At 38.4% G+C, this 115,736-nt stretch overlaps 1 protein-coding gene, 2 long non-coding RNA genes and 1 pseudogene across 5 annotated transcripts in view; 2 read left to right on the top strand and 2 right to left on the bottom strand.

Annotated features, from left to right (window-relative positions):
* Positions 1 to 3,207: 3,207 nt before the first annotated feature.
* Positions 3,208 to 21,781, bottom strand: ARHGAP11A (Rho GTPase activating protein 11A). Of its 2 annotated transcripts, none has more exons than XM_081293298.1 (12): positions 21,331 to 21,781; positions 19,976 to 20,046; positions 18,121 to 18,217; positions 17,585 to 17,838; positions 16,431 to 16,594; positions 16,121 to 16,267; positions 13,734 to 13,808; positions 12,655 to 12,822; positions 9,455 to 9,581; positions 8,296 to 8,404; positions 5,642 to 5,780; positions 3,208 to 5,294 (listed from the first exon to the last, which is right to left on the bottom strand). In XM_081293298.1, exons 1-12 carry the CDS (start codon positions 21,454 to 21,456, stop codon positions 3,709 to 3,711), a joined length of 3,063 nt encoding a protein of 1,020 aa, XP_081149424.1. In that variant the 5' UTR covers positions 21,457 to 21,781; the 3' UTR covers positions 3,208 to 3,708. The 2 variants fall into 2 exon arrangements, with proteins under 2 accessions (XP_081149424.1, XP_081149423.1); XM_081293297.1 differs by having other exon boundaries at positions 8,350 to 8,404; positions 21,331 to 21,598.
* A 712-nt stretch (positions 21,782 to 22,493) lies between these two features.
* On the top strand, positions 22,494 to 32,225 carry LOC308647299. The gene is made up of 4 exons (XR_014021616.1): positions 22,494 to 22,537; positions 30,189 to 30,277; positions 30,965 to 31,015; positions 31,448 to 32,225. It is a non-coding gene; the product is annotated as an uncharacterized lncRNA (long non-coding RNA).
* Positions 32,226 to 34,043: 1,818 nt separating this feature from the next.
* On the bottom strand, positions 34,044 to 61,691 carry LOC308648212 (HLA class II histocompatibility antigen, DO beta chain-like; annotated as a pseudogene). The gene is made up of 2 exons: positions 61,516 to 61,691; positions 34,044 to 34,895 (listed from the first exon to the last, which is right to left on the bottom strand). The product of its transcript is annotated as an HLA class II histocompatibility antigen, DO beta chain-like (transcript).
* Positions 61,692 to 110,576: 48,885 nt separating this feature from the next.
* LOC308647618 overlaps positions 110,577 to 115,736 on the top strand; it is a 12,249-nt gene continuing 7,089 nt past the window's right edge. Inside the window, exons 1-2 of the long non-coding RNA XR_014021667.1 lie at positions 110,577 to 110,712; positions 112,567 to 112,648. This is a non-coding gene — a long non-coding RNA (uncharacterized lncRNA). The remainder of the gene's footprint in view (positions 110,713 to 112,566; positions 112,649 to 115,736) is intronic.

The following is a 115,736-nucleotide window of genomic DNA, read 5'->3' as shown; positions in this document are numbered from 1 at the left end:
TTAACATAAGACGCTAGAAACTTCTGTTAAAGTGGCACACTTGGAAAGTCTAAAAGTATTAGCTATGTTTTTTTTTAATCACCCTTTATGCTACATTTTTTAAAAAGTCTACATTTATCCATAAAGCTGTACATTCTTCCTTATGAAAATACTACTATATTGTCTTTTGTGTCAGAATAGTTTACAAACCCACTATTCTGTATTTTTACTTAATGGGAGAGACAGACTTGCTCAAGAGTCCTGTTCTGGGAGTTTGTTGTTTTAAAAGCAAACATCAAAACCAAGAGGAGAAAGGAAGACTTAAGCATAAGAGCAGGGGTCTGCTTCTAAAATGGCAGGGTCCAATTTGGAGACAAGATGAACAAGGTTGGGTGTGATGACCCACGTGTGTAATCCCAACCACTCAGGAAGCTGAGGCAGGACTACAAGTTCGAGGCCAATCTTAGCAACTTGATGAGACCCCATCTCAAAATAAAATATGAAAAGAGTTGGTTCAGTGGTTAGGCACCCCTGGGTTCAATCTTTGGTACCAAAAAAAAAAAAAAAAAAAAAAAAAGTATGAATACAACATGCACTGATTCAATCTATGGCCCAGAAAAATCATTCTTGAGTCTTTGTGCCCAGGGTTAACTTTAAAGCAGTTAACATGGGAAATGGGATCTGGGAAGGTAGCTCCAAAGGTGGAGTTCAAAAAGAAGCAGAACTAGCAGGAATGGGTATAAAAAGTGTTTGGCAAAAAGCACCTTTTAGTCCAATTTGAGTCAAGAAATCCAGGAAAGGTCACTGGCTGAAGGGAGGGGAACTTGGAGGTAAAGGAATAAGGTGGAGTTGGGGATTCCTGAGGAGCAACAGGAGGATACCCAGGTTGATCAGATATTCTACCTGCTTAAAGGTGATTTGGTCTGGGAAACTTGAGGCCTTCTGAGGACCCCTCATCAAAGTATGAGAAAAATGAAGGAAATGGATTTCTTCCATTTTTCTCCAACCTAGAACAGTATTAAGATAAAGACAAATGTATATTATGTCTAGGGCAACCTCCCATAGGAGCTCAGCACCAAGGAGAAAAAAAGTGCTCAAGATTTGGCATTTAGTGCCAGCCCCCCAAAACCCAAGTAACATGTAGAACAGGATTACCTGCAAAACCCACCAACCAGCCAGCCATAATCCTGAGAGCTCATCAGGGCAGCAGGAAGTTCTGAGACCCTGTATTCTGAGTTCTATTTCTAAACTCCCTCACCAAGGAAAAACTACACTCTGCAGAAATAAACACAAATAGCTCCAGAATTTATGTTTTGTGGTTCTGGGAATCAAACCCAGGGGTGTGTGGCATTTCTAATCTTTAAGGAATTAATTTTTGAGTAGGGATGCCATGAGGTCCTGAGCTTCCTCCACAGTATCCAAGAGAGAGAGAGGGAGAGAGAAAGTACCTAGGGTTTTCAGAATAACTAAGTTAACCTGATGAGATTAGAATCTACATCTCTTTACCTTAGCTTTATGCAGCAAACCCATTATCTATAGTATTTCTCTGCAGCAGGACTAGAAAGTCATTCATGAGACACATGGCCTTTGGTATTAAGGCCTAGCCTCCTTCCTAATGTTTTCTCTTCCTTGACTACTTTTCTGTTGTTTTTAGGCTCAAAGACCATTATGTTTTTGTTGTTGTTGTTTGTTTGGTACCAAGGATTTAACCCAGGGATACTTTATCATTGAGCCACATCCCCAGCCCTTCTTTAAAATTTTGAGATAGGGTCTCATTAAGTTGCTGAGACTGACTTTGAAATTGCGATCCTCCTGCCTCAGCCCCGCAAATCACTGGGATTACAGGCATGCACCACCATGCCTGGCGTGGTTTTAAATGTTTATGATTGATGTAACTGAGTTCTTTAAGTCCTGAATTCTATTTTAGTATTGTTCCCTGTTAATGCCATGAAGTTAACATTATCTCTGTTCTGTGTAAGAAAAAGACATTAATTCAACTCTAAACTCTAACTTTTTAGATTTTCTCCAATTATTGTTTCCAAGCTATTGATTTCCATACTCTCACATATTGTATTGCAGCTTTTAGCTAACAAAAATAGGAGTGGGTATTTAAAATAATGAACATCTTTCATTACTGACTCATCTTTCAGAAAAGCCAGTAATTCAGGTGATTTGTACAGTTAACATCCCATGCCTTCTTACTGCATTAGTGTTACAATTCAACATTTTACCCCTCTTCCCCACAGTTACAAAATGACATCAAAAACTTTAGAAGTGAAAACTGCTTTAAGTCAGACAACATAAATCTCAATGTAAGAATGCTTTCTGCCTCTACTTACTATTAGAAAAATAGGCTGAGCATCCCTAATCCAATCCAAATCTGTAATGCTCTGAAATCATTAGTGTTTTGAACACTGACATGAGGATCAAGGTTTCAGATTATAGATAAAAAGAAAAAAAAATCTGGAGGTGTCGCTCAGTGGTAGAATGCATTCAGAACATACCCAAGACCCTGGTTTGATCCACAACATCCTAAAAAGTGTTTCAAATTTTACCTTAGGAATGTTCCACCAATGAAGTCTATGTAAATATTTCAAAATCTGAAACATTTCTGGTCCCAGTTTAATTAAGGTATCCTCAACCTGTACCATAAACATCTAAAATGTATATATAGTCTATATTACAAACTTGTTTTGATATCAGATAAACATGTGTATAACTACAGATTAGTTTTGAGAAATGACTAATTTTGAGGTTATAAATATAGAAAAGAGGACAAAAGCTTTAAAATAAATTTAGACAGATATGCTTGACAATTTGGATTTGAGTCTCAGGCAAGTCATTTTGCAGAAAGTTATCTTTAATATCTATGCTAAATAAATAACATTTATACACAAGATAAAACCATCATAAGTTTTATCCAAATAAAATTTACAGAGGTGCATCTACTATTCAAATTCTAAAATCCAGCATCTGCAATATTTAAAAAATCATCTTGATTAAATTTTCAAGTTCAATTATTCCTCCTTAAATAATTTCCAATTCTATATTGGACAAAACAGATACAAACACATTTGTGCAAATTACTTTTAGAAACAGAGTATGGCCTAAAAATAATGTGTGAGCACAGTTTAGTCATCATTCTGCTTTAGCCATCATTGAACACAACTGTACATTTACAGGAGATACATAAACCAGATGAATCTGCCCCAAAATAGGAATAAAGTATCAAGATACCAGAGTGAAGTAAATGGATTTCCAGGAATTTAGGTAAAGACAATAACCATAAATATAATTCAAGACAAAAGATTTGTGGGGCTTACCCCTTCCCTTTCCATAGTACAGATTTTTTTTTAATAGAAACCTTATCTGACTTGAAGGAATAACAAAAAAATAGACACAACTTGTTTCACTCTTCCCATCACACATACAAAATAAAAATCATGCCATTTTCAAAAATTAATTTTTTCTAAATCCAAGCAACAATTTCTTTAAAACAGTAAGTTTCAAAGAGATCACAACAAAATTAAAGTTTAAATACTGCTATAATTAAGAAAAACATAGTAGTCACATGTACAAGTATAAAAATCCAAGTTGTTATGCTGTGAAATTAAAATGTTTGAGAAAACCTACTGCTTAACAATACAAACTAATATGTGGATTATCCTACAAGTCACATAATCAATTGCTAATTTTATTTACATTAATGTCAAGTATAACATTTGCCTATTACAAATCTACAGGTTTACTTGTTGGTAGTAGTTGAGTCTTTCCAATAGGATTTTTTGGAGAACCTTTGTACCAGACCCTTTCTCTTTCTGATGGTTTCCTAAGGACCTTATTTTTTATCTCAGGAGAAAAACCCACATTGTTATTTACAACAGATTTTAATATATTATGATTAGTCAGGTCATCAAATGGAACCTTAATTTGGCCATCGGATATCACCTCCTGCTTGCAAACTCTAGTAGACCCAAGAGAAGCATTCACAGAACCTGGGTGCCTCTTCTTCTTTAAGGAAGATGTAGAGGTTAACTCCACGCTTGATTTTGAAATTTCACCAATGACAGACTGTTCATGCGATGTAGACCTCTGATCTTTAGGAACTGACTTCATATGTGAAATAGAGGAATCTTTTGACGTACTTTCTGTACAAGAGGGAAGAGCACTGTCACAGCTCACTGATTTAACCAGGGGAGAAGCAACATCACCAAGACTTGCCAACTTCTGCTGTTTAGGTTGTCTGTCATATTCCAACAAAGAATTAATTCTTCTGACAGACTGACGGACTGGAGTGCGCTGAAACTTAAGAGGTGACTTCACTTTTATTTTACTTGGTTCATTTAAAGAAAGTTTATTAAACCACTGTATGTGATCTGAAACTTTTCCATGCTCTGTCATTTGTAAACTTTCAGAAACCGTTTTATCACATTTTTCTACAAGTGATCGTTGTTTAGCAATTCTCATAGGCCTGGGTTTAGAAAGGGCTGTTATATGACAAGTACTCTGCGGTGAGAAAGAGGATTTATCCTCTTCTTCCCTAGAAGCTGTACATTTCACTAAGTTCTCTTTGATCATGTTCTCATTCTCCTTTGATTTAGTATTTAGTTTATTTTGTGGGAACCACTGCTCCTTAATTTGTTCATCATTGGGGAATTTTTGCTCATTTAAGTAATCTTTTGAATGAATGTCTTTTTCATGTTCTACCTTTATCTCTGTTGAGTAACATTTTACAGATGCTTCCCTACCAAATTTTTGAGTTTGATATGGTGAGAGGTCTATTTCTGAAAAACAATTTTCGTCTTTACCAGTGTGGTTTTCATACTTTTCTACTGATTCTCTCACAGTCAAATCATTAGTTTTAAATAGATTTTTCTCTGGACTATACTGTATATCAGATGTTTCACTTAATTTTTCTTTCCCCACATTAGTAACTGATGACTGCCTATGATTTATCAATTCATGAAGATTACTTCCAGACTCAGAAAATGCTTTCTGAATCTTCACCAGAGTCTCTGAGGTCAAGTTATTTTCATCCCCACTAAGGGAGCTTCCTATTACACTGCTGTTAGGCTTGCTGTGTAAAGTGGAAGGGCTAAGTTCACATGATGTAGCAGGTGACTTCTCAACAGTTATATCAGGTTCCAAAGAAAAGTTTCCCACCTCAAGATTTCCCATTATTGGAGAAGCTTCATTTGCATCCATTTCTTGAAAACTTGAATTACTAGGTCCTGTCCAAGACATCCGGTAACTTGTTTCATTTAGTCGCTCAGGAGTTAATAAGTTTTCCTCAGACTTACTGATCTTTTTTGAACCTAAAATAAAGCAGTTAAGTGCTTTTAATCCATTATATCTGATCTAGTTTTGAAATATTACCCAAATGCCTGGCAAATAAATGTATTAAGCATTTACTTCTAAAAAAATTAAACACCTGTGTTAAAAGAAATAATTTTTACTATAAAAAGTAAAATATTTTGATATTTACACTTATAAGTATCCTTTAGTTACTGTTAGAAAAATACAGTACAAGTCAAATATTTTCACTATTCAAACATAAACTTTTAATTTCTAGATTAGCATATTGCTTAATATAGCTTTACATTAAAAAGATAACTAAAACAGGATTTTGTGGTAAAATTCTAACAATATCATGTAAATGTACCTTTCTTTGGTAATCTTTCATCTATATCTGGGCTAAAAAGTAGGCCTGTTTTTACAGATTCAATCCTATTTTCTAAATTTTGTTGATTTGCAAGTCTCCGACCAACATTTTCATATTTATTGACACCAGAACATCCATTCTGTACAGAAAAGAAAAATTGAAATTTTTGGTTAAAAAGTAAACCTAGTTAATTCAAACAATTATGACAGAGTACATTTTTTAGTAGGTATCAAAATCTACAGCTGAATAAAAAGACATAATTGGGGGAATTTATAGCAAACACAAATATTCTTGTCTGCTAATGGAAACTGCACACACCAATTGGTATTAAATGATATAAAATAAAAACAGCCTCCCATACTTACTAATTAAAACCAAATTCTATGCTGTCTCTAGGCCTGCTCATAAATAGTGAAAATAAATAAACAAAAAGATCAAAATATTAATATCATGAAATTTATATTGTAGATTAGGAGATTCAATCAAAACAAGAGAAACAATAAATTATATGTATAAATACAACACACAAGGTAAAAACTGCTATGTAGGATAGCAAAACAGTATAGAGGATATAGCATGGTAAAGGTAGGAGTGTGATTTTTAAATAAGGTGATTTGTGAGTAAAGAAAACTAAGGGCAAGAGCCATGAAGATTTAAGGGGGAAGCCAGGCGCAGTGGTGCACACCTGATATCCCAGCTACTCAGGAAGCTAAGGCAGGAGGATCAATAATTCCAAGCCAGGCTGGGCAATTTAGCAAAATCCTGTCTCAAAATAAAATAAATAAAAAGGACTGGAGATGTACTCCATGGTAGGGTGTAATTGGGTTCAATTCCAGTAATGCCAAAAAAAAAAAAAAAAAAAAAAAAATTCAAGGGGTGAGAAAGAATATTTCAGGGAGAAGAAAATGCCAGTGCAGTCTCTGAGGCTAAAGCAAAGTCTGGCACATTCAACAAAAGGCAAGGAGGTCAGTGAATGAAGCAGAGTGAGCAAGGAAGCACTGTCAGGAGCAGAGCTCAGAGACATGTCCAGGGAATAGATCATGTGGAATATTATATAGGTCAATAAAGGAGCTGTGGTTTTTCATCCTTTTTATTTTTATTATTATTCTAATTATTATTTTCATTCTTTTTATTCAGAATGAAATGAAGAGTCAATGGAATGTTCTGAAAAGAGAAGTAACATGACTTAATCTGAGTACTAAAAGAATCATTTGGCAACAATATTGAAGCAAGTTAATCTATTTGTTAAAAGGTGCTTACTGCAGTAATCCAGCTGAGAAAAGATGGAACTTAAAGTGGGAAAAGTGCACTAAGGAGAATGAATCAGGGGCTGGGGATGTGGCTCAAGGGGTAGCGCGCTCGCCTTGCAAGCGTGCGGCCCGGGTTCAATCCTCAGCACCACATACCAACAAAGATGTTGTGTCCGCCGAGAACTAAAAAATAAATATTAAAAAAAAAAATTCTCTCTCTCTCTCTCCTTTCACTCTCTCTTTAAAAAAAAAAAAGAGAGAATGAATCAGTCTGGAGATGCTCTCAAAGCAGAAGTTAGACAGGCTTTTCTAATGGGCTAGAGGTAGTACAAGAGAGAAAAACTAAGGAATCAAGAATGTGCCATGTTTTTTTTTTTTTTTTAATATTTTTATTTTTTACTTCTCAGCGGACACAACATCTTTGTTGGTATGTGGTGCTGAGGATCGAACCCGGGCTGCATGCATGCCAGGCGAGCGCGCTACCGCTTGAGCCACATCCCCAGCCCTGTGCCATGGTTTTCATCTACGTGATTAGAATAAGTTGTATAACTGAAATGAGGAAGACTGCAAGTGGAAGTGTGGTATGGGGAGGGTAGAAGAGCAGCAAAGAAACACATCTCAGGAACTATGCTTGGGACAGGTTATACTTCAGGAAAAAATCCAAGTAAGGAATTCAGATAGGCAGATGTTAAGAAATACTTGAGGCCGGAAATCCCAGTGGCTTGGGAGGCTGAGGCAGGAGGATTGTGAATCCAAAGCTAGCCTCAGCAACTTAGTGAGGCCCTAAGCAACTTAGCAAGACCCTGTCTCTAAATAAAAACAATAAATTTTAAAAAAGGAGGCTGCAGATGTGACTCAGTGGCTATGTGCCCCTGGGTTCAATCCCTGGTATCCCACGCCAAAAAAATAAATAAAATAAAATAAAAAAAGAAAAATACTTGGATTAGTACATGCTTAGCCAAGAAAAAGGTCAATTTGCTCAGGAGAGTGTTCTGGGAGAACTTAAACTTGAAAGTCCTAAGTTTAAGGCTGTTTCCTTGAGTGAGTAGATACAGAAAACAAGCCTGAAGACTAAATTTTGGGCATTCTGTTACAAAGTAATTTGAAAAGGCAGGGAAGAAGCCAAGGAAAGAAGAGTATACCAAAGAGGAGCTGTGTCAAATGGTGCTGACAGGTTCAGGTTAAAGAAGAAATTATATTTAATTGATGGTTTAAGCAACACTGAATTTATGGGCAACTTTGGTAAGAGCAGTTTCATGAGATTATTGGGACAAAAGTGTTGCTATAAAGAAGAGTAGAGAATGGTATAGTAGATGGAGGGAAAGTAGTGTTCAAAGTAGTCTTTTATTATCAAGCCTTCAGCTTTATGCTAATATAAACAGATTAATGAGATAAGACACTTACTCCATCTCTGCTATTTTTCCCCAGACTAAATTTCAAACGGAGAGATCTTCTAACCTTTTCTTTACGGCTGATTTTAGGAGAGAAGCAGCCTGCTTTTCCTGATTCCACCCTAAAAAAAGTGAAATTTAAAACATCTTTTTATAGCATAAATACCAGATATTCTTGCAAAATGAAATTTAAGAAAGTACACAACAAATTATTATATATATATATATATATATATATATATATATATAAAATTTTTTTAATACCTTTTATTTATTTTTACATGGTGTTGAGGACCGAACCCAGGACCTTGCATGTGCTAGGTGAGCGCTCTACTGCTGAGCCACAAGCCCAGCCCCCAAAATTATATTATTAATAAATGAACAGAGTAATAAATTATTATAAACTAGTTAAACTTTAAGATATGATATATGGGGCTGGGGTTGTGACACAGTGGTAGAATGCTTGCCTCACATGCATGAGACTGGGTTCAATCCTTAGCACCACATAAAAATAAAATAAAGATACTGTGTCCACCTAAAACTAAAAAATAAATATTAAAAAAAAAAAAGAATACCATAAATGCCCGGTGATTCATGCCTGAAATCCCAGCAGCTCAGGGGACTGAGGCAGGAAGATTGTGAGTTCAAAGCCAGCCTCAGCAGCTTGGCAAGGCCCTAAGCAACTTAGCAAGACCCTGTCTCAAAATAAAAAATAAATAAAAAGGGCTGAGGATGTGGTTTGGTGGTTAAGTACCTCTGGGCTCAATCCCTGATGCCAAAAAAAAAAAAAAAAGATACATATACACTATTTGCATATATAAATAATGTATTTATCACAAAATTAGTTAGTTGCTTATAAACCAGGATCACTAGTTTTTTAAATTAATAGGAAAAGTTAAAATATTGACATAAAATAGATTTTTAAGTAAGCAAAATGAACATGAACTCAAATTAGGAACTGTATTCCTGGTTAATGTGTGAAGTGCACTTGATTACAAGATTTTTTTTTTACAAATTATGTTTCAAATATGATTCTTGGTAGAATGAAAAAAATATTTGACCAAGAATCATATTTGAATCACATGATATATACTATTACTACTTATGTATAATATATATACACACACACCAAATATCTGTCCAATGAAAACAAAATGTCTTAGATAAATTACCTGCAGACTTTTTTGCCTGCAATCCTTTTACTTCGCCTTAGCACATCTGTGGTCAAATGGTTTCCACTGATGGCTATGGGAGAGAGTGAACTCTGAGATGACACTTCTGGGCTTGCATCAAAGTGAACTATAAAAAATAACCACATGTAATATAACACACACACTATTTCTTTTTCAAAGTATAAAATAGTAAAAGCAGCAATTAGATTTAAAGCCTCGATTTCCTCCTCTAAGCAACAACAAAAATCAAAATTTCTGGTTAGAAACTTCAGATGTAAAATAACTGACCCAACTAAAAGAAAAGTAGGCCAGTTAAAGGTTACACTAACTACAACTTTTACATTAGTTTTGCTTCATACTCTTGATAATACAAGGAAGGGCTGGACAGTGTCATACATTGGAGAGAGCAAGCTGTGGAAGAGAATTGAGTATCCCCCACCCTGGCCACTTACAAAACAGGTCAACTCTGAAAATAGACTTCTTGGATGAATATTTATATTACATACACACACATATGTATATCACACAATGTCCAGTGTAGTCTCTGGTACAAAATATTAATGCTACTATGAAAAATAAATATTGACAAATGTGTTGGTTGTCTGAGTATTCAGAATGCATCTGTTAGCCAATCACTATTTACTGATTCTGGAGTATAATTTGTTCAAAATTTTGTCAAATGAAAACTAAGTTTCTGCCAGGCACAGTGGCACATGCCTGTAATCCCAGTGGCTCAGGAGGCTGAGGCAGGAGGATCACAAATTCAAAGCCAGCCTCAGCAAAAGCAAGGCACTAAGCAATTTAGTGAGACCCTGTCTGTGGCTCAGTGCTCAAGTGCCCGAGTTCAATCCCTGCTACCAAACAACAACAACAAACATAAAATAAAAATAAACAACAATAACAACAAAAACCCTAATTTTCTATATCAATGCTGATAGTTAACTTTGCCACTGCCTTTTCCTGTGAATAACTGGGTCACAATAGAAACAATTTAATTGAGCTGTTCAACATCATTTATATCATGAAATCAACTAAAGTAAAAAAGAAATTATGAAGAAAGTGAAATAGTTATAAACAAGGGCTCCAAATACATATAACTTATGTCTAAATTATACCCAGTATATATCAGAATTATCTTGTTTGAGGCTGTGGATCCGTGGTGGAGCACTTGCCTAGCACATGTGAGGCACTAGGTTTGATTCTTGGCACCACAGAAAATAATAAATAAAGTTATTAGAAAAACAAATTCTCTCTATTCATTTTTATTGAATTTTAAAGAGATATTCATGACTTTGGGGTACATTTGGCTAAAGAAAGCTTTGGTTAACATAATACAACCAATTTGCCATAGGTAGCTTTATCCCAGGGCTACAGGCTAGTCATCTTGAAAATGTATCAGTGATTAAAAGGAGGCATGGTCAGAAAATGTAGGATGTAAAATTTATTACACTATAAAAAGAAATGTTATAAATACACACTCTATGGACTATACATTAATGCTTATGTATAATAAAGCATGTTATCTGCTATATAAATATTTACTCAGAAATCAACCTATTTTCATTCTTTCAGATGGAATTTATTAAATAATGGATGAAAAAATCTGGATCAAAGAAAAATGGTGAGTTAAAAATAATAGGAACTGTTGTGGAACTTTTTTATATATAAAGAAGTCACTAATTACCCAGGTTCAAATTAACGTTAAAAAAACATAAGAATGTTTAAGCTTTTAGGGGGCAGCTTGGAAGAGAAGAAATCACAGGTTCATTCCTTAGGGAAGATATTGTTATGCTAATAAGTAAAGGTAGGTAAAGCTACAATTCCCATCTGCCATTTGTAAAGTCTTCCAAACTGGAAAGACCTAATGTTACTTCCAAGGAGTTTAAATCTCTAATCTCTTACTCCTGAAATAACTACAGATGTTAATCATCAGAATTCTTACACTTTCATAAGCCACACAGAACCTCTGAAGAGGGTTTTTCTTCAAAAATCACAAGTTTATTCCCTTTAATTTAAGGAAAGCATAAGTCTTTGAATAACAGGAAAAAAACAAAATGACTAATGGCTTTGCAGGAGAAAAGTTCAAAACTCAGCTACTGAATTCCATTTTCTGAAATCAAAAAATATGTAAGATGGGCTGGGGATGTGGCTCAAGCGGTAGCACGCTCGCCTGGCATGCGTGCAACCCGGGTTCGATCCTCAGCACCACATACAAACAAAGATGTTGTGTCCGCTAAAAAAACTAAAAAAAAAATAAATATTAAAATTCTCTCTCTCTCTCTCTCTTAAAAAAAATATGTAAGAAAGGACTCAGATACCACTAATATTTTGATTAAATGAGAGACAAATACAAGATGGGAATAGTAGGGTTTATTTATTTTTTTAATCATAAAGTTAGTATAAGTCAACTTTTATTCTGTACATGCTAAAAGAGCCAATTAAATCTAAGACTACAGTAACAAAAATTTAGTATTCAATAGCTAGGAGAGGACTTTGTTCCAGACACAAAAAAATGGTAAATGTCTGAAATTATGTCAATTGTCCTGATCTAATAATTACACACTTGTGTACATGTACTGAAATATCCACATATTGTGTACATGTTTTGAAACATACCATACCCCATAAATTACTATTTGTCAATTAAAAATAAACACCTTGAAATGGATATGGAAACCATTCCACAAAGAACATTGTATACAAAGTTTTAAAGCTTTTATAAAAGGTACTTTGGTATAAAAATTATAAAAATACCCATCTCCTAAACTATAACCCTAAATAGTAACACCTTGACTCTAGTTCATGATGACCAAACTTCTGACAGTTTCAATTCAACATAAGACAGCAATAAAGCCACAGCCATAGACTATAGACTCAGATGTAACTAAAGCAGGATTTAGAATGTCCAATCACATAAAACCTAAGCACCAATGCTATCCACAGAAGCCCAAACTCTCACTCTGAGTTATTCATTATAACTTGCAATAGAAATGACCATAAAACACATCCACATATTAATTATATTAAATCAGTGTCTATTTTTAAAGGCAGAAAAATTATTAAAAAAAAATAAACAGAAATTTGATAAAACATAAAAATAAAATTCAGTCTCCTAAAGGTGTTGTCAACCTGAAATAATTCTTTGCTTAGAATAGACACGTTAATGTTTACAACTCAATTATATAAATTATATTTGTTACCTGGTACTGGTGTGGAACTGCCATTGAAGAGATTATTTGGCAACAGATCAAAGTTAAAATTGTGCTTGATGGACTTCCTTTTCTTACTTGAGAAACCATGAGAAGAATCTACTGGCAGTTTACGCTTAGCATTTGGTGTAAGAATCACTGGTGATACAGACAGTTGAGCTGAAAATGAACCAAAAAACCAGAGTTGACAAAATACAAAAAGCTTTATATAAATTTTCCTTATAAAGCTCTTAGAGTTAACCAAAAAATGTGAGCAGTATAAAAATCAATTTAAAAAAATGTGAGAGGTACATTTTCATCAAACACGTTATATAACTACATTAACACTCTGTAATTACTTAAAATAAAAATAAGGAAGATGCAAAAGAGGTAAGACTCTTAAGGAGCAGTAACTTAAATAGACTTAAAGATGCATGTAACACAAATTAAAGAATATTAACATAAAATAAGAATATTAATAACTAAATTATAGTCAAGACGTTGAGACAAAAACTGATCTATTGTATTTGCTTTTCATTATAACTGAGATTAACCAGTTCATTTCTTCACTCTGGAAAACAGAAAATACCATATTGTCTGTTATCAGCTCAATACTTTTAGACACAAACAAACTAGAATAAGATACTAGAACATATAATAAAAAATTTCCAGCTCTTAACCAAAACTGACGTTGAACTATTTTCATATGTTAAGCAGCATCCAAATTACAAGCAACTGAATATCATGATTAAGAAAATTAAAGGATTTAGGTATCAGTATCAAGCTTCTAAAGATACTGAAGCTCAGTATCTACAGTGCTTGCCTAGTGATTGTGAGGTCCTGGGTTTGAACCCCATCACCACAAGGAAAAGAAAGTAAGCTCAAAATATAACAGACTATTTTGGGTTCATTATATCCAATGTAATTAGCAATATCACAACATAAAATATATAGTACTATACTGAAAATAAGTGTTTGGATTTGATTAAGCTCAATTGGATCATTAACTAAAATGTTAGATAATCATTATTACAACTATTTTTTGTAGACTATAGACATCATTTAAATAGATAAATGTAAAAACTACCTACCAGTTCTATCCTGCTGAGGTGTAATACAGGGTGTTCTGTTAGATTTCAATTTATTCAGTGCTCCATTAACAAAATCTAAAATGCAAGATGTAATCATATAATTAAAATTTAACACCTATCAGCCTTTCACCAAGTCTTAGAGGTACTAGTGATCTTTTAACATCGAACTTTTATATCAACTTATAAAAACATTGAAATTATTCTCATTTAAAAAGAATGATTTCAACATAGGAAAAACTGGACAGCAGGAATAGATGAAAGAAAAAATATAAAAACATATCATAAACAGTATAAGCAAAAGAACAAGTATCTGAAAACAACAAATCACTAAGTTTGACTAAAGTTTAGGTAGTATAAAAGAGAGACATGCTAGAGCAATCCTATGAAAGACCTCTACTAAAATTTAAGCTGTAAATATTAGTATTATCAAGGAGAGTTTTTTAAAGATGTGTGAGATACTTGACTTCAGCAATAAGAGGGTGAATTCAAGAAGGAGGCTCAAAGTCTAAGGAAATTCTTAGTTAGATGCAGTAAAGAATGAACATTAGATGCAAAGAATGAACCTTAGAATTTGAAAAATGTGAATAGAGATGGTGAAGTAATAACAGTTATGAGCCCAGGGTTTAAAGCCTGAGAGTCTAAGGAATGGTGATGGTGCTAGTGTTTTATTTATTTGTTTGTTGTAGGTGGGCACACAATCTTTATTTCATTTGTATGTGGTGCTGAGGATTGAACCCAGTGCCTCATGTGTGCTAGGCGAGCGCTCTACCACTAAGCCAAACCCCAGCACCCCCCCCCCCATTAATACCTTTATTTAATTTATTTATTTATATGTGGTGTTGAAGATCAAACCCAGGGCCTCGCACATGCTAAGCGAGCGCTCTACTGCTGAGCCAGAACCCCAGCCCCTGGTGTTAGTGTTAAAATAGAATTTTTTTGTTTTTGCTTTGTTTTATTTTTTTTAGAAAATGGAATTCAACAGAATTGGTTTTTAAAGAGCTAGAGATTGTCATTTCCAAAATGTCAAACTTAAAGCACCAAGGAAGAACAGAAGACTGCCTTAGTAGGCCATTAGTAAAGTGGAACTGATGTTTAGAGATCTGGTGGTCATCTATTTAACTGGAAATGAACTGAAACTATAGGAATGGATGAGATCACAAAAGGAAAGATGACAATAAAAATGATCTGTGTCAAAGAAATAGCTATATTTGTAGTAGGACGATTTATGAGTTAAACTGTGTGCTCCAGAAATACCACCAGAAGCTAGGCAGAGGTAAGAAAGCATTATGATATGAAAGGCCTAGCTGACACCTTGGTTGCAGTCTTGCCTCGAGAACTGTGACATATATTTCTGTTGTTTTAAGTCACTTAAGTTTATGGTACTTTGCTACCATAAACTAGCCTTAGGGAAATAATATAGAAGTCATAAGGGGAATCTACAAGGATGCAAGAAGAAACAAAAAAAAACAATTAACACAAATCAATAGATATAAAAGGAATGATAGTTAACTATTTGTTCTTGTAGTCAAAAGAAAAACTTCCTACCTAAGGTGGTAGAAATTTATTAAGAAGGAGAAATGATCTGTGTCTTCTTAACCAAGAGGTAAGAAATCTTACTATCAACCTCACCGTAATATAACTTTTGATCTTTTTGATCCTTTCCAATAATATTCATTCATTATTTAGTTTGCACTTCTAACTAAATTCACACCACTTTCCAGTTCAAAGATCTCACACTTATGTTATCGCCACACATATTTTGACCATTCTTCCTGCCTCCAATTTTAAATTAAGTCATAATTTTCAAAAAATACTTTAATCATGTCATTCCTCAATTTATAAATCTTCAATGGTTCACCAACATGCAGGTTAATATTCTAGTTCTTTAGCCTGGCATCAAGCTCACCATAATACCATGCTAATCCATACAATGAATCCTTTATTCAAGTCACACTAGTTTACTTACAGACACAGATATAGATTACATCTTCCCCATACAAGTAATTCTTCATAGCACACTTCCTATCTCTTAGAGGATACAAGTTTTCTGATCTTCCACAAAATTCCCCTTGATTCCATCCAGTCTTCAAGGAGGCTTAGTTTGTCTTCCTCTTTGAGGAGTCCCTTGATCCTTATGACCCAAAGAACTTTTCTCCTTTGAAGACATTTTACATTTTTGCTAAAGATTTAGTATTTAATATTAGAGTGTATTGTCACTTTAACTTTTCTCATGCATATGTCATGCTTTTCCAACTATGCTATAAGCATCAGAAAGACACATATCATAGCTTATGCTTCTTGATGTTCAAATACATTTTAGATAAAAGAAAATCATTTAGATAAAAGTAAATCATAGTACTCCTCCCTAAAATGAGACTGACACTTACTTCCAACACTTTGTCTTCGCCTTTTCTTATATTCACCAGGAGTTTCATATTCACCCTCTTCAAAGCCTTCCAGTGATGGAGTAGCACAGAGACCATCAATGCCCAACATAGCTGGTATCTTTTCCAGGATAAAACCTGGTACACGCCCTAAATGAAAATGTTCATAAGACAATTATTATTCTTTCTTCACTCCCTGCCCCAAATATATAGATAATAATAAACCAGTTTTCTAATAGCTGTCTTCATGATTCACTTGGAAAAAGTTGGGATCTCACTTAAATAAATCCTATTAATAACAACTGTATCTTACCAATATCTGATGCATAATCAATAAGGGTTTGTACTACTGCAGCCTGCAATCTCAGTCTTTTTTCTGTGTTAGCAGACATCTTTTCATGTCCTTCACTTGTCTGGAGAAGATTTGGTGCAAATATTACTGCCAGATTGCTACTATCCATCTTATTCTCCCTGGATCTTAAATGATAAAAGGTTTATTAGATGGATAAAAAGATAAAAGTTCAGAAAGTTAAAATAACATATTGAGCACATTTTGAAGACTTCTTACTTTATCAGTCACACACAAGTCAAAATAGTTACCCCTAATCTATATATCAACAAAATTGGCTTGAACATAATTTAAAAAAACAAAAGCAAAAAAGGACTGATGGTATAGTTCAGTGGTCAATGGTAGAGTGCTAGCTAGCTTACTACCATGTTCAAGGTCCTGAGCTCAATCTCTAGCATCACAGAAATAAAACAACAACAATAACAAAAAACCCATAAGAACCCAAAATACATAGCCTCTGTATATTTAAATATATATCAAAAAATCATGCTAATCAGAGTTCACACTTTACTTCTCCACACAAATTAAACATGTTTATCTAATTTTCAAAGCTACACATAGAAAACTGGAAGTATTAGGAAGTGACAAGTATGTGTAAAATAATGGACTCAATGACAGCAAGGAAAGGGGGAAATTTACAAAGCAAATCATAAATATTTTAAAACATACTAATCAGAAGCCATTTGAGTAGAATAAGTGGATCATGGGGAGGTTGAAGAGAAGGGAAAGGGAAGGTACTGGGGAATGAATCTAATCAAATTATGTTATGTGCATGTATAAATATGCTATAATGGAACCCCACCATTATGCATAATTATAATGTACCAATAAAAAAAATTTTTTAAATTTTTTAAAGACTTTAAAAAAAAGCCATTCAGAGGACAATGATTCTTATAAAGACCAATAAGCCATCAAAGTACTCATAATGACTTAAGACAGTAAGAAAATAAATAACTTGGCACACTTTCTTACATTAAAAAGGGCCTACTTTTTATAGTAAGGACTTTTTTTTTTAGAAAAATTTCCATTCTAAATGAAATTTATTATCTACAAGGGTAAATCTTTAGGTAGTTGAGAAATTAAGCAATCATTTCACAAAACTTTTAATTACCACTTACCTTAGAGAAACATTCCTGAGAAAGTTAAAGAAGTATCTTAATATATCAATTGTATGATCAGCCATAAGACAGGAGAGCAACAGTGTAGCTTTATTCTTCTCTTCTGTTCCTAACTGTTGAGCTTTGAAAAGCGCTTCATGCAAATCAACAGGGAGAATTGGCTCTGGCAATTCCCTAAAGAACTGCTTAAGAAGTCCTGCAATGTCACAAGGAAGTGCAGAAGACAGGCAACCTTCACCATGATCCAGTTTATTCTGAAATAAATGAATAATCTTGAGCATTTTGGATGCTTTTATTGCAGATTATCTAAATAAAGAGCTTTCTTTCATAAATTTTCTTAATCTTTAAACTTTTAAAGCACTATATAAATGACACAATTTCTTTTGAGAAAAAAAAAAGATTATTTTGCTGGGAAAAAAGCTATTTGAATTTAATTCTAATCAATTATTTATATAATATTTCTAGATGTTTCAATAATAAAAACTAAATCAGAAAAATGATACAAATGAAAAGTTATAGTTCAAGAACATGCTCACCTTTAGTGCCTTGAGACGAATAACAGATCCTGATTTCCTAAAAAGTCCTTCTGTCTGAATATGCTCTTGTAAAGATGTGCAGGCATCAACAAGAAAGCTGAAAGAGATTTTTTAAGTGACCAGACCCTATTCTCCTGCCAAAACACATGAGTGGTCCGAGTATTCTGCCACTTTCAGAAAGTGTAATGTCACAAATCTCTTTAATTCTTACAATAAAAACTTTTAGTTGTCCTCCTTCCTTCCTAATTTTTTTCTCTAAGGCTCATCTTCTTATGCTAACTTCAATGTGCCTGCTCAATTCTACATTCTCTTCAATTTTATTCCATTTCTGTGCTTCCCTTCAGAGCATAGACTTGTCTTACTTATTGCCTCTACTTCTACTTGACCCTCTCCAGATTGTCATCCTCATTACTCTAATGAAACAGCTCTCATCAAGGTCACCAATGCCCTTTGCTTTGCTAAATACATGTCAATTCATTGTGCTCATTTTGCTTAACCCTTTGGCATTTGACACATCTGACCATCTCTGCTCAAAAATACTTTTTTCAGGACTCTACTAGTTTTCCTGCTGTCTCCCTATAACTCCTCCTCAAATTCTTTTTCTGGCTCCTCTTCTTTTATTAGACCTCTTTATGGTGGAATGACATATGGATGACCAAGGTCATCTTTTTTTATCTATTCTCTCCATGGTGATCTTTAAAGCATACATAGATTTAAATATCCATCATCTACTACATTAGCCCAAAAAATAAGGTAAAGTTTTTCTCACCCCAACATTGTTCCTCAAAAAAGTAGGATATATCCCAGTCCTTGTAATTCTTCTCATATTAAGGGGTGGATGTTCAATTTTTAAATTTTGAACAATAAACTTAATGTTAACGTTAAATACTTAGATATTCAACAGCTGGTACCAACAAATAAAAATGTATTCCAGCTACATACAACTGAGATAGTTGTATTGATGCATAGTGGTGAATGTCAATCCCCTGCTTATACAGGGTAATTGACAGATAGTTGGTGTTTGTTTTTTAAAGGAGGTTAAGAAATTACAACAAAGATTTAGTCATTATTCTGTGGATGTGACTTTGCAATTCCAAATATTGAAAATTAATATAGGTTTTCATTTCAGGAAAATGAAGTCTTCTATACATCATATGAAAAGCAAAACAGATAAGTGGTTACCTTACACTATGAATCAATATCTAAGGACAAATGAAGAAAAAATTGTATTAGGGCAGTAAGGGGTTCAGTAAATGCTCTTGCATGATGCATCAATTAACACCTAAATTATTGGACTAAAGTAGACAAAATGAACCCTACTTTGTATAAAGGGAAAATAATTAAAGAGAAAAGATATGCCTTTTAAAACTATTGTCTTAAAACAAACACTATTTTTTTTGATGTAGTTAGTCCAAAATGTTACTTACAAATAGTAAGTGGCATAGAAAAGCTGAAGTGTTATATAATATATATTCGCAAATACCTCTATTTTAAATATTTGTATCCAACATTTCTTAAATAAAAAATATAAAAATTAATACTGAATTGGCAATTTAGTATAGTATTTAATCAGAGAGCTGTGACAAAAGAACTGGTGTAAATCTAAAAATTAAGCAGACAAAAATAAGTTTATTTCTAACATTTATTCATTAATGGACATTAAAATTCAATCCTGGAAATGAGCACAAATTACATTTAAATTATGTAAAAGCTCAAAATTTTATTTTTCACATAAGCTTATGTTGAGAGATGGAATCTTTTGCTGATTTAAAACATATGTGTGTCAATCAACTATTTTCAAGCCCTCTATCTAAAACCAGTTTGAAATATTTATTCTCCATTTCAAGCTGCTTACCTTGGAATGTGTCCATATTCTGGTACAACGGAATGGGGCAATGCATTAAAAGGTACTCCAAATACTTTACCCTAAAAAGACAAATCCAGTTACACTAACACAAATGCAAGGCATTAAAAAAAAAAAAAAATGTTCTTCATCAGTGGGTAAATTAAAAACTTTAGGAACAAGAAAATGCATTCTTATATTACTATATATACCTGAGCTTTTGGTTAAAAAAAAAAAAAAAGTTATTATTAGACATGATGCTAGACATTTGGGAGTACAAAGATAGTCAAGATAAAGACATAACAATCTAGCAAATTAAGTAATTAGAAAATTAAGAGACTTATGAAAAATCAATCCAGTTAGAGCTTAGTAAGGAAATTCTTAAAACAGAATCTGGCCCAAACATTAACATTTCCCCCAAAAATACTACAGATTCCTTCAGCAATCTTATAAATACTGACCTTATTTATACTTTCCTTTGGTCATTTTATAAAAAGGTGACTTATAAACATTAACTTACATAAAGGGCTAACTAAGCAGTTGATATGTAAACAGCTCTTAAAACATATCAGTAGTTATATTTACTGGCCCATGCTCACTGGTACAGTGAAAATGCCAGGCTCTGAGTTTCACCCTTGTCACTGAGGGGTGGTGGTGGTTACTTTTAGACCTCTTTTCCACACTCTATAGAAACTGCTTTTCAAACTATGTCCTGAGGTATACAAGGCTGCACTTTGGCAAATATTTAAGTTAAATTTCATCTAACTATCTTGAAACTCATTTTTTTAAAATGCACAAATTTTAATACACTGAGGAATCCGAAGAGTAAACTTGTGTATTGGTAAACTTAAATGTTTTTGCACATCCAAGAGCAAATAAAGCATCTGCCACTGTTTTTGTACCTGCATTCCAGCTTCTTAAAGAAACGTGTCATTGATTAAGAAGTGTGTGGCTTTGCCCTGAGTTCTTAGTCTCCAGTACCTCAAAATCAAATAAATAAATAAATAGCCAATATCTGGAGACATTTTTGGTTGTCATAAGTGAAGTAAGCTACTGGTAGTCTACTGGGTAGAAGCCAGAGATGCTATTAAATCCATTCCTTTTCCCTGACAATTATAGTCTAACATTTCAATAATGCTGAAGTTGGAAAACGCTGCAACTTTCTCTCAATGACCAAAAGATCCTGAAAAGAATTAAGAAAGCTCTTTATTTAAATATCAATAGGTGGCCACATGGACAGAGTTAGACACACCTAACAATATCACTTTTGATCCAAAGAGTGAACGTCTTATATATGATCTAATAACTGGTCTCGGTACCAGGTGTGACCAACCATTTTTAACCTAAATCGTTTTTCCAGAACTTACCCCTACTTCCGTGGCTGTTTCTTGTCTCCTGCGGTCACACTGCCCACGTCCACCCTTGACCTTAATGCCGTAAACAGCCCGAAGCTGCTGCAACAAGGCCAATCTGACCAGCCTCTTATCCCACATCCCGGATACGTCGCCCACTCTTTGAGGCAGGTTCCTGATTCTCGTTCGCCACCAAGTCTTCCAATTTCCAAACACTCTCAGGTTTGAGCTCCGCTCCGCAGCCTTCCGGCCACCTTTGGCACTCCTCCAGCCCTGGGCCCCGGCCACTTCCACGGCTTTTCCTCGATCCTCTATCCACTTACACAAACGCTCTTCAACTGGCCTCTTGATCCAGCCACACTTCACTCTTCTTTCACTTACACCTACCTTCTTTCTGATTACCAAATCCCTTCCGCTACTTACACGGACCTCCCTTCTTTCTCCCTTGATCCTTTCACTTCCTTGCACCAACGCCTGTTGTCAGCTTCTCACCGCTTCCGGTCACTTGCAATGATCCCCTTTCCTCCAAACTTCACTCTTCCCACTCCAGCTCTCTTGGATAATGTAAAGAAGACCGTTCCCCTAGCCACTCCAGCCCAGGCTGACACTGCTGGGCGTTTGAGTCTCAGCTCCCGCGACCCCCTCCCCAGCCCAGCCGCCGGACCAGCCGGCTGCTCAGGCTCTTTTCCAGTCCCGGTCCCCGCCCGGGCTGGTCGCCGCCGTCACCCCGTTTCACAGGCTTCTCCTTCTCCCCATCAGCCTGCATGAAGCTCCCGGCCTGCACATCCCGGAGTGCAGACTATAACCAAGCAGCTCTCCCCATGCCTTCAAGCCGCCTTGGCCGTCACACCCGCAGTTCCAGACTCAGCTCAAATGGCAGCGCCAAACAGTGCTCCTCTCTGATTGGCCCACTCTGCTTTTCAAAATCAGGCCCTTCGAGGGTGGCCAGAAGCTGCCTGTCTAGGGAGGTTGGGAGAGGAGAGATCGAGATGGGTGTGGCAGGCAAAACTTAAAAAAAAAAAAAAAAACTAGAATTTTACTTGCTCTTTTATTGTCATATGTTTTTGGAGGAAATTTCCATTTAAAGTGTGTTGAGTATACCAGGCCTGCTTCCGAGATAATATATTCGGGGATATGCACTAGACACCTCATTATCTTTCCTTAGACCTTGGCAGAAGCTGAAAGCCCTCTGGCGGCGAAAACCGATTCTACGGAGCCCGAGGTGAGACAATTTGAGTCAGGATATACAAACTCTGGTTTTAGTAACCCTGATCTACCGTTATTGGTGAGAAGTCAGGCTATGGAAATAGGTTTCTTTTTGGCGGTAATGTTTAGGTCTGCGGGCGGATGCTGCTTCAGAAGCTTCATTTTGGGGGGTTTGGATTTAGAAGACCTGGAGGACCTCCAACCGTGCCCGCGACCACTCCCAACTCCGACATTGTTGAAGTGCGGCTCCTGTCTCCCACCTGCCTTTCCGTTCTCAAACACCAGCAACCCCGTCGGGATGTTCTGTTTACTGGATGTAATTCTCTTAGAGCGGGAAACTTGGACTCAATTTAAATACAGCCAACATGGTATACATTTACTACTGCCCCACCTCACAGTGCACACCTAAAAGAGCAGCGACAGAACTCTTGCACTAATTGTATCCCCCTTAGTTAATAGTGTCAGGGGCTAAATAAATGAATATTTGCCCAGCGAATTAATTTAAGTAGAGAACATTTTCTTGGAATCATTTTGCTCCTTTTGGAGTCCAAGTCCTTAGCTATTCTACTCTTCCCAATCTAAAGAAAAGTCTGTTGAGTGAAGAGGAAAAGAACAAAAGAGAAATTAAGCATTTTGTGTTATTTTTGCAGTTGTTTATTGAACGTACGTTATAGGATGATGAGCAAAAGTAGATACAGGTTCTGGGCTGTGGTTGTGGCTCAGTGGCAGAGTACTTGCCTCGCACATGTGAGGCACTGATATTGTGTCCATGTATAACTAAAAAATATTTTTAAAAAAAAGTAGATGCAGGTTCAGCCCTTGAAGGGAAAAGGGAAATTTGGGGTATTTATCAATATACTAAGGAAAGAAACATGATTCTATGATAGCGTATATAAAAGATACCTGGTGTGGGAGAGCAACATATTAATGATTAACTGACCGGAAGAATCAATAGAAATTAACTTGGTGAAAATTGAAGGTGAGATAGCTAAGTAGAACCAGCTTTAGGAGGCAGATTCCTGCAGAAATATCGTTTTGACAAGAAATGTGCAACAGAGATGAAATTGAACCTATTCCTGGTCTTTTCTTGCTTCATATGTAACTTTAAAAAAATAACTTGTGTTATGTTTAGCCTCATCCTTTTTCCAAACTTCATAGAGTTCTGGGTTTTAGATGGCTCAGATTTCCTGTTCTTGAATGTTAGGTGCCTTTTCTTATCTATGTCTGAATGCTTTTTTCCTTTAAACACCTTTATTCAGATGTAATTCGTGTAAAATATTTTTTTTTCAATTTAAGTATGCAATTCGATGGTATTTAGTATATTCACAGAGTTGTGTAATCATTAGCAAGATCTAAGTTTAAAGCACTGTCACTGCCCAAAGAGAACACCTGTACCTTTGAGAGTCACTCTGCACAGTCACTCTGCCTTTCAACACCCACCCCCACCCCCACCCCCCCTCCTCCCAGATATGGTCAAACACTTATTGACTTCTTTCTGTAAACTTTCCACTCAATGGACTTTTTACATAGATTGAATCATGTAGTGTGTAATCTTTTGTGACTGACTTCTTTCATTTAATTATAATGTTTTCAAGGTTCATCTATCTTGTAGTTATGTGTGCTTTTTTAAAGTTAACCCTTTTGATTTTGTTTGGTATTTTTTTGTGTTCTTTTCTCTTATGATGAAAATATTGGTTCACAATGATATTAACATAGTTGCTTATTTGCTTCATCTAGCTCTAATTATCATATATATATATATATATATATATATATATATAGAGAGAGAGAGAGAGAGAGAGAACAGAATAACAGTAGAGCAAAGAAAAACTAAAACATGAATAAGAGTAATGACATTGCTAAAATAGGACTGATAAATAATGTTTTAAGTTTCATGTGTGGCTTTTTTTCTTTACCTGTATCCCACTGGGATATATAGTCAAGATACTGTGTGGTTTTTTTTGTGTTTTTTTTTTAAAGAGAGAGTGAGAGGGAGAGAGAGAAAGAGAGAGAGAGAATTTTTTTTTCTTAATATTTATTTTTTAGTTCTTGGCGGACACAACATCTTTGTTGGTATGTGGTGCTGAGAATCGAACCCGGGCCGCACGCATTCGAGGCGAGCGCGCTGCCGCTTGAGCCACATCCCCAGCCCAAGATACTGTGTTTTAAACAAACTGGACTTAGTTATTCTCTTGCCTTATATATGAATGTATTGGTAGGAGATGTGGGTTATTTCTAGTCTTCTGCTATAATAATAAAAGATTCTCTGTGCATGTATACCTTTGCCAGTGTGTGTTTAACAGTTTACCACAAGTGGGATTACTAAGTCAAAGGATAATTGAACATGTCATTTTATTTACTATTGCCAAATTCCCCTTTATAATGCTTGTGCAGTTTTGTATTCACATCAGCAATGTATAAGAATTCCTGTTTCCTCATGTCTTTTCCAATAGAGTGGATGGTCAGACTCCTAAATTTTTGCTAATTTGACAGATGGGAGATGGTGTTTCAGTATAGTTTAGCATTTATCTTATTATGATGATGTAAAGCATTTTCGCAAATGGTACATACATACAATGATGTATTATTAAGCAATTAAGGAATATGGAAGATATACCACTAAGAAGTCAGTTGGAAAAAGTAATGCATGAAACAATGTATAATATTCTAACTTTGGGGTAAAGGAAATTAGAAATATACATGGGGATACTTGCTTATAATTTCAAAAATAAGCAGTGGAAAAGTAAGTAAAATCTAATAAAAGTGGTAGCAAGTAAGAAGAGTAGAATAAGTGAAGGAGAGGATAAGAATAGAAGCTAGACCTCTTTGAATAGTTCTTGTTTTATAGCTTGACATTAAAAGCCTGTAACTTGGGTTTTTTTTTGTTTGTTTGTTTGTTTTGTTCTTATACCAGGAATTGAATCTAGGAATGCTTAACTACTGAGCCACATCACCAGCACCCTACCATCACCACCACCTTTTTTAAAATTTTGAGACAGTGTCTCCCTAAGTTGCTTAAGGACTCGATAAATTGCTGAGGCTGGCTTTAAGCTTGCAATCCTCAACTTCAGCCTATGGAACTGCTGGGATTACAGGAGTGTGCCACCACACCCAGCCTGTAAATGCTTAACATGTTTACAATGCAAAACAAACAAATAAATGAACTAATCTTTTAATCTGTTTAAGGGCTATTTGCATTTCTTTTCTGTTGAGATGACTTTTTAAAAACAAAATTAGAAAATTTGTATTAACTGTGATATAGGTTATACATTGTCGGGTGGGGGGGCATTTTGCTTTGCTTTTTTCTCTTTGTCAAATTTGTAGTTAACTAGTTTCTTTCCTTAATGCTTCTAGATTCTGGTCAGTTATAAAGCAATTCACTCCTGTGAATGCTTGTACTAGTTTTTCTATTCTAGGTTTTCTGGTACTGTTAGGTTTTGTGTTTTTGTTGTTGGTGTTGTTTGGTTTTTGTTTGTTTTTTGTTCTCTGATCTCTTTGGAATTTATCCATTTTTTTTTAAAAGAGAGAGTGAGAGACAGAGAGAATTTTTTAATCTTTATTTTTTAGTTTTCGGCGGGCACAACATCTTTGTTTGTATGTGGTGCTGAGAATCGAACCCGGGCCGCACGCATGCCAGGCGAGCGCGCTACCACTTGAGCCACATCCCCAGCCCTGGAATTTATCCATTTTAGAAAGTAAAGAATGGATCAAATTTTGGGCTGGGGATGTGGCTCAAGTGGTAGTGCGTTCGCCTAACATGCGTGAGGTACTGGGTTCGATTCTCAACACAACATAAAAATAAAATAAAGATATTGTGTCCACCTAAAACTAAAAAATAAATATCTTTAAAAAAAAGAACGGATCAAATTTTATCTTTTTCCACATGGCTCTCCATTCCTCGACGTGTTACTTTAAAAGTAGCTAAACGTTATTACTGAAACTCTTATTGGAGTTCCTTGAATAGGAAAAGACAAAACATCTTTAAGTATTAGAGTGTGCTTTAGTTGGTACCGTTAGATGGCACACATCATTTTCTTTTCTGTGAGTCAACCAATGAGTTAGCCTGCAAAGGACCTTCCTGAACCCTTTTCCTGCATTCCTGCTTGAAGTAAGATGATTTGTGTAGCTTTCAAATTAGGTCCAGAGTTTTCTTCTGTGAAGTAAAAATCATTGTTCCTGGAATCACTGTCTCCAGAACTTGGCACTTCACACAGACATGTGATTCCATTTATTAATAAAATGGACATATGTGGAGAGTGTATTGTTCGGATGTGAGACAATGCAAGGTTTAGAGAAGAAATGATTGGGTTGTGAGAGTCTTAAATCCATTAAATTGGTGAATTAATCCCCTGACAGGATTAACTGGGTGGTAACTGAAGGGTGGGTAGGGTGTGGCTGGAGGAGGTAGGTCATTGGGGGTATATCTTTTGGGTATATATTTTGAATCTGGCAAGTGGAATCTCTCTGCTTCCTGATATCATGTGAGCTGCTTCCCTCTGTCACATCCTTCCACCTTTATGTTCTGCCTCACCTTGAGCCCTGAGGAATGGAGCCTGCTGTCTATGAATTGAGACCTCTGAAACTGGGAGCCCCAAAATAAACTTTTCCTCCTCTACAATTGTTCTTGTCAGACCTTCTAGTCACAAAAGTGAAAAAGCTGACTCAAACAGATGGATTTCTGTCATATTCTATTCTAAGTTTGGATTTGGAAATAATATAGATTTTTCTCAGGTTACTGGGGCTGTCACCAGAGTTGAAGATACTGGTGTTTTTACCTAGGTCCCCCTGTAGGGCTGAGGAGCTCACTTTCCTCACTCATAGGAGTGTTGGCTACTGATGACTCACAGCCACGTTTCCCCCGCAGAACTGTTCTGTGGAAAGGAGCTGCCCCATTCCATGATGCCTCTGAGGGGACAGTCAGCATTTCTTGACTGGCTAATGTGGGGGTACATAGGCCTGATCCCCTTGCCTCAACTCAAAGACAACTGAAAGACATCCCAACTCCTGAGCTCCCTATAGAATCTGCTGAGGCTCACTTGGCAACTCTCACCGTCAACCTCTCAACCTGACCAATCCTGGTTTTTTCATGCCTTTACTTTTGTTCTTCCAAGAGCTCTTGCTAATAAACCTCTTGAGGTCACAACTCCACCTCACCTCTGTTTTTCAGGTAGTCTAACTTAAAATACAGGGTCAATGGTTTTCCCTAAACAGCACACTAACCTAGAGCCTTGCTACTAAAATATGGTCCATGGATGAGCAGCATTGGCATCTCCTGGAAATAGAAAAGAAGTGACTTCAGCCCCACCTCAGACCTGCTGAATCAGAATCTGCATAAGATTTCTAGGTGATTTGTCAGTTCAAAGACAATGGCCTAAACTAAAAAATGTTTTATACTCTGGCTTTTCAAGTGGGAAATCAAGTGTTTTCTTGTGCTTTATTACATGCAAGTTAAACAAAAAAATGGAGAGCATCCAGAGGAGAACCTCGATGAGCTGACTAGACCATTTGTCTTTCAAGCCTTGAGTTTTCTTTCTCTTTAGATTGGCTTGTAGGGGGTTCTGAGATCCAAAAGAGTAAACTAGGACTCGTGCCAGCTCTCAAATAACTGACCAAAAAAAAAAAAAGTCAAATATGCAGACAGTGATCACCTACAGAGACTTGCAGGTAAGAGATTGATGTATATTTTTAAGAAAATTTCTAGAGCTCAGTGGTACAGTGTTTGCTTAGCAAGCATGGGGTCTTTGGTTGATCTCCAGCACCTGAGTCCTTTCCTCATAGGTCCAAGTTCCTAGAGAAAGCAGGGACCAGATTCATGTTCACTTCCCACACAGCATGAAGCCTGGACTTTGGAGAGTTCTCAGTGAATTCTTTTTGAGTTAAAAGGAATACATATTAACAAGAAAAACTGTCAGTTGCCACCACTCTTAAAAATAGAATAGGGTACATTTGTGTACAATATGCCAAGATGCATTCCACTGTCATGTATAACTAATTAGAACAAATTGAAAAATAAAAACCAAAAAATTGCAAAATCTGACCAAAACATCTTGAGAATGCAAATCAAAAGATTCTACAGTTGGTATTAGAGAAAGCAGGAGAAGCCATAGATCAATGTATCTATACACTGACTTAGATCCCTATTCCTGCAGCATGTTAAAAAGCAGACTCCTCATCAAATAAATGTGGGAATTAAAACCAGTTTATTTGCTGTGGGAGCTCTATGGGCCTTCAGTACACCATTGTGTGCTGAGACTTTACAATATGAGAGGGAATGAGGCTGTAGACTGATGAATTATACCTCTGGTGGCTGGTGTTTGGGGAATGAGCTTTGGTGCACCCTGCACTGTGTTCACATAAACCCGTGGAGAACACCCTTCAAAGTGGTACCTCTGATATTTATTGGGCTTTCTTATCAATGCATTCTCACAGTGTTGACAAGCTTTAGTCAAGCAGGTTTTTTTAAGTCCCTCTGATATAAGAAATCTGTACTTATTTGTAGATCACTTGTTTTTTCATTAAAATTGTAAGGGTCCGGTGAACGTCGGAGGAAGAGACCACCAAGAGACCAACTCATGCAACCGCAGAAGGGGGTTTATTGAGAATCCAGCATGCTGGGGCTCCGTGCTCACTCAAGAAGGGAGAGCAGCCCAGAGCCCCGAGCAGGGGTTGAGCAGTGCTTAAGTACACTTTTTGGGGAGGGCAGGGGCTTTGCATACATCACAGTCTCCTTTAACATATCACCATACACCGCGGGAAAATCGAACAACAACTCTCAAACATGATTAGTCCATTCATTGGCGGGAACAGGTCAGGCAGGGGGTGATAGGTCACTCCTAAGAAGGGGGGTACATTCAAACTGATTGGTTTGGGCCCTGAATGCCTACGTGCCAAACTGCACAGGGTCCAGGTTATTTAACAACTAAATGGTCAGTATCGGGCATTGTCTTAACTGCCTCAGGAATTTCAGGTTCTGTGTGCTGTTCAGAAACTTTACAATACCTAGTCCTTTACATTTTAACTCAGGCTTTGCAGCTTAGAAACTTTACCCTTTCAAAATAAAGAGAAGGTAGAATAGGTATGAGAGAAATAATAATTTGAAACCATCAAATGCCTTCCAAAGGTAGACAATTTGACAACTCAGAAGTCACTGGCATTTCTTTCTTGGCCCTTGTATTAGCAGACAAGGATAGAGAATTTTATGCCATTTTCCAGGGGTAATATGTTTTGGAGAAAGCAGATACCAAGACAGGATTACATGTGAAAGAGGGGTATTAGAGAGAATTGTAGAGAAGGATAAACCGAAGATGGTAGCAGCAGGCAGGACAGCCTTTAGATCAGAATGTGGTTCAGATACAAAAAGAGGAGGAAAGAGGAAGACTTGCATAAGGAGACACCTCAAACTACAGAACAGTTCTAAGAAGATCAGGATAGTCATGGGAAGTTTCTCACCAACATCACATGTTAGAAGAGTCCTAGCATCTTATAGGAATGGATAGGCCAGTATCGATAACCTTTAGTTCTTGGCTGGGAGCAGCTCAGACTGAAAACAGTGGTGATCCAGAGGCCTAGTAGCTGGGAGCTATACCCCCAGCCCTTTTTATTTTTTTATTTTGAGACAAGGTCTTAGCTTAGGCCCTCACTAATTTGCTTCATGCTTCTTGCAGCAGGAAATGTAAGTGGTGTATTTTTATGACCATACTGGAGAGTGAGTTCAAACAACCTGGGTTTGAATTCCAGTTCTACCACTTAATTATGGGTAAGTATCTAACATGTCTGAGCCCCAAATTCCTCATATATAAAATGGAAATTATTACAGTATCCACCTCAAAGAATTGTTATGAGAATAGCATGACATATGTAATATTCTTACTAGTTTGCCTGGAGCATAAAAGACCCCAATAAACTATTAACTACTTTTATTATAGATACTTATAGCTGTTGGGAAAAGTATAAACGGCAGCCGTACCCCAGAGAAAAAACCCCAACATGGCGCCTAAGGACTTCTTCTTCCTACCTTCTTCTTCTCTGCAGTGGCGTGAAAAGTTCCCGCCCTTGTGAACTCTGCCGCCGGCACCAATTTCAAATCTCGCTGGCGGGGAACCTTAGCCCCAATGAGAACTAATTCCTGGGCGCGGGAACTGATATCTGGAAGAACTTGCCAATAAACGGGTGGCCTGCCATTTATCTAAGCCCTACCATCTCCCCTTTAGTTCTATATAAGCACACAGCTTTTTGCAATAAAATTGGAATTCTCCCAGCGAAGTGTCTTTGCGTGGGGAATTCTTTCAATAGCCAGTACAGAGTTAGAAGTCTTAGCCTTCAGGAAAATTTGACAGCTGGGTGAGAAGCTGAAAGGTAGAACTCTTTTACCATCTATGCAACACAATACTTAGAAATTATTCCCCTGGATCTTTCACATGGGATCTTTCTCCCTGCTTCTTAGAAAGACAAAGGCCTTCTGTGTTGAACTTTACCTCCAGATGCTTAGTACCAGGTAAAAGGACAACAACCCTCTTTCCCTAATAGATTCATATGGAAAGAGTGGGATACCCCATTTGCAAGTTTCCCCTACTGAGGTTAGTGTGTTTATTAATTCCGTGTGCCTCTTGTGGAAGTCAATATGCTGTAAACAGAGGAGATCTCCAAGATCAGTCAAGCAAATTACAGAATATTGAAAAGGTCATCACAGTAAAGTACGTCACTATAATCCACAAAATATATGAGGCATTAAAGTCCTAATGCCTTGATTTTTGATCAGAATTTATAGGGGATGAGAAGAATGAACTGCCTAAGAGCATTTTTTATGACCAAAATTAAAGCAGGGGTGAATTCACTTACCCCCTCCCAGCAATCTCAATTCATTGAACTGCTCTTTGTGTTCACAGAATTATTTTTCTATGGGACTCTGTGTGTTCTTGCTTTGCAGCCTTCCTGAAAGACTCAGGGGAAGATAAGAAATGAATGGTAATGGAGCCAGCAGATGAGACATCTTCATACATTTGAAACTGGCCTGGTGACTAAGGCAGTGAAAGTGTCTTGAGGATATTAGACACCTGGTCCGTTGCCCTATGATGTTAATGTGTGACCTGTTGTTCCACTTTCCATGAGCAGAGACAACTCTGCATGGATTCTGTTCCTCTGCACTGCATATTAGCAGAAGTGGCTGTTAACTAAAGATGGTAGCTTCATAGCACAGGAAGAAAGTGGGCAAAAAGAAACATATTGGATATCTCACATTCAGAATAAAGTATATACCTACAGCAATACTTGTATAAAGCAATATGAGATCTGATCTAATTGGAAATATATCTAGGAAAGAGTCCCTAGGAAAAGTTACTTAGGAAAGCATTTATTCACCTGTATATAACCTCTTAGCAAAATTATTAGTGGTGTTATTGTCTTGTCATTTGCAAAACCTACATTACACTGCTATCTAAGAAGCTCCATCAAGGAAAGAGTGAAGGAACTAGATTTATTCAATGTAATATGCCAGGCCTTAATCCTTGCAGCATACCTATGAAATGTATATTATCCCCATTTTACAAATAAGAAAGCTGAGTTTAAAGAGGTTAAGAAAAATGTGTATCTGAAGCAATTAAATGGCAGCATGAGATTCCAATTGGATCTGCCTGCCCCCCAAATCCATGCTCAGCCTAAGACTCATGTTGCTGCTTGCCTTACCTTTTCTGTGGAACACACTGGAGACTTTGAGAGCAACTTTGACTCCAAAGCCATCACTTTTTGATTTGAGTGACAATTAAAACCTTGCTATCTTAAAAAAAAAAAAAAATCCTCTCTGATCTCTGTGATTTCCTGTTAGGGGCTGGTTGCTTTGGCTTTAGTTCAGACTTGCTTTTCAAATGCAAATTATCCAGACAGATGAGACATTTCCTGTGAATAAGTGTTCTAGGCACTTCATTTTCTAATGAGAGGACTTGATAGAATCAGACTAAGGGTTTCCTGAGGGAAAAAGAGAGGGGTCATGGGGGAAATGGCAAAAAGGAACAGCTGGGGGCAACAAATGCATGAATCTATTTCAGAATTTTACTTGAGCCTGACCCGGGTAATCTTTTCTGAAAGCTTTTTTAGAGACAGTAAGTTCTAGATTTTAGAACTCATGGTACTGTTGCAAGAAATAAATTAGTTTTGAGAATGCTTTGTAGTTTTACATGACAATATAAACAAAGTATGGTCAGGTACTATTTCAATTTGTAAATTAGTTCAGTTTCTATTGCCAGACACACTTCCTATTTCACCTGGCTGTATTCTCTTGACCATTCATCCAATATTAGAAGGGGTGGCGGGAGTAAACACATCTGGACACTAGAAACAAATTATAGGACAGTGACATATTAAAAAAAAATGAAATTTCAAATTTCAAATCAAAAGAAGAGTATTTTTGGAAAAGATTGAATAATTTTTTCACAGTGTTCAATGTTGTTTTATAATTTTAAAAAAAGCAATGGATACTTCTATCAATCTGACTTAAAAAAAAAAAAGTTAAAAACTATATTAGAATTTACCAGCAGAGGGGAGTAAAGGAACACAAAACAGCTTTCAGTTTAAGGTAAATTTTGTGCATAAAGAGAGTGGCAAAGTCCTCAAATCTATCCCTTTTTATTAGCCATTGAATCCTTATGAGTACATTAAATTTTATTAACAGCTCAGTCTATAATGGAGGTCAAACAAACAGCTCTGTAGGTCACAAGAACATTGACTTTTGATCAGAAGTTACAGGAAATGAGAAGAATAAACTACCTCAGTACATTTTTATGGCCAAGTCCCCCAGTTTGAAGCTTTATTTTCCATCTTTCTTGAAGCTATATTGAAATTGGTTTTACTATACTAAAATAAATTTGTTTTCTTATTTTTGCATGCCTATTTTTGAATATTCAATAAGAATGAAATTCTAGCGACATGCACTTTAAAGCCTGCCTATGTTATCATGGATGAAAATTTGACTTTCACAAACTGTACCTTAGACATACACTGTCTTCATTTGATTTAAAAAGGATGTGTTCAAAATGTACAAGAAGTGTATGTGCACACATACATGCATAAAAACTTGAAAATCTAGTTACTGACTCTAGATGGATGCTATTTAATGTTTCAAAATTCCTGTAGATCTTAAGAGAAGGTCACTTTAGAATGTAGGAACCCTTACTTAAAGGGAATACTTGGCAGCAATCATTGTCAACAACCTGAAATAGAATATTACATAGTATTTAAATCATGTTAGATTAGAGGCACAAGGATGTAAAGAGGTCATTGCCTTGAGGATGTGTAAATAATATATTTTGCAATAAAATATTTCTCATGGTAAAGATAAAGTCCAATCACTAACAGACCAGAACTGTAATATAATATCTTTTGTGTTGTGTGTTTATCTGTATTTCTGTTTTATTAATTGTTTTTTTTTAAATAGTAAGTGGAAACAGTGACTGAGCATCTATTTTCTGAAGACCATGGAGACTGCAGTTGAAAGACAGATTTAGGAATTGGGGGGGTTAGGGCTGGGCTACAGAAAAGTACAGTTAGGGACTGGAAGGAGTTAGGCCTTCTGGAAATTTCTGGACCATGTATTTGAAATGGGAACTAATGAAGCACACAATCAGAGGAAGGACAGAGGGCAGGGGATGCACGATCTCACAGCACAAAACTCCAAAATCCATTCAGGACTCCAAGGATCATGGAACAAAGTCATTCCCAGAACAGTGGCCTCTCCAATGTCCTTTACCTAAGCCACGGCACTACTTCAGGCTTCAGGAGAGAAGCTTTGATTAGGATCTGAGTACGGCTGCTGTAGAATAGCTCTTGAGACCTCATCACCAGACTGAGTCTCCACGGATCCTTTCCTAGCCCTGAGGTGGATGACGATCCCCACCAGAAGGACGATTAGCCCAAGCAGGAAGGCTCCAACTCCATTTAGTATCTTTTTTCCAAGAATATTCATACTGAGCTCTCCACTCCACAGAAACAGGGCTCAACAGACTGGGGTGCTCAACAAGACAGCTGTAAACATCTCCAGATGAAGGAGTCACTTCCAGCATCACTATGGTCTGAAAGGTCCAGTCTCCTTTCCTAATAAGACCAGTGGACATAATGCCAGCTCTCTCCTGTCCATTCCAGAACCACCTGATCTTTATGTCCCCTGGATAGAAGCCTGTCATGGAGCAGAGCAGCAGGTTGTGCTGATGCAGGAATGGGGTCTTCTCTGGGTACACTGTCACCTCTGGTTCACTTTTCTCCCCACAGTGAACAGAACTGTAATATCTAACCAAGTTATTATTTTAGGTTCTCCCTCACATTCATTTAATTCATAGTTCTCAAGGAGTGATAGGCGCAGTTTTGTGCTCTTGCTACTGAGTTCTACTCTGACATGTCAGAGAAGGAAAATGTCAGCTTGAGATTTCGTTCAGTGAAATTTCTACTGATCAATATTATACTCATTGGCTTTTCATGCAGGATCTAGGAGCAATATCCTCTTTGCTTTAATGGGTATACTTTATACATTGTTACCTACTTAGCTAACAGCTTTCAAATTCTTTAATTCATATTGATATTTTCCAGAAACTCAAGTCATAACAAAAAGACTTGACATCTTTTTTTTTTTTTTTTTTTTTTTTTTTTTTTTTTTTTTTTTTTTTTTTAGTACTGGGGATTTAACCCAGGGGTGCCTAACTACTGAACTACATCCCCAAGCTTTGTATTTTGTATCTTGAAATATAGTCTCACTAAGTTACTTAGGGCTTCACTAAATTGCTGAGGCTAGCCTCAAACTTGTAATCCTTTTCCTCAACCTCCTGAGTAACTGAGATAACAGGTATGTGCTACCATACCCCACTAAAAAGACTTGATATCTTATCCATTGACACACCATGGTACCAGAATGTGTTGTCGATTGATAAAATAGACCTGATTTTGTCACTCATCTCAATGAGGGCCAGATCAGCAAGCCAGCAATTGAGGAGTCTGGGACTTTTGGAGAAGGTCTGATGGAGAAAATGGAATGCTAGTTGGTCTTTGAAGGTAAAGTAAGAATTCCATAATTAAAAGGAAGGTAAAAAATAGTCCTCCAAGTAGGAGAAAATGTGTTCCAAGTAAGAAAGCAGGTATAATGTTAGCATCTGGTGAATTATAAGGGATGATGAATCATATGAGGATTTATGTTGTGGAGATCACCTAGTCTTCCAGAGCTGAAGGATGCCTTGCTAGAAAACACAGAAAAAAAAAAAAAAAAGAGGAAACTATCCTGTACATATACCTGGGAGCGACTCTAGTGGGTTTCTCTCCCAATTAATAAATGTTTTATCAAATAGCTAGAGGAAGGTCTATGGCACAAGTTTGAGGCTAATTATATGCCAGATCCTAGACTACAAAGGGTATCTAATCAATATTATCAACCTTTCCATTCCCCTTATCATTACAATCCATCTTAGAAATACTAGTCTCAAAAAAAGTCTATAAGCATTGAATATTATAAATCTGTTATACAAAGTACACTGTTGTCAAAAATTTAATAGTAAATGTCAGTGTAAATAATAAATATTGTATTTATCACCTTCTCATGCTGTATGCTCAAAATATAATCCCTTGAAGCACATAAAAATTGTTTATACTTAATCTTGACTATAATTCTCTATAACAAATCTATTTTTCTCTAACAATAAAACATGATGCAACCTTTTAGTGGATGGAAGAGAGTTTCGTGATGAAATCATTCTAACAACTCAAAAATTTTCAGAGTTCCTATTCTAGAATAGATATGGGTACTATTTTTTTTGCATTATGAGCTAAATAACAAATTTCAGTGTTAAGAAAACAAATATCTTTTTTGTGTTTTATTTCAAATTTTCCCTTTTGTGAAAACCATCAAATTTATAGAAGGAGAGGAGGGAGAAAAGTAAAGTATGCAGTTACATTTGCACTTGAAGTTATTTCCTGTGTCAGGCCAGTTTGGTAAGGTAAGGTTAGATAGTAACATGGTTACTTAGCATCTCTGCAATCAATGAACTCAAGACTCCTATTTAGGTAGGGAATATTAAGGAGCAATGCTTAGGGAAGTTCTATTGTTTTTGTGTTGTTCAAACTAAAGGTGATTTTTGCAAAACCTTTGACTGGAATTCACATAATAGGAAAGAAGTAGAAATATAGGCCATAGTGTTTATATTCCTCTTGTTGTTTTAATAGTGAAGAAAGATGTTGAACCATGTTTCAGCTTTGCTGAGAATTAAGAGACTTTCAAGGAGGGATGTGCATACCTTAGAATATCTGTTTTTACCTATGCCTTTGAGAAAGAAGAGACCCTTTCTTGCCCAATGCCAATGTTTCCAATTGCATGTATGAAACCATCTGTTTTTCATTTCATGATCTTGTTTTATTTTCCCCCTTTTCTTTCATCTCCAGTTTTTCCTTCTCAATTGTTTTTTTCCTCTCAACCTAAAAATAAGTACTTGTTTTAGAAAAACAAAAGAAAGTAAAGATAAAAATTTTCTTTAGTTCTCAAGCTACTGTTCCTACCCTCTGCTTCTTTTTTAAAAATTACTTTTACATGTATTTTTAGTTGTTGATGGACCTTTATTTTATTCATTTATTTATATGTGGTGTTGAGAATCCAACCCCGTGCTTCACACATATTAGGAAAGTGCTCTACCACTGAGCCACAACCCCAGTACCCTCTCTATTCTTCTTTTACAAAAACCTTGAGAGAGTATTCTATACCTATGTATTACTGCAGCCTGGATCCCATGGTCAGCCATGCACTAAAAATGCTCTTGACAAGATGACAATACCCTGGTTGCCAAGTTCACCAGACAGTTTTCAATCATTATCTCACACCCCTGGCCAACCTAGGGTTGGCTGTCTTTCCTTTTGGCTGTCTCCTAATCTCTTCCTGTGTTGCTCACCTAGCAAATGCTGGGCTTCCCCAAGGTTTTGCCTGTATTCTGCTCCCACTCAGTGTGGTCTGATGTCATTTCCTCCCATGGCTTTACTTATTTATCAGTGGTGCCTTCAATTTTATGTTACTGTGGTTCAGACCTCATTTGGGCTCCAGACTCACTTGTCCAACTGTCCCCATGAACATCTCTCTTTGTGTATCTTATAGGTGCTTTACAACTTGACTCCTTGTAATCCTCCTGGTGTCTGCATCCCAATGGCCTGTTTATCCTTCCTATTTTCTCACCTAGGTGAATATCATCACCATTGACTCAGTTTCCCAAATCAAAATCAGAGAGTCAACCTGGATTCCTCGCCTTCATTATGAGCCGCATCAAGTGACTTATCAGAGACCATACATGCAAATTGTAGATATCTTTTGAATCCAGTCCTACATTAACATCCCTACTTATTCAACTGTTATTAAGATGATTGTGATTTCTGCGTTCCCCTCCTGGCTTCAGGCTTGTCCTCCCATATTACATGTTCTATCCATGTCACTTCTCTGATAGTGGAAGTGACATCCTCTTCCAGAGCATGCCACACAAGGCCCTTCATATCTGCCTCTTGATTGCATTAGCACAAGCTCTGCCATAACCTTTGTCAAACTGCTTTGTGCCATCACATCTCCTACACCACATACATTTGTAAATCACAACTGATAAATAAGGCATGGATAGGAGGACACCAGTCAGGCACACCATATAGAGTGGGAAGAGAAGATTGAGGACAAAAATCGGGGCGAGTCTTATGTCCATAGGAAACAACTGGTGGCTTCCTAAACTGGAATGCTCTCTGTCCTTTTGTACCACTGCACATGCAAGTTCCTTGGGCCTCTCTTTTCTCCTTCTCGGTCCTAGGAAACTTATACTGCAAGAATCAGTTCAACCATCACCTCCTTGGGGTTCTCTCCCAGGCAGTTAAGCACTTCCTCCTAGTACCATTGTGTTGCATTTTACCTAAGTGGTTGTTTATACTTATTGTATTGCTTATGTGGTGTAAAGATAATATTTTATCACATGTAATTACATGATTTTGCATTTATGGATCTGTCTCTGATGAAACTGTCAGCTCTCTGACAACATGAAAAATTTCTTTTTAAAAAATTTTTATTGTTGGTTGTTCAAAACATTACATAGTTCTTGACATATCATATTTCACACTTTGATTCAAGTGGGTTATGAACTCCCATTTTTACCCCGTATACAGATTGCAGAATCACATCAGTTACACATCCGCTGATTTACATATTGCCATACTAGTGTCTGTTGTATTCTGCTGCCTTTCCTATCCTCTACTATTCCCCCCTCCCCTCCCCTCCCCTCCCCTCTTCTCTCTCTACCCCATCTACTATAATTCATTTCTCCCCCTTTTTTTCCCTTTCCCCTCCCCTCACTTCCTCTTGTATGTAATTTTGTATAACCATGAGGGTCTCCTTCCATTTCCATGCAATTTCCCTTCTCTCTCCCTTTCCCTCCCACCTCTCGTCCCTGTTTAATGTTAATCTTCTTCTCATGCTCTTCCTCCCTACTCTGTTCTTAGTTACTCTCCTTATATCAAAGAAGACATTTGGCATTTGTTTTTTTAGGGATTGGCTAGCTTCACTTAGCATAATCTGTTTTAATGCCATCCATTTCCCTGCAAATTCCATGATTTTGTCATTTTTTAATGCAGAGTAATACTCCATTGTGTATAAATGCCACATTTTTTAATCCATTCATCTATTGAAGGGCAACTATGTTGGTTCCACAGTCTTGCTATTGTGAATTGTGCTGCTATGAACATCGATGTAGCAGTCTCCCTATAGTATGCTCTTTTTAGGTCTTTAGGGAATAGACCGAGAAGGGGAATAGCTGGGTCAAATGGTGGTTCCATTCCCAGCTTTCCAAGAAATCTCCATACTGCTTTCCAAATTGGCCACACCAATTTGCAGTCCCACCAGCAATGTACAAGTGTACCCTTTTCCCCACATCCTCGCCAGCACTTGTTATTGTTTGACTTCATAATGGCTACCAATCTTTCTGGAGTGAGATGATATCTTAGGGTGGTTTTGATTTGCATTTCTCTGACTGCTAGAGATGGTGAGCATTTTTTCATGTACTTGTTGATTGATTGTATATCCTCCTCTGAGAAGTGTCTGTTCAGGTCCTTGGCCCATTTGTTGATTGGGTTATTTGTTTTCTTATTGTTTAATTTTTTGAGTTCTTTGTATACTCTGGATATTAGGGCTCTATCTGAAGTGTGAGGAGTAAAGATTTGTTCCCAGGATGTAGGCTTCCTATTTACCTCTCTTATTGTTTCTCTTGCTGAGAAAAAACTTTTTAGTTTAAGTAAGTCCCTTTTCTTTTTAAAAATGTCTTTATCTAGCACAAAGTAGCTGAACAAAGGATGCATGAATGAATGAACACAAAGAGACTCAATAATGAAGACTACAGGACACTGAAACAGATTCTAATAGAAGCTGTGGAACCTACTACTCAAAAAGTCAACTACTCAGGCTAGAGGTGTAGCTCAGTGGTAGAGCACTTGTCTACCACATACAAATACCTGGGTTAGATCCCAAGCATTGGAAAAACAAAATGGCAACAACAAAAAATTACCTATATTCATTAGGTTGTCTACTATCAGAAAAACAGAAAAAAAAGTGTTACTTGGGATATGGAGAAATTGTGCATTGTAAATTGTGAGGTTGTGAAATGGTTCAACTATTATAGAAAACAACATGGCAGTTCCTCAAAAAATTAAACAAAATATACACATTTCTGGGTACATATTTGAGAGAATTGAAAGTTCTCAAAGATATCTCTACATGCCCATGGTTGTAACATAATTATTTACAATAGCTAAAATTTGGAAGCAACCCAAATGTCCATTGACCAAACAATGGATAAACTAATATGGTTTATATATGCAATAGAATGATATTCAGTTTTGAAAAAAGGAAAAAAGATCTTGTCACATTGCTAGAATATGGGTGAACCTTGAGGACATTATGCTAAATGAAATAAGCCAGTCACTAAAGACAACATTGTATGATTCCACTTATATAAAGTATCTAAAGTAGTAAAATTAATAGAAACAGAACATTGAATGGTGGCTGCCATGGTCTGGAAAGTAGAGGGAAATGGGAGGTTATTGTTTAATAGATGTAAAATTTCAGTTTTTCAAGATGAAAAGTTCTGGAGATTTGTTGGATGACAATATAAATATACTTAACACTACTGCACTACTTAAATTAAAAATAGTTAAGATGGTCCATTTTATGTGTTTTTTACTATAATAAAAAGTAAGTAAAAACAGAATAGGCAGGGCATTTGACATGGAAGAGATGCTGTCAGGAGGTGAAGGACTGGATGGGAAGACTACAGTCTGCTTTTGTAAGTCATACTGGGTTAAATGGTTTTTTTGTAGAATCTATTTGAATGCTTGCGTTTATTAAATAAACCAAAGACTATATGTTATATGATATTTAAATATAGTAATGCAACATGACAATATGAATTACACATGCTTCTTGGCTTCCGCTGTAGTTGCATCTAGATAAACCCATCATAAGCTGAAAATACTGTAAGATGAAAATGCACTTAGTGCACCTAACCTCCTGAACATTGTAGCTTAGCAACACAGTGCACTGTGGAGTTTGTTGTTTACCCTCATGACCACGTGGCTGACAGGGATCTGCAGCTCACTGCCACTGCCAAGCATCTTGAGGAAATATCATACTGCTTGTTGTTAACCTGGAAAAGATTAAAATTCAAAATTTGAGTTACAATTTCTACTGAATATATATATATATATCTTTTTATATATTTTTTATGATGGTGAAAAGTTATATATATATATATAACTTTTCACTATCATAAAGCCGAAAGAATTGGAAGTCCAATCATTGTAAGTCAGAGTACTTTCTGTATAATATGATGTGAGTAACAAAAAAAAATTCCATTTTACTTTTCAGGGATGGTGCACCATTTCCATAACTGTTATGCTTTAAGTTCCACACAATAAAATTCAGAATTAATAGGCATAGAAGTCTTCCAGGAGCTTACAATCCAAGGAATATAACTTCCATGCAGACAGTTAACTAGGAAACTTACAGTTGCAAAGGGTATATGATAGCATAGTCATGGATGTGCATAAACATACACACACGGGCCTGGGTAAGCATACATGCATGCACGTGCCGATTCAGGTTTTCTTAATAATTAAACATGTTGAGAAAATTAAATAATTTCATGAAAGACAAATGTTCAGAAACTGTTTCTAAAGAAGAAAGCAGAGCTGGAGTTCAAACCGTCTCTACTAATCTTAATTGACATAAAAATGTTGACATGAAATGTCCAAATAACAATGACTCATCATCCAAAAAATGGATGATTCCTTAGTTCTTTAACAGCAGAAAATATCTCAAACTGTCCCAGTTGGGTTTCAGAAATTTCCTTTTTGGAACCTACACATTTTTATATCTCCCATGTAAAACATAAACACTAGGGGTGAAATGGAATTCAGGATTTTTCAATGATTCCCTACCCTAATATGGCTCATTTTCCATCATTGAACCTCTGGGGTTACTTCAATATAAAAGCCTCTTAACTGCTGAAATGGAGCATTTGATTCAAAGTGGTGAAACCGACAAGAAGAGGATCTGTGCAAATTGCCACATGCCTGGGGAGGAATAGAAAATTCCTGATATGGCACTACTTTCCTCTGTTTCTGCACCCTGGGGATTCAGCACAAACCCCAGACCTGGCTGCTCATCTCTCCCAAATCTGCAGGAAGTGCATCTCTGCTAGTCTGGGTCCTGCCATTTCTGAGTTGCCTTGGAGCTATAGGAAAACATCATTAACTCAATCTGTGTTACCCTGAAATGCTGAAAATAGAAATAGCATCCAAGAGGCTACTTCCTTAGATTCCTGTTATTTCATATAAAGATTTTATTTTTCCTTGAGCTACTATTGTTTTCGGACTATCTTCCTCATTATTGCTGCTCTTTCAAAATTTCATTTTGCATCCAGTTCTGACTATCAGCAAATTGACTGGAGAGAAGGGGAAACATCCTTTCCCCTCCACGAAGAAGGATAAGGAGGTAAGGAGGCCCAACACACTGTGAATTCCCCTCACTGGGCTCACATATGTTTTTGCAGATGGCAGCAAGTAAAAGTGTATTTTTTGAAAATTCATTTTTAGTGGGAGAAATTGCAAAAGCTCAAAATCTTTGAGAACCTTTTGTAAGAATCTGGAGGAAGAGGCCTGGAAGCAATTCTTAGACCTAGGGAGAGTGGAGGGTTCTAGACTAATTGTGTGTGTGTTCGTATGTGGTACAAATGGCTATACTAAACCTTGACTTTATTTGTTTGCCTGTTTGCTTGTTTTTGTTTGTTTGTTTGTTTGTTGTTTGTTTTTTGTGAGCTTCTACAGAACCAACAACACTTGATTTATTTTCCCCTTCAGCACAGCATCCTGGGAACCAGTTGCTTGGTTTTCCATTCCCATCTGAAAGAAATTTCTTGTAGCTAACCACATTACCCCAACTTACCTATAGCAGATGATAATTTAGTTTAATACATAAACCAGGACACAATTAAGAGTCAGAGTGGGTGCTAAAAAGAATTTCGTAGACATTAGTTGACCTAGAGCAAGTGAAAACAGGAACAACATATGGCCAACTGTTAATCCAGGTAGTGGTCATTTGGATCCAGCTTCAGCCCAATTCAGTTACCCAAGCACTCATGGCAGGTACTCTTTCTCCCCAATACCCTGGAAATTGGGATGGACCTGTAGGAACACCAGGACATTCTATTTCTGCTTTATATTGTAGCCTCAAAAAGGAGCTTCTCGTTTTGTTCACCCAAATGCCTGGCTTATTAACAATTGCCTATTACAGTCACTTCTCGGTGTAGTCTCCATTTAACCACCTTACTGCGTTTTTGCTGTTGCCCACCTCACAGAATATCCCTTTGGCCTATCTGAACTCCCTTTTGGGCATCATGTTGGTGTAGTTAGGGTTACAAGTCTAAAGCACTATAAGATCTAGGTGGGAAGGTCAAGGCAATATAAGCAAGAATGAAAGAACATTAAGCTGTGGTTCTGGGTGGGATGCACTGTGAGTTCAGGTATAAGACATGCACTGGCCTGGATTAGAGTGATCAGGGAGGCTCCCTGGAGGGGGAGACACATGTGCCAGCTCTTTAAGGAAGGCTGGAGAGGGGTTTCTCAGGCTTGAAAGAGAGTAAGAAAATAATCCTGAAGCAGGAATGAAAATTTTGGACGGGAGACAATGAGCAGCCCTCTGACAGGAAATACAGTATCAGAAGAGAAGTATGATTGAAAAAGCAGAGGTCAAACTATGGAGACCCTGGAATGAGAAATGTGACTGAGGAGACTTCTTATAGGCAATCAGCCATTGTTTGCCTTTGAACACAAAAGTGACTAGTTAATGTGGTCCTTTGGGGGGGGGGAGTGCTTATAGTTGGCAATGAGAAAGTTTGAAGTGGAGCCTCTGGTGGGGAGATTGAAGGATCTGTTGTAATAAGAAAAACAATTTCATTGCAGTTTAATCAATACCCTGCCTTCAACTTCACCCATATGCATGGGTATCAGATGCCACTTTGTGATATACTTCTTAAAATATCTCATTACAAATGATCACATATCTTCTCTTTATCCATCTGTTATGGTTTGGATTTGAGGTGTCCCCCAAAAGCTCACATGTGAGACAATGCAAGAAAATTCCAAGGAGAAATGATTAGGTTGTAAGAGTCTTAACCCAATCAGTGATTTAATCCTCTGATGGGAGTTAACTGAGTGGTAACTGAAGTGGTAGGGTATAGCTGGAGGAGGTGGGAATTGGGGCTTGGCTTTGGGTATATATTTGTATCTGGCAAGTGGAGTCTCTCTCTCTGTTTCTGGATCACCATGATGTAAGCTGCTTCCCTCCACCACCCTCTCCCACCATGAAGTTCTGCCTCTCCTCAAGCCCTGAGGAATGGAGCCAGCCTTCTATGGACTAAGACCCTGAAACTGTGAGCCCTCAAAAAAACTTTTCTTCCTCTACAGTTGTTCTGGTTAGGTCATTAAGTTACAGCAGCATATCACTGACTAAAACGCCATCATTACATCACCATATTGTTCTATCTCTGCACTGATATAACTCACTAGACCCCCAACAACCTGAAAATTTCATGAATTGTCTACCTTTTCCTCATCAGTAGGGAATCAGCAGATGCCTATACCTTTCTTGAATCACCTTCCAATTATTCTTCTCACAAATTTTTAAGGGTGATTTTATGCTATATAAACTGTCTCTGCCTTTTAAGTTAAACAAACAAACAACTGGTCATATTTAATAAAGGGGAATTGAACAGCATTGATGCTAAAGTGTTGCTGAAGTCAGGGAAAGGGGTGGGAAAGGGCATGTGGGATAGCCTTTACCTTTACAGTCTTGGAATACTATAGAAAGCTTAGGATACTGGTGGAGAATGGTAGCATAGTTGGCATGATGTCATATACAGTGTGCTTGCTGCAGGTCTGCAGGCCCAGTTTCAGCTTCAAACCCAGGTCTGGCTTGCTGTTTGATGCTGGGATAGTCAGTTAACTTCTCTGAGCAAATGGTGGTGTGATGTCACTTACTTATTTTTCCTAGTCTTATTTTGTTTGTTTGTTTGTTTTACAATTTCAGGAAACAGCCATTTAGCAGGAGAACTCCATTTCTCTTAAATTTCTGTTTAGTTAAGAACTTGGCCAGCCTATTTATGTATATCCTCTTGCATGTTTAAAGTCCTGAACCAATAGGTCAAGAGATATACTTTTAAAATAAGTCTTTATGTGGGCATTATGGCACATGCCTGTAGTCTCAGCTACTTGGGAGACTGAGGCAGGAGGATGGCTTCGGCACAGGAGTTCAAGGTCAGCCAGCAGCCAGGCAACATAGTGAGATCCCTGTATCTTAAGGAGGAGGAGGAGGAGGAGGAGGAGGAAGAAGAGGAAGAAGAAGAAGAAGGAGGAGGAGGAGGAGGAGGAGGAGGAGGAGGAGGAGAAGAAGAAGGAGAAGAAGAGAAGAAGGAGGAGGAGGAGGAGGAGGAGGAGGAGGAGAAGTCATCTTTATGTAGAATGTCTTATAAAGAAGAGATATTTATGGTAAATTGCTTAACACAAGTATGTATTTATATCACACTATGATAAAGTAAAACTTGGCTTCTGTATTACTCATCAAATATTGAACCAACAGCATGATACAGCTGCCAAAAACATAACACACAACTTCACTGGATATTTTAACTTGAATGGATATTTCTAAATTATAGGAAATAATAATCTCACTCTGTTCTGCTCTGATCAGATAATGTCTGGAGTCATCTTACTTAGTTCTGGACTCCATGTTTTATGGGGGATATATTGACACACTAGCACTCAGAGAGACAGGAGCGTACCAGGAACAGTGCAGGGTCTGGAAACCTCTTTTGCTCTTGGAGGTAACGGCCCAAGACTAGAAGACACACCATTTCAACCTTTTGATATAAAGCATAAATAAATATAGCTTTATTCTGTGCTGTGTTATAAAATATATGTGGGAAAATGGATATGATTCTAAGAGAGGTAGATTTTAACCTCAAAATAATAAAGATATTTCTGATATCTAAAGCTATCTGAAAAAGGAAAAAATTAGTAAGTTGCAGACATCTGAAGGTTTGATTAGATTCATGTTATTCCTAAAATAATTCAAATAGAGTCATAGAATGTTCTCTAGAGGATATTACAGTACATTTTGTGTTGCTATAATGTAAAGTAGCAGAGGCTGGGTAATTTATAAGAAAAGAAATTGATTTGGCTCACAGGTCTGGAAGCTGGGAAGTGCAAGGGTGTGGTACTGGCATCTGCTTAGCATCTAGTAAGGATCTTATGCTGTGTCATTCCATGGTGGAAGGAGGAAGGGAAAGTGAGCATACACCCAAGCAAGCAAGAGGGGATTGAATTCGCTTGTGATAGCCAAATTGCCTTCGTGTTAATTGCATTAATCCATTCATCACTTCTTATTAGGTTCCACCTCCTAACACTGTTGGATTGAATATTAAGTTATAATTTATGAACACTGAGCCACACATTCAAATCATAGCACATGGTTACAAAAACATCTCCGATCTTCTTTTCATTTTCATTTTCATTCGTTGGTGGTGCTGGTGATTTAACCCAGAGACTTGCACATGCTAAGCATGTGTTCTACCACTGAGCTAGGCCTCCAGCCTCTGTGTGACTTTTTGAGCTCTGATTTTGCCACTTTTGTCATGAAGCAGGGGACTTTTTTCTTCTGTTCTTGATCTGGGGTGACCCTGTAACTTGCTTTGGTTAATAGAACACAGCGCAGGCAATGCTGTATGACTTTGAAATTCAGTTTAAGGAGACTGTAACTTCCATTTCTTCCTCATCAAGCCTACAGAAGGGTAAGTGAAGAATCCCCAGCAGACAGCTGGCACCATTTGCCAGACATTCGATTGAAGCAATCTTGGACAGTCTAGATTCAGCTAACAACCCAACTGTGCAGTACTATGAGTAACCCCGGGCAAGACCAGCAGAGGCACTGTCCACCCCACACAGCTGAGAAATAATAATTCACTTTTGTTTTAAGCCACTAAGTTTTAGGGTGCCTGTCTTATAACTTTTGTAAATGTCCTTCAGTCTTATTTTGTTGATTTCATCTCCATAGCGCCATTTATTAAGTCTCTCTGGTTCACAGCATTTCTTGTAAGTTGGCATTTAGATTTAGAGGCTTAATCAGATTCCAGTTGATATTTTTGGCAGTAATACTTCATAGGTGGTATCCCATCAGGAAGCACACAATATTGCATTGCCTCTCTTTTTTATAATTAGCAGCCACTGGTAATCTTTGCCCTAATCCATTATGATATTAGTAACTGCAAAATAAGGATGTTCTATTATTAGTTCTTTATATGTTAGCTGGAATACTCCCATAAAGAGAAACTTTTCCTCAGTTCATAAGGCTTAATAAGAGATTGAATTCTTCCCTCTATTTACCATCTTTCAAGCCAATTATTTCATTCCCTAGTATCTGCCAAAGGTGGCTAAGGATGATCTATTTTTGTTGTTGGTTCATTATGAACTAATAGATTTAGCACATATTTGATGTATTTTAGTCCTTTGGTCTTATTGATGCAAAAATTATCCCACCTGTGGCTAGAGGGAGACTCCTGAGTTCTTTAGATAAAACTTCAATAGTTACCGTAGTCACTTCAGGCTACTATAACAAAATACAGTCATGTAGCACACATGACATTTTGGTCAATGATGGCTAGCATATATAATTATGGTCCCACGAGATTTGTAGTTGAAAATTTCCTATTTCCTAGTGATATCATAACCATTGAAAATCATTACTCTTGCATTTGTGGTGAAGCTAGTATAAACAAATGTATAAACTGTCAGTAATATAAAAGCATAACACAATGACGTACAGTATATAATATTTAGTAATTATAATAAATGATCATGTTACTGTTTGCGTATTTACTGTGCTATGTTTTGTGGTTATTTTAGAGTGTGCTATTTCTTATAGAAACAAAATTTACTATAAAAAAGTATGCTGTGTCACTCCAGCAGAAGCCTCATATATCTTAGATTTATCACATCTCTCGGTTGTATCATTCTCTGTTCTTGATTTAATCTCAATTAATGGTTGTTGCTCATCATGTCCTCCAGGCAAACAAAACACACTGCTAAGGTTGTCAATGAAAGGACATACTGAGTGGTGGCCTGAGAAAAAAATTAAGGTGATTAATGACTATGAAGGTGGCAAGTCAGTGATGTTTCTGCTCACAGGTCAGACCTGCCCCGCTCCACCTTAGCAAGGGTCTTGAAGAACAAGAACTAAGCGATGGCAGCTGAAGGATCGACTTCACTGAGGCCAGAACACTAACAAAAATTCAAGGGGCTCTACCTCAGATATGGAAAAGCTTCCAATACCCTAGCTGAAGACTAGACACAAAAGCATATCCTTCTCAGAACCATGATGATCCCGGCCAAAGCTGAAAGGTTATTTATGATGCCGAAAGAAAAGGCTGAAGCTGAACTGTGGCTGTGGCTCAGTGGTAGCGCACTTGTCTGGCATGTGTAAGGCACTGGGTTCGATTCTCAGCACTACATATAAGTAAATAAGTAAATAAATAAATATATGTTTACATGTAAATAAGAAAGAAAGGTCTATCAACAACTTAAAAAAATATTAAAAAAAAAAAGAGGAAAGAAAAGGCTGAGCCCAACTGTGATGGTAGATTCACTGCTGGCTCTGGGTGCTTTCAAGGACTCAGGAACTGCTATCCATTAGATAATGTGAAAGTGAGTGGTGAGTCTGCAAGTGCTGATGTGAAGGCAGCTGAAAGACCGTTGGAAATACTAGAAAAGCAGATTGTGGAGGAAGATTACTTGCCAGAGCATATCTTTATTATGGATAAAAACTCCCTATTCTGGAAATGGATGCTTGAAAGGGCTTTCGTCCCTATGAACAAGTCAATGCCAGGCTTCAAGACTTTCAAGGAAAAACCAGGAGTCTTGTTTGGGACCAGGGTTGAAACTCTTGGTGATCTGGAACAGTGAACCCTAGGGCCTTCAAGCATACCAATAAGCACACATTGCTAGTGTGCTATAGGAGCAATTAGAGGCCCTGTGTAATCCAGCTTCTCCTCCAAGACTCCCTCCTAAACTGCTGTACCAGTTTAAATGGAGGCTATATCATCTAGGTTTGTGATGTTCACACAAAGATGACATTGCCTAAGGATGCATTTCTCAGAATATATCCCTGTCCATGAGTTATGAATGACTGTACCACAGACCGAGTGGCTTACGCAACAAAAATTTGTGTCTAACAGTTCTAAGAAGTCCAAGATCATTGTGCCTCCTGATTCCATTCTTAGAGAGAGAGTCTTTCATGATTTTTTACTGTAGACTCATAGGGGAGAGAGTTCTGATCTTTTTGTCTTCTTATAAAGGCACTAATCCCATTCCCGAAGGCTCCACCTCCATGATCTAAGGCCCCAAAGGCCCCACCTCCAATTATTACTTTGAGATTAGAGTTTCATCTATGAATTTTGAGAAAGCACAAACATGCAGTCTGTGTTAGTCAGCTTTTCCTCACTATAACCAAACATCTTTGAAAATTAACTTTAGAGGAAGGAAAGATTTATTATGTCTCACAGTTTAAGAATTTTCAGTCCCTGGTCAGCTGGCTATCGGCCTGTGGTGAGACAGAGCAACATGGTGAACAGGCATGGTGGAGTAGACCTGTTTACCTGATGGTGGCCAGGAAGCAGAGTGTGTGGGGGTGGTGGGGGTGGGGAAGGTTCAGGGACAAAATAGCCCTTCAAAGCCATGCTCCCAGTGACCCACCTCTTGTAACTAGACCCTACCTCCTAAAGTTTCTGCAACTTCCCAGTAGCACCACCACCTGGGGACCAAGCCTCCATCACATGAGCTTTTGAGGGATAGTCCAGATCCACACTATAACATAGTGTGTAAAGACAGTCTTAAAGCTTCCTTGCTTTCTGATATGACAAGATGTTCCAGGCTCATCTTGTTTATTTCTGAGTCCAGGCCTGGAATTTCTACAAAGGCCATTGTTTCTTTTTACCGGGAAATAATACTTAGTAACCAAAAGTGGGACTCATTTCTAGGACTTCTCAGTGAAAAGATATAGGAAATACTTATTTTAAAAATATAATGGAGGCTGATGATGCAGCTCAGTGTTAAAGTATGAGCCTAGCATATGCAAAGCCCTAGATTTAATTCCAAAACCAAAAACCAAAAATGGTATAAATTTTTACTGACTCCAGAAAAAGGGATATTTAATAATTCTAACCATAGATTTAAAAGAATACACACAAATTTATAAGAGATTTAAAGGGGCATTTAAGTGGGGGTAATCTGGAACAATAGGAACCACATATATGCTTAAGTAATTGCACTTTTAGTACAATTTATGGATGTAGTTGTAAAAGTAGTAAATGTTCCCAATTCAAAATTTTTATTAGTATACATTTTCAAATGACTGAACATGTATTTAGGGCCAAGTAGATGTGAGATAATAAGTCAGTTGGGGGCATTAAGAATAATAAGAATGCTCACTTAGCTGGAGGAGCTCACAGCCCAGTGCAGGGGTCCAAACTCCAGCATAAGGAGAGACCAGGCAAGAAATAGAAATGAGTTAAGTGGGTCAGGGGAGTCAATGCAAACTAGAAAACATATGGCTCATCCAAAGGGGACAGTTGCCACTCAGCTCCATCCAACTGTTGTCATTGTGGAAGTCAGGCCCACTGTTATTTATTCTACTTTTGAAAGAATAGAAACCCTAAATCTATGTTTAATGAAATTCTTCAATTTTTAAATGTACACACACACACACACACACACACACACACACAATGTGATGTGAGAACCATTTAGACTTGCAGACTGAAGATTCAATTTGAACCAAGAAAATTCTGTACCTTTTTTTCCTGCAGGATAATGCCTACAACTAATTATAGTGCATTTTTATATGACCTCTAAGAAGAGGTACTTAAGAATATGCCAATTGCTTAGTTTTTCCCTTTAGAAAATTTATGATAAATCTAGCTGAACATGGTGGCACACACCTGTAATCCCAGTGGCTGTGGAAGCTGAAGCAGGAGGATTGTGAGTTCAAAGCCAACCTTAGCAACTTAGTGAGGCCCTAAACAATTAGGGAAACCTTGTCTTAAAATAAAATATAAAAAGTGCTGGGAATGTTGCTCAGTGGTTAAGTGCCCCTGGGTTTAATCCCCAGTATCAAATAAATAAATAACAAAACAATTATAATAAATCTAAATTACTGAGATAGTATTTTAATTTCAAGAACTCTGTATTAGTCATAGTTACTTCAAAACATAGTGGCTTAAAACAATCTTAATAGATTATGTGAGCCAGGAATTCAAGAGCACCTTAGCTGAATGATTCCGGATTGGGGTTTCTAAAGAAGTTGCAGTCAAGGGTTCAAGATGTCATCTAGGTTTCGGTCATCTGAACTTGGCTGGGCCTGGAGCATCCGCTCTCTGATGGTTCACTCATGCATTAATGGCTGTTGGTGGAAGGCCTCAGCTCCTCCCTCATAGGGCTCTTCATAGGGCTGTGTAGGTCTTCTCGCAGCATGGCAGCTGGTTTCCCCCATAGTGAGAGATCCTAGAGAAAGCAAGGTAGATCCATAATGTTCTTCATGACCTAGTCCAGGAAGTTTTCACTCTATCACTTCTGTTGCTCACATTGCTACAAGAAAACACCATGGACTGGTGGCTGAAGCAACAAATTTATTCCTTATGGTTTGGAAGACTGAGAAGTGCTAGCAGATTGGTTTCTTGGTGAGGGCCCTCTCCCTAGCTGTATCCTCACATGGTGGAGAGAAGCAGCTCTGGTGTCTCTCTTCTGATAAGGCACCAGTCCCATGATGCGGGCTCCACCCTCATGGCGTCTTCTAAATCTAACTACCTCCCAAAGGACCCCACTTTCTAATACCATCATACTGGGGGTTAGGACTTTAATGTATGAATTTGGGGGGACACAAATGTTTAGCCTATATCAATCCTAGTGGTTACAGGCCAACCCTATTAAATGTGGCAGTGGATGAGATTCTGCAAAGTAAGGATCACTGAGGGCCATCTTAGAGACTGGCCACACTACAAGCCCTAATTAAATTGCTTTAGAGTTGGGGATTTCTTATTGTCCTCGCAGACTTCTAATTGCCAGGATAACAAAACCATCAACATTTTAAAAGAATATAGAACATAAAAGGCCCTTCATAGTAGGTTTGTAGAAGCCCCAACTCTTTTGCACCCATGATAAAACAGGTGGAAGCTATTCTGTGGCACTCCCTGGGAGATGGAAGACAAGAAGGGTTTTCCTCTTAAAATTATACAGCAAAATTAGTCTGTGAAGCTTCTCTTTTTGTGAAAGTGTTGCTTGAAGCTATTATCCCCTCAACTGAGTATTTCTTGCATAATTCTACAATGAATATCCCCAAAATTTGAGTCTCCAATATCAACCCTCTCCCTCAGTCTTGTTCTCCCCATCTTCTCACCTGTCTTCCCTATTCTTTGGGTGTTCCTTTCTTGACAGGTTTGTTTTAGTCAATGTCATAGTTAATTTTTTCTTTGGGTCTCAATTTTACATAACTGTCACACGCTGGTAGTTCAGAGAGGAATTATGTAGGTATATGGGGTGGGGCGCTGAATGGGAACTAGAAATAGACATGATTGGAAAAGAGAGTTTCTCTTTAAGTATCCCACACCCACATAGTTCAAAATAAGTAAACTGCCTCATGCCAAATATTCAGATCAATCACTTCAAACTCACCACATTAGAGGCCCAATTGTTTTGCAAATTGCAAGTTCATGGATTGATCTGAGAAGAGGGTACCACATGCCTCCAGTGATTATGACAATGCCATTGAAACTGAGCTGGGTGTTGGGATACAACTGAATGGGAACTGGGAGACAGAAATCAGCTCACAACATGATAGTCAAGGTTTTTGGATGTCAGATGATGACTGAAGTCAGGAAATATGTCTGTTCTCATTATAGCTCAGAATGAGGGAGCCCCAAGCAAGCATTGCAGGCTGATGGTGCCCTGATGCCAAGGCAGTGAATCAACACTCATCATCCATTGGGCTGGCAGCAGGGGATCTCCTGGTGACATTGCATTCTTTCTATAAGAGAGGTATCAACGTGGTTTACCCTGACACAGAAAAGTAATCAGAAATTTGAAAAGGGATCAGAAATTTGAAAAGAAATAATGAAAAATGCCTATTTATCTTTCGTTGTGAGTAGCATTTATGTGCTACTCAGATAACCAATCTAGGGATTAAAAAGTTGTCAGAATTGTTAAAAATTCACATAGGTTCCAAATTCATCTTTTTATGTTCAAGAAGGACTGTTCCAAACCATGAATGATGAAGAGTAGATTCTTTGGTCTAAATGGCCAATGTGCCATTGCTGAAACAGTTTTTCATTCAGTTGTGAGTGTGATGGTGGTGGTGGTAAATGAGCCTATGTGTGCAAGCACATGTTCCCTCTTGTTCACATAGGTAAGTAAGAGGCATTTAAGGTTGGTGTCACAGTCTAAAAAAATGTTCAAAATAAACTCTTGCTTGAAAGGGCAGATATGAAAGATACAATGGTGAGGTATGCATAGAGGGGAGGATCTTGAATTCAGCTGTTTTAAGGAGAGAATCACATGTACCTTTAGCAGAAAAGAAGATTCTGAGTCAGCTAACTGAAGTCAGAGTCTAAAGTGTCTGCTAGACAAGGGGGAAATAAGCAGACCAAATAAATGGACAAAAATTTGAATGCTGAGAGTCTAAACAAACTGGCAAGTTAGCATCTGCAATCAGGAAAACCAAGGAGATGGGCAGGGAACAGATTTGCCCAGGAACAACTTTCCATATTTCAGCCTCCAAGGGTAAGTTCCACACTGCTAGTTGAATGGTGGTTGTTGATCAAAGACAAGGCTAGCTACTTTTCCCCTCAAGTCTGTGTATTTTGCTTGGGAATGGGCACAAAGGTCATTGGTGCCCTGGTGTGTGTCCCCTCCTGCAGTCCCATCTCCCAGCATGCTGTGCGTTAGCCGATCTGGCTTCTGTTTCTGCAGTGCCTTGTGGAAGTGCATTTTATTCTGCTTGCAAGACCTCATCTTCTTGCCTTCCTGGGACACTCATCCTTCAAAACTCAGCCCAGGAGATACTTTCTGAGCAAAACCCGCCCCACTACACAGACACATTTAAACACACCACATACTACACATACACTAACCAACACAGACACATTCCACACACAAAGCAATCTCATACAGCATCACACTGCTCACCCCCCACACATAGTCACACTCACACACACACCATCACCACTACCAACATACATTAACACACCAAGACAGATACATACTCAGGCACACAACACACTGAAATGCCAATCACACACACGTACACACCCCACTCACATGTGTGCATATACACATATATTACAAATTTAAGGACACTTTCCTCAGTGCTAGCAATGAAAGTTGACATACCTCTGCTCTAATACATATACAATTCTAAACGACAATGTTTTAATTATATTAAGAAGTTACACTCAATTAGAATATCTCAAGTGGGGTAAATTCTACAGGGGTTTGTAGTCACTACTTAATGCCACTCCATTTCTGGACCCCCCCCCACTGTAGAACTTGGTAATGTTGTCATTCTGGAACTGCAAGCCAATGTCAGCTTAAAATTTGTTAAAAGTGGGCAGAAGGAAGCTGCAAATTATGGAGGACTTCTGATTAAATCAGAAGGAATTTCTATTCCCTTGGTTCAAGTAAAGAGGAAGATATCCATCACACGTACAATTATATCAATGGAAAATGTCATGATCCCTTTTCGATACTAAAGAAGAGGCCAAGGACCTCTGACTGACTTCTCTGTAGCTCTTCACCCAACAAAGCTCCGTTATTTCCAACATGATATCAATTATCTCCGTAGCGACTATCTCAAATAGGATCAGACTTACCTTTTCTCTAATGAAGATTACTTCTTTAAAAACAAAGAAAGAATACCTTTTATAATTACAAACCTAACCCTAATAGAACATGATTTTTGAAAGCAAACATAAGTAAAGTATAATTTTTATCATCGGGATCCTCTAAGCTGAGTGCTAAGTGTACCATAAGGGAATAAATAACTAGCCTGCAGATAAAGTCACCATTAAAATAGTCACAAAATGGCCCAAAAGCAGTCTCTGAGGAGAGGCAGACAATGAAAGAAAAGCTAGAGTTCTCAATAATTTGTCCTCGAATTATCTAGAAAGCTGAATCTCATAAGCAATGTGGAATTTCAGTGTTTCTGCTGGAAGGAAAATGGGGATGCTGCCTCCTCGTATTCCATGCAGCATTGCCCTGAGTGCAGGCTCTTTCCAAGGGCTGACACTGCGCACCTCAAAGAACAGAACGAGGTCTTACAGTTGCAGGGCTGGAGAAGGGCTGGTGTTCCATCTTCCAATTCATTACCACACATTATCTATGGCTTTTGGGTAATTGAGCAAATAATGCCCTTGACAACCATTCCCCTCTTTAACTCCAAAGCAAGGTAATTAATTAAGGCCAGAAGGGGATTGTTAACATCCGTTAATGAACCACAGTTGAGGGGATTATTTAGCAGAGTGCTCTTAGAGCCCATAAAAGTACATGAACAAGAGTAGCTTGGGCCCTAATGTTCCCTGTCCACCCATCACTGTTCGTCACTGAAAGGCACATTAACTATGAAACAACTGGGGATTTTCCATGACGTGGTTCTATCTGATTATTCTTGTCTAACTTTGAGTGTCTATTTGTTTTCAGACCACATGATAATCTTTAGAGAAACTTTTACAACTTTGTTTAGGACACATACCAAATGGGTAGCACACACGAAAAAAACCGATGATCCAGACAGTGAGCAGATACCAGAATTTATTCACCCTGTTTGTTCAGTATGAGTGTCATACACACACATCAAAGGAGGATGTGGGGTCAGCCCTAAAAATGTTGTTATCTTGATGGGCCCACATGATGTTTGCAGAAAACACATGGTGACACCATGACCTGATAATGTATAATTACTTTCTAAACTGTGTGGTACAGGGCTGGGGGTGTAGCTCAATGGTAGAGCACTTACCTGGTATGTGTGAGGCTCTGGGTTTGATCCTCAGCACTGAAAAAAAATTAAATTAAAAATTAAAGAAACAGTGTGGTACAGCCCATAGATGCTAAAGAAGTTTAGGGACTCGAGAGATAGCTATGTGGGCCAGGTGAGCAGAGGAGGAGAAATCAAAGCTGGGCCCTTGAAGGAATTAGAACACGTCAAGAGAAGTGGCCCCCCAAAGGCAGAACAAGTCCTGCTTCCCTAGAAAGGAATTTCTTGTCAGTATCTATAGACTTATCCTTCCTTCTTCTTATTCCTCTGATGTGTAAAGGGACAGAGATTCCTGAGTCTCACTATGTGCCCCAACACACACACACAGACACACACACACACACACACACACACACACCCAGGACCAAGTGGCTTCCTCAGGTTTTTGGTGACAGAATGTAGAATTAGATTCAAATAAATAAGATTACATAAATTTAAGTCTGATGTTCAATGCGTTTCTTAATAGAGTCAAAAAAGGTTAGTTAGGTGGTAGAGGGATAGATTATAAAAGGCCTGAATATCAGAGAGACAAGTTTAGGTGACAAGTTTAGGCAAGATGATGCAATGGACCAGAAGCCTCGTAGGGAACTAGATAAGAAAGTACATGGTGGAGGGAGGGCAGGGAGTACCTAATTTAGTAATGCCTAAGATTTAGGGTGGTAATAAGATTTATTCACATTTAAAGATGAAGGAACAGACTTAGAGAACCTAAGACAAGTAGGAGTAGGACCAGAAGTTCTCAAATCTCAAAAAAAAATTTCCTTAGGATTATGTTTTATTGCCTCCCTATTAACCTATCCTGCCACATTTAGACCTTTATGCTCAAATACAATGTATCTGTAGGTTGACGTGTAAGTGTTTCATCCTAAGTTTAAATCATGGTAAAGGATGTCATTTCTAGCATAGTATTAATAGTGATGTTTTAAACTAAATATATTTAAAAATAGGATAGTCACATTATTCTCTTAAATGTACCCAAAGATAAGCACCATACCAAACTGATATCTAACATCATCCTTTAAAAAAATACACAAAGTATATTTCCAACTCACTTCTACCATGAAATATTGTTCGAATGCAATGCACTTTATGCTTGTACATTTTATTATTTATACAACCATTTTCTCCAAAGAAAGAAATAAGCTAAAATTTTTAGAAACATTTCTGGTGAACCCAAAGATCTAAGTCTTTGGTTCCCAAACTATTTACCTACACATGCTGAGGCTCCCCAGTGGATTCTGCAGGATATTCAAATCACCCTGTAAGGAGAACTCCCATTTGGAAGTAGTTCACAGGTTCAATGTGAGATTGCATTACATTCTTTTCATGAGTTATTTTTGCCAAGCTGATTTTGGGAGTTTGCTATGATTAAAAACAAGTCCTGCACAAAATTCAGCATGGAACAGGAAATGATTGGTGGTACCTGATCTCATTCCCAGTTTTGAAAGTTATAGTCTATCATGTATACACATCTCATTAGCAAGTAACTGTGGTTATCTAAGAATGAAATTAAAATATTCCTTTTCTTTTACTTTGTTTCATTTTCCTCAAATGGCCACAATAATGTTAGGATAAATATTTATCTAGGTGTTTGGATCCAAGCACTTAATAAATGAAACTAATAGCTATTTCTTTTGGTCTGAGGGCACTGTGGCGTGCTGTAAAACAGAACAGTTTTAGAAACTTTGCTATAAGTGTTAAAAAAATCAATATTCTGGATTGAGATATTTCAGTGTCTATTAGTACTGTTAAATAAACATTACACAAAGCCATTGTTTTGGACTAGGTTCCTGCACTAGGCCCTCACATGCAGCCACATCAATGTTTATAGCAGCACAATTCACAATAACTAAACTATGGAAACAACCTAGGTGCCCTTCAACAGATGAGTGGATAAAAAACAATTTTGTGTATATTCACAATGGAAAATTACTCAGCCATAAAGAAGAATGAAATTACGGCCTTTGCCAGTAAGTGGATGGAACTGGAGACTATCATGCTAAGTTAAGTAGGCTGGCTTCAAAAGTCAAAGGTAGAATGTTTTCTCTGATATGAGGAAGTTCATCCAAAGTAAGGGAGCGGGGAGAAGAAAAAGAATAGTAGAAAGACCAGTGAAACAGTCAAAAGGCAAATGAAGGGAAGGCAAAAAGGAAGGGATAGGGAAAGACAGTGGGAGGAATCTGACCTAACGTTCCTATATACATATGTGAATGTATCACAGTGAAACTCACTATCATGTACACCCACAAGACAGAAATTAACAACAACAACAACAAACTATAAGTAAAAGCAGAAAGATCAGTAGAGTAGAGGCAGGGAGGAGAGGAGGGGAAGAGGAAGTACCGGGAAATGGATTAGAACAAATTATATATCATGCTTTTATAATTACGTCAAAATGAATCCTATTGTGTGGGTAACTAAAAAGGACCAATAAAAATGAAATTAAGGAATAAAAAATTAAATTAAAATTCCACATCATTAAACTAAATGACATGATCTACCCTGGAAGTGGTGACATGAACATTTATTGTGACAGAAAAAGAAAGAAGGTTGTAAATCAATACATTTACTTACCAGTCTCATTGGTGGAAGCATCAGGTAGGTGAACTCTCTTCTCTCAAGTTCAGATGTTACCTCACGTATCTAATGCATTCTGCGTGGTGAAGGATAGAGGGCTGCTAGGCTTTGTGACCCACTCTGAGAAGATTATATAGTTCTTACAAGTTAGGTAAGATATAAAAATGAAGGTAAATGACTATTACAGGGCCTAAAACAGCCCGAGGCAATTTGGCTCTGGACCTTCAACATTCTCTTTCTCCACAACTTCAGTGCTCCAGTCAGCCAAGGCCAAGCAGTCTGCAGGATTTTAGTACAGATGAGGCTTCTTCAGAGAACTTCAGTTCGCAAGATGAACTTAAAATTACATTTCTATTTTCATCTTAATAGAGGTAAGCACTGAATAATCTCGTTCACATTAATATCTGGAGAGTTCTGAAAGAGTAGTGTCCTCCATTCTTAAAAGGGTGCCTAACGGAGCTGTTAGGTCCTTAAAAATAATTTTTATTGGAGCTGATGGATCATTGAAAGTAATTTTTGATGCTGTAGTGCTGTAGAATAGCAGGAAGGGAAGGATGGGGAAAGATGTAGTTACAGAAGAAGACTCTACATTATATAAGGTATGGGTAGCAAAAAGCTCTGATGTACTATGGCACAGCAAGATGACTACAAATAACAATAGTGTACTGTATATTTCAAAAAGCAGAGCAAAGGAGTTTAAATATTTCTACCATAAGGAAATGATTTAATGTTTGAGGAAAGAGATATGTTTACCCTCATTTAAGCATTACACAATGTACACCTGTATCAAAGCATCTTGGTGTACCTCAGGAATATGTACAATTTTTATGTTTTAATATATCAGTTAAACATTAATTTAAATTTACAAACATTACTTAATTAAGCAACAGCAAATTCATTTTCAATAGTCGATCAGCTCCATTAGGTCCCCTTTTTAATTTTGTTGAAAGCAGAGATTTGGAAACCATTTGATTTTCAAAAGAATATGTTAGCAGTTTATTAGAGTTACTTTCTCAACTCTAACATTTCCAATTGTCCCTTTGCTTGATGCTGTAGAGGATGACAACCTGGGGCAATATACTTTATCAGTGCCTGGGCAGGGTCACAAGGATGGTGTTCTTCCCCTTGTCCAGGAGAAGAAAGGCTATTGTGGAAGGGAATTGTAAGAGAACTCGCAGGTGCTCCTCATTCTAAAGGAAAAGGAAAATTTCTTAGGAAAGTGGACATGGACATCCATCTTCTTTTTTATTTAAAAAATTTTTTGTAGTTGTAGATGGACAGAATGCCTTTATTTTATTTGTTTATTTTTATGTGGTGCCAAGGATTGAGCCCAGTGCCTCACACATGCAAGGCAAGTGCTCTGCCACTGAGCCCCAGCCCCAGCCCTCCATCTTCTTAATACTAAGTGCACCCAAATCTTGGGAAAGCCACTGTATGAGCCTAGCGATTGGTGTACCCCCATGAGGACCACTGTCTGACCCAGGATTTGAGCTGTGGAGTTGAGGGGCAAAGCTTTTTGGGATATTTCACATTTCCTTTTTTTTTTCTTTCCTGGGTCACAGCTGAATATACCTCTGAAGTCAGACTGAGGACTTAGAGAGTTTTTCCCACTAAATAGATTTCTATATTTGTACAAGTTACTTAATTGTGTGCTTCCGTTTACCAATGTGTAAAATGTGATAAAAATAGCATTTGCCTCATAGGGCAGAAGTTAGAGATAACTGAATCAGGCATATAACGCTCTCAGAATAGTACCTGGAATATGACAAATGTTCAATGAATGTCACTCTGACAGAGGTTCAAATGTGCCCTTTGGGGAGAGCCCCACCCTCCATCCTGGAAGGCCTGTCTGAACAAGGGTGGAGTCCAAGAGAGGAGACCCATTGTGTGTGGCCAAGTCTCAAGAAGGAGGGTTTTCTTTTCTTTTTTCAGTTTCTGTATCTGAGATCTATGAGAGTGGCCCATGATAGGATCAGAGGGAAACAACCAGCCACTTGAGTTTCCTCTATTGTAGGCAAAAGAGCCTTCAAGAGTTTCCAAGAATTTGGAGCCAGGTCACTAATCTATAACAAACAGTGGGTGTTTTTCTGGGTGGAATGTACTTCCAAATACATTGGGAAGTCTACATTGGGTTCCTCAATTAGGTGCTCAAGCCACAGGTTACTGTTTCTTCCTTTTATTAAGCTCCTTTATATTCCTCTCTCACTCTACGTTTCTGCATTGATTCAACATAGCAGTCTGTTCAGGTTTCATTTCTTTTTTCTTAGATGAATGTGCTTTTGGCTTCTGCCTACTTAATATTTATCATTTATGTAGAGTGTGCCTTTGTCATATCTATTAAAGGTGGACTTTGGAGAGGACCCGAGAGATAACCTTGGCACCAGAGTTGAATGAAGCTGGGGAATCTGTTAAAGTATGTCACAACAAGGTGCAAAGAGGGTCCCACAGAGAGGGATTTCTGAAGGTATAAACATCTCCAAATTAGGAGCAAAGAATGTATTGACAGGCTCTTTCATTCTCATTTGCTATCTGCTCTGCTGCTTTCCTTGGTAAATAGATGGTGAAGGGTGGAAAAAATCAGAAACTGGGAAGGGATTAGGAATTTTTACAATCAGATAAGGGCTTTTGTGACTTACATAAACTTTAGTCAAAGCACCCTCTTGAGCAGGGAGGGAGACAGACTTATTTTGCTCCTATAACAGCAGGAAGTAGTAGAACTTCAGCTTTGAAAGCTTTGCCTGCTTTTCCCTTACTCTTATTACTCCATGGTGGTCGGCAGTGGGAGACTGTCCCCACACCAGTCACAGTTTGGAGGGTTAATGGGGATGAAGTGACAACTGCAGTGAATAACAAAGTAGTGCAGGATTTGGAAACCATGCTGCTGGTCCTCTGTATCATAATTAAAGGATAATACTGGGAGAGTAACTGACTGCTGCATATCCGGATGGAAGAGGAGCTTCAGGAGAACCGGTCTGGTGGATATTTATGGCATGACTTGGAAGAATCATGACCAGAGAGAGACCAGCTTGTGGAAACGGGTACCTGATGACACTAGTTAAGTGTGAATATGATCAGTTTTTAAGTCACCTGAATGGCAACAGTGTTATGAAGCCATCTCTAAATTTATAGTAAGACATAATGGTGACCAGAAGGTTAGATGTTCATTTTCTAGACAAATGTCAATGTACTCCAGCATCAGGAACACACTCGGAGTTGAATAAATTGGATTTATTAGTCATTGAAGCAATAGACAACACACCATGGAGAACCTTAGGGCGTCTCAGCAAGAGGTTGGGAAGAATCTACTACAGTAGGTTGGCTTTGGCAACATGACCTGGGGAGGTTTTAAGGAAGCAGGTTCACTCTAGATTGGATGCCATGAACAGAGACAATTCTATGATTGGGTCTCAGTAATTCTTCTCAGTGGCGGGGGGCGGGGGAGCGGGGAGACATGAATGAGTATAAAGTTGCAATTGGTAAAGAAGTAGCAATCATTCATTTTGTCTGAGAGTGGGATATTTAGTATTTTGTAGTTGGCATAGTGACATTGTTTTTGTCTATGCTTAGAAATATGAAATGGTCTCATTTATCATGATCTCAGAGTAACTTCATCTAAACTTGACATTGCATGAGACTGTTCATATCTAATAGGAGAATAAAATTTTGCTAGTGAGTACCAAAGCAGCTTCTGAAGTCAGAGGATGCACTCCTACATTCCCTACTTAGGGTTGAAAGCCAGGTCTAGCCATTCCTCTGTCCTGGGTTGGAAGCTCAGGGTGCTAAAATATTACCTGTTGGAAGAGTTAGGTTAGACATTCCACAGGTGCAGAACAATGCAGGAACCAGACAAATTGCACCCATCTGAATCAAGCAGGTCACGCAAGATAGGGGAGCAAATATGTTTAAGCCAAGGCACTTGGCTTTTCAGGTTTGACCTTTTCTCTTCATTACACACCCATTACTCTTCCAGGCCCTTGACCATTTACCCCGAAATGATTATACCATTCTCCAAGGGGTTAGGTCTTGGGTTTTTTTTTGTCCTGAACCATGCAGCAAATCAATTCCATAATTAATCTCCATTCAATTGATTCCTCTCTGCTTAAATCTGTTTGATGTGTTGCTTACAACCAGAGGTCTTGATTTATATTTGATACTCAATAAGTATTTGTAAATGAAAAGGTATGTAGATAGGCAGGGATAGTACAAGATAAAATCAAGATGGGAGATGTTGTGTCTGTACCGTACTGTTCTCTTTTGATATTCCTACTCCCTATCTCTGTGTCCTGTATCATTCTACCGGTCTTAAAGTAGCCCTTGGCTTCCTACTTTAGAAAAAATATAATAAAGAAATTTATACACAGTTGTTAATATTTGGAGGTAGCAAAATACCACCTTTCTATGGCATTTTTTTCTTTTTCTTTTTGCAGTACTAGGGATTGTACCCAGGGCCTTGCATATGCTATACATGCACACTAACCACTGAGTCACATCCCCAGTGCTCTTTATTTTATTTTGAGATAGAATCTCACTAAGTTTTCCAGACGGGCCCTGAACTTGTGATCCCCCTGCCTCAGCCTCCCAAGCAGCTGATATTGTAGGTGTGTCGCTATGCCAGGCCTGTTTTTGAAAATGCATAATTCTGTGGTTTAAATGAATGACTCCATATGATGGGCTTTGGGGTATATATCCCAAATTAGCAAGAGTTATTTTACAGCAGAGAAACCTTGGTGGTCATCCTATGCTACAGAGCATGGGAACTACGTACTTATTTATTTGTAAGGCTGATACAGTGTGTTAAAAATTTTCTGTGTTTGAACAACAGGACAAATGATGTGCACATACCTGGTGTGGCAGGGATGGGGCAGAGAAAGATTAACAACACATTGAATTGCATCAAAAAAATATTTTCAGTCCTGGCCCATCAAGAAATTCATGTTTTTGTAAATTATATGTCTTCTACTCCAGTGCATACATCCCTTTAGTAAGTGTTTATTGACGAAGGCAAGAGGCAAGAAGATGACCAGAGAGCATCCTTCCCTGGATAACAAACTCAACTGTTTGCTTCCCAATTTTCAGTCAGGGGAATAAGACGAACTTCTGTTTGGGTCCATAGGAATGGAGGGTGGTTAAATTGAAAGCTATTATTTGCAGAGTTGATAAAGCAACCCTACATGTTATCTCCCGGAATCCTTATAGCAAGCCTGGGATGTGGACTCTAAGCCCCATTTTTGCAGATGAGGAAGCCGAGGCTTCCAAAGTTAAGTGACTTCACAAATGAAGGGGAGGCCATCTAAAAGGAGCCCTAATTCCTGTAGGAAATCAAATCCTCAGTGCCTAGGCTCAGATTCACTCCCATTAAGCATAGTGAATTCACTAAACTGGTAAAGAGAAAAAGAGAGAAGACTTCAAATCAGACTTGCTGATGAATCCAGAGAGCCTTCAAACACGGCACATGGCCAGTACATGGGCTGTGTGGCTACCTCATCTTGAGTGCTTTATGCTGCTTTGAATCTTCTTGTTGTGAGTTGACTGAAGGAAATCCACTTGAAAGTTCACCCAGCATTTTTCGGCCCATCTCACATGTTCAACTTTACCTTTTGCAGTGGGCAGCCAGGTGTAGGGCATTTCATCTCCTCTTGCCCACTGTTCTGACATGAAGTTCACCTTAATCTGCCGATTCATTCTGATGAGATTGCTTTAGAAGTCACTCCAAAGTCACCAAGGCTAAAAGGGATGTGGCTGTTAAGACAGAAATACATTTCAGTTAATACCTCTGCTGTACTGAAGCTAAGCCAGTGCCAGCCCTAATTCCTAAAGGAAAACAAATCCACAATAATCCATCTTCTAATTCTGTGCAGACTGGCACGACACCAGATCATATCGGCTGTGAGTCCTCTTTTCTTCACACCAAGCTCAGACCAAGCCCTCACAGGGTTGAATTTGAGGTCAGGAAGTTGCCCATACAGCAATGTGTGGCCCAAGAAAGCATCAACATCTTCCCCATGTTATCTGAGATGATAAAATGTATTATGGGAGAAACAAGTTCATTCTGTTTCGATGAAAAATCAACTTGAGCTGAGTAACAAGTAAAGTGCAAATCTATTTTGTAGTTTGTGGGCCAGGTTTTGCTGGGTTACATTTGGCCTTGTCTTCTTATTTACTTTTGTAATACTTTTGTACTTCTTATTTACTTTAAGATTATCCTTAGTCTTATTTCCTTCCCAATCTCTGAGCAAAAGCCTGATTTTTATTCATTCACACTGAGCTGCAAAGGACTGTGGAGAGTCCATTGTTTCCTAGAAATATTCACATTTGAATATCATAGTTGGACTGGAGTGAAAAGAATAAAAAGGGAGAGAAACAGACAAAGCTGAGGGGAAGATATTGGTTTAGGGCAGGGGTAGGTAGACTATATAGCCCAAAGGCTAAATTTGACCTGCCATTTCTTTTTGTATGGCCCACAAGCTAAGGATGATTTAAAAGACTATTTGAAAACTCAAGAACAAGATGATATTTTGTGACTCATGAAATTTACTATTCAAGAAGCCGAAGCAGGAGGATTGCAAGTTGTAAGCCAGCCTGGGCAACTCAGTGAGACTCTGTGTCAAAATAAAATTTCAAAAAGAGCTTGAGATGTAGCTCAGTGGTAAAGTCCTTGCCTAGCATATTCTAGGTCCTGAGTTCAATCGCCAGCACCACAAAAAAACAACAACAACAACAAAAAAAAAAAAAAAAAAAAAAAAAAAAAAAGAAAGAAATTGCATGAAATTTAATTGTCCAGAGTTTTATTGGAATACAGCCATGGCCTTGTACATGCTAGGCATGTACTCTACCACTGAACTACACTCTCAGCTTTCAATGGCAAAGTTAAATTGTAGCTGCCCAAAGCTTAAAATATGTACCATACTGTCTTGGTCTTTTATAGCCCATAAAGTCTAAAATACTTACTATACTGTCTCAGTATTTTAGTGCTGCTATAACAGAATACCTAAGACTGGGTAATTGATAATGAATAGGAATTTATTGGCTCATGGTTTTGGAGGCTGGGAAGTCCAAGACTGAGAGGCCATATCTGGCAAAGGCTGTCTTGCTGCATCATGCCATGGCAAAAGGGCAGAGAAAGAGAGAAAGAGAAAGAGAGGGAGGGAAGGAGGGAGGGAGAGAGAGAGAGAAAGATTCAACACTCAAGCCTCAAGCCCTTTAATAATAAAAAATCATAATCCGTTCATGAGGCTGGACCAAGCATCTCTCTTTGGGCCCCACCTCCCAGCATTGTTTTAATGGGTATGAAGTTTCCAACTTGCACATTTTGGGGGACACAGTCAAATCATTGCCTGTCTTTACAAAAACCATTTGCCACCCTCTGTACAGTTTATATAGCAAGCAAGTAGCTCCTGAGGAGATAGCAGTTCATATGAAGAAAGATGTATTCTTTTGGTGACAAATGTGTCTGAGACAGAAAGGCTTTCATTTCAGTTAGCATCTCTCTTTCCAGCATTTACCAAGAGTCTAGTGTCTGGGAAAGAGGCCCTAGAACATTTCCCGGGGCAGCGGACACTAGGGCACTTTCACTCCAAAACCTCACTAAGGCAGAGACTCTCGTACCCATGGCTGGGCCAATGTATGATGGCTTTTGAGTAGGTCAGCTCTGGTACCAAGCTGCCACTGCAAAGTTGTCTTCAAGAGCAAGTAAGTAATTCTAGCTAGTTAGCCTAAATCCCCAAGGGAAAACACCGTCTGCAAGTTATCTTTTTGCTTGAAGTAGCTTTCCCCTATTTGTGTATTCACTTATTAAATTCCTTGTTCCATAAACATTGGTTTATGTGTCTACTAGGTGACAGACCTAGTAACGTAATCCACTAAGTGCCAGACATACAAAGAAATGCCACCATAAGCCCTATTTTTGAGGGACTCATAGGTTATGTTGGAGAAATGGATTCGCTGTTGAAAGACACAGGACTTATATTTTATAATAAAGGAACAAATAAGATGACTGTGGGAACTCATAGAATTCACAGAACTTGGGGTGAAAACTAAAGTTTCACTATGTACCAAGTAATTTTCTTTTCAGAACTGGCAATTGAACCCAGGGCCTTGCACATGCCAGGCAAATTTTCAACCACTGAGCTGGGCTTTTCTAAAATTTTTTTTGAGTGAAGGTCTTGCTAAGTCATCCAGGATGTTCTTGAACATACCATCTCCTGTCTCAGATTTTCAGGTCATAAATTCATGTCATTCTTACGTGTCACAAAATATCATTCTTCTTTTGAGTTTTTAGAACCATTTAAAAAAAAACTAATTCTTATCTTACGGATCATACAAAAAAATGCAGTTGGCCCTTGGGCTATGGTCTTCCTACTGCTGTCTTAAACCAATTTCTTCTATTTTATTTTATGACAAGGTCTCATAAGCTTCCAAGACCAGCGTTGAATTTGTGATCTTCCTTCCTTAGCCTCACGAATGGTTGAAAATAGAGACGCAAGACACTACATATAGCTGTACTAAGTAATTTTATTGATGAATCATTTAATGCTACCTGGAATATTGGATAGAATTAAGATTGGCACCACATAACAGGATTCTCAATACTACTTTTGGTTTTCCAAAAGTCTCAAGCTTTTTCTCCCCATGTTAGTTTGCAAGGTAGTTTAAACAACAGACATCTATTTTCCTATAGTTCTGGAGGCTGGATGTCCAAGATCAAGGTGTCAGCAGGCTTGGTTTCTTCTAAGGCCTCTCTTCTTGGCCTATCGATGATGGTATTCTCCTTATCATCACAGGACCTTCCCTCTTTGTGGGTCTGTATTCCCTCTTCTTATCAGGACACCATCCACTTTATGGTCCATTTCTGGAATATCCCCCAAAGTCTCATGTGGTGAGGGCTTGGTCCCCAACATGTGGCACTGTTGGCAGGTAGTAGAAATTTTAGCAGGTGGGGCCTAGTTGGAGGAAATTAGTCACAGGAGTGTTCTCCTGATGGGTATTCTGTGACCACAGCCCTCTCTCTCTTTCCTAGTTCCCATGAGATGAGCAGCTCTTCTCTGTCATGTATTCACATCATGATATTCTGTTGCACCATAGGCTCCTAATGATGGGGTCAAGTGACCATGGACTGAAACCTCTGAAAACATGAACCAAAATAAACCTTTCTTCAAGTTATTTTTCTCAGGTACATTGTCACAGTGATGGGAAGCTGACTAATCCGAGGGTCTACCCTAAGGACCTCAACATAACTAAATCACACCTTTAAAGATCTAATCTCCCCAAACAGTCATATTATGAGGTACTGGAGGCTGGGACTTTAACATATGAATGAGGGTGAGGTGCACAGTACAGCCACCAACACTTCCCAAGCCCTTGTGAACAGTATTCTCCCTGTTACTGTCTCTACTCTGTACTCTCCACTTGCCTGATGCCCTCTTTCCCTTTGCACTCGGCTTGGTCTAGAAGGCTCCTTCAGCCTACAGCCTATCAGACTCCCCTCCCTGCATGATGCTTCCACAGCACTTGGTGAAGCACTTCTCACACTGCCCTGATGCTGGCTTTATCTGGAAAAATCAGAATGTTCCCAACCTGGTGTGATGGTGCATACCTGTTATTCCAGTGACTCGGGAGGCTGAAGAAGGGGGATCATAAGTTTGAGTCTCAGCAACTTAGGGAGACCCTCAGTCAATTAGTGCAGCCCTGTCTCAATATAAAAAATAAAAGACTGGGGATATCACTCAGAAGTAAAGCACCCCTAGGTTCAATCCCCAGTACCACCCCCCCCACCACACACACACACATACACACAAATCAGTCTTCCCCACCTCCTCCTTAGCCCTTCCTCTACCCCCTCTAAGGAAAGAACAATAATTCAGTTCAGTCTTTAGTCGAATGAGCAAGGGAAACCAATGTTAAAGGATATTTTTGAATGTAAAACGACTCTAAAAAATGAAATATGTCAAAGATTTTTACTTAATTCATTAATTAACAAGGAAATAAGATGCTACAATTGGCTCAACGGAGCATCCAAAAGAGTAGTTAAATATGTAAGTCATCAGGAATGCTGAAGAGAATTTGCTTAATAGATGCAAAACCAGTCATTATCCATAGGGCAATAATCCCTTGCATTCTGCCAGAAACAGATCACTTTTTATGAAAAAAAAAAACTTGTATCACTATCAGTTTTTTATGACTTTGAATTTATTGGTAACTTTCTAGTAAATGTGAATAGATTAAACATGCTACAAAAACTAAAATGATCTTTTTAAAAAAGTTAAATATCAGCAAGGCTATAGGAAATTGCTTTGCTCAAGCTTTGATAGAGAGATACAAGTTGTTTCTACTTTTGGGGAGTGAAATTCTTGTATAGTATAGGAACTATAAAGATTTTTCTACTTTGAGTTTATAATTTTTACCTCTTGATCCTAGCGAAAGAGAGCTGTAAGTAAAAGTTGAGAGATTTGGGTTTTTTTTTCCTCCTTCTTTAAATAGAAATTCTGTAAAACAGTAATGCACAAGGTCACTGTACTTTGGTATCCTGCTAACAGAATGTTACATAAAAAGAAGAGGGGAGCTCTCTATTCTGCTTCACTGCTCTGAACTCAACAGCCCAGAGCATGAGGGTGTGGGAGTACCCAGTCAGTGGAGGCATGACCATGATAGGGACTGGTTGTTACTATGGGACCAGGAGGGAAGGGGAGGAATCTGTGAGCAGCACAAGACCCCTCATCACACATCTTTTGAGCATCTGTAAGACAAAGAATTTCCAGAAATATTTGGTTAGAAAGACTTTGCAGGGGGCTGAGGTTATGGAATGAAACAGGTTACAGTTGATTTTTAGATAAAAGAATTGTAGGTATTAGTTTTGAAATCATACCAAAAGTAAATAAAATTTATAATCTACAGTTTTCTTGTTTGTAATGTTATTTAAAGATTTTTAAAATTTGGTTTTTGAAAATTTCTGTCTTTCTTCTCTTTATTTACTGAACATGTATTCAGTAGGCTGCCTGGGGAAATGGGACGGAAATACAGCTGCTGTTAGCCTTCTGTACATCTGCCCCCCTACCCTCTCAGCAGAGTGAAAACTGCAACGTTAAGTTCATTCTGCCAGACTCCAAGCACAGATCTACTCTAAGTCTTAGGTTTCAACCTGCCTGCCTTGATAAACAAGTGAATCTTGTATTTTTCAACACTGACTAATGTGTAAATCTTTAGAGGGGGAAAAAAGCGCTCATGGGGGCTGGGGTTGTGGCTCAGGGGTAGAGTGCTTGCCTAGCACACGTGAGGCACTGGGTTTGATCCTCAGCACCACATACAAATGAAATAAAGATATTGTGTCCACCTACAACTGAAAAATAAATATTTTTTTAAAAAGTGCTCAAGGAATTTCTACATTAATATTTTTTATGGTATCTAAATATAAACATAAATCTGCTTATGGCTCTTACATAAAGATAAAATGAAAACAACTTGTACATTAAGTGCAAACAAAATACGAGGCTATTGAAAATTAAATTAAAAACAACATTTGGGGCTAGGGTGGAACTCAGAAGTAGAGTGCTTGTTTAATATGTGTGAAACTCTGGGTTCAATCCCCTAGCACTGCAAAGATAAATAAATATAAAATAAAATACCAGCTAAATATGATAAATAATGATTTGCACAAGCAAAACGGCTGATCTTAAGTTTAGTGCTAGAAACAAGTAACCTCTGGTACAGTTCTAAGTTTAGTTTATTTTTAATATTTTAAATAAAAACATTAAAGCAGAGACCATTTTCACAAGTAGAAATTGTAAAATGGTATTAATACTAACTACCAAATCTTTGACTCAAATATAGAAGCTGAGCATGGTGGCACATGCCTATAATCCCAGCAATTCAGGAGGCAAGGCAGAGGAATGCAAGTCTAAGGTCAATTTAGTGAGACCCTGTCTCAAGATGAAATTAAAAAGGGCTTTAGGTGTCAGTGGTAGAGCACCGCTGGGTTCAGTTTCTAGTAACAAAAAAAAAAAAAAAAAAAAAAAAGAAAAGAAAAGAAAAAAAGAACGCCATATTCTACTGTCAGTTCTAGTCCCTGGTAATAATAGACTGTTGTCTCAAGGTGGGACATGTGTGCAGCTGGTGCCTGTGCAGTGCATCCATGCACAAAACAAGCACTGTGGGATTGCTGTGATATGTGCCCTATGATGACTCCCTTCCCCCATCTTCTTGTCTAATCGACCACTGCCAAAGCTTTAGGGCAGCACTCAGTAACATCACTTGCCCTTTGCTGGGTTTTAGTATAAACATGCAGACAATCTTGGGTTCTGAGGGTAGATGGCAACTTAATTATAAAGTCCTTACTCAGATAGTCGGAACTAAACCTACTGTGTAGAATGAAATGATAGCAGAACCTTGATGGTATCCATTAAATGGAAACTGCCTAACCCTTGAGGATGTATCTGTGAATCTCCGCCCCATGTTGATAAAACACATTTTTAGTTGATGATCTAAGAGAGAGAGAAAGAGGTTTCTTTAAACATCTGTGAGCCTTCAAGAAGGGCATTAGGCATCAAGAGGGAATAAATGTTTCCTACTCTGGGAGAGTTGAAGGCTAAGCCTTTCTTTTTGTTTGTTTGCTTTGAAATGCCAGTCTTAAGTAAATATTTAATCCTTGAGCTAAGGAAGGTAGATTTTCTACCAAATAGAGTTCATTTCCTGATGTTGAAATCAGTTCTTATTGACTTGTACTTGCCCCTTACTCTGAGAAGCCTTTTGACTCTGGCTTGGAATGTTTAAAAGTCAGCCACATGAAGCTCCATTTGTTTGTTGGGAGATGGAGCAGAGTATGTCTGAGATCAGCAATGGGAAATGTCAGTCCTCTTATTCCATCGGAACTCACATCTGTTAACCTCCGGGGCATCACACCCAAACCATCTGCTTGACCAGTATTTGCTAGGAGGATTGGGAGTGTGGTGAAAGGGGCAGGGGGTGAATTGGAAACTCCCAATCCTGCAATACTGAATTCCTGCAATAAGGAATGAACCCAGGGGTGTTTTACCACTGAGATACATCCTCATTCATTTTTATTTTTTTATTTTGAGATAGGATCTCACTAAAGTTTCCTGGGCTGGCATTGAACCTGTGATCCTCCTGGCTCAGCTTCCAGAGTCACTGGGACATAGGTATGCGCCATCACAATGGCTTCAAAACCTTCCATAGGCTTCTCAGGATGCTCAGAAGAATCCAGGTTCAATTGGTACATGAAATCCATGGTGAGACTATTTCTATCCTCTTTAGATTGAAGGATAATTAAAAGTGAAACTGTGGGTTACTGGAGCAAAGCTAAATAATTTTCTTTCTCTTGAAATTTTGTAGAAAGGATTAAGAAAAACCTTGAGACCTTGTAAATGCATGCAATTTGGCCATGCATTGATCAGTCTCAAAAAGTAAAATATCTTTGGTGATCAAAACATAAGTAAGTACCTCAAATACTTTTTCTTTTTTTTTTCTTTCTTTTTTTTTTTTTTTTTTTTTTGGTCATGGGGATTGAATCCCAGGGTGCTTTACCACTGAGCTAAATCTCCAGTGCCCTCACCACTTTTATATTTTGAGACAGGGTCCCACTAAGTTGTTGAGGCTGTCCTTGAACTTGAGATCCTCCTGCTTCAGCCTTTCCAGTCTCTGGAATTATGTGCATGGGCCACCATGCTCAGCTCAAATACTCTTCACTCAAATTGTCAACATGACCCCGTGGGAAGGGAGTAAAGAGCATTTCTATATTGAGAGAGACATCACTATCTCCCATCCTGTAATTGAGTTCTGTCTTTGTGAGCAGAACTAGCATAGAAAATAGACTTTCTGTTCATTTGTTTTCATAATCCTCCATTCCTGACACAGTAGAATCAATTGGAAATTAAAATATATACTGTGGTTCGTCTCAGCCCTGGAGATTTGTATTCAGTTGGTCTGAAGGTGGAGTCCAATGACTGATATGGTTTGAAAGTCTCCCAGAGGGTTTAATGTGAAGAAATGTTGAGGATCACTGATTTGAAGGAAAATCATGATGTTTTTGTATAGCTGGTTATTACTTCTAATCTCAGAAGCTAATATTCAAAAGAACCCTCTAGGTTGAGAGAGGAGGATTAGAAGACAGACTTTTTTACAAGAGTGATTCAGTGAAGGAAAGAAATAATATCTAGACTGGGTTTCTCAACCTCAATACTTGACATCTGGGGCCAGATCCTTCTTTGTTGAGTTGTGAGGGCTGCTCTGTGCATTAACTGCATCCCTGCCTTCTAATCCCTAGCTGCTATGTTGTTCTCCATGTTCCCCATGAGACAACCAAAATGTCAGTTATTGCCAGATGTCCCCTGAGATGTAAAATTCTCTCCCATCCCCAATATAGACAGAGTGTTGGTTTTCTCTCCATCTTTATCTAAATCTGTTCTATCTTCCCTAAAGTTAAAAATCTGGTTAAGTTTAAACCCATATGAAACTGACAGAAAAGTTACCGGCTATGCTGAAGGCCAGGAGGGTTCTGTCTAATGATGTAAACAGCCATTCTCATGAACACTTTGGAATCTGGGAAGCATTCAAAATGAAAGTTTTTCATCTTTTTAAATGAGGAGTTGAGAATCTTACTATAATTTTATCTTTTGGAGGGAAATAAGAGCTTAGATCTAAGATTAGCTTTTTTTTTTTTTTCAAAATACAAACCACAATAAAACCAAAAGATTTTAAATAAAATATAACAAAATGGATAAAAAATTAAAGCCACAAGAGCTTTTTGAAACAGAAATATTCAAGAGACTTAAGAGAATAATTTTGATGCAATTTGATTTAAATTTACTTCTTAAAATATCATTAGATTGACTAACGTCTCTCTTTTTGTTTTGACCAAAAGGAATAAGCAATCTCTGAACTAATATAAAATGAAAAGACTTGGGGCTTGGGGCATATGGCAGGCATGCTGCCTTGGGTTAGATCCCAACACCCCCTCCTCCAAAGGCAAAAACCTAAAAATGAGTGTCAGTGAAGTAATTTGAATAGTTCTGTGACAAACCTCAGCAGGATCATTAGTTTCCTCATTTCAGAATTACTTGGTTGACATCAGATACTGCAGCAGGTACCATGGCAACAGAATTTGATATGAGAAGCTACAGGCTTAAAAATAAATTGGAAGCTGAAGTATTAGGGTTAAATATTACTTTTCTTATGGTGCCTAGGGTTTTGTGGATGTATACAAGCTGGAGCTTATTGGTCACATAGTGTGTGCCAAGCCCTGTGCTAAATCCTTCACTCCTATTATCACGTTTCACCTTCATCATGGCGCCTAAGGTAGTTAGAACTTATTGTCTCTATTTTATAGTTGAGGAATCAGGGGCTGAGCTTGGAGTGTTAACTGTCCCATGATCTCAATGCTGGTGAGGAGTGTTAAGTGCTCATCTCAGAAGTTCCCAGATTTTTGGTTCCCAGTGCACAAAGGACAAAAGAAACACTTGACATCTATTAGTCAGTGTCAAACAACTTTACAATGATTTCTGTCCTAACCACTTAGTAATCTTTCACAAAGGTAATATACATAAATTGAAAGAAAAAATATATTTTATTTCATTCTTCAGTGACCACAGTTCCATAGTAAGAGGTAGACCCATCAAGTGCACAGAGCTTTTCAAACTCAGAATCAAATCCGACTGTGACACCCTCATTTTCTGATCCACACTGAGTTTTGCACAGTACCTGCTTTTAGTACAGCAACTGCCAAAGGCCTAGTGTTGCCAACACATGGCATTATCAAAAGGAATGCAATGGGATCTAATGTTGAAGCTGTGAACTGCTCTGAGCTAGTTGTTCACACTTTGTCTGACAGATGTCAAAGTATTGATGTGATTTTCTCAAAAATTTGAAAGGTATGCAGAGTTTGGGAACTGCAGGTCTAATTCCCTCCACTAAGCTCTGAGTCCTTTGGCAGGCAGCCAGGTTCTTTTCTTGATCCTTGTATACTTACCTCTATCAGTGTCTAGCACATAGCAGGAGTCAACAGGTAAAAGCAGAGATCGGAATTGCTCCCAATCTTAGCTCCACCTCTCACTCTATAGGAAGGTTTAAACTAGGGGAAACTTTTTTCCCGAAGCTTGTTGATTCCAGGTTTTCCTCCTTCCAGGCATCATCTCAAAGTGGCTTCTAAGAGCCAGAGAACTCAGAGCTCATTGCTGTTACCTATTTGAACTAGCAAAGCCAGTACTGGGCAAGCAAATCTACCCACACAAAGTCAAACTCTCTGGTGCCCTCACTGATCTTCACAGCTGTCCCCGAAAAAAGAAGCTCCAACAGTCATACATTTGTGCCTCCAAGGCTCTGGCATAGGAAAAGAATTCAGAGAGAGAGGTGAGGAGAAGTTTGCAATTACGACAAAGAGTGACCTTAACAGAAGAACACACTTGCATTGGTTCCCTCAACCCTGATACATCTATAGATTTACTTAAATAGAGGTCTGGGTTTTTCCAACTCTCAGCCTCCCATTCTAGGGTATGGCTGAAAGCAACCACCATTTACTCCCCTTGGAAATCATATTGTTCATTTCATCTCCCAGGAATACAGCCCACAATTGGTCATTCCTCTTTTCTTCTTCCTCAATTGATTCTTACAGTTAGTCTGTCTTCTGGTTTCCTTAACATCATGGCTGCTGTTGAGACCAAATTAACAAATATGTCCATGAAAAGCACATGATATTTTTTCTTAACAATCCCATTCCTAGATATTTACATGGATATAGCCCCATGTGTAAGAATATAACACAGACACTGATGTATTGAGTACAGCAGTATTTGTAATGACATGACTAGAAGTAGCCTATATATCCTTTAATAAGGAATTATTAAGTTATGACATGTTTATACATAAAATATTAAGTAGTCTTTTTAAAGCAAGAGTCAGTAGACTTCTGCAAATGACCATATGGTAAATATTTTAGCTTTTGAAGACCATACTGTCTCTGTCACAATTACTCAATTCTGCCATTGTAGCACAAAAGCATTTCTAGACAATGTGTAAGAGAATAGATGTGGTTGTGTTCTAATAAGACTTTTATTTACTAAAATAGGTAGAGAGCAGATTTGATGTGTGAGCTATCATTTGCTGACTTATAAGAATGAGGCAAGTCTATAATACAACTAAGGAAATACATCCAAGAATTATTTTTAAGTTAAGTAAACCAAAGAGGGAAAAAATACTAAGGTGTATGTAAATGCATAGAATACTCTGGAAGGTTATGCAAGAAACTATAGACATGGTTGCATCTGGGGGCAGGAACTTGAAGGCAGGAGGAAAGGGCGATGGGGATCCTTTTCAGTGAATATTGTTTTGCTCCTATTGGAATTTGAATTATGCACATGTATTACTTATTTAAAAGAAATGCATTTTTAAAAAGTGGATTCAAGATGGGCATGGTGGTACACACCTGTAGTCTCAGCTACTTGGAAGGCTAAGGCAGGGAAGATCACAGGGTAGAGGCCAGTCTCAGCAACTTAGTGAGACTATGTCTCAAAATACAAAATAAAAAAATGCCAAGGGTATAGCTCAATGGTAGAACACCCTGGGCTCAATATTCTGTACCACAAAAATAATAATGATAATAATAGTTAATTAATTTTTTTAAAAAGTATATTTGTGTTACCAGAATCCTAAGTTGTATATCAATGCTGACTGTACAGTCAGCACTCCTCAGTCTAATTCTCCATATTATCAAGACACATTTTGATTCCCAGTTAAACCACAAACTCTTTCAAAGGACTGAATTTATATCTATAACATTTCCTACTACAACATATAATTTAAGTGTTTCACTCAAAGAAGATCTTCTTCATATACTTCTGACATGAAAACTGTAATGTAAACATTAATTTATAAAAAGTAATGGTGGTTGGGGGCTGGGGATGTGGCTCAAGCGGTAGCGCGCTTGCCTGGCATGCGTGCGGCCCGGGTTCGATCCTTAGCACCACATACAAACAAAGATGTTGTGTCCGTCGAAAATTAAAAAATAAATATTAAAAATTCTCTCTCTCTCTCTCTCTCTCTCTCTCTCTCTCTCTCTCTCTCTCCAAAAAAAAAAAAAAAAGTAATGGTGGGAGGAAACACTTCCCCTACTCCCTAAATAGAAGTTTTGTTTGTATAGGTGCAATCAAATTAAAACAAACTTCAAGTATTAGAGGAAACTACATGTGGGGATCTTTACATGTTGAATCTTTGCATAAATTAAAGGACAGTTGTGGCTGAGTCACTGTGCTATGTTCACCCCTGTCACCTCCTCCTGGGCACACCTGAAGACATTCCCCAGCTCTTTTCTCCAGGTTTGGGTTATCCCTAAGATTACAGAGAATGTGTCTACAAACCCACAGCCCTCCCAGCTGTCTGGACACCTACACATTAAGCCTGAGTCAGGGCAAGAGTGGAACACACTCCCTCTTGCCCCAGCACAGGTCACGTCCATCCATGAATGGCCCTGCCATGCGTTATTGTCAACCCATGAGGAGATGGTGTGAGTAGACAGAGAAGAAAAGGAGATGTGCCCTGACTGTATTGACTGCTGCCCTCTTATTCTCCTGAAGCGGTCACCTAGTCCACTGCTGGAGAATCGGAAGACGGTGCAATTCTCAGATGCTTGCTTTCCAGATAGTATGCTTCAGGGTGAGTTGCCATGGCAATTTCAACATATCAGAGCCACACTGTTTTTTCAGTGTCTTCAGAAATTTTATCTTGAGATGTCCAGTGTTAAAATTCTGTTCATTCTCACGGACTCTCCAGGACAGAGATTTTTAATTCCAATGGCACAGACATCATGCTCTCAATTGTAGTAGTGGGAGACCCTTTTTATTAATGACCTTGGTTGCTATATGAACAGGGCCCTGGGGGCTGATATGAATTCTGGGTATGGATTCAAGCAATTGGATACACCCTGAGCTGGAGGAAAGAGGTGAAGAAGGGACACCCTGTCATAAGAAAAATGAAATCACCTGATTAAGAGTCAACCACAAAATGTTAGATTTGGAGTGGATCATGAAGACTATATAGTTCAGGCCCCATATTTCACTGATGAAAGGTGGGCTCAGAAAGGGCAAGTGACTTGCCCAAGGTCACAGAGATAGATACTGGATGGCAAATCTGAGATTAGATGTTGAGTATCCTGGCTCCAATTCCATTTCAAACCTTTTCTATGATACTGTACTGCCCTTAAGTGTTAACATGAAATGGAAGTCCCAGTTAGCACAATTGCTCAATTAAAAAAAAAAGAAAAGAAAAGAGGGCCTGCCTTCCTTTAATTCATTGCTGAAGAATTGCATGCCATTGTTTGGGGATGAAGGTTTAGGGTTATGATGTGGAAAATACCTGGAAATCCTAATGAATTCTTTCCTCTCCCAAGGACTGTGCTGCAGGTGCATATAGAGAAAAGTCAAGGGAATTGATTTTGAATGATTACTTTATTCAGTCTCTAAAATGTTCAGTTCTAAATGAGCAGGTCAAATAAAAATACAATATTTTTGACCTAAAAAGAAGGCAGTCAGAAAATCAGCCATTTCTGAAAATTTGCCTTTTTTTTCCTTTTTTGGTACTTTTTTTCCCCCTTTTTCTTTCTTTCTTTTTTTTTTCTTTTTTTGGGAATTGAACACAGAGTTGCCCTATGTCAGAGCTACGTCCCCAGCACTCCCATCTTCTTGAGACAGGGTCTCGCTAAGGTTGCTGAGGCTAGCCTTGAAATTATGATCCTCCGGACTGTAAGTATGTACCGCCATACCTAGCAAGAATTTTCAAACTGTTTATGGCATCTGTGCAAGTCTCTAATATTGGAGTACCCAGAGAGGTAGTGCCTACCTACCTACAAGATGGTGATGATGATGATGATATAAAGAAATGTTCTTGAGTACTTGCTATGTGCTAGTCATATAGCTAAAGCTAAATCACATGCTAAAGGATTTACATTTATTCTCATATTTCATCTTCTCAAGAGGTAGGTGTTATTAGAAACCCCATTTTAACATGAGTAAATTGAGGAATAGAGAGATCTACTGGCTACAAGGAGGTAGATTCAGTATTTACATTCAAAGGGCACTGGAGGCTCTCTACATGCTATTTTGCACATAAATTAGAATCATAGCATTTTAGAGTTGGAAGTGACTATATCATCCATTGTCTTCCCTTAATAGATGAAGAAATGGGCACCTTGAGAAGTGGAGTGGTTTGTTCAAGATCACAGAATTAGTGATGCATCCAACGTTTCCATGCATCAGAAGAATGTCCTATACAGGATCCCTGAGAAGGATCTCTGTTATTTTTCCTCGATTCTGACGGAACGTTTTGTCATCAGGTCTCCAGATCTTTCAGGAGATCCTTTTAGCTGTGGATTAATACAGATCCACTGTACACAAAAGGGACAGTATTGTGTAGTGGTTAAGAATCCTGTCTCCATCAACCATCATCTGCTGCAACCCTGGCAGCTTAACCTCACTATGCCTCACTGTGCCTCACTTTCCTTATCTGCAAATTGGAAACAGCAGTTCCTGGAGTTGGAGTTCATACATACATACAATACAATCAAAGCTCTGCCTAAAGCTTCTGCTCTCTCCGTATCTGAGTTGCTTGTCCTCAGGGGCCCCCAGAACTGCAGGGAGGAAAGGCAGAGAGCAGAGTTGACTGGGGTTTAGTCAGTTCATTCTGATGAAGTCACCTCAGCATTCCTTTCAGTTATGTGTTCAGCTGAGTTAAAATGCTGGTCTAGTGTAAGCTACTTTGTGTTATGATCTGTTATTATAGATGTGGGAGAGAGTGGCAGTGGAAGTGAGAGAAGTGGGTGGTCCCCCACAGAGGCAAGTAGGGCTCTGGCAGGATATTGAAGCTGGATGGCCACCAGCCAAGAGTTTGTCCTCAGGAAGTTTATTCAGGCTCCAGGTTTTGTTGTTGTGTTGTTTGTTTTTATTTTGGTCCTGGGGATTGAACCCAAGGATGCTCTACTGCTGAGCTACATCTCCAGCCCAGACAAATCAAATCTGGCAGATCAGTACAGAAGCTGGCCCAGAGAGTATCATGAATTAATTGCTTGAGTCCCTGATTCATGGCATCCATTTCTACTTACCATCTACTTTACTTTTTTTCATGTTTAATTTGGGTTAAAATTTTTTGAGACATGATCAGGATTCCTATGGGGCTTTTTAGTTTTCAGATGCTCTCTTTTCTCAGTTATTGCCTGTCTACTCAAAAAAAAAAATTTTAAAATATATACTTTTTTTTTTTTAAAAAAAAAGCTTTCTATGGTAACTAGATATCACACATCTTGCACTTTTCCTCACTTTATACTTTCAAAAATTGATAATAGAAAGAACTAATGACCTTCCGGATTTTATATTTTTTAAGAGCCTTACATTTATTCAATTGATTTTCAAAGAATTTCATGCCTACACAGAACTTTTTTTCCCATTTAAAAAGTGAAGTAACGTGTCAACAGTAAATTGACTCACCTATGATGACACAGGTAGATAATGACAGAGGACAGCCATCTCTTTCCTTCCCGGATCCATTTCCTTCACCACCACCTTTAAAAGGCAAGTGGTGGGTGCAAAGTATTCTGGGTTTAGAGATTTGTGACCTTGAAAAATCACAACTTTCCTGTTGTTCGGGGGATAAGGCTGCTGGGTTGCTATTATCTAGTGAGATGATTTATCAGTCTGAACTCCACTGGGTATCCTTGGTCATGGTACCCAATATCAATGAGCCTCCATGTTTGTATCTCTAAAACCTTCCTTTCTTGGGTTAAGTAAAAATGACAAGAAGCCTTTGCTTGGACTAAGCTCCTGAATTAGGGCCCCCAACAGACCACCCTAAAAATAAAAATGAAGTCATCCACACCAAAGTTCCATGTCACCAAGATGAAACTATGAAACTAAGTTGTTAAGTTGACATTCTGAGAAATCAGAAACAGATTAACAATTTACAATCCAATGTTTTATTTTCTTTCTTTTTGTACCAAGGATTGAACCCAAGGTTTGGCACATTGCTAGGCAAGTGCTCTGCCACTGAGATACATCTCAACTGTTTATTTTGAGACAGGGTTTAGCTAAGTTGTCCAGCCTGGCCTTGAACCTCCTGCTTCAGCCTCTGAGTACCTAGTCTTACAGTCATGTGCCACCATACTAAACTACAATCCAGTTTCTTTTGTATGATAATGAAGTTCCTTCTGGTTTAATCCTTATAAGAAGTAATCTGAAATAATCTGAGGTTAACCCATGAGTTAGTTATTTTTCTGTTGTTCTCTCTCCTGTCCTGGCTTTACAAGGAAAGTAGCTTTGAAATAACCAATCCATGTTTTGATTTTTGTGTCTGTTTTTTTCAGTCTTTTTGTTCCGATAAACCAATCTTCTCTGCTTGGCTCATTGGAACACTTAGGTTTCATGGATTGAAGTTGCTTGATTCTGGAATCTAAAATAAAGCAAGTTACCATCTTTAAACAAAATTATTGTAATTTTATTTTTTGATGCTAGCTTGTTTAAGGAACATGAAATGGCATAAGAAAATATCCTTGTTCCCCCCGCCACACACACACATATTGTGAATGCTCAGTAAGTATCCATTAAGATTTTCCAACATTCTCTAGAGCTCTTTAGGAACACATCTTCCGGTAAACTTAAATTCTATTAAGAAAAGTGACGAGACTTTGAATCGAGCAACAAAAGAGGTCAGTGGTATCTTGTTTAGCCCAACCATTTGGGCTAATTCCATCTTTGGTTGTCTTTGACAAACCTCATTTTACAGGCGTTGAAGTATACTTGTAGCAAACCAATAATAGTACAAATGTTTTCTGTCCATAAGAATAGTCTATATGGCAATGCCTGTATTGGATTATTGGATAGTTTGACAGAGAATATAAATCTCTAAATTCAACCCTCGTTTGAGCCTGTTGTAACTTCTACTAGTTCCCTATTAAGCGAGTTAAATAAAATCTCTGACACATTTATATTTTAGCTCCATGAAAGTTGTGATATACCTTGTTTTAAAAAGCTATCCTTTAGGGGCTGGGATTGTGGCTCAATGGTAGACGCTCGTCTAGCACGTGCAAGGCCCTGGGTTCGATCCTCAGCACCACCCTAAAAATAAATAAATAAAATAAAGGTATTGTGTCCAACTACAACTAAAAAAAAAAAAACTTGAAAAAAAAGTTATCCTTTAATGTGTTCCAATGGCCACTTTCTACCTTCTTTGCTGCATGGCTACTCAGTTATGTCAACCCTTCCAGTCTCCACGCACATCCACTGACACCATCCTAACAGCTGTTACTCATGGAGCGGGCAGATGGGGCTTAATAAAGTGGAACCAATGCGATAAAAATCTTTGATAACCAAAAACTGAGACATAATGGAGTTTAGAATTTGAAAATGTAGTGGACTTCTGTGTGAATCCTGAAAAACTTACTCGCTCTGCCCTGAAACGAGAAGTATGTGAAGATGATGGGCCTGTGTAAGCAGATTCTGAGGGTCAGGCAGGAAGAGGTGGGTACTACCAATGTAGAGGAAAACTGGTTAAGCAGACTTTAGGCTCCCTTCCCTTTTCTCAAGGACACTGCCCTAAGCAAGAGAACAGAGTTAATAGACCAAAAAGAATGATTCTAAGGCAGAAGACCTCATGGGCACATGTAGCCTGTGAAACAGAAAGAAAAAAAAAAAAGGTCCAAACTTTTCTCCTTATGAACATATTATGCCACGTTGCTATAATGTGTCTCATAATATGTGTCTCATAACTAAGGACCATATATATGATATGGATTACCTAAGATGATAAGGGAGGTGAAAATTCTTATCACTTTGTGATGCTATGGCCATTGTAAAGTCACAGGGCAATGCTTTTCTCCTGTTTGTGGGGATGCTGGGGTAAACAAACCTATTGCGCTGCCTATAAACTTATAATATAGAACATGAAATTATAGTCACTAAAATTTGAAAATGATAATGACTGGTTTATGCACTTACTATAGTATATATTTCATTGTTGTTCTAGTGTGTACTCCTAAAAACAAGGTTATGTGAATAAAAACCATCATCCACCTTATGCACCTTGGCTTCACTGTTTCTCTTGACTGCCTTGTTTCCTCTTGTGCTTGAACGGATCTCGGTTTTTTTATCATCCTGGCCCCAGAGGCAATAGGCACTATCATATACACATATGCCACATAGCCTAGGTGTGTAACAGGCTATGCCCTCTGGGTTTGTGTAAGGACGCATGATGTTTGCATGATGTTTATATGATGATAAAATTGCCTAATGACACATTTCTCAGAAAGTGTCCCCGTTGTTAAGTGAGGCATGATTGTATTCATTTTAAGAGGGAAGGGAGACTGAAGTCACTGCACAGAAATAGCAGAAAAGACATCCCTCTGGCAGAACTTTAAATAAGAGTAAGATACCAAAGGTAAGTCTCAAAAAACTAAAGTGTTTTTCACATGGCTTGGTCATAGTTTTTGTTAATATGTCTGGGGTAAAGAGTGCTGAAATAATTTCATTTTTATGGATCTTCCACAAGATATGGAAAACAGAACTCTCTGGAACCACATAAAGTATTTACCACTCTGGTGATATAGCAACTGGCTCCAAATGTGGTTTTTCCAATTCTCTTATCTTTCTATTAAATCACTTACTTGTATCTCAGTGTAGAGGCACATGCCTATAGTCCCAGCTAATAGGGAGGCTGAGGCAAGAAAATAGTAATTTTGAGACCAATCTCAGAAACTTAATTAGAACTTGTCTAAAAAAAAAAAATTCTAAGAAGAGGCTGGGGATGTAGCTCAGTGGTAGAGAGCCCTGGGTTCAATCCTTAGTACTTAAAACAAAACAAAACAAAATCTTAAACTTACTTGTTCATTCAACATTTGACAAACATTTATAGAATACCTAGTCTTTATTAGACACTATACTTGATACCAGAAATGAAGACAGAATAACCACTTTCTATATACATATACTTTGCTCTTAAGGAACACACAGTTTATCAGGATAGATTAACAAGTAAACAAAAATCATAATGTAGCATAATTGATACTATGCTCCTTTCCATTGTTGCCGAAAGCTCTGTCCTTTTCTCCCATGCCAATCTAATAATGAGGACACAGTCTTGAGAAAAAGGAAAATAATGGTTTGTTGTTTTGCTAGCAAAGGAGAAACAGGGGACTCCTGTCCCAAATGCTGTGATTTTGCCCATCTGCAGGAACAGAGTTTTTTTTTTTTTTTTTTTTTTTTTTTTTTTAAGAAGTGATTCAGAGAAAATGAGATTAGGGAGTAGACATTAGGAAGAAGAAGATCAGGGTGGAGAAGATCAGGACGGAGAAAGTTGGGAAAAGAAGATCAGGGAGGAGAAAGTCAGGGAGAACAAGTTTTTTTGGGGAAAAAAACATGTAACTTTCAAAACCACAAGGGATATATAGTCAAAGCATCAAGTGAAACCCTGTTACGCTACGTCAAAGTCCTATGAAAATACACAGCATGAGGGAGGAGTCAGGATAGCAGAGGGGATGAGGTGGGACGATCACACATGGAAAGGCTCTAGGTGGTGCTTGAGGCACAACTGGAGTTTTGACTGAGAGACCTGTGGAGGTTAGAAAGGTGGACAGAGTTAAGGTACACCACGGAGGCAGACTCAGTCAAGTGCTGTCAAACTAACACGTGCACTAGAGGAGGAGGACAGTGTTCAGGACAAGTCCCAGGATTGTGCCTTGAGCAGCTGCTTGGGTTGGTGGTATCAACTCCCAGGATAAAGCAAGCCGAGGGAAGGCAGGTTTGTAAGGAGTGGATGGTGGAGATCAGGAGTTTTGTCTTGGATGTGCTCAGTTTCAGATGCCAATAAGTCAACCACACCAAAAGTGACTAAGCAGTTTGCATGTACAGATTAATTTAGAATTGAGGGCTTAAACTGAGATGAAGTATTGGGTGTCATCAACCTTGGAGGGACTGAGATTACCCAGGGGAAGAGTGAAGAAAGAAAAAAGTGTGTAGGACTGACCAGGTCAAGAGGAACTTAGTATCACATTTTATAAAGTCTATGAGGTAAACTGAGGAGGCCAGTAAGTTAAGTTGAAATCCCAGAAAGCATACTGTCATGGAAATGCAGATAAAGAAATGTTCAATAAGGAAGGTGCTAGGAGGTAGAGGTTGAGAATGAATGGTTGATTTAGGTAACATTAAGTTTGTGGGTGTATCAGTCAGGGTTTCCCCCAGAGAAACAGAACTAACGATGTGTGTGTTGTGTGTGTGTGTGTGTGTGTGTGTGTGTGTGTGTAAAAAGAGACATTTATTTTAAAGAATTGGCTCATGAAATTGTGGGGATTGGCAAGTCCAAAATCTGCAGGGCAGGCAGGTAGGCTGGAGTTCCAGGGAAGGGTTGCAGTTGAGCGTGAAGGCCATTGCAAACAGAAATCCTTTTTCTCTCAGTGAGGTCAGTCTCTTTCTGTTAAGGCCTTTGATTGATAGGATGAGGCCCACCCACTTTCTGAAGGGTAATCAAATTAACTCAAGGTCAGCTTACTGATTAAGACATTAATCTCATCTAAGAAATATATCTTCATAGAAACAATTAGAATGTTCAACCAAATATCAGGGTATTGCTGTCTAGCCAAGCTGACATATAAAATTAACCCTCACAGCTGGTAAATTCAACCAGAGGTCTTTCTGTTTTAAGGAGGAAGCAAAAGTGAGACTGTAATGAAGTGAGAGTTAAGGGGAAGTAAGGAAGTATATTATTTTTGTAGACCCCTGGTTCTCAAAGTTGACTGAATTTGAGAACTCCTGAAAAGTCTCTACAAATCCCAATACCAAGCAGCTCCTCATATCAATGGGATCAGATTCTTCAAAAGTATGTCCCAGGCACTAGTAATTTTTTTTGAGAGAGAGAGAGAGAGAGAGAATTTTTTAATATTTATTTTTTAGTTTTCGGCAGACACAACATCTTTGTTGGTATGTGGTGCTGAGGATCGAACCTGGGCCGCACACATGCCAGGCGAGCGCGCTACCACTTGAGCCACATCCCCAGCCCATGGCACTAGTAATTTTTAAAACTGCTCAGGTGATTTTGATGTGCCCAGCAGTGAACCACTAAGATAGATCAGGCTTCTCAAACTTAAAAGTGCATATAAACTACACTGGATGCAGTGGTGCATGCCTGTAATCCTAGTGGTTTGGGAGGCTGAGGCAGGAGGAGTGTGAATTTAAAACCAGCCTCAGCAAAAAGCGAGGTGCTAAGCAACTCAGTGAGACCCTGTCTCTAAATAAAATATAAAATAGAGCTGGGGATGTGGCTCAGTGGTTGAGTGCCCCTGAGTTCAATCCCTGGTACCTACCCCCCAAAAAGTGCATATAAACTTTCCAGGAGGTTGGAGGTGCGGCTTAAGATCCTGTATATCTAAAATATGGAGCGCCTAACAATGCCAATGATGCTGGTCCATTGAATAGTGAGAGTATAGAAAACCCTTAAGCTAATGGGATATAGCATCAAGGAGAAATTATTATATCTTAACAGCAATGATGGATGAGTGTCACCAGCTGTCCAGACGGACAAGATGAGCTAGGTTCAAAGAAACTGGCTGTATCAATAACTAAGAAAATAGTGAAGAAACCATGCAGCACACCAACATAAGTTTCTAAGATCAAGGGCAGGATGGCTCCATGACCCCAAGGGTCAGCTTCAGCATTGGAAGGAGCAAGAGAGCAAGTGCATCCCAAACCTCGATATTTATTAGGGAAAGACATTTGATAGAATATTCTACCCAAGTAAGGCAAGGGATTGTGTTACAACAAACACTGGGCTATAGCCCAGTCCCACTGGGTGACACCCAATCCTAGAGCTGCATTTCCTTGCCAAGCAAAGATAAGGCTGACTTGCTTTGCACTGAGTGCGATGCCAGTTTCACACCCCCATTACTCAAGGCTAAGGGAATGTGCTCAGCTCCTGTTTGGGGCAGTCCCTGACAGATAAGAGGAGGGGACAACTAAAAAAACAAAAAAAAAAACCCAAAGTTTTTCTGTGAGTGGTGGCACATGCCTGTAATCACAGCAGCTTAGGAGGCTGAGGCAAGAGGATCATGAGTTCAAAAACAGCCTCAGCAAAATCAAGGTGCTAAACAACTCAGTACGACCCTATCTCTAAATAAAATACAAAATAGGATTGGGGATATGGCTTATTGGTTTAGTGCCCCCGAGTTTAATCCCTGGTACAAAAAAAAAAAAAAAAAAAAAAGAAAAGAAAAAAGAAAAAAAAACAACCTTTTTTGTACCAGGTATTGAGAGGATTGAACCCAGGGGTGCTTTACAACTGAGCTATTCCCCAATTCTTTATTTTTAAAAGTTATTTTGAGACAGAATCTCGTTAAGTTACCCAGGCTGGGATCCAACTTGCCATCCCCTCCTGCCAGTCTACAGAGCGGCTGAGATGACAGGTGTGTGCCACCATACCTGACTAAAAGTAAAGTTCTTGAGGCAGCAAGAGAAGAGGATCATGAAAACCGGTAGAGTGATAGAATCTCAATGGACAAAGAGTTGGGCTGGAGAGAAGGAAGGAGGAGGGAGCATGTGGAAGGTCCGAAGAAGAGAGGCCTGGAAGAACACTGTTTGCCAGGAGACTGCAAGTGTCTCTGCACGGTAAGAGCTTAGGAAGCATTTGGAGGATAGGGCTGAGAAGAGACTCGAGAAGATGGCGAATGCTTAAAGAGCCCTGTGGACCATGCCAGGAGTCAAGCATGGTCTGGTCAGTACTGGGGAGCCATTGAAGAGTTAGATGTAGATTTTTTTCTTTTGAGTTTTGAGGGATCACTGAGCTACATCCCCAGTCATTTTTAGAGAGTGGTCTAGGATGACTGTCTAGAGAGATCAGGGAAATACCCATAAGAGAAATACACAAATGAAAACAGATTTGTGAGGAAAACTGCCAGTTTGTGACTTCTAGAACTTGAGGACTTTGAACCATCCATTTGTCTAGGTCCAATTGGCAGTTCTCTATACCCCTAATGCTCAGAGGAAAAATCTAAGTTAGAAATATACATTTTGGAGTCAGCAAAAAGGTCTGTGTTTAGAAATTTGTTATCAAAATCTCTTGATGACTCTGGAAACTCGGGTAGGTTAAAATTCCCTCTATAATGCTAGATAGTTGTATTGAAGAATAACTCAAGAGTTGTTTAGTTAGTTAAGTACAAAAAATGGATGAGGGAGATGGCTATCAGGCTATTTTCAAGAGATAAAGGCAAAACAGAGAAAGAAGATAGGAAAGTTTCTTTCAAAAAGTTCTGTGGACCTTGGTGTGGTGACCATGGAAGGGTCCCATTGTGATCTCCCTTGAAAAAAGAACATGTTATCCAACCAGTTAGGTGACAACCCTCTGGTCCAGTGCCTCTGAGATCTGCCTTAGTTTTCAAACTGGGGTCTCACCCTTCCTGTGCAGTCCCCAGTCAAAGACAGAACACAGAAGGAAGGGGTTACTCAGGCCTGGTTATTTCTGGTCAATTTGAGGCTCTGCTAGCTAACACCAATTTTACACGTTTTTGCCTCTAGAAAATAGAAGAGGGAGGAACAATTCTCAACTCATTTCACGAGACCAGTATGACCCAGATACTGAAACTAGACAAAGACAGTAAAAATGGAAAACTAGAGACCAATACCTTTCGTGATCTCAGACAGAAAAATACTTTAAAGAAATTGTTTGCAAACTATATCCAGCAATGTTCAAAAAGAGTCACACACCATGACCAAGTGGGACTTATTCCAGGTATGTAGGACTAAGTCAGTATTCAAATGTCAATGTAAATGGTACACATAAAAATGGTTAAAATGGTAAATTTTATAAAAAATTATAAATCAATGTAATCCTGATACATGTTACTAGTAGAAGTGTTAATATTAATATTAATATCATTGACTTAGAAAAAAACATTTAACAAAATTCAACTCCCACTTTATGATTTAAAAAGAACTCAGAAAATATAAATAAAGGGAACTTCTTTAATTTAATGCAAACATCTACAAAATATGTACAGCTTCCAAGTACCGTGGTACACACCTGTAATCTCAGCTACTTGGGAGCCTGGAGCAGGAGGGTCAGAAGTTTGAGAACAAGTTCTGGGCAACTTACTGAGATCCCAAGACAAAATAAAAATTATTTTTTAAAAAATGTCTGGAGATGTATCTGAGAGGCAGAATGTTCCTTGCTTTTACTCCCAGTAACTGCTCTCCCTCCCGCAAATAAACAAAGCTACAGCTAATAGGTCACAAGATACAAGATGCAAGATGCAAAAAGCCTAGTTGCATTTCTGTATACTAACATTAAATAAAATGGGACCAAAATTTAAAACACAATACCATTTTCAGTCTCTTTTAGCAAAATTAAATATTTAGTTTGCATTTCCTAGAATTTTATATAAATCAAATCATACAGCACATATTCTTATTTTGATGTACTTCTTTCACTTGGCATAATTAATTTGAAATGTAAATGTCTCAATAGCTTGTTTCTCTTTTTATTGCTGAGTAGCATTCCATTATGTGCACATACCACAATTTATTCTTTTGCCTGATGAATGTTTGGTTGTGTCCACATTTTGACTATACAAATTAAGCTGCTTTGAAGAAGATTCATGTTCACATATTTGTATAAGATCTTTTTTTCAATTATCTTGGACAAATACCTATGAATGAATGATTATCTATCTATCTACCTACCTACTTATCAACACACACACACACACAAAAGTGTGTGTGTCTGTGTTAGCTAAAGTAAATATTTAAGGTAATCATTATTTGGATCTCCCAATTTAAAGTTTCTCAGTTATTCTAGGGTTTTTTTCCCCCAATGTTGAGGACTGAATGAACCCAGGACCCCCAGCATAGTAGGCAAGCACTCTATCACCAAACATACCTAACCTTTTTATTTTGAGATGGGGGTCCCAATAAGTTGCTTAGGCTGACCTTGAACTTGTGATTGTCCTGTCTCAGCCTCCTGAGTGGCTGAAATTACAGGTGTGCACCACCACACCTGACTTGCTAGTAATTTTGATGATGTTGGATAAGAGGCCTTCCACTGTAAGGATATACAGATTTCTATACTTATAAGCCCCAAAGTTCTAGCTAAGCCATCGTGTATCTTGTCTTAGTGAAAGAAGTGAAGTTCTATCAGTTTCTTTCAAGTTCTCTATTCCCCTCTGAATGTCACTTCTAACTTTCAGAACCTTCAAGCTGCAAAATGAAAACAGCTTTCTACTGCTATAAATAAAAACCTGAAACCTGTCACACTTGGTTAATATCACCCACGTTAGAAGCCATGGACAGAGAGGAACGAGGCAAAAACAAAACATCTGTTGCTTAATATAGAACCAAGCACATGCCAGAAAAACAAATCATTGGTTTTCAGGCACATGGCAATTTCAAACGCCTTGCCCTGTAAGATTCACATACCATGTTCAGTCCCGGTTAGTGTCTGCAACACTCAGTACCAACTAGAGCAGAAGGAAACATAGCAAGAGCTTCTTTCTCTACCTCTGCTAACACCAACTGCCCAGAGCATGAAAAGTCTGCATCTCAGACTTGAGGCCTTGGTTCAAACACAGCTGCCCAGATAGGGTGATCTGAGGATGCCCCAAGCACCCCCATCCAATGATTGTACCCTAGATTCCATATCACACACTTGCCTGGAAACTTGCATGCTGAGGTTTGTTTCATCAGCTATAATCCAGGTATGTGCCTAGAATGGTTCAATACATCACATCAGTGAATTTGGAAATGATATTTACCACAAAAACATAGGATATGTGTGAAACAGAAAACAAGGAGACATGGAAGTATACTGAGCCTACAGATAGTAGGAGAGAAGAGCGTTACATACCTTCTGAACAGCTAGAAAATGAGTAATATGAGACCATACAAAATAAACTGGGATATGCCAGAGAAGACTTCACCTTGGCCACTTTACCTAAGACCAATTCTACTAAATACTCAGGAGCTTATAATTGCCACCAAATCTACAAGTCTGAGTGTCCTTGTAATTTCTTCTCAGAGAGGAGTGGATATTTTACCGTTAATTCAACCAACATTTATTGAGGGTCTAGTAAGTGACAGGCATTGCTCTAGGCACTGAAATATTGTGGTTAGCAAGGCAGAAAAAATATATACCTGTCTTTATGGAGCTTGCATCATAGTGGGAAGAAGATTGATGTTAAATGGGATAAGTAAGGATACATAATAGAATATGATAAAGTGACAAGTGTTGCAGAGAGAAATTAAGTTGGGAGGTGAATAAAGAACAGCACAGGTTTGCAACCATGCCATCCTGACCATACCCAATCTATCTGATCTTGGAAGCTAAGCAGGGTTGGACCTGGTTCACACTTGGATAGGAGAATGGCACAGATTACCACTTCAAATAAGAAGGTCAGGTAACAATTAATTAATAATTAAATGCTTCTGAATTGTCTAACCTATTTATTCCACTTCTTTTTCAGAGTGCAAAGAACCTGAGCAGTTCTAGACACAGTGGAGACTGCACCTACAACTAGTGGTATAATATAAATGAATTATCTTTTGGTAATTTTGATCAAAAACCCTATCAATAAAAATTGTGAACACCTGCTCTCAAAGTACACTAATAGTTTCTTTATAAATCATACACATGTTTCCCTGTGGTAATACACTCCACTTACTATAAATCAAATACAAAAAGGATGATTTAAGGATGAAAGACCTATTTTTCATATCTAGGTAACTATGATGACTTTAAATCACCATTTCCAATAACATAAATGAACACTGTATACTTAGGGCAAGGTCCATTGCTAAAAATAATGAATGTACGTATCACAAATTTGTAAGTACTTACAATCTGGCCAACTGCTTTCAGCTGTCATTAGAGCTGATGAAAATAAATTACCAGGGTTAGATCTATTGACTCCTCATTGTCTGTGCTTGTACTACAGGGAGTTTCTTCACAGAAAATTTCAAAAGCCATTCTCCCCCCCCTCCCCACCTCCCCGTGCCTCTTTTTCTCCTTCTCTCTTTTTGGTTCTTCTGCCTTCACCCATCTCTGTCAACCACCTTAGCTTCTCTGCTAAGTCTTAGACTTTTTCTCTGGCATTTACCAGGGGCTCCCATATCTAAATATTTTTCATCTTAGAAAATTCTTTTTTCTAAGTTTGTACATTCTCCTTTACCTGTTCTTAGTAGGAGAGGGGAGGAGAGGATGGGAAAGCTAAGAACGTGCATGTATTTATAAATCTGCCCTTTCCTTCCACTCCTATGAATATTGGATTGCAATGTGAATGAGGAAGGAATATCTACCTTGTGGAAATTTGAAAGAGAACATGATTTTAAGTTCTTAAGTTCTAGGTAGGAACCATTCCTACTTAGATCCAGATAGAATTTTAATCACAACCTTGGACAAAAGTGAGAGAACTAGAAGTAATGAAACGATGCATAGAGCCAAATCTTTAGAATCGACATATAAAACAAAAGAATTAAAGGTTGCTGATTTATTTTAACTTGATCATTTATATTATTAAAAAGAGAATGAGCTAGGTAAAGTGATATGTAAATATGGTTGGTTGTAGGCAAGAAAGAACAGAGATTTTCAAATGTAAAGGGAAAACTATAGCCCAGGAATAGCTGAAGTTAATAGCTGTCAGAAGGTAGCAGAGGATACACACATTCTTCTAGAATGGGAAAATCATCAGAGATATTCAAGAGGTAAAATGTGCATATTCAGCGGTAGAAATCTCTCAAGGAATAGGGCAGAGCCAAAGGATTTACAGACCTGAATAGACTCTTGAGTAGGAGAGAACTAACTGGAATACACTGGTGGGGGCAAAAGACAATACAAAAATAAAACAGGCGCAAAGTGGTGAGTGGGGCTGTCAGAAGAGAAGTGAAAATGCAATGTCCCTAAAACCCAAGACAATGAGAGTGTGGCAGCAGGTTAAACAAAGAAGATAGCAAGGTAAACTTCTTCTTAAAGAGAAACTTCTGGTGCAGAAGGAGTTTTTACAGAATGTTTTCAGCATACCCAGAGTCGGGGAAAATGTTTTGAAGCCTTGAATTTCTTTCTAAATGTCTCCTTGGCTGAAAGAGTCTCATGTTCACTCTTAAAGCCATTGATGGCAAGGGAATGGCACTGTCCTGTTGGGATCACATCTTCAAGGTTCACAAACGATGCTGCCACACCTGTGGCTGCAGTTACCTAAGACTAAAGAAAACAGGGACGCCAGAGAAAGAAGAAAGTGGGGATGAGTGTTGGGTAAAGAATCAAGAGAATCTGCATTTGGTGAGATTTGGTGAGATTTGGACTAGTCTTAAAGAATGGGTTAGAAAAACAGTATGGGGATTCATAAAAAAAAATTAAAATGGAACTACTATATAATCTAGTAATCCCACTTCTGAGTATACTTCCAAAGGAATTGAAGTCAGTACGTCAAAAAGTATCTGTACTCCCACACTCACTGCCGCACTATTCAGAGTAGCCAAGGGATGGAAATAACTGAAGTGTCCATCAACTGAAGAATGGATGAAGAAAATGTGGTGTACACACACAATGGAATACTATGCAGCCATAAAAAGAATGAAATCCTGTCCTTGTTACAATGTGGATGGAGTTGGAGATAATTATGTTAAGAGAAATAAGCCAAGCATAAAAGGAAAAAGTACCACGTGATCTCTGTTTTATGTGGAATCTATTATCTTTAAAAAAAAGTTGATTTCACTGGAAGTTGAGAGTGGAATGAATGGTGGTTCTCAGAGACTGGGGAGAATAGGTGGCAGGGAGGGATGGGGAAAAGTTCATTAGTGGGTACTAAGTAAATATGAGCAAAAAAGTTCTGGTATGTTATTGCACACTCCGGTTACTGCAAATAACGATAATGTACTACATACTTCCCAAAAGTGAAAAGAAAATATTTTAAATATTTTTACCATATAGAAAACGAAAAATGCCTAAAAAAGATAGATTTGTTTAACCTGATTTTAAAATTACGCAATGTACATATTTATAAAAACATCACATGGTACCTCATTAATATTTACAATTTGTATGTTTTTATATGTTAGCTTAAAATAAATTTAATTTTTAAAGAATTGTCGCTAAAAAAAGTCAGAAATTGACAACAAAAAATGGAGAAAAGGTATTTCCATTGGTGGGGAATGTTCTGCATAGAGGCACAGAAGCAGTGAACCACTGGGTGCCTTTCAGTTTGGTATTATTAGAGGCCGAGGCATATAGAGGGAAGTGGTGTTAAAGGATGTACAAGGATATGCTGCTTTCTGATCAGGCAGAGCCTTGAATGCTAAACAACAGAATCTAATGTGTGGTAAAATAAGTTTGAAACTCCTACATTTGATCAGATTCTTAAGTTTGGGTTCTGATTGTTCTTCCTTATTTCCTCATATTGAATCTTGAGAGGATCAAAAACAGTATCCCCCATCCCTCAATTCAAGTTTGGAAACAATTGAGATGTAGATGCAGGCATCAGGCAGGAGGAAATAAAAATATCACCTCTTTTTCTGCTCCATGGTCAGATTGGCTTGAGGGTTGGAATACACATACACGTGCAGCAGCAATGGATTCCCTAACCTGCCTCCCTGAATGAGATGTCCCCAGTTGGGCATGGCAACACCAGTATGCAGATGTCCTTCTCTGTCACAGAGCAGCAGGGTCAGATGTGTGTTTTCCATGGGGTGGCAAATCCCCAGAGGGGAATGGGAAGGGGCTGAGAAAGCACCTTCAGCTTCTCTCAAGCCTTTTGTGTATAAGTGACTCCTCTTTCCTTCGACAGGATAGGAAGGGGCTGGTGGAACAAGAAGCTGTAGCCTCCTCCACTTGTAACATGAAAATAGGGACAACAAATCCCCGGGACCCCATGTCTGCTTTTTAAGAAGGCCCAACTAATTCTTCCTTTATGATTACAACATACCCACTGTTTTCCTGATATCCTGGTTCCTGAACTGGTTATTGTGAGCTATTCTGAGATGCACTGTTGCTGTGATCCTTCCCACATCTGTCTCTGGGTCAGATGTTGTGCTGCTTCCTTGTAAACTTGATAGTGCCTTTAGTCTGAAACATAAATTCTGTTTTATAAGTGTAAACATTATTTGATACAGCTTTGAGATTATATCTTCCCAACTAAATGATCTGACATGTGAAAACACTTAGTAGAGTAGCTAAACGCCCAATAAATGTGTTGCTTCCATTTCCCCCATGCCTGCTTTAACTTTTGAGGTCCTTGACCTTCGCATGCCCTTGGTAACTTCTTTCTGAAATCAATCTGTAGGTTGACCTATTAGGGTTTTGAAAACTTTAATTTCCAACATAGCACTTTTTCTCTACCAGCCCTTCAATGTTGGGAGGTGAAATATATACTGGGTACACTTTTTTCTGTCATCTCCTGCCTTCAATTTTGAAACGCTAAACTGTTAAGACCGTAGATGCTCCCAGAAGCTGCTGTAGGAGAGGCCTTCTGACCATTTTGCCCTGTTAACTCTATTACGTTGCTATCAATGCATCATAAAATGAGAATCCATCAGCTGTCACATCTCTGATATTATTGAAAAGCAAAATTAATCTACCAGAAATCTGATATCAGAGTTGTTCTCTTGGTCAATTATTTTCTATTATTTACATTATTCCGTCATTACATTCTTTTTTTACATTTCCTTTGTTTTCAGTCCCCATTTATTATTATTTTGTATTTTCCTTTCCCCAAAGATCATGCCAAGGACTGATTCAATATACTTCCTAATAATAGGGGCTACTATGGGGGTGGGGCATATAGGTGCTTTGGCAAATGAAAATTAGCCTTCATAGCACAAAATTCTTAAATTTTGCTCACTTCGATTCTTAGACTCAGTCTGAGCTAGAGGTAGGTCTAGTCCCCATAGCTCTAAATAACAAACCCTGAATTGTTTTGCTCACTTGGATATGAAGATAACACTAGGACTTTTGAGGACTCTCAGCCTAGCACCTGTCTGAGGCCCCCTGTGACATCTACCACACAGTCCACTGGGAAACTGATGATAAAATTTACCACCCTTTTATCTTCTCCAGCCCCACAATATTCTCAGCCCAGCCATCTGCATCAGGACACTTCCTGTGCTGGGATGGCCCTTTTCTAGGTTGTTAGTGGTCATGGTGTGCTGACTCACAATTAGACTGAAGCGTAGTCCTCAGGGAGGTTTGGCTTCTCTCCAGCATGCTCCACTGAACACAGCTACCATGAGCTCCACCTTCCTCACCTTAGTGCCCTGTGTCCAGTTCACTTTGCCCTGTTCAACTCAGAGGTGGCAAGGGATTTACAAAGCTTTTTAGCAGAGACTGTCACTTCCTTGCTGGAGTCTAAAAAAGTGTTTTCTTAGTAACTGCTCCCCCCTCACCCCCATCAACCACTCATTGCTGATAAGAACTTAGCATCCAGGGTCATCTCTGCTTGGATCCCACACTACAGACTAGAACTGTTCCGGCCACCTTGGGACCCAGGAGGTCAATTTAATATATGGAGGATGACCAAGCAGAAAACAGAAAAAAATCTTGCATCTCTGATGCAGTTGAGCCACTGAGTTATTCAACTGTGGAATTGTTCTTCCCTGTGTGTTAATAAATTCAGTCCATTATCAAGTTCTCGTTCTTCTAAAGCTGCCCCCTAAATTCTCAGATTCATCCTGTCCTTTCTATCTCTACCACCACTAGCCTGAAGCACCAATATCTCTGCACAAACCTAGTGGGTCAGCCTGCCTTTTAGAGTCACTCTCCTTAAACTCACCCTCCCCTTGCACTAACAGGATCTTTCTAAGCAAGTTGGTCATTTGAACTTCCTTACTCAAAATCCTTTAGGGGCTCCCAAATCCCTCCAGAGCAAAACTATTCCCTTACCAATGCACTCAAGTCCCTCTCCGGCTCCTGCCTCCCTCTCCTGATGTGTCTCCCAAGCCTGTCTTAACACCAAGTTGCCTTCCCTTCTGCAGTCACGCCCTCCTGTCATGCTCTGTCTGGCACTCTCTTGCTTGTTTCATTTGGCTGTTCCTCATCCTTCACAACAGAGCAGATATGACATCCCCCCTTGGGCTCCCACAGCAACCTGTGCCTGTCTTCATATTGTCACTTATCCTTTTCATTGGATGCAATTGTTTGTGTAAAAATCTCACCACATTGAACTCTGAACTCTTCAAATGCAGAAGCTGTGTCCTTATTCGCCTTACCCCATCCCACTCTGCCTTTTACCCTTAGGGCAGACATTCATTAACCCAACGGTGGACTGAGTGTGACACCAAGCATCAGACTTCACTGCTTTCATCGTCCCACTGTAAAGATGAAAAGGTTCAGGCCCAAACAAATGTCTAGTGGTCCTCTGGAGCACCACAGACATGACCCTGCTTTTTTTTTTTCTTTCTTCCTGCCATGATCACAGTCTGCTGGGCTGGGTACCTCTGGACTCAAAAGACTTCAGCCTTGCCCCTCTCGGAGCCAGTTGTCAACATGACCACGTGCAGCAGTGCAGTCACAGCTGGGCTCTGTGGAATGGGGAAAGCCATGTCAAGCTGGCTTCCTGCTGTCCTGCAGCTTCAGGGTGGCCTGACATGAGTGGGCTGAACAGCCAACTTGGCAGCAGCTGTTCTTGCCTTGAGGGATGTGGGGGAGGCAGGCAGAAGGAAAAGAGGGCCTTAAGATCCCCAAACCAGCCCTACCTAGGGATTCCATGGTACCTGGGAGCAGGTCCCTTGAACACACACCAGCCTTTTGCCCCTACTTGGAATATGTATTATGTTTAATAGTAATGTTAAAAAATAATAATTAAAAAACCCAGGCACTATCAATCACTGAAATGCATGCAGCTGAGTTACTCTTCAGAAGAGGCCAAGGAACCAAGCCTGTATCCTAAATCAGGATGGATGGTAGACCAGCTCTGACAAGGCTTCTAGGCACAGGGGATTCAAGTCAGCATCAGCTTTATCAAGTCTGATTCGATTAGTTTCTTCAGTCAATTTTATGCACTCTGGCCACAGGATAAATCATGTTTCTATCTTGCTGCTCTGCTCTTTTCCTGTTGATTTAAAAATAGTGACCTTATTTCCTTGTCAAGTGGTCACTGGATTTACCTAATGGTGCTCAGGAGGAAAACCCTTGAGATCTCCTGCCATTCTTTTTGCTAAAAGAAAACTGACCTGACTCTGTAGCAAGAGGGCCCTTTTACTTCACTCTTTTGAGCCCAAATAAAGTCACTGAGTCCTCTGATCACAGGAAAAGACAATTCAAAACGGTGTTTTCCTGATCTTTTTGTTAGAAATATGGTTCAAGTGACTTACGGCCATGTGATTTCCTGGGCCTCAGATATGATCAAGTTGTACCATTTCATTTCATAAATATGGAAATAGAAGGCCAGAGGTAAGGCCCTTAACAACCAGGGCATCCTGCTGATTAGAAACGTGACTGGAAGGACGTGGTAGAGATACACATGCATGGAACCAAGAAACTAAAATCTGAAAAACAGACAACTTATCATTTAAATATTTCATCTTAGGAAAAATTCACCATAAAAATTCACATAAAGTTTATGGATTCTTCATTTTAAAAACACGATTCAGTTTAGCAAAATTACATTGAAGAAGAATGTTTAAGAACAACTCTTTCTAAGATGTTTTCTCCTCCTCCCTCACCCTTCTCCCTAGTTCCTTTCTAAATGCATTAACTCCAGCTCATGACTAGCCCTGAATCCTCTGATTCTCCATCAGGATTGCCCTCTGGGTCTTTTTCAGATGCAGAGATCTTTTTCATCCACCAGTCAGCACTGGTCCTACCCTCTGGATGTCCACTGGTACCTACTCCAGCCCATATGGATCTTGTCTTTTTTGAACACTAATGAATTCACACTGCTTAGCCATGCCCTGATTTTCTTTGACTTCTGATGCTGTGTTTCCTAAACTAGACTGGAAACTTTTGATGGCAGAGAATGACTTACTTTAAATTTTTTTTATTTGTTCTTTTTAGTGTGACTTACTTTTTATGGTGGCTTCTTTATACCTAACACAACATTGGTATATAGTAGATGCAAGAAAGTATGCTCGTAAACTAGCTCTCTAAAGCAAAGGAAAAGTCCTGATTTCCAGTGATGTGAAATTGGGAGAGATGTCCAGAATTGGCTCTCTCAAGCCTATAAGAGTTCACTCCACCATATCACTGTTAGACACTAATAACAAGTGTTTGACCCACTGTGCACACATGATGTGTGAATTGTATTTGTCAGCAAGTTTCAGGTTGAGATAAAATTTTGCCAATATTTATCACAAAATTTAATCAATTAGCCATCATTTTTTTTATTTACTTAAAACTTGTTGAACAGATACTAATGCTTCCAGTAATTGATCTAGGCACTAACCTCATGGGACTTGAAGTCAAAAGGGAAAATAAGATATTAAGCAAACAGATGAAGGAAAAAGAGATGATATTTAATTATAAGCTATGGTAGGCATGATGGAGAAAATCCAAAGTGCTAAGAGAGTATGCCAAGGAAAGTTTAACTTACATTGATGAAATGGGAGTGGGTGATTCAGGGGAGATTTCTTTGAAGAATTAACATTCCCACTACCACCAAAAGGATTGATGATCAGGAGTTACATGGGTGAAATGGAGTTTCAGGGGGCAATATTGAAAATGGGGACAATGTGTACAAAAAACTTGAGGCAGAAAGAACTTGACCAATAAGAAATTAAAAGAAAGGCAGTGCAGCAGAGAGCACTAAGAGAGGGAATGGGGGGAGGAGATGAGGCTAGATAAATGGGCAGAGGCTGATCACTCACGGCCTTGGAGACCATGTTCAGGAGCTTGAATTTTATTTTGAGTTTGTTTGGTTTGTGGTACATGAGGATTGAACCCAGTGCCTTGCACACACTAGGCAAAAACTCTAAAACTGAGCCACATCCCTTCTATTTTAACTTTGATGGGAAATGGTTTATTATTTTTAAATAAGGAAGTGACATAATTTGATTTGTGTCTTAGAAATGTTCCTGGGTTGGTATAATGAGAATAAATTGGGTGGGGGGATTTGGGTGGGACAGAAGTATAAATAGGGAGACAGTTAAGGAAACTATTGCAAAGTAGATGTGGCATATAATGGTGTCTTGACCTAGAATTCCTGAAACCCAGAGAACTTGCTTAGGGAGCAGTGGTATCAGTGGACTTGTCATTGACTTGGTAGAGAATACTAAGAAAATATCTTTCTCTTTCCTTTATTTTTTTCTTTTTGAGATGGTGGTCTCCCTATGTTGCCCAGGCTGTCCCAATCTCCTGGGTTTGCAATCTTCCCACCATAGCCTCCCAAATAGCTGGGACTACAGGTGTGCAACACAAGCCTGGTGGGAGCATATTTTTCTTGAGGTGAGAGAAAACATCTGCCAACAGGTAAGTATTAGTGAGAGGTGGGTAAGGAGGTAAAGAAGGCAGAGGAGGGATGGCTGAAAGAGTCAGGAGGAAAAGTCAGGAGGCAGGTATATTCTCAGGAAGTCAAGATCAGAGACTTTCTCAAGGAGAGGGGAGCAAGCAACTGTGTCAAAAGCCGCTAAAATGTCGAAGAAGGTGAGAATTGAAAAGCCTCTGTTAGATTTAGCAGTATGGAAGTCATTGGTGACTTTTGTGTTTTGGGTGCAGTGGTGGCTGCTGAAGGCAGACTAGCAAAAGTGAATACATAGAAGTGGCAACTCTCTAGAGAAATTTACCTGTGAAGGGAGAGGGGGAGAGAGAGAGAGAGAGAGAGAGAGAGAGAGAGAGAGAGAGAGAGAGAGAGAGAGAGAGAGAGAGACGGGGTGTGGTGGGGGGTATAAATGAAGGCACGTCTTTTCAGATGGGACCCAGTTCAGCATATCTGAAAGGCAGGTAATGACTGATATACCTGGTAGAGAGGGAATGTCTGACAATGAAGGAGAGAAGGTAATCAAGTGCCTGAATGATCAGATGGGAAGATTCCAATCACAAATGGAAGGATTAGCATTTGATAGTCTTTTATCATCACTTTGAAACAAAGTTTTCCAGAGGAGTGGCTAAAATATTTTCTTAAAGAGAGTTGGGGCTCCATGGTTCTGTGTTACTTTCTTCTTAAATGTGAGATTTAGATGCAATTGGAATAAGGCTGGCAGTAAAAATGGACCTATTTTGTTAGGTGTTGCTCGTCTGTCTTTTCCCTGTCACTGAACTTAACAATATAATCTAGAGCTTTTGTACTGAGTTTGAGGTATAGACCACATTGTCAGGATAATCTTATATTTCCTCTCACCAACATGCAGCATATTCTTTGGGAAGGAGGCTGAGGGTGGTGCTGATAGATTGGTAAATTCGGTAGAGAGAAAAAGAAGAAACTCACTTCTGATGACCTTTGTTTTCTCTCTAGCAAAATGAAAATCAAGATCATTAACTTAGAGTGAGGAGTTTATCTGCTGATAAAGGAATTGGTGATTTTAGGAGAAAAATGGGGTTTAACATAGACACTATAGTGGATGAGAAGTAGTTTACTTTTTTTTGTATAGGGGAAGCTAATCAGATTCATTGCAATAAAATCTTCACATTTTCTCCAACCCTTCCCTCTGAATGCAGGAATTAAATTTGTGTTATTGAGATGGGCATGGTGGCACACACCTGGAATCCCAGGGACTCAGGAGGCTGAGACCAGAGGATCACAAGTTCAAGAACAGCCTCAGCAACTTAGCAAGGCTCTCAGCAACTTAGTGAGACCCTGTCTCAAAATAAAAAATAAAAATGGGCGGGAAATGTGGCTAATGATAAAGTGGCCCTGGGTTCAATACCGAGTATGAAAAAAAATGTATGTGTATATAAATGAATATATATTATTAACACATACACATATATATGTACATATATACATATATATATATATATATATATATATATTTTTTTTTTTCCTGTTGTTGAGCTGGTTGTCTGAAAGGGACCTTATCTTTAAGTAGGATGGGATTCCTGGAAAAGTAGCTATGCTTTCTCAATAGCAAGCCCTTGGTCTCAGTCACTAATAGGACATTCTAAGTATTAGTCACCATTCATTCTTCTGCCTCTCTCCTCAACCCCTAGACTCCATTCTTTTCATACCACCATGGCACCTGGCTCCATGGGCTCATCTCCCTTCTGTGGCACACTCTAGTGCACTGCTTCTCAAAGGACCATCTGAGGACTGGTGTCCACCTGTGGACTATTTGTTACCCATCAGGACAGGATAAGGACTCACTACAGAACATAAGTGAACTATGTCACTGAGCACACTGTTTTAGCTGACATGTTCTCAGAACAAAATTTTCTCAATGAAACAGGCAACCCATTGACTTATTTCATAATGTGAACTCCTTTTCTCTGGGGGACTACCCCAACCAATTCCCTGAGCAGTTATTTTGAGTAGTGTTGCTCTAGTGCAGTGTCTTTTTAAACCACAGATCATTACCCATTAGTTGGCTGTGAAATCAATTTAGTACAGCTAGCTCTTTTTTAAATAAATGAAATAGATTAGAAGAGAAAATATCAGTGTGCATTACACAGATTGGTTGTGCATGAAGTAATGGTAAACATTTCATAAAACTTTTGTTTTATTTACATGCATATGTATATATACATTGGGCTGCTGTGGAAAATTATTTCTTGCTGTGGACTAAGATCCAGTACCCATAAGAAACACTACTCTAGTATTTCCTATCTCAACTCTAGTATTTTCCTCTCTCTTGAGCCACCATTCATTCTCTCCTGCCCCACCCCTGACTGCTTCTCAGCAACCACTGACCACGCCTCCTTTCCAACACACAGGTTCTATGCTGGATCCCACCACAAAGCACAACAGTGACATTTCACAGTTCACTAGTCTCTCGCTAAAGAACAAGCCGTGTTTCTTGTTCTCCCACACAGTTGGGAAATTATTTTGATCTGTGTGTCTGTAGCAAAAATGTGCCAAAAAATAAGGTTGCATAAGATAAGTCAGCACAGATCTTTCAGAGTCTCAAATTATAGTCTGAAAAGAGTTTACAATATGAAACCCACAGACATCTTTATCTGATTTGAGATCCACAAGGTTTACCTTATTATTTAGTGGCCAGAGGAGAAGATCCAGGTTTTGACAGATATAGGTATGATGCTAGACAAAATGCAGAATGCCCAGATAAATTTAAATTTAATGTTAACACCACATAGTTTTTTTTTTCTTTTTAGAATCAACATTCCCATGCAATATTTGGGAAAAAATATGTATTACTTCTCTAAAATTCATATTTAGCATAGTGCTTTGAATTCTTATTTGCTAAATCTGGAAAGCCCAATGGGGTAGGAAGCTTGAAGGCATCCTATTTGGTTAAGTAAGAGACCACAATGCCTGTCACTGAAAATTTTTCAAATGTATATGGTATTGTATATACATGTTATGGGCCTTCACAAGACCTTGGAAGAGGCTATGAAAGTGAGGTTCTCCAACTTCATCTAGAATTCCTTCAGTCTGAGGAGGACATCAATATGTCAGCCCAATGTATGGAAAATGGAGAGGGATTTCCCCCATTTGTATGTTGGAGTGGTGGTGGTTAATAGCTCTAGGAACATCAAGTAATAAAAGAGAAAGAGGTGATCTCTGCTCCTAACAGTTGATAAAGGAAGGGAAGAAGCAAGGAAGGAAGGAGGGAAATGACTGCCTGAGAACACTTGCTATTACAATCTTCTTTTTTATCTCTAGCTCCACCACTGGAATCTCTCTCAATTTATTTTTTCCATATTTTATTGGTTTATTGTAATTATACATAGGGTGGAATTCATTGGTGCATATGTATACATGCACACAAAATAACCATATAATTTGGCCCATATCATACCCCAGTATATCTCCTTGCCCTCCTCTCCTCCTTCCCTCTGGTCCGTTTTTTCTATCCTACTGGTCTCCCTTCAATTTTCATGTCCTCTCCTAATATGAAAAGAAAGGCACTTGGATCATCATTCAGGATCTATTAATCTGGGGAACAAAAATAAAGGATCAAATCAAGACTCATAATGAGCAGTTGAATTTGTTTAAGCACAAACTTTATAGTCCTTGGGAAATTTGGAGAGTCTAACATTGCAGAGACAGTCCTCCCTCCATATCCATGAGTATATCTGTGGGTTACACCAACTGTGGATGAAAAAGTGTTTTTTTAAAAAATTGCATCTGTTCAAAAATATCCACCAGAAGACTTCTAGAGCTCATAAACAAATTCAGCAGAGTAGCAGAATACAAAATCAACATACAAACATCAATAGCTTTCCCTACACACCAATAATGAATTTTCTGGAAAAGAAATCAGAAAAAAATTACACTCACAATTATCTAAGAAATAAAATATATGGAAATAAATCCAATCAAGAATATGAAATATATCTACAATTAATATTATAGAAAATGAAGAAAAAAATTGAAGAAGACTTTGGAAAGACCTCCCATGTTCATGGATATGAAGAATAAGTATAGTTCAAATGGCATCTTACCAAAAGTAATCTACAGACTCAATGCAATCCTCATCAAAATAACAATAACATTCTTCACAGAACTAGAGAAAACAGTCCTAAAATTTATATGGAATAATAAAAGACCGGGGGCTGGGGATGTGGCTCAAGCGGTAGCACGCTCGCCTGGCATGCGTGTGGCCCGGGTTTGATCCTCAGCACCACATACCAACAAAGATATTGTGTTCGCCGAGAACTAAAAAAAAATAAATAAATATTAAAAATTCTCTCTCTCTCACTCTCTCTCCTCTCTCACTCTCTCTTTAAAAATAAATAAATAAAAATAAAAGACCGAAGATGGTCAAAGCAATCCTGAGCAATAAGAGAGAAACTGGAAACATCTTAATATCTGATCTCAAATTATACCACAGAGCTATGGTAATAAAAACTGCATGGGACTGGCACAAAAACAGACACAAAGTCGAATAGAATAGAATAGAATAAGAGACACAAAGAAAAAAATCTATACAGATAGAATCATCTAATCCCTAACAAAGGCACTAAAAACATATATTGGAAAAAAAGACAAGTTTTTTTTTTAAACAAATGGTACTGATAAAACTGGATATCCATGTACAGAAGAATAAAACAATATCCCTGTTTCTTTCCCTGCCAAAAAGTTATTCAAAATGGACCAAAGACCTAAGAATTAAATCAGAAACTTTGCAACTGCTAGAAGAAAATATAAGGTCAACACTCTAACATTTAGGTTCAGGCAATAACTTCCTCAATAAGACACCTAAAAATCAGGAAATAATACCAAGAATTAATAAATGGTATTTAAAGCTTCTGCACAGAAAAGGAAACAATTGTAAATGTGAAAGAGAATCTACACAATGGGAGAAAATCTTTGTCAGCTACTCTTCTGACAGAGAATTAATATCCAGAATATATAAAGAAGGGCTGGGGATGTGGCTCAAGTGGTAGTGTGCTCCCCTGGCATGAGTGCAGCCTGGGTTCGATCCTCAGCACCACATACAAATAAAGATGTTGTGTCTGCCTAGAACTAAAAAATAAACATTAAAAAAAAAGAAATCAGAATATATAAAGAACTCAAAAAACTTAACACCAATAAACCAAATAACCCAATCCATATATGGGCAAATTAACTAAATAGACACTTCTCAAAAGAAGAAATGCAAATGGCCAACAAATATATGGAAAAATGTTCAACATAATTTACAATTAGGTGTGGATGTGTAACCGACGTGATTCTGCAATCTGCATTTGGGGTAAAAATTGGGAGTTCATAACCCACTTCAATCTAATGTATGAAATATGATATGTCAAGAGCTTTATAATGTTGTGAACAACCAATAAAGAAAATTTAAAAAATTTAAAAAAATAATAATTTACAATTAGGGAACTGCAAATCAAAACTATACTGAGATTTCATCTCACTCCAGTTAGCATGGCAGTCATTGAGAATACGAATAATAAATGCTGGAGAGGATGTGGAGAAAAAGGAACACTTTTACACTCTTGGTGAGATTGTTAATTAGTACAACCACTGTGGATATCAGTATGGAAGTTCCTCAAAAGAGTAGGCAGCTATACCTATGACCAGCTATACCACTCCTCAGTATTTATCCTAAAGAACTGAAGTTGGCAAAAAATAGCAATACATGAACACTCATGTTAACAGCAGTACAATTCACAATAGTCAAATTATGGAACCAGCCTAGGTGTCAGTTAATGGATGAAAGGATAAAGCAAATGTGGTATATATGCAAAATGGAGTTTTATTCAGCTATAGATACAAATTTAATTATGTCATTTTCAGGAAAATGGATGGAACTTTAGAGTGTAATATTAAGTGAATTAAGCCAAACTCAGAATGTCAAAGGTTGTATATTGTCCCTCATACGGGGAAACTAGAGAGAAAAAAAGGAGGCTAAAAGTGTTTGTGTGTGCGGGGGCGGGGTTCCATGAAAATAGTAGAGAGACCAGTAGAGTAGAAGAAGGGACCAGGAGAGGAAAGAAGGCGAGGAAGAGGGGAAGATACTGGGGAATGAAATAGAACAAATTATATTGCTATATGTGGTGTGAATGTAAAAATATGTAACAATGAATCTCACTATATTATGTTTAATGTACCAGTAAACATTTATTTTGAAATTGTATCTACAGGATACATACAGATTTTTTTTGGTCATTATTCTGCAATCACTTATAGTAAAACAACTACTTGCGTATAGTTTTCATTGCACTGGGTGTTAATATGTAGTCCATGATTTAAAGTATATTGGAGAGTGTGCGTAGGTTATATGAAATTACAACGCCATTTAGTGTAAAGGACTAGCATCCATGGATTTAGTACATCCATGGGGAGAGGAAGAGGAATCCCTAGAATGGATCCCCTACAGACACTGAAGGGCAACTCTTTTAGTTTGCTTTTTTGCTGCTGTGACTCAAAGACCTGACCAGAACAACTGTAGAGGAGGAAAGGTTTATTGGGGGGGGGGGGTCATGGTTTCAGAGGTCTCTATCCATAGAAGGTGGGCTCCATTCCTTGGGACTGGAGGTAAAGCAGAACACCATGGCAGAAGAGTGTGGCAGAGGAAAGCAGCTTAAAGTCCACTGGCAGGACACAAATACTCCAAAGCCACATCCCCAATGCCCCGCCTTCTCCAGCCACACCTCACCTGCCTCCCCTCAAAGCTCAGTTAATCCTATCAGGGATTAATTCACTGATTAGATTAAGGTTCTAGCAACCTAATTGTTTTCCCTCTGAACCCTCTCAACATTGTCTCACAAGTGAGATTTAGGGGACACCACCTCTAAACCATAACAGCAACTATATGCCTATTTCATTCTCTTCTCCCTTCCCCATCCCCTTGGCTCTTCCTATATACTCCAAGCCTTTCAGTGTACAGACACATGGCACATTGAGATGTTCACACTGCTGCTTTGGGGCAGAACTGTGCTCTTCTTTCTAACTGGCAACTACCTGTACTTAAAAAAAAAAAAGATTCAAGGAGAATCCATAGTCTCCCTTGGTGCAGTATTTATCCTTTCCTAGCCTCACCAACTAAGAATTCCTTCCTACTTTTTTACCCAAATCTCCATTGCTATGTGTATGACCAGTTTTCTCTTGTCCAGTCCTCAACTTTTCATTTACAGAAAGTCTCTTCACTTGCTGGAAACTTTCAGCAAATCTCTTCAGTGTATGTGTGACCTAAGTGGAATGTAATTGGGTTACTTTTATCCCTTTCAGCAGGGATGATGGACGCCAAGCAATTGCCAGCAGGAAGAATTGAGTTGTTAGGAAGCTTTGACAGATCCAGAAGGAACAAATGCTAACAGGTCAGTGACAGTTCTCCTTGCTTGGCTCCCTGCCCAGGCAGAGGTATGTACACTTGGGTGCCAGTTACTGTTCTGCTCCAGATTCTGAGAAAGGCAATATGAATATGCAGGGCTTGGAAGGAGAAAGACAAGAGACACAGTGAGAAGCAGAGACCATAAAGATAATCAGAACCAGGACTGACATCTATCATCAATTTCTTCTCATCATCCCTGCACAGAAATAACTAAATTTACTCAAACTTTCAACATAGGCTAATGCACACAAGGAAGAAGGTCATAAATTGACTTGGATGGTTATCAGTGTCTCTTTGGGGCTTGCTGTTCCCCTACTAACAGCAATGCTTCTCCTTATGTTAAAAAGTATTAGGCCAGCTGGGCATGTGGCATACGCCTGTAATCCTAGCTCCTCCAGAGGTTGAGGCAGGAGAATTTTGAGTTCAAAGCCAGCCTCAGCAACATAGTGAGGCCCTAAGAAAATTAATGAGATCCTGTTTGTAAATGAAATATTAAAAAAGGGATGGGGATATGGCTCAGAGGTTAAGCGCCCCTGCTACCAAAAAAAAAAAAAAAAAAAAAAAAGCATTAGCCCATTTTCACAGCTACTTAGTTAAACACTAAGATTTAAGGAAAAAATTTTTTTCTCACAGTTATAGTGAAATGGTTTTTGGTCTCAGGCAGAAAACACCTACCCTTGTTTTTAATGGCAGGTGTGTGAAGTGGTAAAGTAACTAGGCAGGACTGAGAAACAGACTCATATGGTTCAGTATAGGATGGGGAATGCCCAAGCATGAAGACAGAGAGGAGCAGTGGAGGGATTGCAAGAGAAGACAGTGGGAAAGGTTTATCTGGAGGGCAGGAAGCAGAATGTTTACATGCATGGACAGCCTGGGTTTAAGTCCCAGCTCTGTTTGTTCTTACCAACTGAGTTATCTAAGACAGATATCTAAGACAGATAAGTATCCTGGGACCAAAGTGTGAAATCTCCCAGGGAGATTCTGTACTGTTTTCCTTATTTATCTAATGGACATAATAGGTCCTACTTCAAAGACTTGGAGTCTGAGTGGAATTAATATTAATTTTTTTTAGCCCTGGGAATTGAACCCAGGGCCTTTTACATACTAGGCAAATGCTCTATCTTAAGCTACATCCCTATCCCTTTTTAAAACTTTTATTTTGAGACAGTCTTGCTAAATTGCCCAGGTTGACCTTGAACTTGTTTGTAAACCTCCTGTTTCCACCTCTGGAGTAGTTGGGATTTCAGGTGTGTAGCATCACAACTGACTGATTGATGTTAATAATTATTATTTAAAAAGCATTGGGACACACAAATTTTTATGTTTAAAATACAAAATAAAAACCTTTAAAATTGCAGTTAACAAATCCTAACCTTTGTAAATTTAAGCAGAATTGGACTTTTGCTAGTGCATAGCATGTCTAGGAGGAATAGATGGGTATGCCACAGTGCTGGTTCCCTGAAGACCCACTGGAAAGAGGGGCACAAAACACCTTAGATGCTGCAGCTGGCCACTACTGGGATGTTAGTCCCAGGATGTAGCTACTGGAAACTGGAGGTAGCTACCTCAAGTCTTCCTAGCAGTAATTCTGTAGCACCCTTATTTTCTTGGGCCTCTAGCCCCTGATTCCATGACGAGGGTGGGCTAGGTTAGAGCTGATGTCATAGAGGTGCTGGAGTTTCTCGGGTGGGAGGTAAGCTCTGTTTCACAAGTTTGGGGTTTTTCCAATTATGAAAATGACATTCAGACACTGAGAAATCAGAAAGAATCATAAAAGTACATAGGGCACCAAGGGAAAAGAAATATCAGAATATTAAATGAAAGAACCATCAAATCCACACACAAAGCTAAACAGTTACAGATTATCTATAAATACTTATTGGTCAAATCTGAATGAGATGTTATAAGGTGACAAAAAATGCATAGGAAAGGAAATCAACAGGAATTCCTTAAGAACAGTGAAGGGAAAATATTTTGGTTTTAAACATGTTTACCTTTGTTGGTTTCCCCCTCCATTCTCAGGGTCCTATTCCTGTGTTCCTATGTCCCAGGACACTCACCTCCTGTCACCCTCCTCTCCCACCCCTACTCTGAGCACTGTTTTGCATTCCATTTTTGCTCCTAATCAACTATTGACTCATTTTTTTTGCAAAGGTGTTCACCAATAATTGAGGTGACAGCTGATAAACCATCAAAGTGTGAAATCTCCCAGGAACATTTGCATTTCAAGAGTAAAACAAAGCCTTTAAACTTTAGAGGCATGACAAAAAGTAGGGACATTTCATGGCAGAGAGCTCTTCCTAGTACTCTGTAAAAACACTCTGGCTAAGGCACCTGCCTACAGTGTCAACCCAAATCTCCAAAGAATGCCTTAGTCTGCTTTCTGTTGTTAGAACAGAACATCACCTACTGGATAATTTGGAAAGAAAGGACATTTGTTTTTGACAGTTCTGGAGGCTGAAAAGTTTAAGATCAAGGAGCTGCATCTGGTGAGGGCCTTCTCGCTGTATCATAATATGGCAGAAAGCATCACATGGTGGAAAAGTGTGAAGGAGAGAGAGAGGGCAAGAGGTGACTGAATTCATAACAAACATCCTGAGATCGTGACATTAATCAATTCACGAGGGCAGAACTCTTGTGACCTAATCATCTCTTAAAGGTACCACTTCTTAATATCAAGGTGGCAATTAAATTATAACATCTGTCTCAGAGGGGTCATTCAAACCATAGCAGGACACTTCTTCATGCTGGCTGGCAGCAAATGAGACAGACTCATCCACAGACACAAGGCTTCTGGGGCGTCCCTCCAGTGTCATTGCTTTCTGCCCTCAGAAGACCTGGCCCTCCTTAAAGCCTAGTTCACCTTGTTCTTTCCTCTCAGAGGTTAAAAATAGCATCTCTTCAATGACCTCAATAATTTATAACTCATGAATAAGTCATTTGCCCAGGAGGCTACACTGGGGCTTCTATTTTTACTTATAGTCTCACCAAGCAAAGTGACCTCTCTCAAGGAGCCAACAGTGACACCCGTTGATCTTCTGGCTTCCCAGGGGACGGCCCTGGCAGAGCTTGCAATGCGGAGTCTTTTCTTGATGGCAAAGATGGACGAATAAGTGTCAGTGAGTTCCAAATGTGAGTAACCAAACAAGAACTTAGGGCTATAAGACTTGTTTGCAACTGGTACAGCTGCCCAGAGCCTGGCCCAAGAGGAACACATTCCATAAAGCAGGGCCCGGCTTTCCCTTCTACCCACTTCTTCCCTAAAGTGCCATAAACCTCAACAGAAGAGCTCCCGTGAGCTTGCCCCATCCTCCCAGCCACATGCTTTCCCTTGCTCTTTATATTTTCATTTACCCTGAGCCTTTCCTGTGGTCACTGAGAAAGACTCACCTCAGGTCTCTTGACTCCTAGTTACAAAAGCAAGTTTGATTTTTCCTACCATATTCCCATACCCAAGGTATGTCCTAGTTCCCCTTTCCTCAACCATCTATAGGTTTTCCTGTCCTAGTGTTTTGGTGACTGACACCTCTAGGCCCAGCCTCTAAGAGACCTTCTCCCTCTTTTTATTAACTTGTACCCATAACCTTCTATAATGTTTGTATAACACTGAACTTTCTCAATGTGCAGCTACATTAAACCCTTTCATCATGACCTCATATCCCATGATTCACAAAATCACCAATTAATTCTTACCATGGGCTTCTGGAAAAATATTCCTTTGAACTTTACTTCCTTACTTCCAACAGAAAAAAATACAGACAGTCCTCATCTTAAAATGGTTCCATTTATTTATTTTTTTTTAATGGTGGCATGAAAGCTATATGTACTCATGGAAAGTTAACCTTATGTTAATCATGAGAGCCCATAAAGCCAATCTGGTTTTCTCTTTCAATACAGCATTTAATCATTTTCATGAGATATTCAACACTTTATAATAAAATTGGCTTTGTGTTAGATGATTTTGCCTGGCTGCAGGCTAATATGAGTGTTCTGAGCATGTTTAAGGTAGATGAGGCTAATCGTGGTGCTCAGTAGAGTGGGTGTACTAAATGCATTTTTGACTTAACAATATTTTCACCTTACGTTGGGTTTATTAGGACATAGCCCCATCACAGGTTGGGGAGTATCTGTACATATTTCAGAAAGTGAGAAATTTGTACTATTGTCTTACTGCTCATGGTTTCTCTTCTATAAAATACACCATATTTCGAAAATCTCACATTTAATGAAGGCATTATGTGGCAGGTGTGTACTATTAATGCTTTATTGAAGTGGCTCATTTACTTTACTCTGAGATCCTTCCAGATAATGTTACTTTTGTTGTTTTCCACATGAGAAAACTAAGGCACAGTAACTTGTCCATAGTCCCAGGCAGAATTTGAATCTAGGAAATCTCCAGAAACTATTATCACTCAACTCTCAGAATCTAAGATGCTGACCTGTTCTCCTCTTAGTCCATAAGAACTTAAGTGCCCTAGGAAACAAGATGGTTTCCATCCACTCACATCCTTCTGCCAATTTAAGTCAGGATTAGCAGCAATGAATGCCTTTAACTGAGAGCTTCCTGGTCTAAAATTCTTAAAATATTGCTCTGGGCCTCATTGATCTAGGGCACCCTCTGTGGTCCATTCTAACTGTTTGAAATAATTTTTATGCCTGTTCATAATTACAAGTTTTAATAATATCAACACCATCCACCAAGTTTCTTTGAAACTGGAGTTTTTCAGAGGGAGTTGTTCAGGAGAATCTATTTAGCTTCTAGTTTTGACTCACAAGTATATTTGAATAGTCCTGATCACAAAGATAATCCCTGCTAGAGTTTCTCACAGAAGTGTAGTTCGTTGATTCATTCCTGTGTATTTAAATAGTGCCTGCTATGAGCTAAATGCTGGATTGAATAATTTTAAAGATTCCTTCTGATTTTGAGAATTTATAATGCCAAGAGAAAGTTGAAGTGGGCATACATGAATTCATTGGGTTTTGTAGGAAGGAGACAAGAAGGGACATCTTTCCATATCCTGTTGGTGAAGGACAACAGTAGGAACAATGGTGACTTGTGCTGCATTAGGTGAGTAGATCTGTCCAGGAGAGAAAAGGCAGCTCTCTAGAAAAACATGATAAATGGTTGGTGGGTAAATTGGGTCAGTCATTGGATGCAAAAGAATTCAAAGTTTGTGTTAAAGAAAGAAAACCATTGTCATGATCCTGAGTTGGGGGACACAATGAAGAGTGTAGCTTTCTTAGGGTAAGCAATCAGTGGTCATCACCAGCAAAAGTGAAACTTCCTTCTCATTATACAGGCAATTTAAAGAAAATAAACATTTTTAATTAGAGTTGAAAAGTAACCTCCCCTGTGGCCTAGAAACAGGAACACAAGGCACTTCTCTCCCCATTCACAGTTCTTTTTCTCTAATTCTCATCTCTCAGATCCACAATGTGGGTTGCCAGATGTTCCAAAGGTTGTTAATGAGATGCAGCTATAATGTATTCAGTTCATAGCCTTTGCTACAAACCAAGCTCCTGTCCTCACCTGTTGCATTTTTGGGGGCCCACAGGGACTGCATGATGACATCTGAGGTGTGCAAGGGGAAGGTAGTTCTCACCCAGGTGGCTCATCCCTCCTCACAGGACCTTTGGGAATGGAGGGGACATGGCCTCTCCCTGATATAAAGTCAGAATGAGCAAGGAAGAACGACTGAGGAAGGAGACAAATGGTTTAAGGACAGAAGTAGTTTGGAAACCAGGAAGGGAAGAGTGACAAGTCTTAATTACACAAAGGGCACCTGAAAAAAAGAGTAGCCAGAATTTCTGTTCAACTTCAGAGGAGAAATAAGCAGACTTAGAAGGCAAGAGGACAGTGATGTCTTCATAGATCAACTTACTTCTTTTTTTTTTTAAAGAGAGAGTGAGAGAGAGAGAGAGAGAGAGAGAGAGAGAGAGAGAGAGAGAGAGAGAGAGAGAGAATTTTTAATATTTATTTTTTAGTTCTCGGCGGACACAACATCTTTGTTTGTATGTGGTGCTGAGGATCGAACCCGGGCCGCACGCATGCCAGGCGAGCGCGCTACCACTTGAGCCACATCCTCAGCCCTAACTTACTTCTTAATCATGGTAATCAGGACATCCAACATGACTCTAGGATACCAGAATATGCTACCCCAAAGTATACCTTTTAGCATAAGGATTATTTTGAGTCAATCGTTTTTTAGCAATTGAAGACACAGCTGAAGCTCCGAAAACACAGCAGAAGTGATACATTTTTATAAGAAAAATTTGCATCTGTAAAAGGAATCTTACTTGTAAGGGTGTCTCCTTTTCTCGCCAGGAAAAGAGGAATGACAAACTAGAAGGCACAAAATTAAATCTTCAAAATGAATCTTTCTTTTGTTTACCGTCTTTTCCTGGCTGTCTCCCCACACCTTTCTTTCTTGGTTTCAGCAAAGGATAATGTTTAAGCCTTAAGTCAAAGCCACTTCTTCCAGGGTTACTCTTAGATATTTGCTGTGAGATTTCTCTGCATATCTCCTGTTTGTATAGGAGGGGAACAAGCCATTAAACTTTTGTTTGTTTTTCTCAATCTGTATTTTGTTTCCTGGACATCCTAGCTAAGAACCATGGAGCTTATAGTGAAAACTTTTATTATCAAGGACTGTTAACAGGTTAGACTACCTAAGGAGGATGTGTGGTTGTGAAATCAGCCTCTGAAAGTCTATGGCATAGTTCCAACTTGCATTTGCCTGGGAGTGAGCCAATAAAAGACTTGTCGAAAGACAGAAGGGGGTACTAGATCACCTTTGCAGGTATTTCCTAATCAAGTAATTATGTCTTTTTCTTTTTAGTTGAATTAAATGAATTTAGTCCAACTTCCTTGGAAATGTTGAGGACCTGGGGAGGTTTTTGTGTGAGCCCGTGCTCTTTTCCCTTTTCTTATTCCCTGCGTTTGAGATTCCCAAGCGCATGTCTCCCTCGAAAAATCCATGCTGACAGCTCCAGGCCTCAAGAAATCTGCCCTTTCTCCATCTCATGCAAGAGTACAGTCCTTGCCACACATCTGAGCAGTTGAATGGAAACGGTTTAGCATTCTTTATTGCTGATCAAGTAATTGTTTTTTAATCCCAATTTCTCACCCATTCAAAAAAGCAGAAGTGATGATCTATGTTTTATCCTTTTCTTGTAGAGTTATGTATAAGATACTGTGGTCTAATAAATTTTTACTGGTTGAGAGCAAAACAACAAATAACAAACAAATTATATGTGGGATTTAATACTTACTAAGCATCCACCATGTGTGAGATGCATTAAAACCTTTGTTTAGCAATGCTTTTGAACACCAGGGTTTTTCAAAACAATCTCTAGGATGAATTTTAATATTTTGCTGACCAAGTGTTTTGACACAGGTATTTTTGGTTTTACTTAAGACATGATCACATTCAAACTATATAATAACTGAATTCCTGCATGCTGTTAAGAATTGGGGAAGACATTTTATCTGAAAAATGAGCAGAAGAAATCTTGACTGGAAAAGCTAATACAGAGAAATTGCATATACTATGCATGCTAATATTGCTGTCCTGACCTTGGCTGTTAGGCAAATAAAGGAAGACTGGTAGAACCCAAGAGAATGACACAAATGTTGGCTTTGGACCAACGGTCAAGTGTATGCAGTATGAGATGCTTTGTTGTTTGGGAAAAATCAGACCAGACACATTTGGTGCCAAACTGTCATATAGTACCAAGGATCTAAGGACAGATTCTTAGAAATGATGTTTCTACAGTGAAGAAAAAAAACATTTTGACTGTTGCTTAGAAACGATGACCAACTTAAGCTTTGATTGATAATGTTAAGGATTAGCTAGTGTATATAATTCTTGATTTTTAAATTTTTTTCTCCTTAGATATCATCTTTTGTAAATATTGCATTTTATTTTTTTAAGAGAGAGAAAGAGAGAATTTTTTAATATTTATTTTTTAGTTTTCAGTGGACACAACATCTTTATTATATTTTTATATGGTGCTGAGGATTGAACCCAGCGCCCCGCGCACGCTAGGCAAGCGCGCTACGGCTTGAGCCACATCCCCAGCCCTATATATTGCATTTTAAAATTTTCATATTTGTTTAAAGAAAAAAGAATGATTACAGATGGTTCCCCACTTAG

The sequence above is a fragment of the Spermophilus citellus genome, assembly GCF_964194105.1.
Source record: "Spermophilus citellus genome assembly, chromosome: 4".
Classification (NCBI taxonomy): domain Eukaryota; kingdom Metazoa; phylum Chordata; class Mammalia; order Rodentia; family Sciuridae; genus Spermophilus; species Spermophilus citellus.
This window is presented reverse-complemented; position numbering and strand designations above follow the sequence as displayed.

Coding starts and splice junctions, on each gene's coding strand:
- ARHGAP11A (XM_081293298.1), bottom strand. CDS start 21,456: ATGTGGGATAAGAGGCTGGTCAGATTGGCCTTGTTGCAGCAGCTTCGG. Junction 9,582..12,654: donor CAGTTCCACACCAGTACCAG/GTAACAAATATA, acceptor TATTTTTTATAG/TTCACTTTGATGCAAGCCCA. Junction 5,781..8,295: donor GGAAAAATAGCAGAGATGGA/GTAAGTGTCTTA, acceptor TTTTCTGTACAG/AATGGATGTTCTGGTGTCAA.